Here is a 142,491-nt window from a genome sequence, read left to right as displayed (position 1 = left end):
ATGAAGGTCATGCAGAGACTTGCAAAGTGCTTTGGGCCAGTGGGTGGAAGGATCTAGGTATTACGATTATTAATAAACAGTAGGAAGAGGGGATCTGGGTGCTGGCATGACCTATCCCTTGGGGCACACTGCATACCCGTTCGGCTTTGTGCCCAGCTCCTGGGATCCTTGGCATCCCTCCAACAGAGGTTCACTTGTCAAAGGCATGGTCCTAGGCATGGCACTAACACACCCCGTTGTCCATTTGTCGGGGCACTGCTGCTTGTACAAAATGGGGCCCAGACACAACCAGTCTGGTGCGGTGGCCTCACTTTGCTCCAGGTGACCAGATAGGTGGCCGAGACAGCAAGGGGCCAAGCCCTCGCAGTGCTGGATCCTCCCTGCTCTGTGCCCATCACTGCAATGCTCTTCTAATAAGCAGCAATTTGTCATTCACTCGTGCCTGCCGGTAAAATATCCCCCTTGAAGCAAAGCCCCTTGGAGGACAGGAATGTCGGAGGGTGGCTACGGCGTCTGTCCTTCTGCTGAGGCTCGACCCGGTGCCGGGTTTAATGAGCACGGTAGCCTTGCAGGTTGGCTGCTTTTCCAACTCGCCTGCGTTCTTGAGCATCAGGAGTGGAAATTAGAGAAGAAGAGTGTGACCCTGAACTCACCTGGCCCATTTGAAGTTGCAGGCCATGATTTATAGCCCCTGCGAATTTGGCCTGGAGAGATCCCAGAGCTGCAGCTGGGGTAGTTTGAGACCCAGGCAGGCAAGCTGCACTGTCAGGACACAAGGTGCAGTGGACCCCAACCTCATCCGCAGGGTTGCTAGTTTCTCAAAGCACACATGGAAGCGCGCAAATCACCTGGGAGCAGCAGTGGGCAGCACTTGGCATAAGCCCAGCTCTGGGCCTGAACTCTGGCCTCTTGAGTCCCATCAAAGCACTTACAGCCCTTTGCCACAGCCGCTTCCTCTGTGCCTTGGGCACATCACTTAAATACTGGAAAAATTCAAAGTGCTGAATAGGAGCCAAGCACCCGAATTCATCTTGTGAGGGGTACAAACCAGCTCTGAATTTCGCTGCGGAAGCTCCCATGACTGTCTTGTCCAGAGAGCTGCCTGCAGCAATGCCCATGCCCCCCTCACCCTGTTTAAATCAGGGTCAAACAATCAGATGCCAAAGCTTCATGAAAGGCACCTGGTTATTTCCGGCCCTTCTCTGCTACCTGTGCCCTACCCTCTGTTACTTCCCCTCCAACCCATCTGCTTCATGACAGTGCTCATGTTTGAGTATCTACTGCATGTTAAAATAAAATAAAAAGACGTTTAAGAGAATGGAAAATATTTAGGGGCCAGCTTGCTTTGCTGCTTTTGCACTCTCAAGGTTACCCAGACCTGTGTGCTAGGTTACCCAGACCTGAGTGGGGAGGTGGAACTGAATTGCCATATTGCTTTGATTTTTCCCTATAAATCCTTCCCCTTCGCTGGTCCACCCCCACCCTCCCGGCCCCACTCGGGCTCGGGGTCTGTTGGAAGCGTAATGGAAGAGCGCGAGAGAGCCTCCATCCATCACAGACCTTGAAGAGTTCAGCGAGGCAGAGCAAGCCGAGAGGAGAAACATTCCTGCACGAAGCCTCTCTTGTCTCTCGGGTGGGAAGGGGGAGGTGGAGGAAAAGATAAGACCTCACTAATTTGTCTTTTTTAATTGGCTCAGAATACTTGAACGAAAGCTGGTTTGTTATCCTTGGCTTTGTGCTGGCCCGCGGCCAAGCTCCAGAGCAGCGACGGAGGCTTCTGGAGAGCAAACTCCGCCATGGCCTCTTAAGATTCACGCGGTTTCTTGGAAGGAGGATGGAGGCAGCGCTGGGTCTGCGGGGATTTCTTTTAAAGCCAGGTGGTGGAAAGCAGCTCCCCCAGTGGAGAAGGCACCAGAGCCTGGGCTCTTGCACCCTGGGCTGCCTGAGTGGTTAGATGACTCTGTCTTGCTATTGAAGTGGCCCGGGCCATGGCATTTAACCACTGAGCCTTCCTTTGCCGAGGCCTGGTTCATAGATTCATAGGGCAGCGGGGCTGGAAGGGACCTCCAGAAGTCATCTAGTCCAGTGGTCTCAACCTTTTTTGTGCCAGGACCCATTTGTAAGCATTGAAGGCCAGTCCCAACCTAATGCTCCTCAGTCCCGACCTGCTGCGCTCTGCACCTCTGGCCCCAGCCTACCAGCGGTGGGTATGTGTGATGGGGGGAGCATGGGGGAACTGTGCCAGCCTGCAAGGGAAAAGCCACGGTTTCCTACATTTTTCTCCTTTAGAATATCTTTTTAAAATGCGTCCACCCATTTTTAAAGTCTGCATGCAACCCTTTCCCATATTCTTGCAACCCACTTTTGGGTCACAGCCCACGGGTTGAGAAATGCTGACCTAGTGCAACCCCCTCCCTGAGCTAGGATCATCCCCATCCAAACCATCCTATACAAATCCATAATGTAAATTCAGCCAGCTTGATTCCTGCTCGCTTGGCACGTCTATATATTCATTAACGTGCTGTCATTACTGAGCATTAAGTTTAGTACTTGGATAATCAAGTCCTAACTCAACATGCAGTACTTGCTGCACAGTAGTGCCAGTGCAAGGGTTTTTAGTGACCCTTACTGTGCAGCAACGTATTAGCATGGGTTTTGCCCAACACGCTACTGTGCAGTTTTGTTAGGCTACTGTGCAGTTAGTATCTCATGTAGACATGCCCACTGATACCGTTTTACCAACAGCATGTGTCTGCTCCCCTACACTGATCTAAAAGCTGATTACACTACTGTAAAGGTGATACATGCCCCATTCATTTCTATGGGCCAACACATCTGTGCAACCGCCCAGAGAAGTAAGGGGCAGTGAAGGATCTCCCTCCACCCTCCACACCCCTCCCTTTGCAGCCTTCCAGCATCTCTGCTATGAGGACTTCGAGAGACAGCTGTGGGTTTGTGCTTAGCTCTGCCCATATACATATGGATGGCGCCTTACCTGCAGACTGGAAGTGCCTCAGGGCAGAGACCTTCTCTTCACACTCATCGGAGAAGCAGCAAGCTGGCACTAGCACAGGGACAGAGGAGCTCCCAGAGCTGTTTCCTATCTTCAGGTTATTTGCAAAGAGAGGTTAGGTTAGCGGTAAGGGCATTACTGACTGCCCGAGATCTGGTTCATTTCTGTGCTCTGCTGCAACCCTCTCGGGTGTTTTTGGGCAGCTCACTTACATCCCTATTTTTAAAGGTGTTTAGGAGTGGTTCTGTGCAGTGTTGCAGTGCCTAGCTGCTTTAGGGGCTGAAGGGCCTAGACATATGCCGTGTTTACACTGGTACCATTTATTTTGGTTTTCTGTACCTAGTAAATTGCTTCAAGAGCAGGGCTGAACGGATCAGCTCTTCCATGATAGCTGCTCCCAATAGATGCTAGGGCAGAGTCTTACACTAGGTGGCAGAGGAGTAGGAATTAAGTTACTTTCCATGAGCAAATGATTACTCTGGACTGGACGTGGACACATGACACTTAAACTGGTATACAATTATGCAGGTGCAATTTTACCCCCATTATTCTACACTGGACAGTAAGCTACATGGGTGTAGGGGTTTGCAACATCTGCCTGCTCTTAGTTTACACTGGCATGAAGGTTGACTGAGAGCATATCGATTGAGTGAGTATAAACATGTCATATCTAAGCCCCGTGCTGCATTGCCAAGAGATACTTAAGCATTTAGGTGTTGCTGGAGGCTGGATGAATATTTCAGAGCTATTTCCATGCTCCATTCTGGGATGTGCAGCATTTTTCCAGTCCAAACAGTAAAGAAGCACCCCAATTTCAGGCACTGTAGAAGGTCACAGCTAGGACTATAGATGCTGCCCAAGCAGATCAGACTCCAGTCTGCTTCATCCAGTAACCTATGGCCAGGGTCACATGCTGCAGAGGAAAGTGTAAGGGCCCTGCCATGGTCAGATATGGCCTAACCTTCCCTCTGCATTAGACGTCTAATAGCCAGAGATGGGTTTAAACCCTGGAGCCTGAGGCTTGGTATCCAGAAGGCTTGTATCAGCAATTATGCTAACCCTGGATGTTGTCTGTCCACGGCTGTCCCCTTTGGGGGTCCTGTTTCTCTGTGGGATCTTACGGAGCATGCGATGAAGGGGGGTTTCTCCACTCTGGAGCGTGGCAGCTCTCATACAGCGGGGAGGTCCGGTGCTGGGGAGCATCTGACAGTCTTTTCTGGACCACACATTGGAGGTAGAAGCTACCGAACCAGAAAGCAAACAGGCCCCAGAAAACCCTCAAGAATGCAGGGATGTTATAGCTTAGCTTGTCCGTAATGGGCCCAACCCAAAGCCCACTGAAGCTGATGGACTGGACTTTGGCCTTGGCTCAGGGCGCTTCAGTGCTTGAAACTTTCCTTTTGAATCAGGGGCAACGTTGGGCTATGACTAAGCACCAGCCTAGGAGTCAGGAGACCTGGATTCAATTCCCCCCCTGCGTCACAAACTTCCTGAGAGACCTTGGGCAAGTCACTTAATTTTATTTGGGCCTCCTATTCTCTGCTGTGCAAAGCGGAAATAATGAGCCGTGTCTGCTTCTTGCGGGGGGTGGTTGCAAGACTGCCGAGACTTCTAGGTAGAAGCAAAGTGTTGCCGAATATACACGCAGCCACAATACCACCCTCCAGAGATGGCTTCAAAGAATGCACCCGGACTGAAGCTCTCCAAGATGCCTCAAAGATTTGGATGCCCAGCTGGGAGTCCAAATCCACTCCATAGCTTCCTCATCCCTCTTAAAAGGAGGTTCGATAACTCCCTAACAGGAGTCATATGAGCTTAACTTAGTGGGGGTCATGTGAGCCCAGTATTCATTCCTGCCCAGGGCAGGGGGTCGGACTTGATGATCCGCTCAGGTCCCCTGCAACCCTACATCTATGAATCTATGAATTTCTCTTTTCAAAGCACAAGACCCCTGGTCCCACCTGCTCCAGCTCTTCGATTTCCTCATACCACGAGGTCGCCAGGGCGGCAAGCTAATTTTGCACTTCACAATCAATCTATGCGGGGCACTGCCATGTCTTCCATTACTAGAAAACCTAAGCACCTCATGGTCTCGACCCTAGTCGCCATCCTGACTAGAGCAGGGGGGCTGGTCCAGATAATCTGCAAGGTCCCTTCCAGCCGCTAACATCTATGAAAACCTTCCTAGACTGGCCCGCCACATCCCTCTGCGGTGAGAAAAGACTGGACTCCACCATGGATCAAGGCGAAATGCAGACAAATGACTTGCCTGAGGTTACATAGGAAAGTCTGCGGCAGAGGCAGGAATGGACCCAAGTCTCCCGGCTCCCCAACCTCCCTGCAAAGTCTTCCTTAAGAGCTTGCCTACCTATTCCTGAGCCCTGAGCTAAGCTGCCTTCTTGCTAAAGGGGGTGGGAAGGAGGGTTGAGTGGCTACCTCAGCCTCTAAAAATACCCGTCTGCCCCCGGCCTATCTCCACCCCCGTGCCCCCGCCCCGAGCGCGCCTGACAGTAACCATGCCGCGGCGCGCTGTCAGTCAATGCAAACTTGGCCAATGTCAGCCACAGTTTGCTGTAATCTCCCAGGGGGTAGAGTGGTGCCAGAAGTGACAGCTACCTTTATCCACATCTCTGGGATATAAACAATATCGTGAAATAATGACAGCGGGAGCATTAAAACCCAATATCCTTTAGCCACTTCATCCTGGAGCAAGTTACCACAAAGCCTTGTTTCTTAATACCCGGGGTTTCTGCGCTTATTACCCTTATCTGCTCCAGCAAAGTACCTCGGTGAAAGACATTTTTTGGTGCCGTTTTCCGAATGTTTGTGTAATCCTTGCATTTATAGGCAAAGACAAGGAGATCAAAGCCCCCTGGGGTTTATAAAGCATGTCAGGCTGGACGTTTGACATCAATTAACGTGATATACATGTTGTCCAGATTTATGAGCCAGCACTGATATCTGGCTCCCTGCCCCCCCAAATCAGCGAGGCTCTTTTAAATGAATTGCAGCTCAGGGCACGGCGGAGAGCGGCCGGGGGCTGGGGGCAAATCGGAGGGGACTAGTCATGATGCGGCTCCCAGGACCGGGCTTCGAGTGCGTTGCGTGTCTGGAGTTTGGACGTCTCAGCCAGGACTTTGCTAAAAAGTTGCTCCCCTCACTCCAGGCCTTTAGTGGGGCCGGGACGGTAGAAATCAGAGCAGGTAGAAACAGTTCCATCCAAACTGGTGCAAGGTGAGAAATTTGGGGTTGCAACTAAATTGAATCACACCGCGACTCCTCTAGAAAAAAAAGTAAAAAAGAAAAAGATGCTGTTTGCAGGAAGTATCATTTTTGTCACCCCAACTGAAAAACGAGAACATTTCAGGTTTTGGCTAAAACCTGACAAATTCAGGCTGAAGACTGAAACAGTGCGGTTCTGAACAAGGCCTGGCTTGACAAAGCCTTGGCTGGGAGGATGTAGTTGGGGCTGGTCCTGCTTGGAGCAGGGGGTCGGACTAGATGTGACCTCCTGAGGTCCCTTCAACCCTCGTTTTTGACGATTGCTGCTATGGGGCAGGGAGCTCGTGGGAGCCATAGCTGGAACGCCACCCATGCATGCTGCTGGATTTGCCCAAGCTAGTTAGGAGAAAGAGGACTCAAGCCACAGGTGTGGAAAAAATACTGCCATCGTGGCCAGCAGAAACTATATTGTGAAGATAAAGTAAGCTAGGAAGCAGTTGCCACGATCAGGTTCAGCAACAACATATTCAAGTATTTCACGTGCTCTCCGCTATGGGCTATGCTCCTCGTGCCTCCTGCACCTCCAATTGCACACCATGGCTTGGGATTGCTGTGAAGCATTGCATCCCATCATCAAGAAGAGCAATGGTGGTGCATCATGGGATATGTTGTCTGACCAGTGAGTGGGGACCTGGTGGGAAGGGGAGCTGGACTCAGTGACTCCTGAATTCCTGTCCCATCCCAGGCTCCTTGCTAAGGCACCGCAGCAGCACTTTCTAATGGCATGACTCCTGTTTTCAGCTGAAATCTTTTATTGATTTATTGATTTACTATTTATTTATTGGCCCCAACGTCAACATTTTCCGTAGAAAGTTTTGTTGAAAAAAATCTTTCCCAGGGGAAAAAAAATCCATTATCCTAACGGCTGTCATGGAAACGTTGGGGCTTTTCCTTAGCAGCCAGGGACAACCAGGTTCCCAGAAGTTTTCCTCTAACACCCTGTCACGGCGGTCTTTCAGTGGGAAGTGTGTGTGGAAAAGAAACCAGTTACACTATACAGACACAAGCCAATAGGTTTCTACACAGCTTGAGCTCCAGCTTTTTCTCCGTCGTTTACCATGGGCTAAAACGGTGTATACAAACACTGCAGGACATCTCGTGCCTGGATGATATACTGCAAAGAAAGATACAATGACATTATCAGCATTTACACAGCGGGGTAGGAAAGAGTTTTTGCTTGCAGTGTCAGTGCTTGAAGCTCTGCTCGTAAACGGAGCTGCTTTGATGGGATCCTGGAGCTAGCAGGCACCCACGGGTGAGACCTCCTCATGTGTCTGTGCATGGCAAGTATGCAGGATGGTGGATTGCTACTACTTCCAAGCAGAGAGAAACATCCTTTGCTTTCCTGTTGCTACCTGTGAACTCTCAAAAGGGACTGGGGCTTGCTTTGATGAGGGGCATACAGCCATCAGCTTCATCAGACAACAGTGCCATAGGGACGGCATGGACCGTGACAAGAGGAACAGCACCATAGGGATGGCATGCATTGCGACAAGAGGAATGGGGTTGGTGCAGAAATGAGAAAATTGAGCAAAAAGAAGGGCTTCATTTTTCCTCCAACTGAGCCCCCTCCAGTTGTGATCGTTATTGGTGCGATAGTGAGCGAGCAAATCAGGCCACAGATTGCCTGAAGGTTCGTTTTGGCCCCACATGCTGCAGTCCTGTGTGCAATATAAATGAGCAGGGGTATGACTGGAGAATGAAGGAGCAAGAAAGGCCTAGGCATTGACCCCGTTGAGCCATTTTTCCGGCGGTAAAGGCCAGATCCCTGGCAGCGAAGCGTGTCTCGCAAACGTGTTGATTCCAAGAAAAATCCTCTGTGCAATAAAAATGGAAAGAAGTCGTGATTCCCCTTTGGAAGCAACGTTGTGTCGCAAGTTGTTATGAAGTCAAGTCAGGATGAAACATTATGGTTTTAACTGATCAATCAATGCAATTTTTTTGCTATTCACTTTTATTCCAGGGGAATTTGCTCTGGTTCTGTTTTGGGACAAAGACACTTGGAACATGCGTCTTTCTCCATGCAATGAAAAATCGGGTGTGTGCCTAGATCTAGCAGTTACCCACAGCAAATTCGCAAGGTGCCTGAAAGCACTACCATGCAAATGCATTTCTCTTTAGGCATGCAGGGGTGCTACTGCAGCTTGAGGCACTTAGGAGATTCTAGTTTTCCCTACGGTGAAATAAAAAGCCTGGTCTGTGTAACTGCCAGAAGTAAGGAGGGTGGTGGGGGCAGTCCTCCAACTCTGTAGCCTAAAAACCAATTATTAGGGGACCTGCCAAGGCAGCAGACCTGGGGTCTTTGGCCCCCTCACCCAGAAAAAGGTTTGAGCATACATCTCCTTCTTGGCACATCCTGTAAAGCAACCCTGGGCATGCTACAAAAAGTGGCATATTTCTGTGAGTGGGTGAGGCTTGTTCATCTGTGGTTTGGGGATGCCTATGGAGGAAGTATAGACATAGTGGACTGAGCACCGGACTGGGACCCAGGATCCCAGCGCTGACACCAACGCTTAAGCCTTGAGCAAGACGCTGACTGTTCCTGTTGGCTGTGGCCATGCTCCGCTGTTTCCTGCGGGGTCTGTGGGAGTGATTGATGGGAAGCATATACGCATCAAATGTTGTTATTAAAATGTCATTCCCCTTCAGTTCTTGGCAGGGCTATTTTTTCCCCAGGATCCTTTTCCTTTTGGTGTTTGGACTAAATATAAATCCAAGAGCCTAAAAAAAGCTCCCAGATTTTAAAATGGCCAAAGGTCCATAGGGGACACCCAGATGAGGATAATGTCTCCCCACTTCATAGCTCTCCTTAACTCCAGGCTTGCTTTCATCTTCTTGCTCCTTCTGTGACTAACTCCAAGATCCCCAAACCATTTCTTGGCATCTCGTCTGCATTTTTGACATCATATTTTTGCCCTTTTCCTCCAACGTTCAGTGCTCTTCCTGCATCTTCCCATGACCGACAGTTGATTGCAACATAAATTAGTCTGCAAGAATATAATGGGAAACGAGAGTAGCATTAGCCTTTCTGGAGACTGATTCACCTGAAAGCTGTGCCCGAGAAATGCCTCTACTAAAGGCACTTTAGATTAACAGAGCTGAAGGGTAGCCTCCAACTTCCCTTGATACTGCCTCTATTGAGAAAGCATTGCTAATTAGCAGAGCGTGGTCTGGGCTGTGGTCAGCGGACCAGTGCAAGGTGGATTTGAGCTAACAAACCTTCATGTTGGCTACCAAATACCCAAAGCATGGCAACAGCTTTCGGTTAGCACTGATCTAGGCTTGCTGCTCTCCAACTATCTAATGGTGAACAGCTCGACAGTCCATTCCCAGACTCCTGATGTAGTGGCTCAAGGCATACGGGCTTTCTGGAGAGATGCTCAGTAGTTTCTGGGACTTCTATGGGATAAAGTGTCAGGGGAGCATCCTTTGGTGTCTCAGCTTCCTCTCCTTTCGATCCTGAACTCTGCCCAGCTACTTGCAAAGATGAAAAATAGTTTTGGAGAAACAGCGGTCAGGGCTCTGCTGGTGAACTTCATAAGAGCTTCTGTTCCTTCAGACAGCCTCCACCTGTCCCTATTACTTTCTTTCACCACCTAGAAGCTCCCTGGTAGGTGCTGTACAAGCCTATGGCAAGAAGAACGTGCTGTTGAACTGTAGGCTGAGAGCAAAGACGAGGATGTAATGAAGAGACGAAGAGCAGATGGTAGGATCATAGTCATGGACTCATAAAGAAGTAGGGCTGGAAGGGGGTCAGCTAGTCCAATCCCTATCCAAACAAATCCATAATCTAACTCTTTATAAAACGATTGTTAACTCTGACACAACACAAGACATAGCCACAGGTAAAGCAGGGGGACCACGGCAGCTGATGTCTTGCTTCTATGAAAGGTGGTTAATATATATGCTCAAGAGATGCCAGGGAGAGGGCCACACAGAGGAAAAGCAAAGCCCCCACAGCCCGCACCATACTGACCAGGGGCTAAGAAGGAGCCAGCTGGGATCCAGAAGCAAATCCCAGATGTTGGGTGGGATACGCGGCTGATGTCTTCCGGCCTGTTCTCTAGCTGTGCTTCTCCCACGTGTTTTGTATCAGAGGGACGCCGTCACGGATCCTGCACCCCAGCACGTTGGTGTCAGCGCTCAGGACATTTCACTCTGCTGCTTCCAGACTCCTGCCTGCAGCAGGGAAGTGTAAATGACTTTGCACACGGTGCTTGTGAGGCCTCCTATGGACTCCTGCGTGCCTGCGTCACCCGGGGTCAAAAGAGATTCATCCCAACTGGAACCGATGCAAAGATGGGATGCAAGGATGAGCAGGGAAATGGAGGGTCGTCCTACAAGAGGAGACAAAAAGAGTTTAGGCTGCAAAGAGACTTGACCATTCTCTATGAGGACACCAGTGGCATAACACCGGCATGGGGCAAAGCGGGTTGATCCGTGGGTTTACACTGGCCATGAATGAACTGAGGTTGGGAGTTAGAAGGTGTTTTCTCACCTTCAAAGGTGTAAGACTCTGGAGCAACCTCCCAGGAGGGCAAAATCCCTGGCCTGAAGATGGAATTTGGTAAGTTTATTCTTGGGACCATACAACGGGGCTGCCTGCTGTATCGACCACTTGGAAGGTCCCTCCCAGGCCTCTGTTCCTGTCTGTCGGAGAAGGAGCTTCATGCTAGGACCCCAGGACGCTCTCTTTGACTCTGCCAGAGACGGAAAACCATCTAACAAAGAAGATGCTTTCTGCCTCTGCTTCATAGGTGTGCTGCGGTCTGTCCCTTCCCAGGCCCCAGTGACAGCCCAGCATTGCACAGTCCCATATGGCAGAGCTTGCATCTGGGACTCAGAAGAGTCCTTGGTCTTATTTAGGACCCAGGGACCAAGTATTCTGTGATGTAACCTATACCTCCCACGTGGCACCTCTGTGCCAGCCCTATAAAAACCCATGCTCTTTTTCAGTCTGATGATCATACTGTTATCCAGGCTGTAGCACTATGGCCAGTCTGTTTTCATGCAAGCTCAAGGTGTTGTTCAGGAGGCAACAGGGAATGGCAGTGAGACGAATTAACCTCACAGATGCCTGGCTTTTGAGTAGGGGAAATACCACGTGGTTTTCGGCCCAGGCGGTTTTACCTACGAGGCAGGGCAGATCCCCTTCTCCTTGGCCTTGAATGACCCAGTGCAGTTAGGGTGTGAAGGCCTGTCCCTTGCACTGCGGGCAGGCTGACCCCTGCGAGAGGCTATAATACCTCCAACAGGAGGATCTCAGCTACATAATTTGTGGTGATGGGGGACTGCTCTCGGGCTTTCCCTCTAGTTTGCTTCTTCAGCCTTTTGGCTGAGGCCGAGCGAGTCTAAGGGGCATCCGAATTCGTAGTTTCATAGTTTCTAGGGTCAGAAGGGACCTGAGCAGATCATCGAGTCCGACCCCCTGCCAGGGCAGGAAAGAGTACTGGGGTCAAATTCGAAGTCCTCCAGGTTTGGGGCTTGTATGTGGGATGCCTGCTGTGGGTTTGGGAGTACCTGCAGCTCCAGGCTGAAGAGCCTGGGAGGTAGGATGCTCGCCGGAGGTAGCGCCGCACAGACTTGAATGATTGGAAGCTGCTCCGTCGGTAGACTTCACAACTGATTTGCCTGACCCGAGACACGAAATTTCCCCCCCAAAGAGGTGGCAAGGGGAAACCCTTATGATGTACCTCAGTTAGGAGGATCGGGATGTAGGGGCCGATCTGCTGGCTTGTCTTTTTCCTGTGCAAATTGAGACATGATCTGCTGGGGCGGGGCAGAAAAAGGGACCCAGGGAAGGGCTGGGCAAGAGGGGCTGGATAACTCCGGGACGTGAATTTTTCTCTTTTATTAGAGCTGTTATTCTCCCAGTCATATCTGAAAGCAGGTGCAGTAAAGACACTGGCAGCTCCACATCCTCTTTGCAAGAAATATTGTTCTTTTGGGACCATGATGCCTCCATGTCGAACATGCTATGTTGTTGTTTGGGACAGTTTCCATCTGCCCTTTTTAAACCTGCATTTTTCTCCTCTGCATTGCTCTGCCGTGTCCTGCAGCCCCATTATGCTGACGATAAAAGGCTCTGGGGTAATTCCAGCCAACTGGAGGATGTGCGGCTTGGACAGCGGCAGCAAAAAATAACTCAGTTAAGTCATTCCTTTTAAATAGCCCAGAGGCTTAACACCTAGGGCTAAGTCCCGTTTCACCATTACGTGCCTGAGTGCCACTTGCATAACTCTGTAACTGCAGTTTTGGGCACCGGCATAGGATCGCGCAGCTTGCTGGCAGCTTTTCTGCTCCTTGCATTTAATATTCGTTGGATATACAGCAATAAAAGAGTTTCTGTCTCACTGCGGGGACAACACAGCTGCAACTCAGGGTCCCTCCTATAGAAGGCAATGAGCATTTCCCTAGGCCACCCTTCCTCTAGCTTGCTTGCCTCTTCCTGGCCTCTCATGGCTTTTTTTCTTGGCTGCCTAGTGAACCAGCTTCAAGAGCAGGGCTAGAAAGTGCTCTAGGCAGTACCTGGCCTGAGGTTTAGTGTAATGATTCTCAGCTAGGATGTAGGGGCACCTGGGGGTGCTGTGAGATCTTTTCAAGGGCGCTGTGGGTTGCTGTGCAATGTTAGCATCCTTAGCTGTGCAAGCCCCCACGCACGATTCACAACTTGAACCCCAAGATTTCCAAGAGGAGGCAAAAACATTAGGACCTGTGATCTTTCCAAGTTATTTGCGACGGAAGAATTGCTCCATTATTTTTCCACAGTCAAAAAAACCCAATGAAAGCAAAGAGCTGGTGTGTATTAAGGGAAGACTTGAGTGTAATGAGGGATGCTTTGAGTTTAGCAAAGTTGAGAAACATCGGTGTAGTGGTTACAGCACTTTGCTGGAAAGTGGGAGATTCACACAAACAGGTTCACAGAAGTTTAGGGCTGCATGGGATCTCATGAGATCATCGGGTCCAGCCCCCCTGCTCTGGGCAGGAAAGACTGCCGGGGTCAAATAACCCCTGCAAGGTGTGTGTCAGCTCTCCTTTTGAAGATCTCCAGGGTAGGTTACTGCACCACTTTTCACCCCCACATCCAGCTAATTGATGAAGATGTTGAAAAACACTGGTCCAGATGCAAGTTCAAAGTCTCTCTGGGCATGGGGGCCTGGAACCTGGGTTTCCTTCTTGCTGAGGAGGTGCCATAGCCTGGTATCTGTGGGACTGAAAGGCAGAAAGGCCCTGCTCCTCCTTCATCCGCTAGTGATGCTCTTTCCTTGACTATAATGTCCAGATTTACCTGGCCTTGTGTGCGTGCCTGGGTAGTGCTCTTCTGCCTCTTGGTGACCCATAGGGGGGTATGTGCCCCCCCTGAAAGCACTGGTGCCTGCCCTGAGAGTAAGTGCCATGGCTGGTAGAGGGGCATGGAAAGTGCTTGTGCCCCCCCTGAAATTGGCCCTGCCGGTAGGACAGCAGCTGGCTGCTGAGGTACCCCCCACCGGTTGTGCCATGCTGGTGCCCCCCCACACTCAAGAGGCACCAGTTGCCCATGCTTCTGCCTGTCCCTGATGCGGACAGAGTGCAGCAGCCTTTGGAGGCCAGGCCCCTTGGGCACGTAAAGGTGCAACAGGATGCAGCCCTCACTGTCTGTGCCAGGAAATCTCAGAGCACCTCAGTTGTGCCCAAATCTGGACTGAGCTGGGGGCACCTTTAATATTTTTTTTCTACCTCAGAACTCAAGGTTTGTGTCAGGAGAAACCAGAGACCAACAAAAGGGTCTGAACTGGCCGTGGCTAAATGGAGGCTGGGAACTAGGAGTTTCTAACCCTCAGGGTAGCCACTGAATAGCAGTGGAGGGGGCAAAATTTCCAGCTCACTGAGAACCACAACATGGTGATAGTACTGTATGGCATGGCTGGACTTGACCCCGGAGGTGCCTTTTGGTCCTATGTCCCTAGGGCTGTGTGTCCATGCCCATCTATTCTTGACTTCTCTGCCATGAGTGTCTCCACAGGTACTGTAAGGACAAGGCTGGCTCCCTTGATTTGGGATTCAGTGATGGAGGTTCAGTTCCCACCTTTGTGATTTGGTGCAAATCCCTTCGTGGCTCTGTAGCTCCACTCTCCATCCCTAAAAGTGGGGCCATGCTGCCTTCCCTCCCAGGGTATTGTGATGGTGAAAGAGGATGCCCTGGCACTGACACAGAACATGAACACTACATAGATCACACCCTCTCAACCACAGCAATGCTAGCTTTTCCTCCAAGGCATTCCCCATTGTTGCTAACATAGGCAGCTTGGGCAACAGGAGGGCTGGAAGGTGGGACAGCCAGCGTTGAAGCCACAAAGCTCGGCTCCACCTGAGCTCCTGAGCTGGCAGCTCGAGCAGACTCATTGACCCTCCTTCCTAAACTGCAGAGGGAAAAGGCACGTGATCCACCCAGTTGGAAGGATATTAGACCATCTGCAGTTCTGCTAATGGATGCGTGAGTGTTGGATCGGAGCTGGCTGTGCTTTGCCATAGTCCATTAGGGAAGTTCAGCTGCAGTCAGTGGGGAAGTACAAGTAAATACTTTTTTATGCAATGCATTATTAGCCAGGGCTTCTTGTTTTGGAAAGGCAGAATGAAGAAGAGGGGAAAAAAAGAGTTTTGCTTATATTTCCCAGGGTTCTGTTAACTCTTTTTGCAGTATCACTACACTCTTGACCCATATTCAGCTTGTGGTCCACCATACCCCTTAGGGCCTTTTCTGCAGTACCACAGCCTATCCTCATTTTCTCAAAGTGCATTTCATTGCTCCTTTGTAAGCATAGTTCTTTGCACTTGCCTTTACTGCATTTCACCCTATTTATTTCAGGCCATTTCCTCTATTTCTCAAGATCATTTTGAATCCTAAGCCTGGCATTTAGTGTGTCGGCTGCCCCAACCAGCCTAGTCCCATCCACAGTTTTCCAGAGTTATGACTGCATGGAGCAGGGAGGGAGCCTAATTTTTAAGTCATCTCCACTCCATGTCCAAAGCTATGATTTAAGCCTTTCAATAGATGAACTGGCTGCTTTTGCCTGAGCAGGAAAAGAAGGGTGTGCGAGGTAAAGATTAGCCGCTATCCCTCCATGCAATAACTGCAATAACTGGAGCACTTTTGTTCTACAACTGCGCTATTGTAGGTCAGGCTCATAGGATCGTAGGAAATTGCTCCAATTTTGCAGTGAATGGGTTAAAACAGTCGCTTCTGCTGAAGACTGGACTCCCACCACCTCCCTCTGTGTGACTTGGGGGCAGGGGAGGAGGGAAGAAGCAGCAGCATTTTACAGCATCTCCATGCTTCTATTCCAGGCAATGTATTATCGGAGAATCGTAGAGAAGTGGGGCTGGAAGGGATGTCCAGACGTCATCGAGTCCAAGCCCCTGCTTGAGGCAGGATCATCCCTATCTAAACCTTCCTATACAACCCCCAGTCTCAACTCTACATAAGACTACCATCAACCCTGACACGACACAGACATAACACCCCAACGTGCCACAGGTAAAGCAGGGTAGCCAATGTCCTGCTTCGATGACAGATGGTCAAGATACTATCAAGAGATCACAGGCAGAAGCCATGCCACCCCCCACCCACAGAGGAAGGCAGAAACCTGCACAGTTATTACCAATCTGACCACGGGGTAAAATTCCTTCCTGACCCCAAATGTGGCCATCAGTCTGGGGGCAAGACCCCCTGAAGTCCCAGCAGGAGAACTGGCTCACTCCAGTCAAAATCCCCAGCCTTGGCTGTAGCCAACACCCAATGCCTTTGAGAAAGGCTTAAAAAACCCTTGACACACGTAGCAAAAATGGGGAGGAGGGAGCAACCAGCAAAGCTAATAAGCCTGGGAAATACCCATGGTCGAACATAGGCATAGCTATGCCCAGATCATCCCTGATGAGTGGTTGCCCAATGCCTTCCTGAGACATATCCGGGTTTGTAGGGGTAATTTTGAGGGGGAAAGTGCATGAGGTATGTGAGTAGAGATGGTAATAGAAGAATGAACGTGTATATGCACGACAGGACAATTCAGCATTAAATGTGACAGAGCTTTGGAAAGGTCACCCATCCTTGGGCTCCAGGGCACGAGGCAATGTCTGACTAATGACCGATACTCTTTAATGTCTTCATCAGCGACTTGGATGAGGGAGTGAAATGTACTCTGTCCAAGTTTGCAGATGACACTAAGCTATGGGGCGAAGTGGACACGCCGGAGGGCAGGGAGCAGCTGCAAGCAGACCTGGACAGGTTAGACAAGTGGGCAGAAAACAACAGAATGCAGTTCAACAAGGAGAAATGCAAAGTGCTGCATCTAGGGAGGAAAAATGTCCAGCACACCTACAGCCTAGGAAATGACCTGCTGGGTGGCACGGAAGTGGAAAGGGATCTTGGAGTCCTAGTGGACTCCAAGATGAACATGAGTCGGCAGTGTGACGAAACCATCAGAAAAGCCAATGGCACTTTATCGTGCATCAGCAGATGCATGACAAATAGGTCCAAGGAGGTGATACTTCCCCTCTATCGGGCGCTGGTCAGACCGCAGCTGGAGTATTGCGTGCAATTCTGGGCGCCGCACTTCACGAAGGATGCGGATAATCTGGAGAGGGTCCAGAGAAGGGCCACTCGTATGGTTAAGGGCCTGCAGGCCAAGCCCTACGGGAGAGACTAGAGAAACTGGACCTTTTCAGCCTCCGCAAGAGAAGGTTGAGAGGCGACCTGGTGGCTGCCTATAAGTTCATCAGGGGGGCGCAGAAGGGAATTGGTGAGTATTTATTCACCAAGGCCCCCCCGGGGGTTACAAGAAATAATGGCCACAAGCTAGAAGAGAGCAGATTTAGATTGGATATTAGGAGGAACTTCTTCACAGTTCGAGTGGCCAAGGTCTGGAACGGGCTCCCAAGGGAGGTGGTGCTCTCCCCTACCCTGGGGGTATTCAAGAGAAGGCTAGATGTGTATCTAGCTGGGGTAATGTAGGCCCAGCACTCTTTCCTGCTTATGCAGGGGGTCGGACTCGATGATCTGTTGAGGTCCCTTCCGACCCTAGCATCTATGAATCTATGAATCTATGAATCTATGACTGGTCAGGAAAGGTTGCCCAGAGGCTGTTTATTCTCGAACTGCCCCCGGGGGTACCTGGCACCTGCCTCTGCAGCAGCTGGCACTGTCTTGCTGCAGGCTCGATGCAGGCTGATGGTCAAGGGGGGCATGTGGGAGCCAACGCACGCTGCATCTGAGCATGGCGGCGTGGGACTTGCGTCCGAGCCTGTCCTTCCCACTCCCATCCAGGAGTCAAGGCCCTGCCGTGGGTACCGTATGACGCAGGTCGCAGCCCTTCGGGCCTTCCCCGGGCTGGGTACAGAACATTCTCGCCGCGGGGAGGGGCGGGGAGCCCGGCGCAGCTGCTCTCCGCTGTTACCTTGAGCTCTCGGGAACTTTTGGAAAGTGCTTCGGGATGCGGTCAGCTTGTTTTGTGTTGGAGACTTGCTGGAGGGTGCCAAGAACAGGAGGAGGAGGAGGAGGAAGAGCTGGGGAGAGGGAGGGATCAGATGGGAGATTGCGTTGGTAACACGGTGCGCAGATGGCCGTGTCTCATGGCCTTCACCTTGCAGGTTTGCTGGTTTGGGGGGGGGGAGGAAAGATCCCTCTGATTTCTCCTACACGTAATCGCTGGGCTCTTTCCAGGTGCAAAGCAGGGGAGTTTAATGCCTGCAAGGGGCCTGATTCGGTGCTTACGCAGATGAGAGCAAGGAGTAGGTCCACAGAAGGAAGGAATGGCACCAGCATAGAGGAGGGAAAGGTCACACCACGGGCCTCTGTCCAGGGCTTTCTAGACCACGGGTATTGCAGTAACACTCAAATTCCCCACCTCGAATCAGGGACCGATGGGTTGGCCGTTGCCCGAACCAAGTTGTATAGTGTCGCAGAGACCAGAACATAGATCTCCTAAGCGAGTCAGTGATCGACTAGCCAGATTTCTGCTCTCATTTACCGTCATCAACACCGCGGGCTGGGCAGACGGTCCAGGCCCTTCCTCAGCCTGCTGGGAATCAGGCCCAGAGTTATTGCATGGGACAGAAACGAGGCTGTGGCCAGGGTCAGTGCCTTGCATGTAAAACAGACCTCCTCTGTTGTGTTTTTTATGCCTTTTGGTCATATCCAAGAAGCTGAGATAGGGAAATGGGAGTTTCCTGAACATTAGCCGGATGGATTCTTGTGTTGCTATGTTTTATTGCCCTTCAGATTTGTCTGGGTCTTCAGCATTGAAGACAACGTTGTGGGTTCTGCTATGGGGGCTTAAACCAAGTCAGTGCTGCTCCAAGACCCAGTAGAAAACAGGGAGAGCCTGGGAGGTCAAAGGTGAACCCGTCTTGTTCGGGGACGTGACTCAAGGTTGCTGGAAGCCACGGGAACCTTTCTATTGATTTCACTGGGCCCCGAAGCAGGCTCGGAGGGCCTGCGAATGAAGGAGCACGCCACTTGTTGAACACCCGGGAGGCAAAACAAATACCGAACAGCTGCCTTCTTCACTGAGCATCATCCAAGCAACACGCTGGCTGAGATGGGGTCATGCAAGGGAAAGCTCTAGGTGATCATGCCATGGGCGGCTGGTGTTGGAGCACTTTATTCTGCAACCTCGGTATGGTAGTTCAGGCTTGTAGGATCATAGAAAATTGATCTGGAAGGGCTCTCAAGAGATCATCTGGTCTAGCTCCCTGCTCGAGCTAGGATGATCCTTGATTAAACCATCCGCCAAGTGTCTGCCTAATCTGCTCTTGAAAATGCCTAGGGATGGAGATCCCGCACCCTCGGCCGGCGGTCTGCTCCAATGCTTGACCATAGTCTGTTCTTCCTAATCTTCAACCAAAATGCCCTCTGCTGCTGTTTGAGCCCACGGTGCCTTGTCTTTTCCCTTACAGCCACAGAGAAGAGAGGGTTGTTATTTTTCACCTGTATAGGCGTATGCAAATAGATATATTTACACAGGTATTTACATGTGCTTTACTTCTCGCTATCTCCCAGCATGTAGGCGAACACACACACTCCGCGGATATATTTTCTGCTCGTGTCGATAGACCCGCCTACCCCTTCCGGCCACCTGAGCTAACGCTGCAGGAACAGATAAATGGGGAATCCTGGAAATCTTCTCCGTGTCTCCCCCCTTGCAAGCTCTTCTTAGGAACCTGATGCGCCAGGGCCGTAAATTACTCATGGAAGACGTTATCATGTCAGGCCCAGTGTTTACAGGCCGCTGCCAGGTTATTGAAGATCAGAGAGCCGCTAGCACTAAACACAGCTACCCCTGGAGTGGAGCATGTCTAGGCTGGGTGATACATGTCCAGCCGCTGACCCGGAGCTGACCTTGAAGACCTTGGAGTTATCAGGGGGAAGCCGCCATGCAGTGGGGCCCAGACCACCTAGAGAGCCCCCGACCGGACACGCCGCCGCGGGCAGAGCAGCCACCGAGGTCTCCACTGGGGGAGGGACGCGTCTACTGATGCGCCACTGGTGAACAGCTGCCAAATGCCATGGGCGCCTTGTAGGTGCAGGCGTTACAGCGTGTGGAGCCGCGCTGGTTTGCATCCGCTCAGGCTGCAAACCTCGCGACCAAATTCAGTTCTGCGGTAAGTGAGCCCACGTGCTGTTGGCTTCAGGAAGACTTGTGCCCACGGGGATGAGGACCGAGTTGGTTGCCCATGCCCCGTCACATGGTTGTTTCACCTGTGAGACTCAGTGACGTCCTCAGGGTCCCAGGCCAAGCTGCCCAGGGGTGTTTGCTATAGGTATGAGTCTGACGGCTGGGGAAGGGGCAGAGGAAAACCCGGGGCGCAGGTTGCAAGCCAGAGAGGCGCTGAGTTGGATGCTGGAAGGGAGTGCTGTGCTCATCAGCTATGACCTCTTGAAAGCCAGGGAGCTTTCTTTTCCAGCTGCTGTGTGAATCACTCAGCTGGCAGGCTCACGGGGCAGGCACCCAGCTCTTCTTGGCAGGGTGGAACGGAGGGTGTGTACAGCCACCGCCCCCCTCTCCTCTTAGACACATCCTGTGAACTGCACATATTAAACTGCCCCGAAATAACCTGGGGTTAAGAGAGGCCAAGCTCTATTCCCCACGCTGGGCATCTCAGTGGATGTAAGCGTCTAAGTGCACGTCTATGCTACCGTGCCCACGTGCTGGATGTCCGTGCATGCATAGTTGCATAGCACACTGCCATCTGCCCCTTCGCACTGAGTCACAAGCAAGCGGCAAGGAGGAGGACCCACCCACTCTGGTTTTCAGGGAGCAAGCAGTTAGAAAGAGAATTTGGGTGCCTAAATCCACTTGAATCAGACTTGAATCGGCCCTTGCTACTCTGTGCTTGTGTAATGAAGGAGGGGACACAGGAGGGGTAGTACAGCCCACCCTGTCTGTGCAGGGCAGAGAAGGGCTAGGGGCATTGCTCCAAATGCCTCTGTACCTGCCTCCCAATGCCATCCATGCTGGAGGGAGGCAGTTACTGGGTGCTTACGTGTGGCCCATACATACAGGCCGTTGGGGCTATAGAGAAGAACAAGTTGCTTATTTTTCATCGGGTGGTGAAGAACAGCCGCCGTCGGCTCCATCGCGGCATTAATCTTTGGCTGAGGCACCTGGATAGGTGCTTGCTTGTACGTATTTATTATAAATCAAAATAAATGAGCTCAAGTCTTGGCCAAGTGCCTAAGTGCTTGTCTGCAGTTGGACCTTTCCTCCAATAGCTACTCTGGACCAACGATTCCAGCATAGTCATCTCGGTGGAGCCCCAGGATAAGGCAGTTTAGGATCAGATCAGCGTCCACACCTGTGTAGGCACTGAAGGGGACCTCCTATGCTAGTATTTAACCCTGTATCTGAAGGAGGAAGAGGTTGGACTCTTCCTGCAAAAACTGTCTTGCAAGATGGAAACTTCATCTGTAGATCTCTCTTCTCTGCCTTGCTGCCCTGCAGGAAACAGGGCCAGGGAAGCTTCCACTTTTTGTCACTGTATAGTGTAGGCCTAATCCCAAAGCCTTTACCCATGTGAACATGAACCCACGAAGTTAGCGAAGAGTCAGAACAACTGTGCTGTGAGTGAATGAACATGTGCAGTGAGCCAGGATGAGCATCTGTCGTCCAGGCTGACACATGGTAGCTCTATGGCTCTATCTAGTGGCGGGACTATGTATATGTATGTGTGTGTGCACGCATGTGTGTGTGTGTATGTACACACATACATACAGCCATGTATATAAACAGACACACACATATATACACACAAATATGCATGTGCGTGTGCATATACGTGTGCATATACATCTATCCTCATGTGCACTGAGAAACAATTCAGAAGTCTTGAAAATATTCATAGGTTGAGCAAAAGGCTTTGTGGCCAGCTGTATAGCACATACACACACACACATATATACACACACACACACCTATATGTGTGTGTGTGTGTTCATATACATATACATATATATATTTGTCCCATATATATTGGGACAAATATATATATGTATATGTATGCATGTATGTGGTATACAGCTGGCCACAAAACCTTTTTTTCAACCTATGAATATTTTCAAGACTTCTGAATTGTTTCTCAATGCACATGGGATAAATCTGAGACCTATGACCCAGAAAGGAGCAGCGTGCCCCTCCTTCCATCACAGTCAGTAGCCTGGATTTGCAGCTAGTGTGAAATTCAGCCCCCCTCATCGCCTCCTATTGGAGGTATGGATTCAAGAATTCGAACCTGGCTCTCCCTTACCCCAGGCAGGCCCTCTAGTCTAGGGACAGAAGTTACACGTAAACTGGTTTAAGTGATCAGAAACTGGTTTAAACCTGTAACAGAACAGAAGTTCAGTGCACGTAAACCAGTTTCAAAATGGCTGGAACTGGTTTAAGATAAACCTGATTGAATGTAGCATCAGACTTAACTGATTTGGGTCAAACTGGTTTATACAATGTCTGCCCCAGACCCCTGTGAGAGTGAGGCTCTCTAGGTCACTGGTTTTTGAACAGAATTTCCCTCTTAATCATGAGCAAATTTTTCTCCTGCCAACACTTTGATGAACCCCCATCCTATTCCTGCCAAAAGTTTGGGTTTCCATAAATCAACATTTTTTGGTGAGAAAACATTTGACCAAGAGACCAGGTCTCATATAGTGATGGAGGAGTCTACTATTACTTCTCAGCCTAAAGCTGTGGTAGTTTTGCTCAGTCATCTCACTTTCAGCCCCAAAGGATTTGGGTTCAGGCCTGCTAAGTGAGCTCCTTGGTACCCATTAGAGAAAAGGACGTATTTTTTTTCTTTACACCTGAGTGAAGATCATTTTGGTGAGACATCTTTAGCAGAGAAAATTGTGCCAAAGGGTAAGGGCATGGCAGCGGTGTCCTTGTCAGGGCGAGTGACTGGCCGTCTAGCAGGGAACCCTGCCTTATGTTTGGGGTGGAAACTGGTCCTTCATTGCAAGCAGTGCCTATTCTCCATCAGCCCCCGGGGGGTTGGTACACAACATCTTGCCTCCTGCTGGAGGAGAGGATCACAGAAGCGAGTAATTCAAACCGGTGTATACCCAATTATCTCTCAATCAGTGATTTCATTTCCTTACATCTCTGCCTCATGGCTTCAGTCTCTCCTGAAAAAATACAAGTACCAGACAGAGAGATCAAAGGACACAGAGCTAAACATAGATCAGAAAGGGTGAAAAGACAAGGGCAGCTGTTAATGCGACTGTAGCCAGTAAAAAGAACAGATTGAGATAAAGGTATAGTACTGGGGTTTTCAATCTGCAGGTCTTTCCTTCAGGAACAGTGGTGGGCTGGGGGCGGTGATGGTGGCTGGACTCAGAGGACAGGCTAGTTCCCTTCAGTTGGGTTGCCCAGCTCCCCCAAATGGACTTCTGTTTGAGAAGGTGGATTGCAGGTGAGTCCATCTGCTCCGTGTTTCTCACCTTTGGGTCATGACCCAAAAGTGGGTTGCAAGAATATATGAACTAACTTTAAAAATGGATCAGCACACTTTAAAAATGGATTCTCCTTTAAAGGAGAAAAATGTGGGAAATGGTGGCCTTTCTTCTGCAGGCTGGCAGAGGTCCAGTTTGTAAGGGGCTGCTTGGGGCCCCCTTGTCTCACACACTGGAGGGCTGGGGGTGGGGACAGCCAGTCATGAGTGAGGGGCAGTAGGTCAGGACTGGCCATTGATGTTTACACATGGGTCCTGGTACAAAAAAGGTTGAGAACCAGTGCACCTGCTTGTGCACACGTTTCGAAAGGCAGAAGGTAGACACAAACACATGCACAAGTACACACACACATACAGTGTCAGAGGAAGGAATTCATTCCCCTGAGATTCACCACAAGGACCCCCCCATTTCTTCTTCCAGCCCCACTATACAGAAGGGACTATGTAAGGCCAAGGCCACAAAGAAATATAGGAAATTGAGAGACATAAGTAGCTTTATTAGCCAAACAGGGCTCATGTACACACCACAATTTTTGGCCTTTCATTCACTGCAGCTGCATGTCTGTTTCCATGAGTGGGATTTCCTGATGCTATAAAAGTCTTTCTTTTGCATTAAAGTGCAGAAGACACCTTAACTGTGGGAAATTGGCCAGCCACAGTTCGTACTAGCCAGAAGTAAGCTGCTTATTTCAGTTGGGACTAGACTGGACAGGGAGGGGGCACAGAAGGTAAAGGGGTGACTGAGTGACACTGTCCATAGCTATGGTGACTTTAGGAAGAAGCTTCCCTTTGAAGAAAGAGAAAGGTTGGCCATACTGATGTCATGGACCCACACTGCACTGAAGCTTGTGAATCAGGCCCAGGACACTCAGGTGAGGCTTGGGCCATCTCCATGGTGCCTTGAACCTCTTGTGAGGAGACTCTCCTGCCCTTCCATTATCTGCAGGGTTGGAGTCACATTGCTGATGCCAGTCCACTTGGCGCAGCATCTCACCAGGCTTTGGTTTCATATTGGCTGCTTGCTGTGATGTCCCTCTCATCACGATGCCTCCCTGCAGTGTTTGCTATGCTCCCCTACTGGTTCCTTGACATTGCATCTCAGGGTGCCAGGATGTAGCAGTGATTTGCTGTCCTGGGCAGGGCCTGAACTCACTGTTATAGCTCATTAGCCCAGAGGCAAAGGTCCTGAACAGCCTTACAAGCCAGTGGGACATCCTTCCACCCTATCCCTGCTGGAGCAATAGGTAGAAACAAGTGTCCTTGGTGTGCTGCCCTGGGGCAAGCTGAATGAGTGATGGCAGGGCTAGGGACCACTATGGCTTTCTATGGAGATACTGCCAGGTCAGGGGAGAGGCACTGCAGGTAGAGGCCTGGGGTGGACAAGAGTGAGGTCTCAGTCTGGAAAGAGGCTGGTGCCTCCAGGTTATGCCTGTAGAAATCAGGTGCAGAGCGCTGATGCAGAAAGAGGGACCTGGGTTTGATCTGGTCAGCCAGGGGTGCTCCTAATTCCCTGCCCTTTTCTTTGTACTTCGGAGGTGGTGGAAGAATCCAAGCTCAGAGGAGTGCAGCTGCCTGCACTTCAGTGAAGCAAACCTGACGTGCCGCTGGCCCAGCACCTGCCTCGTGAGCTGTGACCGCGTGGCAAACGCTGGGTGCAGGGCTGACCAGAGCAGGGCCTGATTCGGCTCCCTTGAGGGGAGAGGCCGTGAGCTCCTGGTGCAATGGAGAGGGTGTGCAGAGGAAAGCCTCATTCTGTCATGCTACCCATTAGGCCAGCTTGCCAGCAGACCAGAGCCTTGGGTGGGATTTGTCCCTTCTTACTGAGCCCCAGAGACATGAGCTGGCTGGCTCAGAGCCTGCAGCAAGTCATTACCAGGTCCGTTCACTGTTCTTTGCCTCAGTTTTCCACTCTGTAAAATGGGGCAAATGCTACCTCCTTCCTCCCAGAGCCCTGGGGGTGTAGGTGCTATTGTTATATCCAAAAGGGGCAGTCCTTGGAGACACTTGGCTTGGGGCTTCATTGCTACCTCTATTGCCCCCCACCACTTCCCTCTCACCGCCCTTCCTGTTGTGCACTGAGACAAAGGTGCCATCATCTCTTTTTCTCTATAATGCTGCCCCATCTATAACTCACCTGCCTCCATATCCCCTGCGCCCTCCCCTCCCCTCCCGTGTGTCTCTCTCCTCTTCCCTGTCTTCTCATCTCCTCTTGGTTGCTCTCTTTTCAACACAGCTCGTTTTAGCACCTGCTCCTTTTTCCACGACTAACACGTCCCATGTTCTCTTTCTAGTTTTTTGGCCTTTTTTCTTCCTGTTTTGCAGCCATTTCCCGGCAAGTGGCCGCCACAGGGAGAAGGTATTTTTTTCTTCATAGGGATCCATTCAGGGGGACCTCTGAGCAACACTGTGGAGTTCCCCATCTGAGGACCTTCCCACATTGGCTGGCAATGAGTTAATTCAGCTGCACACAGCCCCTGAGCAGGGCGAAGCCATGGTACACCCCCTTTTTCAGGTGAGGCATGGGGGAGGTGAAGGGGCAGAATCAAGGTTACCTGGCCAGACAGTGGCAGAGCTGTGAATGTAACCTCACTTTTTGTCCTGTGGACACAGAGAAGTGGACTCCAGAGTCTGAGCAACCCCTCCCAGTCCTGTATGCTGCTCTGACTTGCCTGGTCTATAGCAGAGCCTGCCAGGCAGTGTGCACCAGGGCAGTCCCAGATTTCACATTGTCCCAGATGGTCACCCTAGCCATAGCCCTGCCGTGGGTCTGGGAATCAGAAGACAGGAGCTCTAGCTCCAGCGTTTCCTCGTGCTATGAACTCATACAAGCTGCATGCATCAGTTTCCTGGGTTGTCTGCCAATTCCTGGGGGCAGAGGCCAGCTCTACTCTGCAGAGTCTTGCTGACATAAAGGTCCCGCTCCCTAGGCACTGTAGCTACTTTGACAAAACCTAATAGACGGCTTCTGTCAGCCAACTTCTATCTTCAGGAAAAACCCTTGTGTCTTCACTCTGCAAAACTAGAAGAGGAGCAGCCCTGCAGATAACTAAAGCCCAGACTTGCTTCACTGAAGCCAATGGAGGTTTTGCCAGCTGCTAATTTGAGCCCCACAGGATGGAAACGTGTGCAATTGTGTGGTCAGATGAGTGCTTGTGACACCTTCATTTGTCACAAGTGCTGCAGAGACCAAGACTAACTTAGCTGGCACACCTGTGCAGGAGGAATAACACGGCTGCTATTGCCAGAAGAAGGAACTTGTGGTTTATCACCTGGAGGATATTCACAACTCCCTCTACTTCACCACACGCTAGGGCAAACTCCCTGATGTGAAGGCCATCAAAGCCCCATGTCCGTGGGCTGGACCAAATGGGTTCAGGACCTGTTCAAGGCAATGTATCATTCCTGGTATACAAGGAAGACAGAGCTGGAACTCAAGGGGCGAGGAAGAGCCTCTGTATTTTTACAACGTAGCCATTTTATTTAATAACGCTCCCTGATAATCAAAAAAGGATGAGCCCCGGTGTCTGCTGTCATCCGAATGGTCTCGTAACCACAGAACTTCTCAAGTGCGACCTCATCTGCTTGCATCATTGTGATCATCATGATCACCAGCATCAGCATCTTCATCCCTGCAGCAGCACCTAAGAGCCTCAGTCCTGGACCTGGAAGCTGCAGTGCAAGGCACGGTACCAACATGGCACAAAAAAGGGGCCTTTGCCCCATGCAGCTCCCAGACGATGTCAGCAGATCTCCCAGTCTAGGGGGCTTTTAGGTGTGTTTCCTCTCCGGGTTCAGGGCCCGGGAGAAGGAGGTGCAGGATGAGTGCCCAAAGCAAGTGAAAGCACAGGTAGGGGCAATGCTAAATCCTGCTCTCCATGCCCAGAAAACATCCCTGAGGAGGAGGAGGCACCAGCCGTGCAGTGTAAGGGGAAGTCTTCCTGTCTCCGGCTGGGCCAGAACCTCCCCATTGCAAGGAAGAGGTGAGGAGCAAGGCCGCTCCAGCCTGTTTATGCAGGAGGTCACTTGCTGCCCGGCGTCATCCTGGCTGGCCTTAAAACCTCTGGACACAGTCCCTGGCCAAAGACAATGCAGCATAAGCCAGGCAAAGGCTGTGGAAGTGGGCAAGACGCTTGGATCCAGATCCTCCTCTGGTGTAAAGCAGCAAAGCTCCACTGACTTCAAAGGGCATTTAATCTGTGTACTTCCCAAGGGGACATTTGTATAGTGCCTTACACAGTGGATTCCTGGTCCAGGCCTGGGGCTCTTAGGTGCTGCTGCAGTGATGATGATGATGATGATGATGATGGAGTGACATGCCCACACCTGAAATGCAGTGCTCAGGATCCTCCTGGCTCCCAGCCACATACACCCTGTGTCCACGGGTTCCCCTAGCAGGGGCTGGGTTGCTGTTCAGAGCACGGCTTTCCTCTGTATCCCAGTCCCAGCCACGGGTGGTACGGGCAAAAATGCGAAGCCTGCAGAGCTGCAGGAGACAAATGATCCCCATCCCCAACTCTTCCAGCTCGTACTGCACCGAGACGCACCGGGGAAGGTAGCAGCACTTGCAGCCGGGGAATTGCCAGGGGTGTCTGTGAAGGAAACAGGGTTGGGAAGGCATCCAAAAGCAGCCAACAGTTCGTGAACTTTGCTAGAGCATCTTTGTCTTTTGTGGCCCAACTGGATTTGCCCCGGGGGTAGAGAGAGCAGGTATGCCTTGTGCATGTGCATTTAACCCCCTGGATTTGTGAGGACCGAGTGACCTCTGGTGGGATCACGGAGTTACAGCATCTTTTGGCCCGGCCAGGCTCAGAAGTAGTTAGCCAGATTCGTTTGAAGTCAGGTGGAAGGCGGGATAGCTTCCTATGGACCAGCCAAATCAGAGATGTGTAGCTTCAGCTTTTGGACACAACAGCCGATTTCATCAGGTGCTGCAACGGGACTGCAGAAAGCATGGCTGCTAAGTAGGTGCAGTGATTACCATAAAAAGAGTGGGGAAGGGGAAGAAAAATGATGGGCGGAGGGAGTTAAGAGGTGCTGAAAGCTAAGCCCGTGTGCACGTTTGCCTGGGGAGGGGGATGCTGCCATGGAGCAAGGGCTAGAAGGAATTCATAGATTGCAATGTGGAGTGCGTTGAAGAAGGCAAACTGCAATGACCCCAGAGGGATTGGACCTGGGCCGTGTGGACCAAGAGCCTTATTGTGGGGAAAATGATGAAAAGGACTTTAGTTAACATGAAGGCTTCAGCTGTGGGTTGAACAATTTATCAGCTTACCCCGTGATGCCGGGAGTCTGGAGGACCTGGGACGGGCTGGTTCACCGCTCCGGAGCCAGCTTGCCACGAGCGGTCAGGGCGGGGGAAATGTCAGGCTCTTTGGGGACCACCCTGCTCTCCGAGCCAGCTGGTCTGGGAGCGCCGGGACGCTGTGCCCTTGCCTGCATAGCAAGCCTGTCCTGAGGCCTGCAGACCTTGGGAGCTGCTGCCCGACACCTGCTCCGAGTGCTAATTTCACTCGACGCCTGCTAGAATCCTGGGACCCGGTTTGGCTTTGGGAGCAGCACACGTGGCTGCTTTTTCCCATACAATCACAGCGAAGTAGGGCCAGGAGGTAGTGATTATGTAGTGCAACCTATGCCTGCAGCAGGATCAGCCCTATCCAAACCATCCCATACAAATCCACAAATCCCTCCAAGCCCCATGCAGCACCCAGCAAAGCCCAGAAATCCCCGTGGCAGAGCACAGGCATCACTATACCTAGAGCATCCCCGACCCATGCCTGTCCAGCCTCTTCTTGAACACCTGCAATGTCCCTGTTCCCCTGCCTCCCTGTTCTAACCGCGAAGAAGTTTTCCCTGGTATCCCGTCAAATTTTGGAATTTCCACTTGCTGGCAAATGCCTAAATATCAGTATTTTCTGTGGAATACAAGTTTCACCCAGGCCTGGCCCTCCAGCATGCCAAGGAAAAGGGTAAGCGTAAGGGAAATGGCTGCACAGGCAGTCAGTGTCAGGCACAACTCCTGCTCCCTGATCTTCCTTATGGGCCAAGCCCGTGGCAGCTGAGGAGGTCCGATGGGGGCCAGGACGCCAGCCAGGTGTGCTCTCCTGTGCGTTGCCACCACTACCTCAAAGACCCCCCTCCCCGCTGGCTGCTGCTTCAAGCCCTGGCTGGCAGCGGAGGGGCTGGGGGCTTCCCCTGATGCACAGCTTGGCTGCGGGTTGCCCTCAGAGACTGGAGGACCCTCCCTTCTGGCCTGGGCTGGGCAGCAGCAGGGGACGCGGAGCAGTCAGAGCAGAGCTGGGGGCTGAGCAGTGCAATGGCTGCGGAGACCAAAGAGATTTAATTACAAGAGAGGGTCTGTCTATTGGGGCTCTTTATTGGTGATGGCAGGCCCCGCCAAGATGGGCAGCCCTGGAAACCGAAGTGCTCAGCTGACCTAGAGGAGACTGCAGCACTGGCAGGGGCAGGGCAAGGGACCACCCTGCTAGGCATGGACCAGGGCGGAGGGATGCAGTCCCTATGGCTTGCCATCTACCCTGCCAGGGGCTCCATGCACCCCAGCTGCAGCAATGCTGGCTGCTCTGAGCATCAGGCGCTGGGCTGGGACCTCCGTGCCAGGGGCTGAGGATTGCACTTCTCGTGGTCTCTGTGTCCTGAGTGTCCTGCCCACTCCTCTCAGACCCCCTCCCCAAAGGCACAGAAGCAAAGGGGGGGAAGCAGGTCCAGCTGAGAGGTCCATGGGGCACCGTATCAGAACAGCCTGACAGTCCCCTCCAGCCAGCATCGCGGGGACGGCCCCTCTCCTCCCGCACGCCGCCTCATGCAGGCACAGTGGCCTGGTGCTACTGCCCTGGCTCTGGCTCGTATTGCTTCTCCGTGGCCGTGTAGAAGTCCTCGAGCACGGACTGCAGGTACTCAAAGGTGGGCCGCTCCTCGGGCCTGGTCCGCCAGCACTTCAGGATGATGCTGTAGAACTCGCCGGGGCAGCAATCTGGGCAGGGCATCCGGTAGCCCCGTTCCACGTTGCGGATCACCTCCGGGTTGGTCATGCCTAGGGTGGTATTGAAGAGGGAACAGATCACTCTAGAGATACCTGGTTCAATGCATCTGCCCCTGCCACTGCTGGGGGCGGGGGTCAGGCTGCCGAGCTAGACAGACCAATATGGCACTGCTTATGTTCTCATGCTCTTGAAGTGCATCCCCCCCAGCAAGGCAAGTTCAGGAAAGGACAGGACAACTCTGCCATCCCCTCTGCCATCAGGGGCAGGGCCCCTGATGCACATTGGGCACCCACCGGCCTCACCTGAGAGCAGGACTGTCCTGAATCAAGCATGAGCCTCTATGAGAGGACCTGCCCGACACAACCGATGCAAAAATCAAGTACCTGGCCTGAGGTCATCCAACGCAGCTGGGAATCGTCCCCTGCTCCCTGCTTAGCCCTGGGCTGGATGTCATGGGAGACCCTTGCCTTGCCCATACCAGTGCCATAGTGCCCTTTGGGTCAGCTGAGGACTTCAGTTTCACTCTCCCGCTGCCCAGGATATTGGCTGATCTCCTAGGCTTTTTTAAAAGCTCCAGGAGCCCAGACCCCTGCCATGTGCACAACAGAAGAATGCCCCCCCTCAGCCATGGGCTGTATAGGGCCCATGACCCATAGCCAAGCTGCTTGGATGTTCCCCCCTGGATTTCTCTCTGGAGGATATGCCCCAGCCAGGCCCTGCAAGGCAGCCGTGTTGTCAGGGGGAAGGCTGTAATGTGGGTATTGCTCATAGCAGCAGTTCTGTCAACTCAGGAAAACCAGGAGCAGGATCATGTGCTTCCTATGAGCCAAGCTCTGCAAAGCTGATAAAGGCACTGACGGCGCAGCTGCAGCCTATTCGGCATTTATTGCCGCCCATGGGCCAGGCCTGGCTGCACCTATCGTTGAAGCTGCCGCTAGATCCAGCAGCCAGGGAGACCGTCTCTTGAATGACAGCATTGGGCAGAGTCAGAGTTGTGTACAAGCTTCACGCTCCTACTGCTGGGCCTGCAGGGCTGAGGCAGGGCTTGTGCAGCAGACTCCTGCAATCTGGCCCTGGTAAGTGGGTCATGGCAGGACAGCTGCCAAGCTGCAAGTGGAGGAGCTGTGTAGTTCACACGCGCGCGCGTGCACTCGTGCAGTCACGTAGGCACATGCATACACCAACACGCTTCTATGTGGAGCACTTGGGATGCTGATGTGTCTATTGCCGCACAGCAGGACTCGGTCCAGCCGGTACCTTTTCAACTAGCAGCAAGCCAAGGAGCTCCCTGATGTGCTTCACTGGCCCGGGGGGTCCCGAGAGCTATTCTAGCAGCGGAGCCAAGCATGGGAAGAGCCTGGCATGCTGTAGCAGAGAGACCCACTGCTCCCTCAGGTTGCTCCTGTGAGCAGAGTATGCTTCTTGCAGTCCCAGCAATGGCCCCCACCCATGGTCGGGAACAGGGCCTGGTCTTTTTGGCAGTGGGCACTGCTGGAGGAGGCTTCACCAAGCTATGGGAGGTTTCCTCTGCAGGCAAGGAAGGGGTCACAGTGCCCAGACACTGGCCATCGGGGAGCCAAGCCAGGAATGGACATGCAAAGTCACAGCGAGGGAAGGTGGAGGAGACAACCCTGGATATTGCCAACTGCTGGGCGGGGGGTTGGTCAGGAAATAGGAGATTTGCCAGCGGCAGGAATGAGCAGGGGATGTGGAGAAAGACCACATTGACCCCCAGACCCTTCCTATAGGGCTGATGCCAGTTCATTTAGCCCCTTTGCCAGGGCAGAGTCAAGGCTCCATATCCCACAGCTCATCCCATGCCCAAAGGGGGCCCCTAGTTTGTGGTCAGTGGTTTCTCTGGGAAGCACTTGGAAGCAAAGCAGGAGGGACGCCGTGCCCCCATACCTGGGTACGGGATCCTGCCATAGGTGATAATCTCTGTGAGGAGAACTCCGAAAGACCAGACGTCGGATTTGATGGTGAAAACCCCATAGTTAATTGCTTCCGGCGCTGTCCATTTGATAGGGAATTTGGCACCTGTTGGGAAGGAAAACATTAAAGGACGGCGTTGGTGGGAGACTGCTCCCTGGGCCCGGATCTTGCAGGGGGCCCTTCTGCTTGCTGCTGGGAGGGAATATTTCAGTGTATTTACCCCCCAAAAGTCTTTGCATTTAAATTCCTCCCCACCTTACTTTCGTTTCTACCCAGGAGAACTTTTGCAAACGTTTCCCCGATGCCCGATGAAGGGTGCTTGTGCCCAGAAGCTTGCAATTAAAGATTTGTTTTTTTGCAAAACTCCAGTAGGTCTGATAAAAAAAAATATCACCTCTGCCACAAGTCCTGATTGCTTTTTCCCCACCTTACAGAAACTCAACCCTGGAGGGCTTCGTACAGCCTAACTGCTTTTGTTCCTGCCCTTAATGCGTTTGAGAAGTAGAGACGGAGGAGCTGAGATGCATTAAGTGCAGACAGAGGAACGTGCATTACTTAACACTACAACCGAGTGAAGAGACTTTAATGCAAGCCGTTTGCAGGGAAAAACACAACCGCTGAACAGAGGGCGCTGATTTTTCTGGGATGAGCCCCCACTTCACTAGCTTGGATGTGTGTCCCTTGACAGCCATCTCAGGAAGGTGCCTCTTTTTAAAATTTTTTTATATGTAAATGGCTTTTCATTGGAACTTTTCTATTATGCTCAATGATACAATAGCACCTTTCTTGAGAAAGTAATGGTGAAATGAGGTGCTTGGGGGTTTTCTCCATTTTGTTTTTTGTTTTGTGGATTCAAACGGGTTCTCCCCCTCCCCAGAATTGGAAGTGCTCAGATTGCTTTGCGACTCCAAGCACTGCCGAAGTGCCAGATCTCAAAGCCTCTCACCAAATAGCTCTGCAGTCGTACCGAAGAACTGCTGTTTTGTTTCTCTGACTTCACCACCTCTACAATCTGAGTGAATCTACTGCACAACCGGCATCCTGGCAGATGACAAATATCTTATCGGCAGCAATTTGCTATGTCTGTCCTTCCAGTTGCAGAAATGAACCAACCTACCGGTATCCATGTGCCCTCTCGTGGCCACTTCTTGCTTGTGTTTGCCCTACCCACTGCTGTCACAGAGACTCGAGCTGGCAGCTCTGTGTACAGCAAGGGACCCCTTCCACAACTCATAAAGCTGCGCTATATTAACTGAACCAGCAGTCAGAGACGCTGCAGAACTACGGATCCAGAAATGCCTACAAATCAGTCAAGGAGAGGGCGATAAATCCAACCTCCGCTGCAAAATTCATACATTGCTCCTCTTTTTACAGCTGACCCAGCTAAAGCGCTAGGACCAATTGAATGGGTGACTGAAATCTGGATCCAGATCCAAATGCTGGTTTTCAAGGCCATTTTTATCGCCTTATTGCATTTCCACTAAGTGCAGACATGGGTAGGACATTTTTTCGGTAGAGACAATTTGTCCGACAGCAGAGCCAGAGATCATAGCACGATCATCCCCTATCAACGCTGTATTTGGGTGGGAGCTCTGGGTGGGAGCAGGATTGCACCAGGGGAGAAGGCCAGTCAGAAATAGACCCCTTTGGTTTGGTGCCGCCATAAAGCACCAGGCGTGGGACCTACCTTCCTGTGCCAGGTATTCGTTTTCTATTATCCTGGCCAAGCCAAAATCAGCAACTTTGCAGCAGAGCATCTCTGAGACGAGGATATTCGCTGCTCTCAGGTCGCGGTGGATGGAGTTCATTCTCTCGATGTATGCCATGCCTTCGGCCACCTAGGAGGGCAAGAGGGGCCACAGGGGTTGGCACAGGGATATTCATCTCACCCTCCCATTGCCTGGACATTAAAGATGCCAGCAATCACCTTGTCCCTCCCCTCCCTAGCTGTACACCTTGCTGGGGTCGTTTGACCCCAGTACTCTTTCCTGCCATGGCAGGGGGTCGGACTCAATGATCTGCTCAGGTCCCTTCTGACTCTAGAAACTATGAAACTCCCCAGTAGGAGATTGCATGAGTATTCCTCAGCTGAGATCAGGGCTGCACTGTGCTAGGTGCTATAGGAGACGAACCCTTGGCTCCTACAAAGCTCTTGGACAGGACAGATGATGTGTAGCAGCAAGAGGGGACCCTCCAACGTGGGGACAATCAGTTATTGAATTCAGATCACTTGATTCCCAGCCACAGGAGCGGCCCCCCCTGCCCCTTGGATTGGAGTTGAAAGAAGATAACAGCATTTGGGGCCTGGTTAGCATAGTTCAGCTGTGGAGTAATTCAGTAGTAGTCCTGCCCACCTGGAAATGGGCATGAATATCCTCCCAGTTCTTCCTTTCTATAAAGCACAGGCTTGCATGGCATTTGCTTGTGCCTTTGCACAGCACAGAAACCAGGAGACCCTGTATGCCGTGCATGGACTCAGCTGCCTTGCATGCCACGTTTTTTTGGGTTGTTGTTGCTCTCGTCCCCCGTGGCTTTACTGGCATGTCCTTAACTGTGGTGCTCCTCAGGGCAGTATTGGCGAGCATTACTGGGAGCAGTTTTTACTGGCCCCAAACTGCTCTAAGCTGGGAGGCAAGACTACGGCTGAATTACTCCACACCTGAGCTATTTTAACCAGGTCCCAAATTGAAGCAAGTCCGTGCTGCAGGGAGGAGTCCGGGGAAATGGGGTGCTTTGAAGAGGAGGCTGATGGGATGAAAGTAGGGCTCTGCAAGAACGATCAGTGTTTTCACATGCCCAGCGGCCAGGGCACCAGGATTTTCCATGCCATGCAGTTTCTCATCAACCCCTAGCTTGCATGTGGTTTTAAACAGGATACTCACACATACTTTCCAAAAATGTATTTCACCCTCTATCAACACCCTTTCAGCGTGAGTGCAGCTCGTCTGAGTGGAAAATGGAAGAACTGATGTCACTTCCTGTCCTGATGTTAATGAGATAGCTCTAGACCCATGGTTTCCTTTCAGCCTGCGTGTGCAGCGGGGACTGACCACAGGATGAATGCAATCGATGTAGCCCTTGCTAATTTTAACTCTGGGTGACGCTCTTGGATGCGAAGCACGCCCAGTATGTGTGCTATTACCCTGGGATGTGATGTAATCAAAACGCCGTTGGTAAACATACTGCAAAACAGCTATGCCTTTGCTCCACCCAAGGGGTGATTAGAAACCCCCTATGTTACAGCAACTCTACATTGAAGAGAGGTCTGTAGTGACAGATAGGTGCCTGGGTCATGGTCTGGAGTGAAAGGCTTCCACGTGGCCTAGGGACGTCACCCTGGAAAGGGTCTTCAGGTCCGTCCCTCTGCATCGAGCATGACCATGCTCAGCGGGGGCAGATGACAGAACAAGGAGCAATGGGCTCAAGTTGCAGCACGGGACGTTTAGGATGGATGCTAGGACAACTTTCACTAGGAGGGTGGTGAAGCACCGGAGCAGGTTACCCAGACAGGTGTTGGCATCTCCATCCTTGGGGGTTTTGAAGACCCGGCTGGACAAAGCCTTGGCTGGGATGATGTAGTTGGAGCTGGTTCTGCTTGGAGCAGGGGTTGGACAGGATGCGATCACCTGAGGTCCCTTCCAACCTTCATTTTCTATGATTTGCAGGCAACCATTTGTTCATAAAGGGCCCAAACAACTTTTACTCCCCCCATAAGACACCATATAAACTCCCTTACAACCCGTCACAGGTAAAGAGCATGTAAACAGCAGCAGAGACAAGGGCACCCCCAATGCCCTGCCACTGCAGCGGCACGGGAATCGTGGGCTAATATGCATGTGGGCGATCCTGAGAAGGGGCCCACACCCTGCCCTGCCAATAAGGCACTGCAGAGGAGAGGGGCTGCCATACTCAGCTGCCCCAGTACCACAGGCAACTGGTGCCTCCTGAGTCTGGGGGAGCACCGGATCACTGATGGGGGGTCCCCCAATGGATGATTGACAACTGGGGGGGCGGGTTCCCCAGTGGCCAATTGCCGAGCCAGCAGTGAAACTGGAAGTGCATGTCCACCAGCACTTCCAGCTTCGCGGCTGGTGCTTCCGGGGGGGTCATGGCTGATCTAGGGGGTGCACGTGCACCTGCTACGCATCGCCAATGCCCACCACCCAATATGCTCTTTATCCTGGATGCATCCAAGTATTTATATAGCCCGGGGAGCATCTGGAGGCTCAAAGGTGACTCCAAACAAGACTGCAGCCACATGTACTGCCCTGGGTGGAAGGTGAAAGTCGGCTGCAGGCTCTGCAGGTCCTCGCCACTGGGTTTTTGTGGGCATCTAGACCCCAGCCTGGGCACTCACTGTCAAGCTGCAGTTAATTGTGGGTGCAAAAGATCACCCAGGCAGGCTGCTTTTTTTGGAGTGCAGCCCATGAGAGGGGCCTCATTGAACATGGTGTCAGCCCACCACAAAAGGAGCGCTCTGCCTCTCCATTCACCACGTGCAAGATGCCTATTCATGTAAAACTGTCCCTGCCTTTTAGGCCAAAGCACCTCACTTAAACAGGGAGCTCCTGGTCTTCTGTGGAGCACCCCCCCGAAGGCATACGGCAGCCCCATCCCTCCATCACACCAGACCAATCGCCAGCAAATCTGTTGCTTCGTACTGAGTTCCCCCCTCCTCCCCCTACTCAGAGACCACCCCCTTGCTTGCATGTGCTTTTAAACAAGATACTCCCTTTTCTCAGTGGAAACTTCTTTCCAGTTAGCCCCACACATCTTTCTCAAGGATGTGGAGTCCAACCGACCTGGCACTTGTCCCACCTGCTCTGAAGTAACCCACACCTGTTTTCTCCTGTGAGGCAGGAGTTTGGTGCATAGTTTGGAAAGCATGAGGGACACTCCTTGAAGGAAAAACCCTTCTTAGGAGTAGAAGCCTCATCTTCCAGACAAGTCCCTTGCACCCTGGTGGAGGCCTGGCTTCAGCGGAGTTTGCTAGGGTGAACGCGGTCCCACATCTTTATCCTCAGGACTGTGAATCTAACCACAGGTGATTTCTTTTGCGTTACAGAAAAGAAATAGCTGGTAGCCGGTGAAGCTGCAGCTGCTGCCTGTAATCTATCAGAGATATCAAAGGTAGAGCTGCAGACTGGGTGTTATCAGTAGTAAAGAGGAAATGACCCGAGAAGCCCCCCTGGCAGAGGATAAAAATAGCTATCGGGGCTGTTGCATAGAGGTATCTCAATCATTTTGCTTCAGGGCAAGCTACGAAGCAAATGGTTCTGCTGGGTCAGCTTGGGCTGGCTCAGGAAGAGCGGCTCCCAGATCCGTTCATTATTTAAAACCGGAGCCGAATGGTAGCTGCGTTCTCTAGAGGAGGGTTGTGTTAGACACGATATAATTGCATGCAATTAAGCACTGCTTCCCCAGACTCTTTTCCAGCCAGGGAGTGAGACGAGTTCACTTCCGTGCTGATTGCATACTCTGTGTGAGACTTGCTAAAGTGATTCACATCTGCCTCACTCTGTTCCTAGCGAAATACAGCTCTTATTGACCCTGGCAGCCCTCATAGCCGCAGGGCTTTGGCCACCATTGCTTTACCCGTGGCAGTTTTGGGTGTGATGTGTGGTGTTGTGTCAGGGTTGAGCATAGTTTTACTATAAGGTTAGACATTGGATTTGTCTGGGGTGGTTTAGATAGGGACGATCCTGCTTCGGATGAGGGGGTTGGACTAAATGACCTCTGGAGGTCCCTTCCAGCCTGACTTACCAATGGGCATTTATACACATGCTCTGGAAGTGGAGGGGGGACATGACCGCTTTAATTAGAGCGGCTCTAGAGCGGCTGAATGCACCTGCATAGGCTGCTTCCCTTTCCGCTGCCAAAAGTCAGGCACCCCCCCTGCACTTGCATCTTGGATAGCACTGCCCCATCTTCTCGACCCCACATCACTGTGCCCATTCATCACTGACCTGGGCCGACATGTCAATGAGTTTCGCGAGAGACAACTGGCTTCCTTCGTCGGTCTTCAGATAATCCAGCAAGCATCCTAGGAGCAAAGAATAAGAACCCCAGTGTCCTCTTGAGTCATGGGATCTGCTTGAAAGCCACCCAGTTTTTCCTTGCCCATTTTCTGTTGTTTCCCTATCAAAAATATGTAGACCCGCCTTACTTCCCAGTAGATCTGAGTAACTTCAGGAGTCCTGTTTTGTGGAGCTGCGGGGCAGAAACAACCCCCAGAAAAGTCTCCTATTCCCCTTCATATTTTGTATAGGTCTGTTTGCAAAGGTCATGGCTTTCTTATCTCAGAGGGTCATAGCCATTAGGGGTCACAGTCACAACTGTGTTTGAGTAGGAGCTGAATTATGGTATGAAAGGGATTGCACAGCACAGAAATGCAGAGCGGCAAAGGTCATCAGGTCTAGTCCCCTGTGGTCACAGAGGAAGGAGGGTGAACAAAGAAAGGAAACTGAGACTAGAAAGAGCCACCTCTTCTCCCCAGCTCAGCCTTATTTTCACACACACAGACGGTGGTGATGTCGCCTGTCATCAAACCTGTCCCCAAAACACCCACTGGCTTCACAAAACCCCACGATATTGCCATCTCCCCCCTCCCACACACATGCATGAGACTGTCCCAGTGATGCTTGACCTCTCTCCAGTGGCAGGAAGCCCAGGAGAGCAGAGTTTGGGAAGACTTATCTTCTTGAGAAAAGACCTTGTGGGTTTTTTCATCCGCCTCCCAGCTGAGGCATGATTGCCCTTTACATTACCTGCTCTCAACCTGGGATCGTCAAGAGGCCCAAGCACCGGCCTCCCTTTTACAGACCTGAACCTGATCCAAAATGTCTACAAGGAATAAGGCTGGGTGAGGCTATTTACCATTGGCCATGAACTCTGTCACGATGTAGACCGGCTGCTTGGTGACCACAGCATACAACCGGACCAGCTTGTCATGTTGGAGCCTCTTCATGAGGTTTGCCTCAGCCAGGAAGGCATCCGGGGACATGCTGCCTTCCTTCAGGGTCTTCACAGCCACCTTTACGTTGCTCTTGTAATAGCCTGCCGAAAGAGAAGAAGGAGGGCCCTGTGATTAGAGTACTTCCCCACATCGATGGAAACCGAAATTCAATCCCTTCCTGTGAGCCTGGGAAACCATTTCATCCTTCTCTGCCTCATTTCCCCTGCCGACTTGTCATGGGGGGTGGTCTGGGGAGAAGCCCAGCAGTGACGATGAGGCGGTCAGAGGCTGCGAGGAAGAGTTGAAGGGCCACAGGCAATGACATAATCCCAGTGAGGGACAAGCCGAATAGACAAACCTATCAATCAATGGGTCAAGAGTCAAGAGCAATCCTGCCTCGGGGTGGATGGGGATTAGCAATGAAGTCCAGCTAGCAGGTGGGCAATCCCCGTTCCACCCAAGATGGTGCCCACCTTGGGAGGACGTGGAGAAAGGCCATCTTCTTCGATGGGGCCTCTCTGAAGGCAGAGTAGAGGTGGGAGGCTATTTAGGCATGAACTTTCTGGAGGGGCAGTGGTGGAGGAAGGCAGTGGTAAGGTATTGCTTCTTTCTAGTTTGCCAGAGAGCACTGGGGGGAAGCTAGCCCTAGGAGGTGGTTTGGGGGCCAATCCAGAAGACGGAGACAGGGCTGGAGTTGAGGAAATGTTTCTTTGCCAAGGACCTGGCGTGGATCTTGTGTGTCCTGCTGAAGAATACGGCAGTGAGCGGCATGAAGATACCAAACTCCAAGGGAGAGGAAAAGCGGGTGGTAAATCTACAGGCCAGGGCGGGATGAGCCTCTCGGCAGCATGCAGGCCCCGGATTGTGTGTTCATCACCGTGGCATCAGCATCCCTCATTGAAAGGAGCTGGACATTTGCAATCAAGGGGGAGGGTGAACCTGTTGCACAGTCCTGGCCATCACTTCAGTCCCTGCATCTCGTAGTAGCAAGCAAACATGAAGGAGTGGAAGAGGAGGTGGAGATAAGGAGTTATGGGGATGCGTGCCCCCGGCCTCCCTCAGTGGAGGTGCATACAGTATTCCTTAAGCCACAGGGTTGCCTGGGCCCAAACTCCGGTCCCCGTTGGAAAGTGTGCATGGGGAGGTAGGTGCCGGCATGCCTGTGTGGGTCTCCACCAAAAGCCAGGCTGTGCTACAAAGCCACAGTAAAGACCTCATTCACACACCCTGCCACGGGCAATGGCTGGAAGTCGTGATGCTCCTGGGGAAATAAGGTGTCTGCTTCTCCTGGACCATGTGCTGCTCTCCCAGACTTACCCCACTGGGAGCAGAGATCACTGCACTTACCCATCCACACTTCCCCAAACTGCCCGGCACCAAGTTTCTTCACGAGTTTCAAGGACTCCCGTGGGATCTCCCATTCATCCTGTGCCCAGGGTCTCTGGGGAATCAGTGATGTGCATGGGACCGTCAACTTCTGGCAAAGACCATCTCCCTTGTCTGCAGGTGGAGAAAACACCTTTCAGGTCACTGGGAAGAGCCGAAACCTCAGCCCCTCACCTAGGCCAAGCCACGGTGCTGGACACGCGTGCAAAGGGTAAGTCATCTTTTTTCTTGGAACAAGTCCATCACCATCCCAGCCAGATGACCTCAACCTCATGGCTCTGAGCATTGTGGTCTGCATTCACCACCAAGGAACAGCCCAGGGGATCCATGCATTAGCCCGTCCTCACCCACATCCCTGCTACAGTCTGCTCATGCCCCCCACTCCTGCAGAAATAATTTCTGTGCAGGATGGAGGTCACACCTGCCAACATCCCTCTCTCCAGCAGCCAGCCCCTTCCAGCTCTCCTACCTGGATGGTGGTCACAGAGGTGGTGGCTGGCTTTGCCCCTCCTGTACTTGGGGGTGGAGATGTGCCTGAAGGACACAGGACTGAAAAGGCAGGTTCACCCTGCTTATGGCTTTGGGCGGGGGGGGGGGGGGCGTCGAAGAGAAGGGCATGCGCACCATGGACTGCTGGCTGACTCAAGCCTCTATGGCCTTCCTTGTACATCGCTTCTTGCTTTTATTGCCCCCTCTATCAGGCATGGCCACCCTGGCCATTTCTGCCCCGAGGAATGTCCTGCAGCCTCCCCCTGCCAGCCAGTGAGTCTACGCTCATCGTCAGGGAAGGCGGGAGACTTACTGCAGTAATAATGGATGAGCTGAGGCAGCGAGGAGAAGGTGGTCCTTGGGGAGATGTAGTACCCCCCACCGTCCAGGGTGCGGATCCTGTAGTGTTTGATGATATCACCGCTGGTAGCATCATTGTCTCTCACAGAAAGGGAATAGGCACCTGGAGGATAAAGAAGAGGAAAACCCCGATTACTGGTGTGTCGGGGGCACTACTAGACGATGAGATGCTATGCTTCGTCTATACCTCAGTCTGCTGTGTAGACTGTGTGGGGCAATGTGAAATCTGGGACACTGCCCACCCCTCCCTGCTGCTGCAGGCAAAGGTGGAGGCAGGGTGGCATGCTATTACTATTCAGGCAGGTAAGGGAGTCAATGGCCTGTTAATGCCCCATTATTCTTTACTTCACAGGTGTTAATAATCCCCATTTTAACCATCCTTCCACTAATCAAGTGAACCACAATTTTGCTACCTGCTAGGACTTCCTATTTCACGGCTCCTGCAGCTCTGCCTACCTCCCCCGGACACTTGTTTTAGTTTTCACTGGCCAGCCGGGACCGGCCTCTGAAATCTGGAGCTGTCCTGGCCAAACTGGGATGCGTGGTCACGCTAGCTATGAGAAGTGCAGCCTGTGAACATTTGGGTGCAGGTCACAGTGAAGGACTGTGTCCCAGGTCGCTGGGCTACTTCAGCCCACCTGCAGAGACGCTTAGCCTTTGCCAAACTGGCTCCTGCTACTGGGACACCAGCAATCCTGTGACCAGCACCAGGCACTTCAGAGTAAGCGGGGACGGCTGCTGTCATCGGAAGCTGTTGTGTGTCTTATAAATCATCAGCATACTCCAGGGAGCAAAAGATTTCCTTGCCTCTTAGACACAGGGCTGAGGTTCTGGACAACGGGGCTCTGTTACACGGTCCCAGTGGGATGGATGCTATCTTGGGGGGCAGCAGAGCCTGGTTTCTGGCCCTGTTCCCTGTAGCTTTGCCGCACCATACATTTAATAATGATTGCATTAAAGAGATGCACAGCTTTGGGAACCCTACCTTCCACGATAGCATCCATTTCACTGAACCACGCTCCTCAAGGCTCACTCCCATATATCTTTCCTTCGTAGGTTCTCAGTGGGCCAGCACCATGAGGTGGATGCTTTGGACCATGCCAGGCCCATGGCTTAGAGATTAAAGCATGCTGAGAGCAGGTTCAGGTCCCATCAGGTTTGGTGAAGCCTCAAAGTGGCTATTGGGCTAAGTCTCCCACTCCCAGCAACCTACTGGGCTAGAAGTTGGGAGAGTCCTCCATTTTTCCTGGGCAATTATGTATGTATCCTGGCAATCCTTCCAGCCCCTAATATCTATGAATCTATGAATCCTATTCCACCGGAGTCTAAAACCCTGGGTAAGTGGCAAAACATGTGCTTACGCAGCTGAGAGCTCCTTCAGCACATAAAGGTGCAATACGATTCGGCTCTTAATCTCTACCTGTGCCTCGGGTCCAATTTGTTCCTTTCTTTGTTTCCTCTATTTCAGCTGCAGGTTTTTGGGGCCAGGACCTTGCTAATGGCTAATGGCATAACAAAGATGCAGCATGACCTTTGCAGCAATGACATCTGAGCAGACACTGCCAAGGCAACGTGCCAGGATATGTTTCATAGTTTCACAGTTTCATAGTTTCTAGGGTCAGAAGGGACCTGAGCAGATCGTCTGAGTCCGACCCCCTGCCATGGCAGGAAAGAGTACTGGAGTCAAACGGCCCCAGCTAGATGTTCATCTAACCTCCTCTTAAAGCCCCCCAGGGTAGGGGCCAGCACCACTTCTCTTGGAAGTTGGTCCCAGACCCTAGCCGCCCTGACCGTGAAGTCGCGCCTCCTGATATCTAACCTAAACCTCCTCTGCCAGCTTGTGACCGTTATCCCTGGTCACTCCTGGCGGTGCTCGGGGGAACAGGGACTCCCCCAATACCTGCTGATCCCCCCTGACTAGTTTGTAACAGGCCACTAGATCCCCCCTCAGCCTTCTCTTGTGGAGGCTGAACAGGTTCAGGTCCCGTCGCCTCTCCTGCTGCCCCTGATCACGCGAGTGGCCTCCTCTGGACCCTCTCCATGCTGTCCACATCCCTCCTGATGTGCGGCGCCCAGAACTGGACACTACTCCAGCTGCGGCCCGACCAGTGCCGCATAGACAGGGAGGATCACCTCTTTGGACCTGCTCGAGATGCATGTGTGGATGCAGGACAAGGTGCGGTTGCCCTTCCTGACCGCGCCCCCACACTGCCGGCCCATGTTCATCTTGGCATCAGTGACGACTCCAAGATCCTTTTCTGGCTCTGCCCTGCCGAGAAGGGAGTTCCCCAGCCTGTGGGTATGGTGCTGGTTCTTCCTCCCCCGGTGCAGCACCTTGCACTTGTCAGTGTTGAATCCCATCCTGTTCTCATCTGCCCACCCCTGTAACCTGTCTAGGTCCAATTGCAGCCTATTCCTCCCTTCTAGCATGCCCACGTCCCCCCACATCTTAGTGTCATCAGCAGATTTGAACAGGGTGCTTGTTACCCCCTCGTCCAAGTCACCGATGAAGATGTTGAACAGCGCGGGCCCGAGGACCGAGCCTTGGGGGACCCCACTGCCCACGTCCCTCCAGGTCGAACATGATCTGTCCACCACCGCTCTCTGGGTGCGGCCCTCGGCCAGTCGGCGACACATCTGACTGTGTGGGGGCGACACCACAGCCCCCAGTTTCTTAGTGAGAACGGGGCGAGAGACAGGGTCGAAGGCCTCCGAAAGTCCGGGAAGACGATGTCCACTGCTACCCCTGCGTCTAATGGTCTGGTGATCTGATCGTAAAAGGCCACCAGGTTGGTCTGACAGGACCTGCCGCTAATGAACCTGTGTTGGTTGCCCCTAACCATAATCTCCCCCCCGCCCCTCATGGACATGGGCCAGGATAACTCTTTTGAACAGCTTGCCCAGGACCGAGGTAAGACTAACTGGCCTATAATTTCCCAGGTCCTCCTTCCTCCCCTTTTTGAAGATGGGGACCACGCTGGCCCTCTTCCAGTCCTCCGGCCCCACACCAGAGCCCCACGAGCGCTCGTACAGCCGTGCCAGGGGTCCCGCAATGACCTCAGCCAGTTCCCTCAGCGCTCGGGGGTGGAGATCATCCGGACCCGCTGATTTAAATACGTCCAGTCCCTCCAGATGCTCCCTGACTAGGTCCTCCCTGGCCCTTGGCCTGGGTGCGCCTCCCCTGGGGCCTGAGGGGGACCTGGTGGGGGGCTGATCCCATCCCTGCTCAGGAAAATGGAGGCAAAGGAATCGTTAAATATGTTTAACAATTATGGGGATCTAGTGGCCTGTTACAAACTAGTCAGGGGGGATCAGCAGGCATTGGGGGAGTCCCTGTTCCCCTGAGCACAACCAGGAGTGACCAGGAATTGCAGTCACAAGCTGGCAGAGGGGAGGTTTAGGTTAGACATCAGGAGGCGCGACTTCTCTGTCAGGGCAGCTAGGATCTGGAACCAACTTCCAAGCAAAGTGGTGCTGGCTCCTACCCTTGGGGGCTTTAAGAGGAGGCTGGATGAACACCTCGCTGGGGTTGTCTGCCCCCAGTACTCTTTCCTGCCATGGCAGGGGGTCGGACTCAACGATCTGCTCAGGTCCCTTCCGACCCTAGAAACTATGAAACTATGAAACTATGTTAGTTTTGTCATCTGGTGTGACGACCAAATTTCCTAGAGTGTCCTCCAGGGGCCCCACATTACCCAGTAACTTCTTTTTGCGCCCTATGGATTTAAAAAAGGACTTCTTGTTGTCCTTGATCCAGGTCGCTAGTCCCAGTCCCATCTCCGCCTTGGCCTCCCTGACCCCCCCTGCATCCCTGAGCAACCGCAGTATAGTCCTCCCTGGGGATGGCCCCTCCCCGCCATTGGGCGTGCGCCTCCCTTTTAGCTAGGAGACGTTCCCGGATGCTTTTGGTGAGCCGTGGGGGCTTTTGTGCCCTCCTGCTCCCTTTCATCCTCGTTGGGATTACCTCCCTTTGGGCTTGGAGGATCGTCTCCTTAAGAAGTGACCACACTTCTTGGACACCCGGCTCCCCCCATATCTGGGACCTCAGTGCATCCCCCACTATTCTTCTTAGCTCATTGAAGTCTGCCCTCCTGACATCTAGGGCTGCTGCCTTGCTGCAGGCCTTTGCCACCTTGGGCTGGATGGTGAATCCCAGCAGGCGATGATCACTGTCGCCCAGGTGGTCGAGCCCCCGCACCAGATCGTCGCCCGTGGCCAGCACTAGGTCCAACAAAGCATCTCCCCGGTGGGGCTGTGCACCCCCTGGGTTCAATGGAGGTCCTGCATTTGGGCTGGGGCCCTACGTGAGCGATCAGACCTGGCTGACTGCTCTTCCAGCAGATGTCCGGGAAGTTCAGGTCCCCCATGATGACCACATCCTTAGACTCCGCTACCTCCGTCAGCTGACCCAAGAATTCCTGGTCGAGCCCTTCCCCTGGGTTGGGAGGTCTGTAGTCGACCCCCAATGTTAAGTCTCTTTCCCCACGACTGCCTTGTAACCTAACCCAAAGCACCTCAGAGTGCCCTTCCTCTGATTCTTTATTAATTGATGCGGATGGGTATTCCTCCTTAATGTAGAGTGCCACGCCCCCACCTTTCCTCCCTGTCCTGTCCCTCCTGTACAGCCTATAGCCTATGTGTTATGGCCATTCTAGTATCTGGCAAAAGTGCATCAGTCAGTCTGCAGTATCCCTCATTGCTCAAATCCTGGACTTTTGCACTGCTTGGAAAACACACTCTCTTCCTCATGGGCACAGCTCCTTGCCAGTCTAGCACAACAGTGGTTTGCTGAGTGCCAGGACATTTCTGAAGTGACAGTTTCAAGTGCACACCATGAAAAACCTGCGACGCAGTGCAGAAAGGTGATTTCTTTGCTTGGAGCCTATTTCCAGTCTAGCAGCCTTCTTGTGTGTAATTTGGATTTATGGAGTCCAGCAGGAAAAATGATGCAGCGGGGCAACCAGCATAGATTTGTAGCAGGTAAATCATGCCTGACCAATTTGGTTTCAGTTTATGATGGGGTCACAAAACGCGCAGATGCAGTAGAGGTGGATGTCATTTTCTTGGACTTTAACAAGGCCTTCGATACAGCATCTCATCCCATTCTCATAAATAAATTAAGAGGCCGTGACATAGATGCTTACATGATCTGGTGGGTGGCAAACTGGCTTGGGGGTCACACCCAGCAAGTGGTAGTAGACAGGTCGGTGTTGACCTGGAAGGATGTCGGCAGCGGGGTCCCACAGTTCGGTCCTTGGACCTGTGCTCTTCAATGTCTTCATCAGTGACTTGGATGTGCGTGTGAAGTGTCCAAGTTTGCAGATAATACTAAATTGTGGGGTGAAGTGCACACCCCAGAGGGTAGGGAATGATTGCAGGCAGACCTGGGCAGGTTGGAAAAGTGGGCAGTACACAGTAGGATGCAGTACAACAAGGACAAGTGCAAGGTGCTGCACGTAAGGTGCAAAAATATCCAGCACATTTATTGGCTGGGAAGTAACCCTCTCAGCGGCACAGACACACAAAAGGGATCTCAGAGTCATAGTGGACACAGCACATAGCAGATGCATGATGAATAGATCCAAGGAGGTGAGCTTTCCCTTCTGTGCAGCATTGGTCAGACCGCAGCAGGAGCACTGCATCCAGGTTTGGGTGCTGCACTTCAAGAAGGATGTTGATAGACTCGAGATGGTCCAGAGAAAGCCACTCATATGGTCAGGGGCTTACAGGACAAGCCCGAGGAGGAGAGACCGGGACCTCTTCAGCCTCCACAAGAGAAGGCTGAGAGGTGACCTTGTGGCCACCTACAAATTCATTAGGGGGTCGCAGCAAGGGATTGGAGATGCGCTGTTCACCAGCATCTCTTTGGGTCACCAGGGCGGCTCTTTGGGTCACAAGGAACAGTGGTCACAAACTGACAGAGAGCAGATTTAGGCTAGAGATCAGGAAAAACTTCTTCACCGTGAGGGTGGCCAAAATTTGGAACTGACTCCCAAGGGAGATGGTGCTCTCCCCTGCCCCGGGGGTCTTCAAGAGAAGGCTGGATGGGCATCTGGCTGGGGTCATGTGACCCCAGCACTCTTTCCTGCCATGGCAGGGGGTCGGACTTGATGATCTGTTGAGGCCCCTTCTGACCCTAACATCTATGAATCTATGAATATTTTTTTTAATGTTTCAAAAAGTGGATTCATTAAAAAAAAGAGCCCTGTCCTGCTGAACCATAAACAGAAATTGTGTGAAGCCCAAATTGCTTTGAAATCCAACTATTCCAGACAGACAGGGAGGTTTAAATGTACGTAATGTTGCCTTAATGGCTTGTCTCTTATTTAATATGGGGCACATCAACACATGCGCATTTACTGCACAGTAGCCAAAGCGACTGTGTGGTACGGGCACCCGTCTACACACGCATGCCTGTACTGCACAGTAAATATGACAACTTATGCCGTCTTAAGTGTAAATTTGATACGTGCATCATGCAGGTATGAAATTTACACCCGATCAGTTACTGCGCAGTAACACACGTGTAGACACCTTATTGTGCAGTAACACTGTGTGTGTGGACTGGCTTGGGGCTAGCTTTAGTCCCAAGCCAGTCCACACACAGCGTTAATGCGCTTTAATGCTTACATGTGTAGACGCCAGCCGATTTCTGCTTACGGTGCATTCATTTACTGCTAAGTAAATTTAAGCCGGTGTAAATGCACATGTAGACAGGCCCATTGTGTCAGTAAAAACCATAGCAGGAAATCCTGGTCCAGTTCCTTCCCACCATGCTGTAGTATTCCTTGCTGTAGCAGTTCAGAGCCCTGGCATCTGCAATGTCCTTTCAGCAAGGTCTGCAATAGCTTCAGCCTGTCACCGTTTGTTTCTAGGTCAAAGCTCAGAGCCGTGTCAGAGAAGAACATGAACTCAAATGTCTAGAGGTCTGGCCCGAACAACGCTTTGCTTCCTGTTAGCTCTAAAAATGGGTATACCTTAACCATAGTACCCCACAGAGGTATTTGGCTGGATTGGATGTGACTTTCAGTCTTGCTTTGATTTGACTATATTTGGTCAGTCTGCAAGGGTTAGGAGGATTGTTGTGACTTTGGAGACCTCTGCCCCCATGGTTTTCAAAGTTGCCAAGAATTTTAGGATGCCCTTTTCTTTTTGGAGCCTAACTTGAGACAAATTGGATGTGACCCGAGTGGGCATTGATCTCAGTGAAAAGCCCTGGAGCCATGGACCATAACAACAGGGACAAACCACCAAAGGAAGTCATGGGTGTCCTTTAGACGCCTCTCTGGCAGTGGACGTCTTGCTAGAAGATATGGGCTAGCCAAGATGAAATCCTACGGCCTGTGTCATGCAGGAGGTCTCATCAGCCCAAAAGATTCAGTGCAGTGAATGGGCAAGTGGGTCCTCAGCACCTCTGAAAGTCCCTAAGTGCCTCACATTGGGCAAACAAAAACCTGTTATGTGCTGAAGTGGACTTTTAAAAAAAAAATAAAATATATTTCTATATATATGGAGAGAGTTATATATATAAAACCTCTATCATAAGCTTTCCATCACACATCCTAAACCCGCATTAAGAAACCCATGCTTCCCGTTACCTAAGTGCCACCCTCTTCCACCCCACTTAAGTCTCTGATGAGCGCTTAATACAAGCGGTGGCGGGTCCTACTCCAGCTCACTGCATTTGGTGACTTAGTCTTAAGGCTAAGTTGTTACAAGCATGTGTGTGTTAACGATATGTCAGGGATCCAGGTGGAATAAGATCACAAGTAAGTACCTAATAGTTGGAATAGGATCAAGCCTGACGTGCAAAACTTGCAGGCACTTCTTGAAAATCCAGGTTCGGATTAGCAAAGCATCTCTTCTCTGTCACACAGACTTGCTTCTGCTGGCTTCGCATTGCTTAAACCAGTGACTCACATTAATAAGTGGTGACTCAAACTCAGTGGTCCTACAGGCAAATCAATCAGCTGTCTCATACTAGCCTTAATATTTATGCTGCCATTCGTGCTAATGAATGGCGAGTTCATTCGGCGCTATGCAGACTGCATTTCAGCTAGCGTTGGAGTTTAGTCTGTTTGCTGCAGTTAATGTCATGTCACACTTTTCCCCCTTCCAGCCCGGCTACAGTTTATTCAGGGGAGTGGAAGAAAAAAGTTTTTTGCCGATGGTTTCCAGAGCTGTCCATCTGAAAAAGCCAGAGTCTGCTTGATTTCAAAGTCATTCAGCCCTGGCTGATTACAGAACAGATGCTTACAGCTGAGGCTATAGAGAGGGAAGGCGTCAAGGCTGACAAGCGTCGATTCTCTCTTCTCTTAACAATAACTAAGAGCAACCAGGATTGATGCTGGGAGCCTCAGTTCCTCGCAATAATAAAGTATGATGTGCATGCAGCCGGTGATAAGAAGCCACTGAATGCAATCTGACCTACACGAACAGCTCATTGCCCAGCCCACAGAGGAAGCCCTGAAGTCATAATCTGGCTTGCTCCTATCAAACCAGCAATCACCCTATGTCTGAGAACTGCAGCCAGAAAGAAAGAGTGAATTTTACTCTTCCCAATAAGGCTGGCTTCTTCCATTGAATACTATCCCCTCCCTGCTATTTTGCCCTCCCTTTGCTCCCATTGCGTTTGGTGCATCCACTTGCTGCCTCTCATTCTATGGTAAGATCACAAACTCTCTGGTGCAAGGACCTTTCTTTTGGTTATATATTTGTACAGTGCCTAGCATGGCAAAATTTGACTGCTGTCCCATGTATATAATTATAAAGAAATAAGCAACACCAGCAGTCTTTCCTGCCCAAGTGCGGGGGGCTGGACCTGATGATCTGTAAGGTCCCTTCCAGCCCCTACTGTGAAACACCAAGTTAAGAAATTAAGGCAGGTACCTTGACCTCCAGGACCTGTTTGACAGGGCTAGCAATTCTGTTAGGATATGCAGATGCCTTCAGAGCTATTCTAGTGTGCCCAATTCGGACCTCGCTCACCTGGGCACAAATCCAGCACAAGTCTATGGGAGTCAGTGCATTACCAACCTCTCCTGGTACTTGCTTAGTCTGTTGAGAGCTAGTAAAGCTCCAGTACTGTAACATCTGAGCACCAAGTGGACTCACAGGGAAGCTAAGTCATTTGCACAACATCACATAAGTGGGGTTGAGGGACTGATCCTGTGGCCCACTGGGGCTTATTGACACCATCTCTGTGTTGAGCACGGGAGCAAGGCTGAGAATCAGTCCCTGCCCGCTTGGTCCCATGTTGTGTGCCCCGAGACATGAGGTGCAGCAGCCAAGTTGGCAAAATCAGCCTGAAAATTTTGGATTTTACTTCCTCAGTCTTGGCAGGTTGAGGCAATGGCCTTTTGTTGCAGTGTCTGGGCACCGAGTCGCTCAACTTTAGGGAAAGATCAGTGCCTTAAGGACATGTGGTTCAGGGTGAGGGCAGAAGACAGGAGTCGGGAGAGTGGCCCTCTGCCTCCAACTCACTGGATGGCCTTGATAAGTCATTACACCTCAATTTCCATACCCGTACCATGGATAAACTAATCCTTACCCACCTACTGGGGTCTTAATACCTTTGTGTCTGTAAAGTGCTTTGGGGCCCTTGGACGGAGGCAAGAAGTACTGTTATTTTGCTACAAGCTGGTCTGCGAGACTTCGCCTAGCCTCTATCTTCTTTAACGTGTCTCCCATGCAGAGAACGATCCCATATTCATTCCAGACCTAATTCAAAACCCCAAGTAACCCCATGGGCTTCAAGGGGCTTTGAATCTGTAACTACAAGGGTAATGCTTTCTTAGGCCTTCCAGCCTTCATCACCTTGATGACTCAAAGAAAAAAAAAAGCTGGGTAAAATCTGAGCGTAAATCCTCCCATTACCGTTTTTTTTTGAGCTGTTGTGTAGTTACATTTTCTGCTCGCCTGAGGTTAATGGCAGTGCACGGCTGCAGAGCAGAGTTGCCCCAACTTTCAGAACAATTATTATTGTTTGTTAGATTTGCATATCTTATTTGCCTTAAGCTAGACTGATTCTCTACTGATGATTTCCTTACGGACCTGCTTCCCAGTTCCTCTTTGAAATGCCCCGTTTTACCGGGCTGTGGAAAGAGCCCCTGCTACCCTCTGTAAAAGGCCAATTTAAAGGAAACTGCCAGGCTTATGGTAGCACAGAAGATTAATCACAGACAAAATAAAGCTACAGGAAATGTAAAGACCTGCGTTTTTGCACGGGTAAGGATGGGTTTTGATCAGATAGTATGCTGGCAAAATGCACCGAGTCCCCTTTACTGGCAAACCCTATAGCAGATAACAACTAACTATTGCTAGCCAACAACCAGCTATTGCTGATGGAGTCACTCCTTTAGCTCAAAAGGTGAAGCTCTGTGATGAAGGTCCAATGGTCTAATATTGTTGATAACTCACATGGTGTGAGGGGGGGGAAACCCCCCCAGATATGACACAAGGACCCCAAAAAAGACTCTGGTTCATGAATACAACTACGCTGCCTTGTGAATGTACAGCTTTAATGACAATACCTTGCACTTTTGCCTGCGGATCCCCTGCCCTTCACATGAGTGTGTTTAGCCTCACAATGCCCTTTGAGGCTCAGACTTCTTTTCATTTTACAGAGGAAGACATTGAGATTAAGAGAGATTAGGTGGTTTTGACCAAGGTCAAAGCAGTGAGGAGGAAGAAGACCCACCCATCTCTTGCATAAAAGGCTTATCAGTGTAAAATAGAAACCCAATTTTGCAGCGTCAGGCTTCAAGGCATCAGCTAACCTCTGCCCACTAGGAGTGAACAGGCAGCTTTCACTGGGGGACATTATCTTGTCTCTGCCTGGTGCAGGGTGTCATATGCTTTCCCCTGAAACACCTGGTCAAAGACAGGACCCTGGCCTGACTCAGGCTATGTCTATATGTTGAATTTACTCCAGGTCCACTTGGCTGCTCCAAGTGGGATGCCACCTAAACTGGCAGTAGTGCAGGCATAGCTGCGTGGGTGGGTTCACCTGCACGGGTCAGGCTAATTGGCACACCGTACTAATTAGCTTGCCTCAAGCATCCCACAGACATGATGATACTGTTTCCAGTTTAGGAGGCAGAGCAGAGCACCTGAGGGTGCCTCGGCTGGGGATGGCAAGTTTATCACATGGACCTGACCTCGGTCCAGGCATACGGGTGTTTGAAATCTCCTGAGTCCTTGCCATATGCGTGGATCACGAGGTCCTCCTTTCGTTTATTCTAAGCACTTAAGCCATGATAGAAGAAAGATGACCTGGCTTGTGTTCAGCCATGCTTCGCTGCATTGAAACGCTCCAGGAGCTGTTGCTATTACTACTATGTATTTTCCACAAAGTGCCAATCAAGAAGAGGGTCCCATTGCACCAAGGTATGGGAAGAGCCACAAAGACTGAATTATCTGGGCCCGAACTGGCCCACGGTGCCATTTCATCTGGCCTGTTGGGGTACTGGTGGGCTACTGGGAGCTGGGGGCATGGGTAGGTGGCATGGTGACGGGTTAGGGACAGACATTACACACACGCCGGTTTAAGTCATCAGACGCTGATTGAAACATGTAACAGAACAGATGTTCAGTGAACATAAACCAGTTTGAAAATGGCCCAAACTGGTTTGAGATAAACCTGGTTAACTGACTTCAGTCAAACCGGTGTATGCAATGTGTGTCCTGGACCATGGTAAAGAGGTTTTTTTGTTTTGTTTTGGTTTTGGTTTTGTTTTGTTTTTTTTGGAGGGGCGCATTTACACCTGCTTAAATTTACTTCACAGTAAATTAATGCACCATAAGCAGAAATTGGCTGGCGTCTACACATGGAAGCATGAAAGCGCATGTGTGGTTTCCAGGTTTTCCTCTCCTAGATCCTGTTCCAGATCAGCCCAAAGGTCTGGCTCCCACAAGTCTGCATAAAAACAAACCTCCCAACTAGAGGGAACTCAGGAAGTCTGTGAGGGGCGAGGCTGGGAAAAGGGTAATGTTTAGATAAATGTGTCCACCCCGGTTCAGACATCCACGCTCTGGCCTATTTGCTCGAATCAGCAAGAGGTACCTTGCTTTCCCTGCTTAGCAAGATAAGATCATCTTTGCTTGAGAACTGCGCAGCCCTTTAGCCACATTTGTGTGATGAGATGATGAGATCCTGCCACCGGAGGTAGTACTGCCTGCTGGCTAGGCCTATGGTATGATGAGGTGGCGCAGGCTGCAGAGAGGAGGGGGCAATCCCTATTTCAAACAGCTTTCAAACAGAGGTGGTGAGGGGGGAAACTGCTGACAGCTGGCTTCTGTGACAGAAGAGGATATTCAGAAATGATTTCAGTGAAGGCAGCCTTGTCTACCACTTTTCAGGTACTTATGTAGCCCCTTTATCACAGTGTCTGAACACCTCAAGGGGTGTTGGTTGTAGCTGTGCTGGTCTATGGAGATAGGCCAACAAGGTTTTTTGGGGTAAATCTGTTATCTTTCATTAGGCCAACTCAAACAGCTGGGAAAATCCTTCTTTGCAAGCTTTTGGGCAAAGAAGAATTGTTCCAACTATTTTGGTTGGTCTAAAATGGAGCTGAGTTTGCCATCTATTAAAATAGAGGAGTAAAATAGAGGAGTTTCCCATCTATTGACTCCTCTGTGAAATCCTCTGAAACATGAACTCTCATTTCTACCCAGGAGGACTTTTACCATCTTTTCTCTGATGCCCGATGAAGGGTGTTTGTGCCCCAAATCTTGCCATTAAAGACCTTTTTTGCAAAAAATCTTGTTGGTCTAATACAAGAGATCACCTCGACTACGAGTCCTGATGGTCATGATCTTAAGGCGTTTATTCTCACATCACACCAGCACGGTAGGGAAGGGCGGCTCTGCTCGTTTTACAGAGTGAGACCGGAGGCAGAGAGCAGCTAAGAGACTTACTTGAGGTCTCAGACCAAGACTTGAGGTCTCCTCAAGTCCTAGACTAGCGCGCCAACCGCTGGGCCATCCTTCCTCTCTGAACATGCCTAGTCTCACACATGCTATAAAAAGCTACCACGCTGAAGGAGGCCAGGGTAACAAAACAGGAAGGAACAAAAGTCAGTGGTGTGTGGGATCTTGGTAACACCTACACAACAGCGACTACAAAATGCCCACCAGACTCTGTGGACAGCCCACTTCTTGAAAAGGTGAAGGCTCAGTCTCCCCAAGAAGTCAAAGACGTGGTCCAAGGAAACAGAAACCTACCCGAGATGGGCACTGGGCCTTAGCTTCATACATTTGCTGTCAGAAAAACACACCAAACCAAATGCACTGTTTTGGGGGAAAAGATTTGACCTCCCACTTCCGCACACCACCCACCATGCACCCCCACCACCTTGGCTCTAACATATGGGAAGGCAGCCTAATTGTAGGCAGCCTCCCTGCAGTACAGCTCAAATACCGGGATTAGAAATGCAGGCTCTGTAACGAGAAAAATCTCTTTTCATGTAAATCCCCTGCCCAGTGTTGCAAACGTGCCTAATCCCACTGCATCTGTCTAGGTCTGTTCAGTTCTGGTAAGTTCAAAAGGTTGTAGAGCCAGAGGAGAAACAGCTGGAATTTGCACGGGGAGCTGGTTTTCCACCTGAAGCCATTGGAGGGTCATCTATCAGCAGTGACAATATAACCAGGGGTGACCCCCTTTCTTTTTGGATCTTACCTTTGCACGTTTCACTCTCTCGTACAAGGAAAGCGCCGGCTTTGTTAACAGGAGCTAAAAGCAGTCGTTCGGCTTCCTTTCGGCTAATAGTTTTAAAAAACCACCTGGAGAATAAAAGATGCAAAATAATTATAGAAACGCCAGTCCTTTCCAGGCTCTACCCTTTATACCATTAACATGCTGAATGTTGTATTTAAGAGGAAATAGTTTTATCCTTTGTAAAAGCCCCTTACCAAAGTATTTGGAATAGATTAGAGTCAGAGCCCTACTCACTTTGAGTTTAAATATCACCTTATATATATATGGCCACTGCAGTTTTAATTAGAGGCTTCTGGTTTACTAGGTTATGCAGCTGTAGGTTGTTCGAGAGCTGCCATTGTATGTCTCAGAAATGGTGGCTTTCCATGGTGACATAAGTAATTTTTGTAAAGATAAATGCTTCATCTGACAACTTAAAGTTCATTTTCACTCCAGACATAGTCATCTTGGAGCAGTATTCCCTATTTCATATGCATAAGGCATGTCCCTGGAATTAGGAATACCCCTGTAATGGGAATGAATTTGTTGAAGTGCTTCTTGTACACGTGCCTTTGCAATTCTTGGAGGCTAGAGCTGCTCTAGTATTATACAGCATCATATTATAACGTGCATGTTTTTTAAACCATTACTGGTTGCAGAGATGTTCAGGGACCGAAGCCCTCCCAGACTGAAGTGAGGAAAAACACTGAAAGTTGCCCCTTTATACCACACAAGAAGCACATTAGCCCCCTGCACTAACTCATGAATACGCAAAGTTTATAGAAATCCAAGGATGTAACCCTCTCATTAGAAGGTGCAGCAACACCAGTAGCATTGGGCTTTTAGCCAAATTCTTATTAGCAATTTCATTGTGTCTGCCTCAAACCTACTCTGCCTGCTGAGCTTCACTTCCTGTCCTAAACTGGTGTGCAGAGTTGGCATAGGCTGCAAAACTTGTCGCTTTTTACTCCAGAGGTACAGTTTGCTACAGACTGAAGAAGATCCTACTGGTGGTCAGGCCTTCAGGCTCCTTCTGGAAGGAAGGGGCTACGTTAAGCAGATACACTCCTATTAGCGAGAACAGGTTATAAGCATTATGCACTTACTTTTCCACTTCCAAGGTATCCACCTGGGCAACAAAGTTACTGGGGACATAACCTTTCCTCCCCGTGGTGAGAGATTTTGCCAGCCACCAGTCACCGTCGCTGTGAACCAAAGAGGAAGTACAGTCAACAGAAGATTTAATGAGAATCCTGCCTACAGTTGAGGGAACCTCAATGAGGTTGAGGTTGCATCCGCCTTGCAAATTAGGGGCTTGTAACTGCATTTCTCTTGGTAGGCATGAGCTTTTCCTCTGAAGACATGAGACCAAGCACCAGACTTAAGGCCAGAAAGTCTGGTCTTTGGCCGCTCAGAGCCACGGTTGACCACACCACTGCCAGAGCAGAGGCTGAAAGCTATTCCTGTCCAGTAGATGCCTACATGTCATGACTTGAATGGTCTCAGACCCTGAGACAGGACTTTGTATGAGTCCTATCCCCAGGCATAGCTGATCTCTTTGGTAGCCATCTCATAGAGAGAGGTCAAGGACTGAACATTATCTATGAACAGCCCCCCCCCCCCCGCACAGCTAGGGGTAACCCTAAAGACTTAATGATAAACACAACTTGAAGGCCAGCCTGCATTTGAATTAGCCATTGGCTTCTGTTTCAGGGCTGCTCAAAAAGCTTTTAAAAGAAAATACTATATTTTCTTGCATATAACCTCCACCTTTCCCCCAAAAAACCAACTGGTGGAAACTGAAGCGCACATTACATGCAAGAAATATGGATCCCGCATGGGTCTGGAAATTTGGCAGCAGGGGTATGGTGGCATCTTGGAGCCACAACAACTACCACTTCCGCTGCTCCCTGCCTACAAAGTTTTGCATTCATGGGGACAGGGTGACATGGCTCCACGTGCTGGATCAGGCCAGTGCACAGGGTCAGTCTGGAGCTGGATCTGCCACATGAGATTGAAACCAGTGCATATGCAGTGCATCAGTTCAGTCTGGCGAGGCCATCCAGTGTGCAGAGCTGGCAGCAGGCTGGGGCAGGCTCAGCCCCTGCCTGCTGCTACTCAGTTACTACACACTGCCATGCAAAAACACAGTGTGCGTTATACACAAGGGCGTGCTATATATGAGAAAATATGTTAAATGCAACCAATCCTGAAACTTGCTAGATTCTGTGCTGTCCTCAAGCATAAGAAAACCCACATCCTTTTCAGGTTAAGATCAGCGTGCACAGTCGCACACTACCATTTGTTTACACTTCAGCGACACCCAGCAGCATCCAGATTGGTGTGACATTTGCGCTAGGTGTTGCACATAATAAAAGACAGCCCTTCATCCAAAGCAGCAAAGAAATGTTATCCCCAACCTGGTTTTAGAAAGAAAACCAAGGGGCTTTGTGACTTGGCCATGTTCGTGCAGGTTTCTGGCAATGCTCGGTAATGGACTTGTTATCTCAAGAGTCTCAGGCTAATGTCTCCACCCGTTCTTTTGATGACCCCAGTTTTTATAACAATCCCTGTAGCAGGGGGATGAGGGGGTGCTGCTGACAGCAATGACTCACCATGAAAGGACCTGAAGTTTCTCTCCCTTGACCATCTCCAAGTCTCGGTCGCTCGTGGAGGTGAAGTCATACAGGGCAATCACAATGTGGTCCTCTGCAGAGACAGAAGGTGACACAGGGGGTCCCAGACTGTCCTCCTTGGAGGCAAGGACTGAAGCTTGAGGTGTGTGAAAATCAGTGCTCCCCACACTCTCTACCCCTTTTCCACAGCCACTGTGAACAACCCCTCTGTCCTCTCAATGATTTCAGACCATCAAGTAAATCTTCCCTTGGCTCTTGAGACTACATAGATGTTTTGCTGACACTTTCTACAAAGCACTTGAGGGGCCCAGCCTTTCTCTTCAGTTCCCTCAACTCAGATGCTCCTCCAGGCTTTCATTGCCTCATGCCTGGACTTTGACAGGTTCCCCCTTTCTAAGCTGAATAAATACCATCTTTCCCCACTCAAGAGGCTCAACCCCCTGGCCCTGGGGCTGTAATCCCCTCCTGACTGCCCCTGATTTCTGTGGGCTTTAGAGGAAGCCCTTGGACCCATTAAAAGCCAGAGTTGGTAAGTGGGCCTGATTTTCCACCAATCTGTGATGCAGTCTCATATGTATTCAGGAGCTGGATAGACAGGAAAAGCCTAGTGCACTATTTGGTTCCTAGCAGAGGAGACTTGACCAGGGACAGATCAAGGATTTGGCAAAGGTGGATGCAGGAGCAATCTGCCAGTGAGGGCAAACTGCGTTGCGGGAGCCTCTGAGGACTTTTTTTAAAGTCCCCAAGGCAGATAAGAAACCTCCCCTTCCCCTTCATGCTCAGAGGCATTCGCCATCCCCTCGCCTTCTCCCCATCCCTTCTTCCCACTCTCCACCTGCCACTGCTGCTTTCCGCCCAGTCCCACGGGTGGAGGAAGCTTCAAGGCTGCCCCAATCCACTTCAGCCGGGCTATATGGGAGCTGGCTTAGTGACAGCATCCCATTCCCCACCTCTGCAACAATAGGCAGAGGTGGGGAATGGGATCCCCCAACCTGCCCAGTCCACTGGAAGAAGATGTGAAGAGGGGAGTCCCCTCTGCCCATATCTGCTGCCGCTGTTGCTGTCCCCAGCTGAGCCCAGCCGTAGCAGCTTTGAAGATTGTCTGCCTCTGGGACAATGGGGAAAGCAGCAGTGGGGGGAGTGGGAGGGAAGGGGAGAGAAGAGGACATGTCTTTGGGCATGGAGGGGAAGAAGGGGGATTCTTACCTGTTTTGGGGACTTAAAAAAGTCCTGTAGGCTCCCCAGATGCGGCACAGTCCAATCTGAAAGAAAGGTGCCGCCGCACCATTGCACCCCCTCTGGGCCTGCCCCCAGACTTGATATAGTAATAATGCCCTGCAGGGTGGATCCTTTATCAATAAAACACATGGGGCTGCTTAATTGCTTTGTTTCCATGCGCTGTGCCAACTATACCACTGCTTCCTTATCATGAGTGTGTAACCAGTCATGCGTGCACTGGGTGGTTGCAGCTATTGAAGCAGAAAGGATCACTGCTGTCATGATATCTTGGGCAAATCAAGCCTTACAAGGAGCATCAGTCAAAGTTTTTAGCCTGTGTGTGGCCTAATGAAAGCAGCACAAGTGATAGGCGGGCTATATTTAGGAGGCTCTCAAGGCACATCGTCAGGCCCCATGCTCTTTCCTTTGACCTTTTCAAATAAAGCCACCAGGCTCACCCGTTTCACTGCAAGATAATACCTCTCTGGAACAATGCACGTTTTGTGTGTGCAAGGCCTGGCTGCTTTCTATTTGAGACTGATTGGAGATGTCGTGCGTGCAGAGGAGAGGGGGGAAAAAGCAAGTCTTTGTAAACCAAAGGCCAAAGCAGCTTCCTCCAGCTTGTCTGCTGGGGAGTGGGACTTGGAGGTAGATAGGTAGACCCAAATGACTCTCAGCTTCATTCATGCCTGAGTGGGCTAGAGAGAGCTTGGAAACTTAATCATGCATGGCTGCGGACCTCAAAAACACTCTCTGTGGGTGGATACTGTGCCTCCTAATGCCTTTGAGATAACATTATTACATATTCTCCCTGCTTTATGCATAATCAGGGTTGTGTGCAATCAGGTTCACCTGCTCCACAATTTGCAGGAGAAGGCACTGCCTGTGGTTCTTAATGCCAAGTGCCAGGAGGCCATTAAATAACCTCGCAACTTCTAGGGTGTAAATAGCTTCGGGCAGAGAAGGTATTAGCTTTACCCCTGCTGCAAGAAATGCCACCAAAAAGGTTGTGGGACTGAAGTGCGCTCCACGACAGGGTGGACTGGGCTCTGTAAATCTGGTCAGCGGCCAGCTTAGGAGTGGAGCCCCAATAGAGAAATGCAGGATCTTCTTTACTTCGGCAGCTCCTGCAGCCAAGCAGGATCTGGAACCAGCTTCCAAGGGAAGCGGTGCTGGCTCCGACCTTAGGGGTCTTTAAAAGGAGGCTTGGTTACTACTTAGCTGGGGTCATATGAGCTTAACTTAGCTGGGATCATTTGAGCCCAGTATTCATCCCTGCCCATGGCAGGGGGTTGGACTTGATGATCTGCTCAGGTCCCCTCTGACCCTACATCTATGAACCTATGAATCCATGAATCATACATACGAGTCCCTGCCATTCCTTCGGATTAAACCAGCAAGGCCCAAAGGGGAGCACTGGTGTGCAGGCATCTAATGTCTCCCACTACCCGGGCCTCTGCATCCTGGAGAGGTCACTCCAGCTTCACTTTATCTTTCAAATGAGGATTCAACACAGGAGGTAACAGGAGCAAATTATAAGTCCCATTTGTTTGGTGAAGAGAGGAAGGCTACGGGTTGCCTTTCCCAGTAGAAGAGATTATTTTATCTCATTGATCAGTTCGCTATTACTTGTATGAACGCTGGGCAGCCCTGAGCCAGTACCTCACCCCACATTCAGGACTGCTGGATATTAATTTCCCATGTGATAAGTGAGGAAGTGACTGTCATGCAAGAATTTGGCTCTATCACAGATGTTTAACGAGCTGATGCAGCACTCAGCACAAATCTCCTGCCTTGCGAGACAGACAGATGCCTGTGTCAGTCTACGCATAATAAGTAGCACCGGTGCAAAGGTCTGCTTGTCAAAATAGATGGACTTATCCTTTTACTCCTGCTCCAGTGGGCACTGGAAGACTTTGCAAATCTCCCAGAATCCACAGCTTCAGAGAACTGTGCAGCACCCTGGGAGATAATGATGGGGTCCTGTGTAGACCAGGAGTGGCCACCCTCTGGCACGAATGCCTCGTGGCCCAGGCAACCTGTGTGTGGCATGTGGGAGATAACGGAGGAAGCAGAGCACACAGCCATCGATAGGGCAGGAAGCAGAAATCAGAACAGCAGATGCGGCAGCGATCACAGGACAGGAAGCAGAAAGCAGAGCAGTAGACTGGGCAGAAAAAGGAGATGGGAGTGGCACTCAGGAAGGGTGTAGGGCTAATCTGTGGCATGCCTGCCAAAAAGGCTCCCCCCGCATTGGTTTAGACAGTGGTAACATGGATGTGGCAAGGGTGGGTGGCTGGGTGAGGCTTGTTTCTAATCACTAATGGTTGCTTATCACTAATCACTGTTGCAAATCACTAATATCTTCATCAGTGATTTGGATGATGGGATGGAGTGCATGGTAAGTAAATTTGCAGCTGACATCAAGTTGGTGGGTTTGCAGACACCCCAGAGGGTAGGGCTAGGATCCAGAATGACCTGGACAGACTGGACACATCATCCAGAATCAGTCAAATATGATTTAAGAAGGACAAATGCAGAGTCCTGCACTTGGGACAGAATCATTGCATACACAGATGCAGACAGGGAATGACTGGCTAGGCTACAGCATTGCAGAGCAAGACTTGGGGTAATGGTAGACCAGCGGTTCCCAAACTCTGACAAATCGGACACCACCAATTTAAAATGATACGACCTTAAGTACCACCAGCAATTTTTTTCAGTTCACTCTTAAGTACCACCAGCAAATTTTTGTCATAGAAAGTGATTATAATAAATTTGTTACTGCGTACCACTGACAGGTTGTCTGTGTACCACTGGTGGTACCCGAACCACAAAATGGGAACCGCTGCGGTGGACCCTATGTGGAATATGAGCCAACAGGGTGCTCTTGTTGCAATACAAGTGAGCAGCATCCTGGGCTGTATTAATTTGATTGTCACTTGTAAACCACGGGAAGTAACTCTTCCACTGTATTTGGCACTGGTGAGTTTTAGGTCCCCCACATTTCAAGAAGGACGTGAACAGTTTGGAAGGAGTCCGGTGCAGAGCAAGAAAAATGATTAGGGGTCTGGGAGGCAAGACTTAGGAGGAAAGGCTGAAAGAATGAGGGTTATTTAGTCTGGAGAAGAGAAAACTGAGGGGGGATTTGACAACAGTCCTCAAATCCCTGGAGGATGATCACGGAGAGGATGGAGATGGGCTTTTCTTTGTGACCACAGAAGACAGGATAGGAGTAAAAGCCTCAAGCTTCAGCAGAGGAAAAGGGGGTCAGAGATTAGGAGGAACTTTCTGACCACGAGAGTGGTCAAGCACTGGAGCAAGCTGTCTGGAGAAGTGGGATATCCGTCCTTAGAAGCTGTCAAGAGCAGGTTGGACAGACACTTGGCTGGGATGGGTTGGTCAGGGATGGCCCAGCCTTGAGGAGAAGGGCTGAACTAGATGGTTTTGTGTGGTCCTTTCTAGCTCTACTTTCCTATGATTTCTATGATTTTACAAGGGTTAAATAACACTGTCCTTTATCATCCCAGCCCTTTTTACATAGGGGATTCTTTTGATTTATTTAATTAGTTTCTTGCAGTATAAACTACCTGATGTGCCTTAGTACTGCCTTCCATCCTCCCAGAGCAGGGGTGGGCAAAATGCGGCCCGGGGGCCAGATGCGGCCCACCAGGCCATTCCATCCGGCCCGTGGGGCCCTAAAAAATTTAGAAAATTAATATACATCTGCCCCTGGCTGCCTGTCATGTGGCCCTCGATGGCTTGCTGAAACTCAGTCAGCGGCCCTCTGCCCCAAATAATTGCTCGCCCCTGCTCCAGAGGGTGGAAGACAATGTGGCAGTCTAATGCAATGCTAGATGTCACTTGGAAGATGCAGAACCAGGCTGATCACAAATGTTGTGCCAAACCTGTTCTTCTCCTCTTTCTGCTCCTACTAGTACTCCTCCTCCTCCTCCTCCTCCTCCTCCTCCTACTACTACTACTGTTACTACCACTACTACTACTAATGTTGTCAACCAAATAAGCATCATTTGCAGGAATTGCTGGCTTTCCTTCATAAGTTTTGATTCTTTTTGTTCATCAAAAAATGAAAAGTTGGTATCCAGTTTGGTTTTTTGGTTACTTTTGGGTTACAATTTTGTCAGTTTGGCCAAAAAAAAAATGTTTTCTTTCAATGGCAGAATCACAGATGTTGGGCTGGAAGGGACAGGTCATCAAGTTCAACCCCATGCTCAAGGCAGGATCTTCCCTATCTAAATCATCCTGTACAAATCCTTGCCTAACTAATTCCTAACATTAGGTTCAATCAACCCTGTGGCATAACTACAAGAAAAATGGCTCCAAAGCACCTGGGTTTGCCACAGGAAAAGCAGGGCTGCCAGCGTCCCATTGCTGCAGGGGGGTTAACATGCCCCTGAGAGATCCAAGGAAGTCACGTCCATGCCGCAGAAGAAGGAAGAAACCCCAAATGTTACCCCATAGTCCACATCAACCTGACCATGGGGTAACATTTCTTCAAATATGGCAATAGGTCTGACCCTAAATGAAGGTGCCACACCCTCTAGCCAGGAACCTGAAAGTTTTAGCAGAGAAAAATTTGTAAATGTGAAGAATGGTCACCCTTAAGGGTAAAAATAGAAGGCAGAGAACAAGAAACCAAATTTATTCTTGTTTGTTTTTTGTTTTTTTAAATAATGTGATTTTATAGCAAATATCAAGATTTTTTTTTTTTTGGCCCAAGTCATATTTATGAATTGGGACTGGCAACACTGGGACAAGCGGGACTGGCAGCACTGCCACTAAATATCACTTAGGTCTTGTTTCAAAGGTTCAATCATTTGCATTTTGTGCCTCCTGGCTATAAGTCACATCCATCCTCTTGTTTGACTAGAGTAAAGCAGCTGACATTATTCCCAAATGAGCTGTCAACAAACATGGTAGCAAAATGGGAGGGAGCCAAAGTCACTTTGGCTGGAAACCCTAAACCTAGTCTGTTGGCTGGGGAAGGGGAATCTTGCCTTAAATCTCCCGTCAAAACTAGAAGTGACACACAACTGCTCCCAGTCTTTTTTCTGAGCACGGGAATGGTTCCTCAATCTCTATTCGAAAGATTTTTTTCATTTTCACTGAGGAGCTTTGAACTTCTGCCTTCTGGTCCAAAGCCAAAGTAAAAAGGCCAGTTCTGAGGAAAGCTGCTTTCACTGGGTTTCAGGCCAGGCTGGAAACAGGAGCTGACACAAATTCCCGTGGGGCCCAAGCTTTTCAGCCCCCATTTCCCCCAGAACTGAGCATAGAGCAGGCTGGGGATAGTCCATTATTATTTCTCTTACACAGAAAGTGCGCTTTCTACAAAATTTAAATTCGACACGCAAACGCGCTGTCTCCCGCGGCACTTGAATGACCATCCTATGACGACCCCGGAGCGATGCAGGGAGGCAGGACACACGTTCCTGTCAAATCAACTTGAAACAGAACGATTCGCTGTTTCCAAACTGAGACGTGCAGCAACATTTGGTGGTATGGTTAGGGTTTGCCATTCCTCATTCTGATTCAGCACAAAAGCACGGGCAAATTGAAATCAATCCAAGGGTGTCCCTTGACAATATTAACCCTGCTAAATCAATGGTGCGGGCTTACAATCACACCTTCATTTAACTTGCTACCGCTTTGCCTAGTTGTGCCCGTCCCAATAGGCACTGGGGTGATGGGATGAAGCCCCTTGGTTCCCAAAGACATTGCCATGAGAGTAATTTTATGCACATCCATTCCCATGCACAAATTATTCTCAAAGGTCAAGGTCTGAAGAGTCTGGGCCTGCCAGAGATAGCAGCACTATTTGATATTCCCTCTCTACCATGAACCTTTCCCTCCCTATACCAGCACCCCCATTCTCCTCCCCTACCTCTAGGGAAGAGGCTTCACATATGCCCTTGTCCCCCTTTCCCATGTTCCCCCTTCCCCACTCTTCTTTTCCACTCTGGGAAGGACCTTTTTTGTGGTGTCAACACAGCAAACTCTGCTGGGATGATGGGTCAAGGTAAATGACAAAGTATTGTTATACCTAATTGGCTATAGGATGCTATTCACCATTCTTTGATCCTCCAACCATTACACAAATGGCCAAAGTAGCTAAAGCCTCCATTTGTGTCCTTTTATTTTTTATAAAATTCACTGCAACCCACATGGTTCTGCCTCCTGCTAGTGCTTAGGGATGTTTCTCCTGGACTGCTGGGAGGCTGTAGGATGAGGCATTCAAAAGTTCAAGCAGACCCATGAGGGAGAGTGTACATGTGCATTAATGTGCATTAGTTAATGCACATTAAATCTAGTAGCTCCGGGCATTTATACACATACATTTGTCTGCTCCAACCTGCCTGAAATCCAGTGCGCTGGAGCAGACTCGAATAACTGAGCCCATGGAGCATGCAAACTGATGCTCCTGGCGCTGTATCACGTGGTGACATGCGCGTCAGCGCTAAGAAAATGGCAGTGGCGTGCTTTGAAACTAAATCCCGTTTGATATGTTTTAGTTCAAAAGTGCACTGCTGCCATTTTCTCAGCACTGACGTGCATGTGACCATTTATACAAATGCATATGATGCAGCACGGGGTGCCTTTAAAAGCTCCTGGCACTGTGTCGCATGCATGTGTGCATACACCCGCTATTATAAAGTATTAGGAAAATGTGCACTAGGCTGTCTTAATGCCCGTTAACTAAAGAGCACAGTTTTTTAGTGATGCTTAGTGTGTATTAGCCTATTTTAATATCTATTAACTAAATAGCACTTTTTTTAGTGATGCTTTAATACACATTAAAATAAGCTAATGCACATTAAAGCGCGCGTGTAGATGTGCCCTGAATGTGTATCAGGGTTGAATGTCAGGCCACCTTGCTTCACTCAGCCAGTTCACCAAGGATGTTTTTTCCCGGATTATTTTGGACTGTATTTTTGGGTGAATTTATAATTGGCCATGACCAATATTTACTGATGTGAAAAAGACTCCAAGTGTAACTGGACAGGAGCTTCTGCATGAAAAGCATTAAAAATAAATAAGCCCCAAGCTCCTTCTTTGAGAGACTGCTCTTGGCTCTCCGGGGACAGCACTTGGTGCTGCAAGAACACAGGGGAGGGAAAAGGAAAGAGAGAAACAAATCTGAGTGTCTTACCTTGGGCTGATGACTGGCTGAAATGTGAGGCACAATTCCTGGGTTTGACCTTTGGCAGGAACATAAAAATAAAGCCCACGTGTTAATTGGTGTGCTAGGCAAACAATCTGCTTTCTGCGCTGATTCTAAACCATTGCAATCTTTCCATCAGCTTTAGTGGTCTTTATCCTTGCCTGTCTTTTTCTGTTTCCAGCATATGATCTGCCTTTAGCTTGCTCATCTGCATATGCAAAAAGCTACTATTTCCCTCTCCACCAGTGCACGGGTTTATTTGCTGAGGCTGGAGTTACCAGCTCAACGGGATCCCAAAACGCTGCCGAGCGATATAATCCAGTTCATTGCTGCTTGATCCCTGTTAAGCGATGCATGATACAGCGGACAAGCCGCCTGAGAAATTGCAACGGCAATATTACTCCTGGGAGAAAGAGCAGGATGCTCTTTGCCATAAATGCTCTTCACCCATGAATGCCAGGATGCCGAGTAGAAATGTGCTGTGATAAACTCTTGGGGTTAAGAACATGCCGTGGGGATCATGCTTCCTGGCTTTGCGTTTGGAAAGGGCCTGAGGCAGGGCTGGATCCAGGGGCAGGGCAGTGATGCTGTCGAACACCACCCCGCCCAGCTTCTGTTCCTGGTCCACCCAAAGTTTAAAACCGACTGCCCAGAAGTGGAAGCAGCAGTGAAGGAGTCAGCTGACTTGTGCCTGTTATAACCTACCAGATTCCTTCTAAACTCTTCATTCCACAGGTGTTACCAACCCTCTCTCCTTCTTCATAGTCTTGAAGCTTTCCTAATCAAGCTTGCCTTTCTTCTGGCATCCTGCTGCTGTCTGGTCATGTCACTCTTATTTCATAGCCTGGCAAACTTTTATCTCCAACTAGAAACGTTCATGCTGGGCTGGAAATGTTAACTCCGGTGACTATTGACTTGAGTGTGGAAATAACTTTCAGTGGGGACAATGAATGCATCGTTAAGATGCTCAGAAAGGCTAATTGTTGTTCTATGAATCCAAAAAGGAGCCACATGTTTACTTCTGATGACCACAGGACTAATGAAATGTCATCTTTTATTTTTTTGCCTGATTTGTTGTGTTTTTATATATAATATATAACCCAGCAAATTGATGCACTTTCCAATAAAGTTCTGTTTGCCTTGGCTTGGATCTTAAAGGGATGACTATATCCCAGGCCTCTAGCACATTAGTAAAGCTCCTAGTTTCTTTTGAACTAGAGAAAAATGGGTTGTGTTACATGTGAGGACGCACCACACCAGCTGCATCTCCCTTTTCAAAATCCCAGATCTGCCCGTGGCCCCAGAGCTGGGAAGAAGTTGACTTCCATGAAACATCTCCTACAGACAGAGTGACTCGTAGGTTGTAGCGTTTACAGGCTCAAGGGTTGGAGTCATTTACACCCATGCAATGAAGGTGGGTGTACAAATCAAATTAGGATTTGCCACCCCCCTGTACATTCTGTGCACAGGCATTCACGGTAATAGTACCCATGGTAATAAAGAACCAAGCCCATCTATGCCCCCTCGATACAATGCAGAATAGCAACAAGGGACCCCCAAGCACATTATCCATGCATGATAGGAGCATCCCTGGGCTCTTTATTGTGCTGGATATCAAACACATTTCAAGGCCTGCTGAGAAGCAGAGCATCTAACTGGAGCAGAGCAGAGACATTTTACGGATGAGGAACTGAGTCAGAGATAGAGTGCATGATATACCCAGGATTGCATAACCCAGATCTCTTGAGTCTTAACCCAGAGCCTTAGCTCAAGATCAGTCTTCCTGAAAGACTGGAGATGCTTTCTCAGGGCTCACTCAGGGCTTTTTAGCTTGTTAGTTTTGCAAAAGTGGACTGCTGGTAGCTACTGGTGTGCAGTCGTTCTGGGAACAGGGCCACTTTGCGTCTCGCTGCTGATTTTGATGCCTAGCTTTGTGCCCCTGCGTTTGAGCATTTTGTCCTTGTTCTCTCTGCATCTTGGTTTTGCTTTCAGCAAAGTTTCCACTGTGGTTTCTGAGTTGACACTGCTTCTGTGCCATTCTGCTAGCTGGGCTGGGGCGGGCTGCTGACAATGGCCAGAAGTGGTCTGGACGTGGCCACTCCGCAGGAAAAACTCTGTCTTAATGTCACACAACAGAAACCACCGCAGGCCTGAGGCGTTCTTCACTCGGGCCCTCTATTCGATTTACAGATCCAGACCTCATTGTCTGCTGAGTCTGGCCCAAACAAATGATTGGGCCAGACTCAGCAGACCTTCCTTTGGCCACTGCAAGGGCTCACCACCGTGATGCCATTTTAGCCTCACAGCATCTCTTGCAGGTAGGAGAACATTGCACCCATTTTACAGACAGAGGTGAGAGGCAGGTAACTGATTGCAACTCAGTGCCTGAGTCAGAAGGAGGGTGCAGGCCCCCTGCATGGCAGGGCATTTGCTCACCCACTAGATCATCCTTCCCACCCTTTACCTGTTAGGCAATAAAAGGTAAGGAAATAAAAGGGCTCGAGGTATCATGGGCACATGCAAGCACTCCCTCATTTCACACCCAACTGTGTTGGTAGGGCTACTCAAACCGTGGACACAGAGCTGCTCACTTACCGGGGGTGGTGGAGGCCTCTTCTTAGAAAACGCATGATGCTTTTGCTTATTCACGCCATCGCAATGCTCCCTGGGCATATGCTGGTTTTTGCTCCCAAGTAAACCCATCCTGCGAGGGAAAAGGCAGAAGATCATGGCATGACACCACTCCTAGAAGAAAGGGGTGAACGAGCAGATGGGAAGAAATGAGAGCATAGGGAGTGGCAGGGAAAGCAGACCTCAGTGGGTGCAATGGAGTTTGGGCCAAAGGGTTTCAGGGCATTTCTGTGCGGTTGCACCTCCGTGCCTCGCTCAGATGCAACTCAGGAGAGCTGCATCTGAGCGCAGCAGTTCACACGAGTACCACGACCTGCTTCGCCACGGCAGCGCGGGCCCGCCTGAGACTCTGGGAGAGCTCGCATTAGCAGAAGCCCCTGCCACCGCAACTCTCCCGGTACCCAGACAAGTGCCTTCACAGCTACCTTGCATAAATCTGCACAGGCTGCAATCGCACCCGGGGGCTGCAGCATACATCAGCTCACAGGGACTCAAGCAAGGTTGCGCAAGGGGAACTGAGGCAGAGCAAGGACCTGGAGATGAACCCCCCAGGGGGCTGGTAGTAATGCCCTGAACACTGGACCACCCTTCCTTGAATCCTCCTCCTCTTCAAAGGCAACAGAGGGACTTGGGTGGACACAGAAAAGATTTCACCCAGAGCTAGCTGTGCCGAAAGAGTTTAGTGCTTAGGCTGAACATTTTCACAGGACAAGTGTGAACTGGTTAAAATTGTCTGTATTGTCCAGTTCTGCTTTAGACCCCCCCACCCAAGCATTTCTTACTGGGAGCTAAAGGGTGACACCCCGAGTCATGCGATGAAGGCAGTTCCCAGGCTGTAAGATCCACCTCTTGATTTTTGAGCTGCATTTGCAACTGGTGATCATTACAGTGCTGCAGCTCTTCCCAATTCAAAGCCCTGCAGATGCCTTTGCTGGCAGACTCCAGGGAGATCGTGGATTCAATGTGAAATGCTGCTTCATGGCTCTGAGCTTCCAGCATCACCCCATGCTTCAAGTTCAATCTAATTTTGCTTCTCTACAGCCCCACATCTTTCTGTTCCCCATCCGTACAAGACCTAGGTACCCGCAGACCCACGTTGGGGAGGATTGAGGTGTAGCTATGCTTGTGTTCTGCCATGGGTATTTCCCATGCTTCTGGGCTTTTCTGGTCACACCTCCCCACCCTTTTTGGCATGGGCAACTGGTGCCTCCCGAGTCTGGGGGGGCACCAGATCGCTGATGTGGGGGTAGGGGGGATCCAGTTTCACGGGTGGCACTTCCAGGGGGTGCACGGCTGATCTCAGGGGGTGCACATGCACCCCCGTGCACCCCCTACACATCACCACTGCTTTTCTGCTACATGTTAAGCCTTGCTAGAGACATTGGATGTTGGTTACAGCCAAGGCTGCAGACTTTGACTGGGTTGTGCCAATGCTTCTGCTGGGATCTTGGCTAGAGAGTCTTGCCCCTCCACTCAGAGCCAGACTGATGCTGTATTTAGGGTCAGGAAGGGATTTTACCCCATGGTATGGACTGTGAGGGGTTTTGCCTTTCTCTGTAGCGGGGGGCACGGAAACTCTTGAGCATATATTGGTGATGTTTCATAGAAGCAGGAGGTTGACCACCACGGTCCCGCTGCTTTAGCTGTGGCAGGTCAGGGTGTTAGGTCTGTGTTGTGTTAGGGTTGATGCTCATCTTATGTAGAGTTTAGACTATGGTTTGGATGGGATGGTTTGGATAGGGCTGATCCTGCCTCAAGCAGGGCCTGGGACTAGATGTGACCGCTTCCAGCCTGACTCCTCTGTGATTCCCTGACTCTAGGACAGCGGTTCCCAAACTCGGACAGATTGCACGCCACCCGTTTAAAATGATGCGGCCTTAAGTTTATGAGGCAGGGGCGTGCTCTGCCCATCTCATGCACCTGTCCCAACTGGATGCTCTTGCTCAGGCAGTGGGAAAAGGCAAAGCTGCCAATCAAAGGGCAGGTGTCTGGAGGCTTTCCTATCACTTCCAGCCCATGCTGCTGCTCACAGCGTGATCAATCCATGGACAGCGGTGGGGCTAATGCAAATACGGCGTCCCCCGCTGGAGCAAGAATCACACAGCCTAGTCTTCTACATAAAGACATCGCTTGTCACGCGGCAGTCTCCTCTGGGATAATGCTCAGCTGCAGTCGTATAACTAGGGCAGGGCGAGTGGGGTATTAACCCCAGATGCTGACTTAGAGGTGTTCCCCACCCCTGTTCTCCGGCATGTGTCATCTGCTTGCTCTGCTTTCCAGCACTTGACGGCATCTCTGCGTAGGGCAATTATTCTCAACCAGGTGCTGCAGCACCCTCGGGTGTTGCGAGATCATTTCAAGGATGCTACGGAGCGCTGGCACTATGAGTGTGCACGCATGATTTGCACACCGAGATCCAGTGATTTCAAATAGAAATAGTATAGTGGTAAACTATTCCGACCTGTCAGGCTTTCTGAGTTCTTTGCAAGGAAAAATTGCTCTAGTTATTATGTGTGGTCACAAAACAAGTGAAAAGTAAGAGCTGGCCTTTTCTGAGGGTGGCCTTGGGTCTAACGAGGGGGCCTTAAAGTCTACAAAGGTTGAGAACCACTGGCCTAAGGTACCAAAATTGCAAGTTAGGCCTCTGCCTGGCTGTAGTTTAACAGTGCAGCGCAGCATCCTGCTGCTGCCGAGACCCAAAGGTAAAGGATTTCCAGTGAAACGGGGAGTTTCTGGTTAGCCAAGAGTAAAGAGCAGAATGGATGAGGCCAGCTGCTCCACCCTTGTCAATAAAGCTGTGCAGGATCTGACCTGTGCATAAGTACTCAGGAGGAGACTTCTGCAGACTCTCCCGAATTTAGACGGCCAGGGGGCCCCCAACACGTGCGTTTTTTAAAAAAGTTTATTCGGGAAGAGTCACCTTCAGATGGAAGTGCTGCAACCCAAAATGTTGGGGGCAAAAACCGAAACCTCCAGAACCGTTTCTCACAGAATTAAATATGCTGTTTGCATTTTGCACACTTTTTTACAATACAAATCACAGCCAATTTCAAAGAGAAAAATTACTTTGAATAGAAAGCTCATGTTCCAACTAGATCAGAATCCCGCCCCCCCCCCCAAGCCCCAAATATTTGGTGGAGTTGAAAAGAATTTACGATGTTCTGGTTCTCCTAAACCTGCATTGATTCACTGATAAAAGTGTCACCCTCCAAAACTGGCTGAGCTCCAGCAGGGACTTGACTTTCCAGATGATCTGCTTAACAGTACCAAGCCACCTCACACTGCCGTAACTTCTGATTTGGTTGGGAAAACTAAATCAGCCGCTTGCTGCAGCCCCTTGTTTTGAATTGGGCACCCGGTCTCCCATCTAGGCACTGATCAGATCCATCCCTGCTGAGCAGAGCTAGTTGATAATTAGCAACAAACCACTGATTTACTGAATTTGTCAATTCTTTCCATCCATCTGCATATTTGTCCATGAACAGATAGGGATTTCCCTGCATTTGCCTACTATATGAGTATGGCAATATGTTTTAGCCACTGTTTGCTGCTTATACCTAAGTGGGCATGTGGCATTCAGGATTTACTGTTCCAGGTGTATGGAAGCTGCAGCTCATTGCTCCTGATCCTTAGATAGATGGTGGTAAAACCATTTATTTTTTCTCCATTCTCCACTGCCAGTCTCTAAAAGACATAACCCAGTGAAGGTTCGTATATGGTCCCTATTACTGTGGCATCTAAGGACCTCACCGTCTTCAAGAACACTCATTTTCGCTGCACTCCTGGGAGGAAAGGAAAAACTATTAGCTGCATTGGACAAAGGGGAAACTGAGGTACAGAGTTTCAGTGACTCATCTCTAGCACAGCAAAGCAAGAACTTGAACCCACAGAGGACGCAGCCTGGGCATCTGGCCTACATACCACCTTACCCTTCCTGCCCACATGTAAATGCACCAGTCAAGGGTTGGCAGTATTGTAAGCAAGCAAGTGCATTTGCACAACTACTAGTTCCCGCTCAAGTGCTGGTGCCAACAGAAGTGGTCTCATGAAACTACGCAGAGGAGCAAAGCAGCCAAAATGGGAAATGGAATTTATGAAATATCTGCAAATAAATCCCGCCCCCCCCCCGCCCCCGGCTCTCTGCCCACCTCTCCTGCTTCGTTTGTGAGATGTAAAGGAGGTCACACATCAGCGTGGGGCTGCTGCAGGTCTACATTAGATCTGCTCCTATACAGCTCGCACGTGCTGGATGCACGCTGTGGCCTGGACAAGCAGCAAGGTTGGTCCTGTGCATAGATGAGTATTGCCCACACTCCTAAGACAGCAAGGTGGGTACAACAGATCCTATCACGTGCTGGGAAGTCACCCACCTCAGCTTCAGAGCTGGTCAGGATTTTTTCTACCAAAGTTTATTTTGTCCAAAAATGTAGGGCAGTGGGAAATAGCTTTTGTTTGAAAGTGAAATGGTTGTTGCATTTTCTTTTTAAAATATCAGAAATCAGCACATCTTTTTTTTTTCAATTTACCCCCTTTTCTGATTACATACTCCCCCCCTTCTTCCCCTGGGAAAGGGAGAGGGGAATAAGTAGAAAAGAGAAAGAGAACAGCGGAAAGCATGTGTTGAAAGTGTGTATAAAAAGAAAAATTATAAACCCAAAATATTGTTTATAATTGGATGGTTCTTGTTTAGAAAGACTGAAACAAAAGTTTGAAAAAGAGTGATAAAAGTTTGGTTATGCTTTTCAGCTCGTTTATTATAAAACAGTTTGAACATCTCTACCCCAGTTTGTTTTCTTAATTTCCCTTCTTGTTTTTTCTAATGAAAAAAATAGGGAGAAATAGCAAAAACTTAAAGTGAGGAAAAATCCTTTCTCTCACTTTTAGCTTCTTTCATTTCTTGGAGATCTCAGAATAGCAGAGACGCCCCTATGCCTGAAGAAGGGTGCTTGTGCCCAAAAGTTTGGAAATAACTTTTTTGCAATTACTCATTTGGTCTAATAAAAGATATCACATCTACCCAAAGAAGTGTGCCTGCCTATTGCTGTCATTTATTTATTTCTCCTACTTGAAAAAAATTCAAAAAAGATACAAAGAAAAGTAAGAAAAAATGGGGGGAACCTGTCTACATGTGTTTTTTTCTACTGAAAAGGTATGAGGGGGGGAAGCTGCAGAAAACATTACATATTTTTCTTTTTATACACTCATTCAACACATGCTTTTCCCCATTCTTTTTCTTTTCTGCTTATTCCCCCCTTCCTCCCCTTTTCCAGGGGAAGAAGGTGGGGAGGGGGAGTATGTAATCACAAAAGGGAGAAAATTGAAAAAATATATATGCTTCTTTTGGATATTTTAAAAAGAAAATGCAACAACCATTTCACTTTGAAACAAAATGAGACTCTCCATTTTCTTGGAAAGCTTTTGTAAAAAATAATTGACATTTGTTGCCCCAAAGTTGGGGGAAAAATGTTTCATCTGACTTTTTTTTTTACAGGTCTGCCCAGGGAGGGCAATACGGGTTGAAGGCCCTTGGCCTTAGAGAGGGCAGCCCACTCAAATTGTATGGTAGGAGAACATGGGAGAGAGACACTGACATTAGTGATACAAAGCCTCCAAAATGCGGCAGGAGCTTTCCAGCTTCATAAAAAGACGTGGCACCAACACGACGCTGCCTTAAAGAGCTTTCAAAGGGCAGGGCACTAGATGCTCGGGATTTTAGCCCTTCCATTTCAGCGCCTTCGATGCTCCCAAAGAAGCAAAAAATGTCTGAGCGATTGCTGCAGAAAGTGTTGTTCATCGTGCAGCCTCAGGGCCATTTTACAGTGCACCTGACCCAGGCAGGCTGCAGCCAGAAATGGAGGCAGTGCAATGTCATTGTTCACAGCACAAGAGGCTACATTCGGTTTTAGAGGTGCAAAAGGCTATTTAAAAGCTAGCCTTAAATAGCCATTCAAGGCCACAGTGCACCGAGGCCTGCCTCATCCGCAATGGGCTTTCAGGCCGGGGGGGGTGTGCTCTGCAGCTCTCTCTGTAGGTGCAAACCTGTGGCCGCTTCCAGGAGTGATCCACTCCATCCCCACCCGTGCCGCCCCGAGATAAACGGTGTCTTGCTTTGGAGGCGACGTCTGCAAGGCTGACCGATATGGACTGAAAAGTGCGGGTACCGTGATGACGGCAGTGGATTCCCACCCATTGAGTATCTGCCCCTCGCTGCCAGGTGTGAGCTACCAAGCTCAGTGAGGGCAAGAAGGGAAACAGAGAAGATTTATACCAACTTATGGCTTTCAAACCTTGGGGTGGCAAGCTGGTCAATCGATTCTCTATTTTTTGACTGGTCAAAGATTATAGCCATTTTACCAAAAAAAAAACCCTGCATTTTTTGTAGTTTTCTCAACAGATTTATGATTTTGTATTGTTTTTTGACAGATTTAATAAAAAATTTGTATTTTTTCTGTGTATTATGTGGACCCATTGGCAATGTTTTGTGCAATTTTTGACTAGTATTTGGCCAGCTGATTGACTAAACTTTAGTTAACCGGTCAAATACCCAACCCTATGCAAACCACCCAAGCCCCAGATCTACAAGGGTGGGATCTTGCAAAGCACCAGAGCCTCGGGCACTCAATGTCCATTGAAAACCAATGGGAACTGGGGACCCTTGTCCACGTAACGCTTTAGCTAGATACAGCTCATGAAAAGGCGGCAAAAATTGCCATTTCGCTGTAGCTTAATTGCTCCTGAAGATACCCGCTGACCTGGTTTTATCGTAGTAGATTTCCAATTATCGTAGTAAATTAAACCATTTCCCACATGTTATATTTTTAGTGTGGGAAATTGTGCCAACAGGATTATTTTTTAAATGATAGTTTTTAAACATGTACCCCAAGACTGAGAGCCAAACTCTGCCACAGCCTGCCAGCGGAGGTGGTTCAAGCACCTACATTGAACACCTTCAAGAGTAAATTGGATGCTTATCTTGCTGGGATCCTATGACCCCAGCTGACTTCCTGCCCTTTGGGCGGGGGGCTGGACTCGATGATCTCCCGAGGTCCCTTCCAGCCCTGATGTCTATGAAATCTATGAAATCTATGAAAATCCCTCCCTTGGTCCTTGCTCACTTTTTATACAGGCAAAGATCCTATGGGTTCAGTAGGCTCCCTCTCGTTGCATCCTCAAGATGCCCACCATGGTCACCTGAAGACTGCATGCTTTTGAAGCCCATCACTATTTAGGTACGGAAAAACCTACTCACCTCTCTCACCTCAAAGCCTACTTCCGAGGAATGGATTCAGCTCTGCTTTAGAAGCACAGGAAAGTACCCTCCACCCTCCGTCGGTCCCTACCACATGCAGTTCACACTGGGTTGCTCCTTCAAATAAGGTCAGCGGGTCAAGTCCCATCCTCCAGGTTTGGCCTATTGAGGTCCCTTCCAACCCTAACACCTATAAATCTATATTGTGGCTAGACTGCAAATTTTTCATCATCCTCAACGGTCCCATGCTTATCAGTGTGGGCTGTCTCTTCAAACGGAAGAGGGGTAGCCACCTCCTCACATCACATGGAAGGTTCATTATTAGGGATTAACGTGACAGACTGACCGCGCAGCTCCCAAGCTGATTAGCCTACCCGCAGCACAGGGAGAAGAGACACTTTCCAGTAGGAGGCAGCCCCTAGGCAGTAGCATGTAGGTGCTGCTGTTGAGCGCCACAAATTTGCCGTGTAGAGTTGGCTTTCGTTTCCTGGACTTAAGAGTCTCGTCACCGCGTGACTCAATGGGGCTGGTGTTTTGGCAAGAAACTTCAGGTGGGAAGTGGAAAGGAATCGGCTGATGCTTCTTCATCTCACGCCTTTGAAATGGGTGGGAGAGCGCGCTGGGGAAAAACGAGCCCTCTGACGGACAGAATAGCCCTCATTGCTATTGAGAGCATATGTGAGCAAGGCTGGGTTGTAGCAGAGGGAGCTAATGGGTTTTCTCCATCTCTGATTCCTTTGGACCCAATTCACTAGTGCACACTGGCTACCTGAGACCTTTACCGCGGAGCTGCCTAATTAGCTCTGCAGTAACGTCTCAGCGTCTAAACATGCAGCCCTATTAGGCATCAGTAAACTAATCAACTCCACCGTAGGTTAGTACTTGCAAATGCAAGTGCTATCCTGTGGCAGTAATATTTAGTGCACAGTAATGCACATGTAGACGTTGATGGGGCTGCCTGGGGCATGAGGGTGCTATAAAGTAGGGGCTGCCTGCCGGCTAGCCCTGCACTGGAGCACACTTGTGCCCCAGCCAGGGCCTCAGCAGCTCCAAGCAGCCCTGGACTGGCAGACTGACCCCCCCCAACTCTCTGCCAGCTGGGGTTGCTCCATTTTGGTTCATCATGCTGCAATCCTGGGTGCACATGAAGACACGATGCCCAGAAGTAATAAACCCTGGCATGCTACGCACTGGAGTTTATTGCGTCACATTAATTTCACATGCAGATGCACCCCCTGGCTGCTTTGAGTCTCCAGAGCAGCATAAAACAACCAGAACAAAATCAGAGCCTATGATTCACTTATTACTTATTATTTCTCTTGCAGTGCAGCACAAGAACTCAGTCAAGAATTGGGCCGCTGCAGCACTGTACAGACCAATTGAATTGTACTAGAAAGTCCCAAGCTAGCTTTTAAGTGATCAGCTCAGGTGCTGGAAGGGGTCTAGCCATGAAGCTCAACACAGGCTAAATTACCCTATTTCTAGGCATTGATTTACTATCAGTGTAGCCACCCCCCAAGCCTCAGACAGGACGAAACACGTGGATGGAGCAGACATGCATGGTTGAGGGTGCATGGGCGGAGGGAGGAAAAAAGTGAAACAAAATGGAGCAAAAAAGCAGAAGTCTCAGTCTACAATTTCCCTCCCACCCTTGTTGTTTGACCATGGAAAATCAGACTGAGACCAATGCGAATCACTGATTTTTCCAGCAGCTTTTGGAAAATCAAAAAGAAAATGTTGGTGAAAGGAAAAGTCAAAAAAGCTTGCATTCCTGAGTGTGCCAGTTTCCTTTGCAAAGTTTTATATTTGAAAAAATGATATTAAAGAAAACGTCATTGCAAATTTTTAAAAAGACATCCAATTCCCCAGTACATTTTTTTTTTTGTTGGTTTAATGTTAAAACCATGAAAAAAAAGTCTTCTTGTTTCTTTTCCCACGTAATGCAATGGGCTGAAATAGGCAAGAATGTAATGCCTACACAGCCTACCCTCGCCCCGTTGTAAGTACTGTATTCTGATCAAATGCTTGTAAAATGCCTGCATGGGCATGGCCATTAGTAAGTGGGGTAACACTGCTATCTAACACAGAGCTGGTATTTTTACAGCATTTGAAAATGTTCATTTAAAGTAACTATAATGACTGCCGGGCCTCTGGCTTTCCTAATGGAACAGTAGCTGATTTTCTGGCCTGGTCAATTGAACTCCAGCATGCCTCAATCCCCACTTTTTGGCCAACATTGGCATATTTTGCCTGGAAAACCTTACCCAGTTTCAACCAGCACCCACCAGAATGAAATGCTCCAGCATCTTTTTTTTATATGTATGTGAACATTTACCACCTCCCCCCGCCCCCGGCCAACTACCTTCAAATAAGCTGCCCCCGTAAAAGTTTATGGCCCTAATGCCCCAGTAAACCCGGATTGTTTGAGTAACACAAACTCCTTAGTTATACAGAGGACAACCTGGATCCCTAGAGCAATGCAAAGTACTTGCCAAAGCCTGGGGAATTGGGGCCCCACATTTTTATCTTCTGCTTTAAAAAACCCCAGCCAAACCCATAAATATGCCTATGCTCACAACTGCACCAATGTACATTTCTTTGCTGATTTTTCTGGAGCCTCTCAAAGACTAAACCCAGCTGCTAGGGAGGAGGCTAGAGCAAGAGAGCGATGGGAGATAACAAAACCATCCTGCACTATAAACAGCCTCGATCAGATAGACGGCCTGTCTCAGATAAACGTGCCGTGTATGACCCCCTTCCTGTAGCAGGATGCAGTGGCTGAGGGTCTGGTGGAAGCATCCCCAGCTCACATACCCTGGCACAGGCTTTGCTTTCATCATGCCCTGACCTCGATGACTAAGAGGAGCAGGCTGGGGTATCTTTCCAGACAGCCCTTGAATAATGCATCCCAGGTATCACTGGAGATCTTGGGAGCAGAGAGCTGGTTCTCCCGAACCTCGAATCCCATTGATATGGCAGCCCCTTCCTATTGTGGCCACGTTATGGGGCCTAACATGAATGGATACAGCCCCTGAGACCCTCCACTCAGCAAAGCAGAGCCCAGGTGATGCTCCCAGATCCCAGCACAGGGGTGGCTGGTGGCTGCTCTCCGCTTCGCAGGGGCCATAAGAAACCTCAGTCAGAGCAACGCTCGGCACGTCTCATTTATGCCTGGAGCTGGGCCTCCAGCCACCAAGGACCTCGAAGCTCCTTTAAGTCTCTTTCTCCCCAGCGGATAAAAAGAGCCCGTATAAAGTTACAAGAAGTTTCTTCTTTTTCTCTCCAAGCTACCCCTTATGAGCCTGTCCCGAGCTTCCTGTCTTAGGCAGATCCCTGCTGTCCCATCGTAGCTAAGGGGGAAATGAAATCCCCAAAGCGAGTGGAAACCCTGCTTCCGCTAAGGGAACGGGGAGCGAGACGTCCCAGGGCTGCGTGCACTTGAGTTTGAGCAGACGCCGAAGGATTATCGGAGAAAAAATGTCTTTCTCTCTCCCCCGCAGCCCTCCAGAAGTAGTAAACCTCCATTTGCTGAAGACGCGGCGGGTTGCTAATCAAAACAACTGTCTGCAGGAAAAATGGCTGATTACACTGAGAGCAACGCCGACCTACTCGGTCTTGCCAGCTGCTTTGCTGAGCCCCGGAAACGAGCACGTTCAGCCCAGATATGGAGCTTCTGGGACCCGAGCGCAGGTTTTGCGGGGGGGTGGGGATTGTATCACCGATTTTATTACTAAGAATCACCCCTGAAGTATTTCATGCTAGGAATTTGCTCCAGCTTTTCTGACAAAGGGGAAAAAAGAGCATCTGCTCTGCTCTAGGTGGCTGGGGGGTCATGGGGGAGCAGGGGGAGGCAGGGCTGCATGAATGCATAGGCAAACTAGGCACCTGCCTAAGTGAGGAGGGGGCCTGGTTGTGCTTATTTTACATGTTATAATTATTGACTGAAACAAAAGTAATATAAAAGGGCAGTGTTAAGTAGGGGCCCACAACTTTGGCTGCCTAGGGCCCACTAACGGGTTCATCTGAACCTGGGTGGAGGTAGTTGTGATGTCCAGGCCTGTGGGCATCACCAGGCAGTAGTATTGGCCTGTCCTGATGGAAAGGGCAGGGTGGCACTTCAACCCCAGGCCTGGGCAGGGGGGTGTAGTGCTCCAAGCACCCCCAAACTCTCATGGGGTACTGGCTGGCGTCTCAGCTGGCTCGCAGGAGCTAGGAGTCTGAACTGCAGCTGCTTTGTTCATGGGACATTAGGATGGGGAAGCTCTTCCACCCTCGCCCCTCTCTTCGGGGGCAGCCACAGCTCATCCCACTGGGGCAGACACTTCCTAGAGGGCTTACAGACCAGACAGAGAAAGGCAGGGGCAATTCTGCAGTCCCAGGGAGCTCTGTTGGGGGGCTGGAAGTGATTCAGGGTGTCACAGGAATTTGCAGGTGCAATTCATTTGGTATAAAGCTCTTGGCTTTGCAAGGGCTCCATGGGTCCACACTCACAAAGCGTCATGTCTTGCTTGGGTCCAGATCCTCAGCTGACAGTAATCCCCTTCACAGGAGCGACACCACTTTGTGCCAGGGAAAGGTTTGGCCCATTTGTGCTATGAGATAAGACTGAGGGAGGATTAGTGGGGTGAGATGCAATTCTGTCTCTGAGCAGTTGTTGGTTTTGGTCTCTCTAGGTAGATCCTCCATCCCATGCCGTAGGCCCCTATGAAATGCTCTGAGCAATGCAGCCTGCACCTTACCCTGCTGTGCTCAGGCACCCATCCATCTGCTGGATGCTGTCCCCAGACCCTCCAGACACTACACCTGTGCCCCTGTGCCATGAGAGCATAGCCAGAAAGCATCCAAACACTGTACCTCATCTCTGGGGTGTACCCTATATCCAGGCTTGGGGCTGGAGATGCACTGCTCTTTCCACCAGGACAGGCCAATACTGTTGCCTGGCAAAGCCATCTACTGTCCATAGGCCTGGGCATCACAGCGGCCTCCATCTGCCCTGGCACCTGTCATTTTAGTGACCTAGAATGGAGCCAGCTCTGTGCCCATTGCCCACAGACCTTAAGGAAAGAGATGGAGTTAGGTCAGATCTGGGGAGGACATGCATTTCAAGGGAAATGACCTAGCTGCAGAACCCTGTCTTCTAGACACATAGAGTAGTGTGAGTGTGCATGCATGCATGCACGCGTGAGCATGTTTGTGTCATCTGATTTAAGCAGCAGCTGTGTACAACTTTATCCCCCATGCCAGGTTTTGCTGGACTACTTAAGATTAGGAAGAACTTGCTGACTCAGAGGGTGCTCAAGCATTGGAAGTGGCTGCCAAAGAGGCTGGGAAGTCTCCACCCTGGAGAGTTTTCAAGAGCAGGTTGGACTGACACTTGGCTAGGATGATTTAGTCAGGGGTGATCCTGGTTTGAGCAAGGGGATGGACTAGATGACTGTGTGAGGTCCCTTCTAGCCCTACTTATCTATCATTTTAGGATCCGACAAGCACCCAATTAGCTAAGCACCAGAGATCTTGGCTATATCCTGCCCCGCCCCCCATGCAGCAGGTTGTTTTTCTGGCTGGGGGAGAGCACAGGCGTAGGTCCTCCATATGCCCCCCTCTACCTCATCCCCACCCCAAAAGGGTGAGCAGCTATAGCAGGTACACTGGCAAAACAATGCTCCTTCTGCAGCCTTTCCTGCCCTGAGACACACTCTGCTGTCTCAGCTCTCTGATGTTGAGACCCCAGATTTGACACTGCACATTTTTTGCACTTTGACTCTATTGCATCTATTTTAATCTTCCTCCTTGTTGCGGGGAAGCTAATATCTGAGTTTCCTTTGCTGTCATTTGCTCAACCACACAGCTTGCTGTTGGCTACTTCTAATGACTAATTATAGTGTGTTTGCTCTGTATATAAGGTTTGTTCTACCGGACAGAGGTGTCCTGTTTCCAACAGCAGCCCATACCTGACGCTTTCAAGGGAAGTGCAAGAATACATCTAGCCAAACTGCAATATTGGGGATGAAATGCCTGAAGTGGACTTCGGGAGATGATCATGTTCCCAGCTGGATATCTAAAGATGCTGATAAAGGGTCATGCACACTTATCTCCTCCTAACCCAGGTGGGAACCAAGTGGGCTGGGGGCTGGACTGTGAGATCAAGGCCCAAATGCTCAAGCACGTGCCTGGCTGATGATGAATTTACATGGCCACATGCACCACTGGCTGAGAAATGAAAATTCACCTGAATTTGGATGCTGGTTTTGTTCATTAGACTGTGGAAGCGGAAGGGGCTTTTCCAAACAACTGTCAAACATTTAATTGGAGTTGCTCTCAAAACATGGTTGCAGAACTCTCCTGATTTTTTTCCTCCAAAGGAAGTGTTTCTAGGTTTCTTAGTTGAAAATGTTCAATTTGGGATTTTTTTTTTTTAAAAAACAACAACGTTGTCACGTGACCAGCCTGTCCAATCAAAATCAGCTGTGCAAAACCCCAGAGAAAGCCCACAGCTTGCCACAGACAAACAAGCCACATTTTCCATCGGAAGTTTCCACTGCAAATATATTGAAAAATAAATCAAACGTCAAAAAAACAACCAAACAGCAACAAACAGACTAATTTGGTTTCACAATAAATTGGCACTTTCAGATAAGAAAGGCCTTTTTTGATAACCTTTCTTGCCTTCTCAAACTGCCAGCTGGGTCTAAGTGGCTATTCACTAGCTCCATCATGCAGGCTGGAGGAGCGCTGAGGCCGAGGTGGACACGGCCCCGAGCGGGGACTCAGGAGATGTGCCCTGTTGGCTGATCAGACAAGTTACTTCCCCTTCCAGATCCCTTCATTTCCAACAACCTGCAAAGTGGGGATAATGACGCTTACCTGCTTGAGATCTGCTAATGAAAAGCACTACTTTAATTTGTATTCTTTCATTCAATAACTCACTGCATTGTTCCTTTGGCTTTTTTATCCCCCAGTGTATTTGCTACTCGCTCATTTGAATGACTTCAGTGGTTGCATGATGGGACGCCGTGAAAGGCGGAAGCCTCTGTTCATTAGCCATGCCCTGGCAATGCAACGTCCCTGGGACTGTCGGGGCACCGAGTCTGAGGTGGGCTCTGAGCTGGTGCATGCTTTCCACCAGCTCCTGTGGGACTTGCAAGGGTGCAAGTGTTTGAATGCAGCCTCAACCTGGGACCTAACGAGCCTGATTTCCTCTGCCTGGGTGCCACTCCTGCTAACACTGATGGAAGCTGCGGTTCCCTTTCAACAACTGACCTCTTGTGAGGCCTGCCTGGGGTTGCATGGTCTTATGGCCAATTGCTGAAGAGGGGTTCACTTGTGCAGGGCAGCTTGAAGGATCGGGCCCCACGGTTGCATGTCAAGGAGATAACGAAACAAGGAAGTCTCAAGGATTACGAGCTCCCTTCACTTCTCCCTTGTCAGCTTTCATTTAACTGCATGAGCTGGCCAGGGGGAGCGGGGCAGTTCCAGGAGGAACCTGGCCTGGAGACTTCAGTGGAAGACAAATGATCCTGTGCAAGGGACTTTCTCCTGCACCGCTGGAAAAAGCATGTGAGCCATCCTCCAGCCCTGTGCTCGGCCCACCCCCGCTCACCCTCACTTCCTATTCCTTCAAAAAGGGAAGTTGCTTATTCAGAAGGCTGCCAGCTCTGCCGCGGAGGTAGGAAGGAAGGCGTTATTACTAGGTACTGCTAGATGTTACAAATAGCCCGGTGGCGGCCAAGTCATCTCGGTAGGTTCGGTGATGTACAGTGGCTCGTGTCTTCTGTTTTGAGACATGCTCCCTATACTTACAACGGGGAAACCCAGCCAACTCAGGGCCAGCACGGAGGGGTTCAGGGCTCCCGGTGTTAGGAGAAAGCTGTCTGGACAGGGGCACGTAATGTGTACAGGTGCCCAGAGAGCTTAAAGACCAGAGATGCAGGATGGCCTGGAGAAGAGGACCTTTGCTTTGCTACTGGGTTGTTGTGTGGCCTGGGGGCAGTCACTTCATTTCTAGGCTCCTACTTTCTGCCTTGTCTCGTTTCTCCTACTTACAGGTCTCTTGTTAGGAGCGCATGTTCGTGGGGCCAGAAGGGCCTCCCAGGTCACCGAGTCCAAACCCCTGACTCCATGGGCGACAGTTTATCCAAGGATTTCTAAAAATTATCCACTCCAAGCCCCCCCATACCTCGGCAAGACCCCAGAAACACCAGGGATGCCTATACCACCCACCAGAGAGCAAATTGGGGAGATGAGGGTACTACCATGGCCACGACAAAGGAGGAATGGTTACCACATACTCAATGCAGGGTCTTAATGATGGCCTATGGGTGCTGCTACCAGATAAAACAATCATTAACAATAAATCCCATCCCTCAGGGACCATCTTCCCTGCTCTCCGCCCCCCAAAAAGGCAAGTTTTACAATAGACGGTCAGTGGCTGCTTGGGGCTGGAAAGGAGGAGCCCTCACAGATAATGCCCTTCTCCGCTCTCCGCATCTCCCTCTCTCTCTGTCTCAGCTATGGGGAACTCTCACAAAGAGAGAGAGGGGTCTTCTGCATGCAGGTCCTAAGTCATCGGCACTTCAAGGGTCAAGATCAATGCCACACACTTCGACCAAAGGCCCTCACTGGTGCAAAGCACCAGTGAGATGTGGGCTGGGTGAACCACCTGGGCCAGGGAGCAGGCCATCTCTGGCCACCTCTGGTACAGGTCACCTATAAGATACATCTCAAGTCTCGGGGGTGCCACCCCAAGCAGGTATGACCCTCAGGAGCCAGGCCTGCTTCAGAAGGGGATGAATGCAACCTCGTGGCTCACCATGAGGGACAGGCAGTATGATCTTCATGCAGCAAGGACAGAGGCAGTGCAATGTAGACAAGTCATTCATACCATGTAAGGCCAGAGGGGCCGCTGACGCATCTGCCATGACCACAGGCCCTTTAAACTCCACCCATGTCCTCCTAAATTGAGCCCAACAGCACATACTTAGCAGACGCATATTTTTTAGAAAGGCACCCAGCCCCGAGTCGAAACGGTGGGGAGCCTGTTGTCTCTCTCGGGAACGTGCCCACCCCCACCCCCGCATTGTCCAAACTGTGCACACTGCCTGAGCTCTAAACTAATGTAGTGTCAACTTCCACCCATTGGTCCTTGCTAGTCCTTTCCCTGCTAGATCAGAGAGGCCTTTAATGCTGGGGGCCTTTTCTCCAAGGCATGTCCCAGGCTTCTTATGGAAGTTCCCTGCGGGGTGAGATTTGTAAGGCCCTTGCTGGGAAGGGGGCTCTTCAACCCTCTTCTCTACACTCCTTCCAAGTTTTCTTTCTACAGAGTGAGTGCCATAGCTATAAAATGTATTAGAGGACTAGCCTCACTGCTGTCCTATATGCACTGTCTTTCTCTAACTCCCCTCTTCATACAACTTTAAACTGCACAAACTCTTTTTACTTCATTTTCCACCTGGGGGCTCATGTTTCTTGTCTTTCCAGGATACAGCTAACCACCTGGAGGGATGACCTGCATTCCTAGCTAGGTGACTTTGCCTTTGGCTAAGTTAAGGTACATCAGGCTCGAGTGCAGCCAACTCAACAAAGAGTCCATCATTCAGCATCTTCCATAATTCACCCTTTGTGTCACCTGCCAGGCTGAAGCAAGGTAGTCACACAGCTGATCTGTTTGAGTGACTGCTCAATTATCACAGCAAAAAATGAGAGGAGAGGTAAAAACAGCCCCCCTTTTCTGAGATATCATAAGGAAATGCTCCTGGATCTCCAGACAGTTTAAAGCAGCATAATCATAGTGTTGGAAGGGGCCTTTGGATCATTGTCCCAACCCCCAATCCATCCACGGAGCCATTCTGGTTTACACCCTCTCCTGATCTGGACATTGACACTGGAGGAGGACCTGGCCCAGGGCTTTTCTTTCACTGGTGATGGCCGTCGTGGAGATCTTTTTCTCGTGTAGCTTTGGTGGGGGTTATGCAATTTTATCTGTCAGGCCAACAAAGATGACTGCCTCTAGAGATGAGTGTTACTTTCAAGTGCTCAAATGAGAATCCGAACTTCCCCAAATATTTGTGGTTGGGGGGTTGGGGTCAGGTTCACTTCTCGTTCCCATAAACTGAAGATGAGTTTAAATGTGAAGAAGGACTAGATACTCGGTTGGTGTGAGCCAGCACAGGGCCACTCCAGATAACAGGGCTCTACCAGCTTGCCCCAAGGGAGGCCCTGGCTCTTGGCAGTGCAAAGGTGCTGACATTGCAGCAGTCAGAAGAAGCTGACTGAGAAGAAGCTGTTTCTCCTCCCTATGATCAGTGAAGTAGAAGGACCTGAGTGAGGGGATTTCTAAAGGGCTATGAATGCATCTCTCTCTCTGTTTCATTGACTGACTACCTCTTTCCAGCTCTCACCTGGCTATATTTCCTCCCTTGCTCCGAGCTGTTTAAGTCTCTTCTCGTCTGCCAATCGTCCTTATCTAACTGCAATGTCTCGTTCAGTCATGTTGGAATAATGCAAGCCCCCGGGACCAAAACAGGATCCACAAACAGCACTCGTCTAAAATCAGTGTGGCCTGTGGAAAGGCAAGGGAGGCAAGACTGGAGACAGACTTTAGGGAGCGATCCTGCATCCAAATGTGCTTGCTGACAGTGCGGTAATGCAAAGAGAGCCCGATTCATGCCTGTGGTACTAATGCCTCATGCCAGCGTCATCACACACAGGACAGATCCTATTTTCTGTGGGATCATCACTTAGGAAATGATCCTGTTCCTTTTGAGTCCAAGAGCAAGTTTCCTATTCACTTCCACAAGGCAGGAGCAATGGCAGACGGGGCCCAAATGGACCATGTGGCTCATCGTTTCCAGTCCCCTGCAACTGCATGTGGCCTTGCAAGAAATACCGAGCCTAGCAAGCCATCCGCTGGCTGCCTCCCACACCACAAGCCACAAGCACCGCCAACATCTTACCACGAACTTGGGAACTTTCACCCAAAAGATCCCAAGCTTTCCAAAAACTCTTGTGACCCAGGAAGAGAGCAGGCGAGACCAAGGATGTTGCCAATCCCATGGGAGGGCCAAGGGGATTTATGAAGCGAAACATGCCCTGGGGACCCTGGGAAGTGGACTGCCCTCTGCTCTGCAGAGAAAGGGGAGAAGGAAGCAATGGTCCTTGCTAAGTTGGCCCCAGATCTTGCAATTTATTTAATCCTGAGCATATGAGCAAACTACCTTTGGACCGAGTTGCCCAAGGAAGTGGTGGAAACTCCATTATTGGCCGTTCTCCAGAAGGGCCTGGACAGGCATTTCCCTGGGATGCTTTAGAAATAATGACACTTTCATTTGTGCAGGGAACTGAACTAGAGAGCCTTGGAGGTCATGTTCAACCCTCTGATGCTATGCTGCAGCACCTGGGAATTTCTCTAAATGCACAAGCATGCCCCAGACATGTCACGTCCTCAGTAGGGCCAAAAGCTCTGATGCCATAGTGAAGCCAAAAGCCAGAAAGAGATGCTAAATTATGCAACAAGGCAGAAAAAAAAATCATTATTTCCTGGATTTACACTCAAATGATATAGACCCAGAGTTTCCTGGCTCTGTCCACCTTGCTTAAGACTGTCCTGCAAATGCAGGGCAACCCAACCATCCTGATCTTGCAGTCATCATTCTTTCGAGCCACTTTAAACTTCCCTTGGAAATATTTTTGGATGAAATTGAAAAGTTTATGGCCACGTCTATCTCTGAGGCATCTTTTTGCAGCTTTTCATTGAAAAGCAAGTATTTTCAGCTTTTGTTCAGTGACAAACAAAAATGTTCAGGTTTGTGTTTTTTTCCCCCTCCATGGAAAACTCAAAAAAGGAAAATCTCCCTGAGCATAAAAATGCTTTTTATCGACAATACCATATTCATCCATTTTTTTCCCCCCTAGAAACAAAAATAACTTCCTGATCAGTTTTGTTATTATTAATTTATGACAATGGAAGTTCTCCCCAGTATTTTCCTTCCAGTGCTTCTCAGTCACTGGAAGTGGAAAGCATGATATGCAAAACAGAAGAGATGAGATGGAAACCAAGATGCACTCTTCTTCTTATGCTTCTCTGCACGGTCAGCACACCTACAGTACATTCTCCTTCCGGCACGTGTATAGTACTTTCTCCACGCACTGGCCATAGATCTTCCTCTTTTCCATGCAACTCCCTCAGCTTTTTGCACTGTTCAAAGCTGATTTCTCAAGCATTTGGAAGGCCACCACACGTCTTGGCCCCAAAGTTACGTCCATTCCATTCACATCAGGTCTTCACTTACTCTGACAGTTGCATATTATTTGCATCGGACGTGCCAACTCATTGCACTGAGGCTGGAGAAAGTGGTTTGCAGTGACAGAAGGATTCTCACTGCATTGTGAATTCCCTGCACAAATGGTATATGGGGATCCGTGAATTTTGCCCTTTAGCCTGACTAAACACCCCTGATGGCTCTTTCTGTATTGAGAGGCGTTGTCACAAAACGTGCTGGGTTGTCTCCTGGGAGCTAAGTGGGCTCCGACTATGTGCACAAGCGTTGGTGCTTCTGGCACACGGTAAGGGGCATTCCCACGGGTTTGTAACTAAAGCGGCGCAACTGGGTGAAGGCTCTGAGCAGGTGGTTTATGCATCTTCCCAATCAGTTAACAAAAATATATTATTTACAGATAAAGCGTGGTATTCTTCACCTAGCTAGCTAGATGGCCCAGGCATAACTTACAGCTATATAGGACCCACAGCTTGTTCTTTCCTGTTATACTTGGGTAAACAATTCATTTCCAAATACTTTCTTTTTGTTCATTGATCAGTGATCCCATGTCTCTAACACTACCGAAGGGATTCTGATTTGCTCACGATGACATTTATTTGACGAACAATACATTCACCCAAAAAATAGCATTTTGGATTAAATTTGGTGAAGTGAACAAAAGTGCATGCTATACCTCTCTGGTTATAAGGTGCATATCCACTCTACCTGCATTTTGGACTGAAACCACTACAATTAGATTGAAATTTGTGAATAGTTTTGGCTGGAAAGAAAACAAGGAGAACATCTTTAAAATGTTAACATCAAATAGTTTCATAGTTTCTAGGGTTGGAAGGGACCTGAGCAGATCATCTAGTCCGACCCCACGCCATGGCAGGAAAGAGTACTGGGTTCAAACGGCCCCAGCAAGGTGTTCACCCAGCCTCCTCTTAAAGCCCCCCAGGGTAGGAGCCAGCACCACTTCTCTTGGAAGCTGGTTCCAGATCCTAGCCACCCCGACCGTGAAGTCGCGCCTCCTGATATCTAGCTTAATATGTCTGATATAGCCTGATACCTAGCCTAGTGCTTGGCCCTTTGTGAAACAAAATGCTTTGATTTGGAAATGGCAAAACACTTTAGTTGGGAGCAAAAATTTCAGATTTTTATTTATTTATTTATTTATTTATTTTTGGCATTTCAAAGCAGCAGTGAAACAGATCTAAATTTAGAACGAGAAAACCTGGTTATAATAACCCCAAATCAACAGAAACAAATTGGTTGCAGGTGGAGTGAAACATTGTGTTTTTATCCTAAATGATTTTCTTTTGGTTGATTTTTTTTCCTTTTTCTCAAAAGAAATATTACAATTCCATTTCACTTAGACCAAAAACATTTTTCCCCGCCCATTTCAGTTACTGAACCAGAAAAAGGCCACCCTTTGCTCTGCTCTAGCTCTAAAGCAGCACGCCAAGTAGGATGCTGAGGGCTAGCTGGGCACCTCTGCGTAGTACAAAACATACAGAATTCGGTGTATGTTCCTGTTTTTGTGGCTGTTCCTGTTGGTTTAAGGCCTAATTGTTGTCTGGCCACATAATAATATCCCGTGTCGAGTCACTGAGGCTTATGTGCTGATTTGAGGCTCAGGTTGCCTGCTCAGGAGTGGTAGCCAAGCCATGTCCTCCAAACTTCATAGAGGGAATCAGATGCAGGTTGTGGCCATATTGGTCTAGAGGCAAAAGGAATCAGGACTTGTGAGAGAGGTGATATCTTTTATTAGACCAACCTGATTTTTGCAACAACAACAAAAAATTCTTTAAAGAATGAAAACTAAGTTTTTAATTAAAAATTAAAGAATTTTTGTTGCAAAAATCTAGTGGCTCTAATAAGAGATACCACCTTTACCGTGAGTTCTCGTTCTTAAGTGAGGACTGTGATGCTTAATGGCTCGGTTAAAAGGAAAAATCTTTTGCTCTTCATTCTGTCTTGTCCAAATCAGATGCATGGCTTATTTGGGGGACTTACAATTTGTGAATAAATCCATTCGTTCCAAGACTCCCATCTTTTAAATTCAGACCTGTGTGTAAACCCTAGTGTCTGCCTGGAGCTACGTCCACTTCACCCTTGTGCATGCACTTACCATGATCCTCAAGCTATCCTCTGAGTCTCATGGGATGTAAAATTGGAAAAAAAGGAAAATGGGCCGTTGTTTCACTGAGAATGAAAGAAAGACTGAAGAAAGGAGTTTTGTGGGACCAAATAGTGGCACAGCACTATTGTGGACACGCATTTCTGCCCTGTGCATCACTTAAGTGTGGGGGCTGCTGGTTGCTGCATGCTGATTTTACATAGCAGGTCCACCGCTTTCTGAAGCTGCTCCCCATTGCGGGGCAGATTCCCCTTCGTTAAATGATCCTACTCTGTACATACCTTGGGACTGTGTGGCCTTTCTGGTGAGGGTGTTTTCAAGGGTGCTGCTGGGGAATTGAAAGTGGGTAGATAAATGAAGAAGAGCACTTCAGCTAGATAAAAATGGGGGGCCAGATCCTTATCTGCAGTGAACATTTTCAGTCAGATGCAGTAGATATGACCCGCCTCGGTTTTCGGTTGCTCTCTCCAAGACACTCCGGAGACTGACTTTCAGAGACGCTGAGAAACCCACAACTCCAGCTAAAGTCACTAGGACCCACAGTTTGAGGGTAACCAAAAAACAAAAGGTACTCAAAGCCAACGGCCCCTTTTGAGAAGTTTGGCTCAAATAGCTGCAAAGTCTTTTCTATTTTTTTTTTCTTTAGTGCTTCTAGGCCATTCAGCCACCAGGTCTTGAACTTCCAAACTCGATGCCCAGAAATAGCCTTGTTTTTGCAGAATAAAACTAGAACAGATCCAGTTCAAAAGCAAGCATGGAAATTATTATGTTGTTACCACAAGACTGTCGCAGTCAAGCTCCTAGTTAGGATACTGCAAACGCTACAATGCCTGGCCTTCAGACTGCAGATCACTGCAAAATCTGCTGCTGAGGGCTAGCCTCTGACACGGTGATGCCAATGGGTATTGGCATCTGTGAACCCGGTATTAATCCAGCTGCCTTTACTTCTGTGTGGCTGTCCATTTGTCTTGCTAATTGATTTCAGGACACCCCTTCCCGAGTTATAAAGCAGCTGCTAAGGGTTTGCTGCACAGAAGTAAGCGCTGGGCATTCAACAGGCTGCTGATCACGATAAGCTGTGCTTTTAATTCATTAAGCCACCAGTAACCCCACAAGGCAGGCATTAATATCCCCATTTCCCAGACGGGCAAGCTGTGAGCCACAGTGACATTAGTCAACTTGACTGAGGTTTCCCAGTGGCAGAGAAGGGCTTTAAGAAAGCCAGGAGGGAAAACTGGATAGGAAATATGGCCCTTAGTTTCTTGGTACAAAGACACAAAACACATGGCATAAATGGCTGGTGTGCAGCTGCAAGGTTGAGTCCCGCCAATGCTTTATGCCTTGATCTCCTGCCAAAATCGAACAGGTGTGTGAGGGAAAGGTGCGGGACATTTCAGCTAATTTTTAGTGACAGAGAAATCTGGGTTGGCGGTGGATCGTGGAGGGTTAGGCAGAGATTCCCAGAGTCCAGGTTCCCTGAAAAGGGAAGTGATTTCGACCCTGCATTTCCTACCACCCTGTCCAAAGTCACCAGCATGCCAAAGGCTCTGTTAACCCCAACCAGACTAAATATAAGAGACTAAGAATGAGGAAGACGAGCCGTAGTGCAAAAGGTTCTCAAATAAAAGAAGTGTCCCTAAATCATGTAAACCTCTGGGGCGGTGACAACAAAAATGGCATCTCAGGAGCATCCTCTCCTCCTTTGCCCATCCCAGCGCACTGGAGAACGGACATAACAACACAGGAGTTGCCATTTCCTGGGTCAGATCATATGTCCATCTTGCCCAGTCTCCTGCTGCGCAGGGGCAGAGAGTGGGTGCTGCAAGGGAAGGTGAAGTGGGTATGAACAGGGCATTTTCCACATTTCCTCTCTCACTTGCAGCCTCTTGCATTTAGGATCAATGAAAGACTTGGTCTCACTTTCCCTGCACCATGCACAGCCCTTCCCTGCAGCAGTCACTGCTTAGGTACAAGGAATTCAAGCCTTCCCCTCCCTTTAGCTTCCCACAGGTGGGAGGGGAGGCAGTGCATTGCCCTGCTCTTTCCAAGGGACTGTCCGTCTTTTAAGGAAGAGATCTAAGTGCAAGAAAGAAGCTGCCAAACCATTTTGACTTGAGTGGCAATCGCACCATCCTACACCCCTCCAGTGGCCAGCAGCCAGCTGGCAAATTTCCCAAACCCGCCTTAATTAACCAGCCACCCCTCTAGAAATCTCTGATAGTGTGACCTGGGTGCTCAACTCACGTAGGCATTTGCAAAATCCCACTAGATGCACCTAAATACCTTTGGCCACCAATGTTAAGAGACCATCTCTGCGAGAGGTTCGGCATAGTCCTCTTGCAGTCAACAGAGTTAGGCTAATCGACCAGCAGACGAGCTTGCCCTCATCGTTTTGTTCATGACATGGGTCCTAGAGCTACTTTTCAGTTAGGTACAACCTGAGCCTAAGGAGGAGCAGCAATATTTAAAGATGGACCCATGGAGGCACTTACCTCGGTCCGTTCCTTGGCCGGGTTACAGCATAGCCCTTTAACTTCTAGCAGTCATCCAGAGTTGAAAAATCCTTTGCCGGGTGTGTACTTAAGGACATAAGCTCTTCTGGATACGTTTTAATCCTTAAAGCACAGAGAGAGAGTGAAGAAACCCAAATTCTTGGCTGTGTCAGTTGACTGCTGTTAGTGGTTTCCTGTCGACAACAGCTGAATGACAAATCGGACGGGGTTGTTACACTTATAGCAATTAGGGGCTGGTAGAAGAGCCACACCGCTCGGTTAGAGCTAATGTTAGATCAGCAGCCACCTCAGCAGAGCTGTTACCCGCACGGGCTCCAGAGGCTAAAAGAAGAAAGTGCCCACGTGTAGACAGTGCCCCGCTGCCCTCTGCCTAGCGCTGGCAGGAGATGAAAGGCGCTCTGTTGTGAAACGAGAATGCAAATGAAAATCAGGTCTGGGGTTTTTGTTCTTTCCAACCCGGCCCCATTTGCGACTCTACCCCCGATCCCGCAAGTACATGCTCCCTGGCCAGCAGGAGGGACCAAGGTATTTATAGTGGAAATTTAGCATTTGAGGTGGTTTCTCTCTGGCCAGTGTAAAAAACAACTAGACATCCTGCTTAACTCAATACCTCCCCCACCTCCCTCCCTATTCAGCTAGATTATGCTGAATTTCTTTCTCAGTTTCCATCTGAGGCTGTGGTACAGTTTGACGGATGCACAGTTTGAAATAGCTTTCCTGTTCCTCCCCAGAACAGGCTGCATTTCAGCAGTGAGTCAAAAGCGAGGATGAAAGTGGGGCAGCTGGGGAGACGGGGAAGAAGGGAGCAAGTGAGAGTAATGTGCCTGTGCCAAACCTCTGAGAAAGATAAAAACAACCTTTTTCTGGGCTTTTTTTTTTTAAAGCTCAGACTCCCCAAAACCAGGATTTCCAAATGCAAACCTGGTGTGCTTGCTTTCCCTCATAAGACAAGTTGATTTTTAAAGCACTCCCTTTTATGTTTAGCTGAAGCCGGTTTCTAGAGTCACTGCGACGCCTTTCAGCTGATTCAAAATAGCATTTGGGGGGTGGGGGCGGGAATTTCTAAATGTTTTCTCCCATCCCAAGTCAGGAGGGCTGAGAAAAGGAGGCGGGCCTGAGACGGACATCAAGACATCCAAGGCAGTCGGGGTAACTGTCCTTTGGGTCCCACAACATCCTTCCTGCGCTCTCCTTTGTCTTCTGGTGGTAGACCATCGCAATGTGCTATTTCGAGGCTCCCAAGGCAATGCAGGCTACGACAGCCCGTCCGCTTTCACGTGATAGCCCTACTGAGCCTGTTGTGCTTGCATTCACCAGGCTTTTCTGTCCTTTTGCAGCAGCACAAACTATAAGAGACCTATACAGGCACTTGTCCACGTGACACCTCTCCTGGTTCCACTTCTCCTGGGCCCACATGGCAAAAATTGCCATTAAGCTAGCTAAACGGGTCCACGTTGTCAGCTGACGTTACTGTTTTCGATTCATTTTTTATCGCGGTAATTTAAAACGCCTCCAGCATGTTTTCTTATTACCTCCTGAATTTCTTCCACGAAGGCTTTGAATTTGTAACGTGGATCTGCCTTATGCCCGAAAACGTGATTTTCCCCTGCTTTGCAGCTATTGCACCACCCGGCGCTGCTTGGGTTCGCTTGGAAATCCACAGAAATCCAGGGAAGTTCAGCTAATTTCTCCTGCACTGATTTTTCCGGGTGCCAGGTGCTAATCTTGCAAATTTTTACAGATTGTTTTATTGCTTAAATTAGATTAATGAAAAATGAGATTTCCAAAAATACATGTTCTGCCTTTTTGTACGCACCGAGCTTCTGGCTGTCCTTATCAGCTTCAGCCTCTTGCCATTGAGGCAACATGAGCATGAAGAAGAGGTCCTGGTTTTTTTGTACCCTACCTCGAAGCATATGGAGGTCTTTCTGCTCTTTGGAGTTGGATATATAGGGCCTGGTTAGCGTTGGGCACTTAGCTCCCTGGTTTTCTTGGCAAGTTAAAGTTGGCTGGCGAGGCTGATATTTAAAGAGCAAGCCCTTCTATTCAGAAAGAAAGGGAGCTAGTTAAGGGACTGCCTGGGCAAGTGGCCAGGAAAGGAGCAGTGCAAATAAGGAAATTATTTGTTTCCTTGCAAGTTCTGAGAAAAAAAATCCAAAAACCATTGTTTTGGGAAGCTAACAACTATGAAACTATGAAGCAAAGATGGAAATGTTTCGTTTTTTCCCATCAAATCCAAAAGGCGGGGAAACAATGAAATGGTGAACATTTGATTGTCTCTCTTTAAAAAATAAATACATAAATTTGAAGAAGTTTCCCCAATCAAAAAATCCCTTCCAATGGGAAAATTTAAATGGTCGGCTTGAATTGTTTTTAATTTATTGTATTCTTCCCATTTTTTTTGGAATGAACGGCTTGGCAAAATGCAAAAAAATAATAATCCTTGTTTCCAAATGTACGTTCTTCATGGAAAAGGTTTCAGTTGAAAAATGGTGCCTAGCTCCCATTATGGCTTTGAGCTCCATTCCCCTTCTAGCCCTGGGCTAGGGCTATATGAACAGGAGGGAGCCACTTCGGGTGATATTGGTACAGCTCCTGAGACACCGCATCCTGGGATGGAGATTGAAAAAACGGTGCCTTCCTAGAGCCTGTCTGAATAAGGGCAGTGGTTGTGATGGCAGGGATGGGATTGAAGGCGAGGGGAAGGGGAGAGGCAGGGAAGGAAGGTTTGGGTCCCGCTGTGGGTCACCGTGCACTTTTCAGTGTCACATGATTTGAACAAGGAGAGAAAATACCCTGCAACGACTAGCAGAGAAAGGCAAAGCAAAAGCCAATGGCTGGATGCTGAAGCCAGACAAATTCCAGCTAGGAATACAGGGGTGTAGGTTGCTTTAAAAAAAAAAATACAATTTTCCAATTATTTAAGTTGGTCTAATAAAAGATGTCAGATTCACCCAAGGCACCTTGTCTAACTAGGGCTATCGCATGAATGTGAACAGCTTGGCGGATGGACAAATCACAAGGGGAAGTGATAGGCTCTGAACCACATCATGACTATCTTTGAGATTCACTTTGGCCAGACTCCAGCTGTTGGACTTGCTGAGGGAAGACGGGACATCTTCTAGTGAACACGTCTGACCAGATGATTGCCTGGCCTTGAATCAGTTGAACGGGATTCCCACATACTGGGATGCTGGTTGGTGTGGAGCAGCCCAGGACGTAGGCATGCTCCACACCGTGCTCATTGGTATGGAGAATCATAGACTCATAGAAAAGTAGGGTTGGAAGGGGCCTCGGGAGGTCACCCAGTCCAGTGTTTCTCAACTCAGGGATCACGACCCAAAAGTGGGTCACCAGAATACAGGAAAGCATGGCAAACAAACTTTCAAAAAGGGTGGACCAACTTTAAAAATGGCTTCTTTAAAGGAGACAACCACGGGGAACTGTGGCTTTTCCCTTGCAGGCTGGTAGAGCTCCTGGGCCTTCCCTGCCCCACACTCCCTACCCCCATCCTACACACCCTCCCCCTGCCCCACACACTGGGGACTGGGGTGGGGGCAGCAGGTCGGGAATGAGGGGCACTGGCCATTGATGTTTGCAAATGGCCGGTACCAAAAATGTTGATCTAGTCCAACCCCCTGCCTGAGGCATCCTCTACAAATTCTTGTCTAACCTATTCCTGAAGGTCAACCCTGCTGCACAGCTGGAAGGCATATTGCCCAAAGACACCGAAAGCACCCTAATCTGCCATAGGTAAAGCAGGGACATGAGGACTGGCAGCAATCTGCCATTGCAAGGGTTGTTAAAATGCACTTGGGGGATGCAAGAAGGAGGGAGGGCTAGCTCCCCCACACCTCCCCCCACAACCACTGCTGCCTTGTAGCAGGTAAGAGACCATCAGCAGGGCATGTAGGCCCTGGGGAAGTTATGGCCTCTCTCCAGAGCTGCAAAGGAAAGGAGGATCCTCTTCCCTGAGCACCCTCCCTTACACTGGCCTTTATCACTGTGCCATTTGACGGCATTATCATCTCAGTAGAAGCTGCTACTGGGGGGGGGCAGGCCTCTTAGATGGTCATCTGAGATGGCTAGATACTTGCCTGGTTAGATGCCTCTGTGGTGCAATGGACCGGTGGTTAGCCTTCTCTAGTAAGATGTTAGTCAGAGGTTGTGGGTTCAAGTCCTGCCAGAGTTAAAGTGTTTTTCCTGGAAGACTGTTTCAGGCTCAGCGTTAGGAAAAATGACTTTGCAGTTAGGGTGTTCAGACTGTGGAATAAGCTCCCCCCCACCCCGAGGTGGTGCACTTGCCTACCCTGGAAATCTTCAAGAGGAGACTGGTCGGATCACCTGAGCCCGGTTGTCTTTCCTGCCTGGTGCAGGGGCCTGGACCTGAAGATCTCCTGAGGTCCCTTACAGTCTATGGATCTCGTCCCTATTGCTTTACCCCTGTACATCGTCATGGAGGACCTGAGGCATACTAACATCACTGTGAACTGTCTTAGATGGGACACCCCAAGCATACTGCACCCACTCCCTCCTGCTAACAGGCTCCACACCCAGAAATGCACCAGTAAGCCCAATACAGGGCGTCTCTTTGGCTTTCTTGAGACCTCGTGCTTGAGAAAGGCTGCTGGGCATGGTCCAGAAGAGGCCTCATGGACCCACTTCTAGCCCTGGAGGGTGCAAGCATGGGGTTGGGGTATGCTCAGGAGCATCCCAGCCTGGAAACACTCTGCCACTGTAGTATAGACATGCTGCAGGGGCCAGATTTTACCTCTGTTCCACCCTGTTCAAGTCCCTGGAAGTCCATGAATGCATTTCCCTTTGTAATATGCTGTCATCTGACTCTTAAACCGAGTCACAGAAAAGCAGCAAGGAGAAGGAGGACCTGCCTGGCTTTAGCATTAGCAGCTCTTCAGGGGCTTGAGTAAGATGAAACAGAATTGCATGTGGGCACCTAAGTCCACTTCCACACCTAATAGGATTGTTGATGAGAAGGTATCTGCAGACTCACTGGAGTCTGACAGGGCCATGGCCTGAATGCTTCTGGTATGGCCATTACAGCAGTTGGAAATGAGACCCAGTCCTAAAGAACAGCTGTCGCAAAATAACGGGATGTCTAAAGCCAACGCCAAAGGATAGGCTGTACTTGCTGCATGGCATTGCACCACCCGATATGGTAGCGAGCCAAAAAGAAAGACCACAGCAAATGATAAGACCCCAGACTCCACTGTATGCTCACACAGAAGTAGCTAAATGGCTTAAACCAGCATTGCACCATTGGACATGACATGGCTGAGGTTATGGAAAAAAAGATTATATGCAAGTAAGTGCTCTGAAATGAACCCCAGACCTTGGGAAGGCCTTCCCATGGGGCTGGTGTAGACTGGCCAACATGGTGATGCCTGAATCACTTGTGCATGCAAAGTGGAAGATCAAAAATAAACATGCACAGACATGGGATGCATGGGAGCACGGTAAAGTGCAGACTATGGAGCGCCCACTCGTCTGCCGACCCCTTGTTGAGACCTGCACAACAGAGGAGCTCGCTGCAGTGGTGGAAAGATTGTGCATGAATCTGAAAAAACATTTAGTTTAGGACAAGGACTCGAGACGAAGACAACGAGGTCTAATAGGAGGAATAGTGCCATGTCCAAGTCCATGCTGACAGGCAATGGCCAGCATGGGACACACAGCACCTCCCCTCCTGTTCTCCCATCTAACCTCGAGAAAACTCTCCCTCCATCATGACTTTTGCTGCTGTATCAGGGCTGAGATCAGCCCTTCCTTTTTCTTAGTTTGCTGAATTTAATTTCCAATCAATGCGCCAGCACTAGGTCTTTTCCCACTCTTCCTTTCCCGCTATCCTATAACCAAGTAGGACTGAGAGTATTTCTCCATATCACATTTTTTTCATATGCATGAAAGAGGTGAGGGGAATCCTAGTGCTTGAATAATGTGCTGAAAACCAGATGAACCATTAGCTATTATCCTGTCAGGAACAATCCCACGTTGGCCCTGGGGGCTTGGGCTGTGCATACCCTGACAAGCCCTTTTCATCTCTAATTGTTTGGATCCCCTTGTTTTCTGAAAGCCTTCTGCCAGCTGCAGATGGATGCCCAGACCTTTCAGAGACCAAGCCGTTATCCAGCCTGCCGGGTATCGATGTCAGTACAGTGTGCTCGGTTTTCCTGCTTGCTGCTGCTGCCATCAAGATGTGCTGGCTCCCAGGAAACAAATGCACTGCTCCTGAGCCTCACACGTTGGCTTCCAGTTTGCAGCTCCTTGCCCTTCTTGCCGCCATTCATAGCCCTGTAGGAAGGGTGTGAAATCCCACCTATAAAGAAGGGAAGTTCCCCTTGCAGTCACTTTACCCGTCTGTAAGTGATGTCACAGGCTCACTGGAAGGGGAGAATGAGGTTTAGTCTGTCTCTTCTAGGCATGCCAGACCCAGCTCCATTGCCCGAGCTTCCCAAACGGTCTGCTGTGCACCCACACCTGGGGATACCAGATGGAGCGGGCAGGCGGGGTCCCCAGGCCTCGGCTCTATGCTGTCACCACCCAGAAAGCTGACCCCAGCCCAGTCCTTCATCCCCTCCACCCAGCCAAGCCACTTAGGAAATTGTGGTGAGATGCTGCGGTTTGGGGAAGCAGCCCCGGGGGGGGGGGGGGGGTGCTGACCCAGCCCATGACAACCCTAATGGGTTCTTAGATGGGCATCAGAAGGACACCAGCCCTCCAACTGTCGATGCTGACTTGTTGCAGAGTCGCTTGGATGGACTGGTTGTGTTCAAGTCGGCAGGCCCGGGTGAGCTTCGTCTGAGAGTACTGAAGGAATTGGCTGGTGTCGTAGCAGAACCGCCGGCACGGCTGTCTGAGCGCTCGTGGCCCTCGGGTCAGGTCCCGAAGGACTGCAAAAGGGCCAGCGTAGTCCCTATTTTTAAGATGGGGAGAAAGGAGGATCCAAGTGATTATAGGCCAGTCAGTCTCACCTCCGTCCTTGGAAAGGTCTTTGACAAGATTATGAAAGATCGTATTTGTGGGAGTCCAGTGGGAAAACTAATGCAGCGGGGCAACCAGAATGGATTTGTAGCAGGTAGATCATGCCTGCCCGATCTGGTTTCGGTTTACGACAGGGTCACAAAACATGCAGACGCAGGAGTAGAGGGGGGTGTCATTTTCTTGGACTTTAGAAAGGCCTTCGATATGGCATCTCATCCCATTCTCATAAATAAATTAAGAGGCCGTGACATAGATGCTTACATGATCTGGTGGGTGGCAAACTGGCTTGGGGGTCACACCCAGCAAGTGGTAGTAGACGGGTCGGTGTTGACCTGGAAGGATGTGGGCAGCGGGGTCCCACAGTTCGGTCCTTGGACCTGCGCTCTTCAATGTCTTCATCAGTGACTTGGATGTGGATGTGAAGTGTCCAAGTTTGCAGACGATACTAAATTGTGGGGTGAAGTGCCCACTCCGGAGGGTAGGGAACGATTGCAGGCAGACCTGGGCAGGTTGGAAAAGTGGGCAGTACACAGTAGGATGCAGTACAACAAGGACAAGTGCAAGGTGCTGCACATAAGGTGCAAAAATATCCAGCACGTCGACTGGCTGGGAAGTGACCCTCTCAGCACAGATGCAGAAAGGGATCTCGGAGGCACAGCGGACTCCAAGATGAACACGAGTCGTCAGCGTGACGAAATCATCAGGAAAGCTAACCGCACTTTATCATGCACCAGCAGATGCACGACAAATAGATCCAAGGAGGAGATACTTCCCCTCTACACGGCGTTGGTCAGACCACAGTTGGAGTCCTGCATCCAGGTTTGGGTGCCGCACTTCAAGAAGGAAGTTGATAGACTCGAGAGGTCCAGAAGAGACCACTTGTATGGTCAGGGGCTTGCAGGACAAGCCCTAAGAGAAGAGACCGAGTGACCAGGACCTCTTCAGCCTCCGCAAGAGAAAGCTGAGAGGTGACCTTGTGGCCGCCTACAAATTCATTAGGGGGACGCAGCAAGGGATTGGAGATGCGCTGTTCACCAGGGCGGCTCTTGGGGTCACAAGGAGCAATGGTCACAAACTGACAGAGAGCAGATTTAGGCTAGAGATCAGGAAAAACTTCTTCACAGTGAGGGGGGCCAAAATTTGGACTGGGCTCCCAAGGGAGGTGGTGCTCTCCCCTGCCCCAGGGGGGTCTCTAAGAGAAGGCTGGATGGGCATCTGGCCAGGGTCATCTGATCCCAGCACTTTCCTGCCCAGGCAGCGGGTCGGACTTGATGATCTGTTGAGGTCCCTTCTGACGCGAGCATCTATGAATCTAGGAATCTGTGAACTCACCAAAACTTTCAAAGTGGCCCTCCAGCCCAAATAATTGCCCACCCCTCTGCTAGATACACCCCCAGCTGGTCTGAAAACCCTCATCTTTGCAGGGTGGTGAAAACCTGCAACCTGTGCTGAGTCCAGGCTCTGATATCTGTGTGTGGAAGGGCTCTGCCCCACTCATAACAGCTAAAGTCCTCCCCACCAATGTCCTTCACAGCAGGCTCAGGCTTAGAGCCTGGAAATGAATACATTTGCATGTCTGACTAATGCATTTTGCCCCTGGAGACTTGTAATTAGAGTGAATCTTGTTGCTTCTGGCGGGCTCCTGCTGGATGTACCCTCCACCCACCTCCGTGTGTGGCCGAGCCCTCAGCACATCACTCAGTAACCTGGTTCATGCCAGGAGCGCCGGCGGCGCTGCGGGTCCTGACAGGCATCCAGATTGCCGCACCGGTGACAAGCTGCAGCCTGCTCTAGCTAGAGGTTTGCTTCCCTCTACTGGAGGCTCTGCCATATTTTCTGGTTCAAAGCAATGGCATCTAGCAGGGACACGCTATTCCCTAAGCCAGTCTTGGACCCTGTAGGTCTGTGCTGGGGGTGCCACGCCATGCTGTCCCGGACGTGACACCCGGGCGACCCTCCTTGCTCAAGCTCAGAGAGTTGCTGGGCACATCCCGCTCTCAGCTTCGTTAGGGAAACGGGGTTTGGGCTGCAGCTCCTTCCTGTCTACGTGCTATGGGGCCGGATCAATGGCCATGGCATGCGCACCCGAGACCCTGCTGGATCTCACAGAAGCATCAAGGGGCCCTCGGGGAAGAGGGTGCAGGCCAAGTCACTGTCTCCCCCAGAGGTATGAGGTTCAGCTAAAATTGGACCATATTTCAGCTGGAACGTCTTGTTTTTAGGGATTTCCCCCCTCCACACACAGAGAAACCACTCAGAAGTGGACTGGTTTTGCCCCCCCTTTTTACAGCAATTGATCTTGGGTCTGGAAGAGAGCATGGAAAGGTTCATGCCCCAAGAGGAGTGTTTGGAGATATTACGGATAAGTGGAAAGGCAGAGATACATGGGGAAATCCAGACTCGTAGCATGCTTCAGGGCCCTGTGTTATGAGCCGCACGCTTTTTCAGTCGCTGCCAGACAGAGATGATCCTTCCCGCTGTGTCTACTATTCATCCTTGTAACAACCCTGCATGGCAGAGCAGCGCTGTCGTCCCTGCGTTACAAAAAGGAAACTGAGGCACGCTGTCATCAAAAACCAGACACGCAGGGTCTTAGACAAAGCTGCCAATTTAGGAGCCCAATGCCAACACTCAGCTCCTGGTCTCAGAGGATGCCTCAGCCTGGAGAGGGCTCCAGAGAAGGCGCAGCCCTGGGTGGGGGGTCATGAACACCTTTCATCCACTAACTCAGTGGTTTGAATGCTCCCCTGGAAGGTGAAAGACCTGCATTCAACTTCTTTTGCCTGCCAAGAGTGTCAGGAGACCAAAGGGCCATATACTTTCTGAGCCAGGACATATTTAACTGTTTCATGCAAACCAAAATAGCATCAGCTGGAGGGAATAAGAGCAGCCTTTAGCGTTGAACACAAGTTCAAAGCCCCATAGGGAGGGGTGAGAGTTGGACTCCTCACTTCTATAGATGCCCTAACCCTAAGGACCTACATAAAAGGAGGAGGCTTCTCCAGGATGCCACCACTGGCTTCCTTTTGCAAAAAAAAAAAAAGAGCTAAGGTCTCCTTTGCCCTTGAAATAAAGAGTTTAGTTCCTCCCTTTAGGATACGCCTCTGGGCAGCAAATCGTCCCTCAGCCCGGAGAGTGCCAGTATGCAAGACAAAGCCCCAGCCCTTAGGCCGCTGTCTGCTTAATGCTCTAGCAGCCATCAAAAAGGCAAACAAAATGTTAGGGATTATTAAGAAGGGAATAGTGAACAAAACAGAAAGTATCATCGTGTCCCTTGATAAATCCGTGCTGCATCCACATCTTGAATACTATGCCCAATTCTGGTCTCCACATCTCCAGAAGGATCACAAGAGACAGTCCAGAGAAGGGCAACAAGGATGATTTGTGGTATGGAGGGGCTTTCACATGAGGAGAGACTAAAGAGGCCAGGCCTATTCATTTTAGAAAGGAGATGCTGGAGGGGGGACATGATACATGATACTAAACGGTGAAGATAAAGTCCACAGAGATGCGTTATTTCGGGTCTCTCGCAATGCAAGAACTAGGGGGTGACAAAAAGAAACTGGTAGGTTGGAAGTTTAAAACTAACAAAAGGAAGTTCTTGTTCGCGTGGCGTGTAATTAAAGGGTGGATCCCATTGCCACCAGATGTTGTGGAAGCTGGCAGTTTAACCAGATTCAAAAAGGGAGCGGATGCATTCTTGGAGGAAAGGAGCACCAGTAGCTATTAAGCCTGGGAGCTAGGGACACAGCCTCGACATCAGAACTGCCTAGGCCTTAAATGCTGGAGGCTGCAAGTGGGAGAGAAACAGTGAAAAAAACCTTGGCTCATACCTTGCTCGCTCTCCCTTGCACCATCCACTCTCTGCTGCTGTGTGACACAGGAGACTGGGCGAGACGGACCCACGGTCTGACCCCGTGCATGGCAGTTCTTAGGTTTGTATGGGGTCTGTGCACCCCAGTTTCCAGTGCCTGAGTCTCCCTAGGCTTGCTATAGTTGGCGGTGGGGCTGATCCTGCTTTGAGCCAAGGTTGGTCTAGATGTGGCCTCCTGAGGTCCCTTCCAAGCCTCATTTTCTATGATCCTATGATTATATTAGAGTGCCTAGAAGCCTAACCTGGATGCTAGGTTAGCTAGATGCCCAGAAATTAAATATGGGGACAAATAACACCACCTTGGGGATCTAATATATGATGAGGCAAGAGTTGGGATTTTTGAAGCAGACAGATGACTTCCAGTAGGAGTTGGTGGTTTAACTCCTGCCAGTCCCAGCAAGTAATACTGTGCTAAGGTGTCCCCATCCAGCTGCTGATTATAATGCTCCCTGGCGTCCTTCAGCTGGAGACTGCCCTGAATGCTGCACAAGAGTATTTTAAAATGTGCATGAATGCTCTTGGGCATTTCCAGATATGATCAGATAAGGAGGTCATCACATGGGCTAGTGAAACAGGAGGCTGCTATGGAGAATCAGTGTGGTCTGGAATAGCAACTAGCTGACAGATGCCACTAGCAGAGAGAGGCTTAATCCTGCCAAGATGCTGATCAAAGTTTGCAGTACCCCTAGCTCCTACCAATCCAAGGGGGCATTGGAGGTCCCTAGCAGGTAATGCATTTGCGAGGGGCTTGCCTGTACCCCCATGTATTTAGGGCAATTTCAGATCCTCCTATATGGCAACTGGGCCAGAAAATAACCCGGCACGTTGCGACACAGCAGGACATCTCTCAGGTGTGTTGAGCAAGTACCTTCTGCTGAAAACCACTGGTAGATGCAGTCATACCATGGGTAATCCTAGTTTGGCTTTATATGGTGCTTTGGTTTCTAAAGTTTCCCAATGCTGCGTCAGTAAATTATCCCAATTTGACAGATAAGCAGAGAGCGGTTCCATATTCATCCCAGCTCACACATCCAGTCAAGAAAAGGGCAGTTTACGGACGAAGCAAGCCTGAGCTTTGGATGGTCCTGCTATTATCCTACCCCAGGACATAGCGCAGAAGACCTTGTACCTGGAGATTGCAGGGCACTTCACAAAAAAACTAGCAAGGAGCTCACTAGCTTCCCGTGCAAGATCAGTCTTGCAGGTGGGAAACTGAGGCAGTGAAGGCAGATGCAGGGGATGCCCACACTGCGTCTGCAGCATTTCCAGGGAAGGACATTCCCCAACACCCCCCACCCAATCCCATGTGCCCTATGTGGACATGTGGTGGTGAAGTGACTCTTCGGGACCTCAGTCTCCAAGCTAACTGTCCAGCCTAAATTCTCTTCCCCATTTCACTCCTCTATGCTTTGGTGTCCCTGTAGCAATCCTTAATGCAGCCCAGGATGCTGTTAGTCTTCTTGGCAACAAGGGCACGCTGCTGGCTCATGTTCAGCTCATTGTCCACTGTCACCCCCAGGTCCTTTGCTGCAGAGCTGCTGCCCGGCTAGTCACCCCCAGCCTGTCCTGGTGCATGGGGTTGTTCCCTCTTAAATGCAGGACTTCGCACTTGTCCTTGTTGAACCTCATGAGATTTCTTTTTGCCCAATCCTCCAATGTGTCTAGGTCACTCTGAATCCTAGCCCTTCCCCGCAGTGCATCTACGACTCCCCCCAGCTTGGTGCAGGCTTGCTGAGGCTGCACTCTGTGCCATCTTCCAGGTCAGCGTTGAAGATATTAAACAAAGCCGGAGGCAAGCCTGCATTTTAAACATGTGCCACTGCAACACAGTTGTCATCTCCGTTGTTATTTGCTGAGCAAAGAGGCCTCGCGATTCAAGGTAAACACTGACTGATGCTCATTAGCACGGTGCTGCTGCTAAAACGACAGGATTGGGCTCCTAACCCATCTTGCTTCTTGCCCTCATATGTGAAGGGTCTGCCTGGGGATATCTCTCTGTCCTGCACATATCTATATGCTAGAAGGGGAATGTCTGTAGGTTGTATTTTCCCACTTCCTCATGAGATCTCCCCAATACCGGGCATAATTTGGCTCATAGCACTCAACTCTTCAGCCTCATTTGGTAGGGCAAGTGCTACATAAAGCCAATGACTTATTAACAAATAAGTATCAAGATGGCATCATCATCGATCCCTTTTTTGTAATAAAGCAATTTAGATATCAATTTAGGGCTTGGTCTGAAGCCCCTTGAAATCACCAGGGAGTGTGTGTTTTGGCAGCTGTGAACACATTAAATTGAAATCCATTGTGCAAATAAATGAAAGATGATGATTAACAGAATATGAACAGAAGGGCAGGGCAGGACCCACGATTACGGTAGTACAAGTTCTCCAGCCTCTTGTGAGTGCCTGCGTGTGTTTGCACGTGCGCATATTGATTTACTATGTAAGTCAATTTTCAACTACCTCTTGCTAGAATCTCTCACTCATGTTTCAAACCAGATGGAGGGTCATTTAAATAGGTAGAGGTCTGCGTGCTTTGCTTATATGCCATTAGGGCCCTCCTCCGTGGCCACCTGTGTAGATCTTATTGCAAGTCCAAATCCTAAACGCATTAGGTAGGACAACAGTCCCACGGGATAGGGGCAACGGCTGAACTTTGCAGCTGCTCAGAGGGCTTGGGCCCATGCTTATATGCATAACCCACATTCGTGTTAGTGAGCACAAGGAGCGGACGAGCCCTGCAGCAGTGGGACCTACTTGAATGTGGTATAGAGCTACCCTTGGGGAAAAAGTGGGTAAAATGACACAGATGAGAGTTACACCAGTGTAAGTGGTGTGTGACTTGAGCTACTCTGGGATAGTCATAGAGGCAACCCTGCTCCCTGACCCCCTAAGGGTAAGGCTCTGGGATAGCACTGATGCTGAGAAGCCGTCTTGGAGGAACCGGACGCCTATCCATCCCGGAGCAATGGTATCAATGACAACACGGTACAGCACAGATGGAAATGGCAGCGACGTGCAAATGCCCTGGTCCATAGGAGCTTAGAGCCCCTTCCAGGCATCGCTGACCTTATCTTCACAGCACCCCAGAGGGGCTCTGTCAAACAGCCTTGCTTTACCCAAGGGGAAACTGAGGGATGCAGCAGTTATTCCCTGTTTTACCTATGTGAGCCTGTAATTCATAAGCAGCTTTAATTTCACCACCTGCACCAAAACCTTTCTGCCTATGCCACTCCACCAAATCTGAGCACTAGGAGGAAGAGGCGCCCTGGCCCATTGCTTCCCGGCCCACTCCTACCTCAGGATTTGTCTACATGGGAAAAAAAATTAATCTGAATGAATTGGAAGTGGATTAGATCCCAGGCAGATGAAGCGCAGAATACCGGTTCGCCCAGGAGATAATCGAAAGACAGCTTGCAACCAATTTGGGTGATAATAATCACCTATTACGCATAACAACGCATCGCATCATGTTTATGATCGTGCATGATAATTTGGCTTGGTGGTGACCTCCTAAAAGCTGCACCAAGTCTTAACATGACCTGGAGCCTTTCCTTGCAGATGATCTCTGTCTCAAGGGAACGGATCATTTAGAAAACCCACACTGCTATCCTCTGAGCTCCTCGACAGGGGAAGATGGCTTATAGACAGCTTATAAAATGGCTTATTCACATTTTGCCCTTTCTTTGCAACTGATCCACAAAAAGACTTGGATTTTCCCACACCTCTTTGGAAGAAGGACTGCGTTAGGTGAAAGCACGGCAGTTCGTGGGTGGCTTCAGACCTGTTTGCTGCATCGGTGTCTGGGAGACCTCTGGTGTATGCTTAGTCCCACATGTGACAATGGGATTAGCATGAGTATTTGAATTGCGAATGCCAAGAACAGGCCAGGCTACCATTGTGCTGGGTGCTGTACAAACGCCGAACAAAAAGGCGGTCTCCCCTCCGCATGAATGAATGCATGAAATGAGCAGGGAAATCAGAGGACATCATCATTGTGCACCCATATGCTGATGGCACACTTGCATGGATATTTGCAAGATTTCCTGAGAATAATAAATTAAAAAAACAAAAAAAAATCTATGATCTCCTTTCCACCCCAGACAGATTTGCCATATTTGGAGGTCAGGAAGGAATTTTCCCCCCGTGGTCAGACTGGTTCAGGCTGCGAAGGGTTTTGCCTTCCTCTGTGTCAGTGGGACTTGGCCCTCTGATTGGGATCTCTTGAGCATATTATAACAACCTTTTACAGAAGCAGGAAATTGTCCCCCTGCCATTGCCCCCCTGCTTTACCTGTGACAGGTTCAGGTGTGATGTCTTGTGTCATGTCAGGGTTGACAGCAGTTTCCCGAAGATTAGATTATAGATCTGTAGAGGATGGTTTGGACAGGGCTGATCCTGCCGCAGGCAGGGGGTTGGGCTAGATGAGTACAGAGGTCCCTTTCAGCCCGACTTCTCTAGGATGGCTAATTAGGCTGGTTCAGGGTTTGTATCTGAATGCTTGATTGAGATTTCCATTAAAAAATATAATGCCCGCTTTAAAAAAAATAAATAAAAATTAGCATTTGGCTGAGGGATGCAGTTGTGAACCAGAACTGAAACGATCGTTGCAAGGATGGTTTTGCCGCCTGAACGCGCTGGGCCGGATCTTCAAACCTTCCAAATCTCCAAAGGATCTGAGAGCACGAGCCCTGTCTGCTCGCAGTTGGGCTGTGTCATTGCGGTTATTTCGTGTTTGCATTATCATATGAGCCCCAGCCAGGAACCGGGGCCTCACTGTGCTCGGTGCTGTACGATACAGGACAAAAAGCCTGGGAAGGAACTCACCCTCCAGCTCAGACTGGCAAGGACCATGGCCTTTTGCCTTCATCTGTGGCATGAGGCATGGTCCTCTTCCTTGGATCATCAGAGCTAACACGCTCCCTGCCATTGCGGGGCTAAGGCAGTGGTTCTCAATTTCTTTAGACTCCAGCACCCCTCATCAGACTCAAGGCCCCCCTTGGGAAGTGCCAGCTCTTGGCTTTCACATATTTTTTGGCTGGAAAAATGCTAAGGCAATTCTTCTGGTGCAAATAACTCAGCCCACAGCAGGTCACAATAATCTGGCCCCTCTGGATTCCTGTTCGAAACAGAGCCCGTTTCGTGGCTGCAGACCACAAGGGAATAGGAGTGGATGCTGATGGACAAGTGGATGCTTGTGAACCCAGGGGACCTCTTTTAGACCCCCTCTGATAGTCCCTTAATCACTTGTGATGCTTGTGGAAATCACCCCTGCGGCTACAGTTTTCTAACAAGCCCCCTGTTTGTCCCGTCCCCCTGCCCCCCACCACAACACACACACTTTCCTGGGGATACCCACCCGTGTGACATGTATTGCAAAGCTCTGGCCGCTGCCGGGATGAAGATGGGCCACTGTGTTCCCATGAATGGCATCACCGTGGCTCATCCACGTGTCAGAGGCCATGTACCGCTCAGGGAGATCCTTCTCCTGTACTGGCAACAGGATCCCACTTTATGGGATCAGGGGCACCCTGACAACCTCGCTTGAGGTGCTGTGATGTGAGGCTGCAAGGAGAAACAGGGATGTTTTTCTCTGCCATGTGCAAAGGCACCCTGGGAGGAGACCATGTGTTGCTCCCCACTCCCAAGCTCTAAAGCAGCTTGGCAGCATGAAGGGAATGAAGTTCAGACACGCAGCGTTTCCCCCTTCGCCGCACTGGCATCTGCCAGGCTGCAGGCCCAACCAGGGACTGAGATCCTGCAAAGGCCACAGCCCTTGGACAGCAAGGCAGGAAGGGGAGGATAGCTAGACAGGTTCCCAAGTGTTAACACACGGATGAAATTCAAGGTGGCACCCGGCGTCTGCTGCGCCAGACTCAAAAATGCCCTTCCACGTGCACTGATGCCATGCGGCTTTGTGGGCTCAGGGCGGAGGTGGCTGCCAGCCCTTCTGGGTGCTTCTCTGTCTCTGAGGCCGCATGAAATGATGACACTGCTGCAGCTGACATGGGATTTGCACTGTCCGCAAACCAATTGCACTGGCGTTGGAAGGGAGCCCTTAATAAGGATAGCTGCATGCAGCGGGCAGCTATTGCAAGGCTGGGCACTAGATGGCAGGACAGCAGGTGGTACCTGTTTGCCTGGTGTCACTATCCCGGGATGGATGCAGACAGATAACCCCTGGAGCAGTGAAATCATTTTACCCCTGGAGTGATCCCCTATGAGACTGGGCAGAATTACCCTAGAGATCCCTGTCTGCAATCTGCTTTACTGGTGCAAAGCCTTATTACACTGCTATAATTAGGGGGGCTGGACCCGATGATCTGTAAGGTGCCTTCCAACCCCCGAAACTATGAAACAAGTGTCATGTCTCCAGGCCTGGAGATGGGAAGCCTCGTTAGCACCTTCCCAATCAAAACACAGCGACAGACTGGGAGTCTGGGAAGGTTTTTTTGCTAGTAGAGCCCATAACACTGTTCCACTAACTAGTGCAGACACGGGCCTGGGCTAGAAGCAAGTTTTCACTCAGGACAGTTTGACGGGCCTTTGTGCAACCAATATGCAGGGATGAAAGCAATCCCCAAAAGCTGTGCAAAATGTCAGAGGTCCCAGGGCTTCCAAAGCATCACATCTAGTATGGAAGAGGGACAGCATGGGCGAGGGACCAAAGAACTAGCATGGAAGAGGGACTGCCTGGGCTGGCACCAGAGTTTTCAATAGGTTTCCAAGGGTGAAAAAGCCTTGAGGCAAGCTTCCTTGTCTATGGGGAAGCATGCTGTAGCACGCAGGTGAGGGGCAAGTAGCGCTGCTGTAGCATGCAGGTGAGGGGCAAGCAGCGCTGCTGTAGCATGCAGGTGAGGGGCAAGTAGCTTTGCTGTAGCATGCAGGTGAGGGGCAAGCAGCGCTGCTGTAGCACGCAGGTGAGGGGCAAGCAGCGCTGCTGTAGCACGCAGGTGAGGGGCAAGCAGCGCTGCTGTAGCATGCAGGTGAGGGGCAAGCAGCGCTGCTGTAGCACGCAGGTGAGGGGCAAGCAGCGCTGCTGTAGCACGCAGGTGAGGGGCAAGCAGCGCTGCTGTAGCATGCAGGTGAGGGGCAAGTAGCTTTGCTGTAGCACGCAGGTGAGGGGCAAGCAGCGCTGCTGTAGCACGCAGGTGAGGGGCAAGTAGCGCTGCTGTAGCACGCAGGTGAGGGGCAAGCAGCGCTGCTGTAGCACGCAGGTGAGGGGCAAGCAGCGCTGCTGTAGCACGCAGGTGAGGGGCAAGTAGCGCTGCTGTAGCACGCAGGTGAGGGGCAAGCAGCGCTGCTGTAGCACGCAGGTGAGGGGCAAGCAGCGCTGCTGTAGCACGCAGGTGAGGGGCAAGCAGCGCTGCTGTAGCATGCAGGTGAGGGGCAAGCAGCGCTGCTGTAGCATGCAGGTGAGGGGCAAGTAGCGCTGTGAACAGGAGTCCTGTGGCGGCTGGTCCCCCACAGAGGGGTATGTCCTGTGTCTCGGGGTAGGTTATGCCCTGCAGGATGGCTACACTTTGCAGGTCACCCTGAGGAAAGGGTAATGCCCTGCGGGTCATTTGCGGGTGCCCAAGCAAATGAGAGTCTCTCCTACTGACCCCTGTCTCTTAGTCTCCAGGGGCTTAATGCCTAGGGGGCAATTTGCACACAAGTGCTCCTGGCTCATGCTGAAACGCAACCAGCCCCATCCCAGCCCGCCACCCTCTTTGGCATCCCCCCAGCACCCTACCCCTGCCTGCCTTTCCCGTGCCCTCAGCTGAATCTGGCAGTGTTTAGGACCCAGGCCTGGCGGCTGCTCCCGTCCGGGTCTCCTCTGGGTTATTTCTTGGTGGGAGGTAGGTTCCAGAGCCCGGTGGTATGAATGAAAGAGCGACAGGAAATCTGGACTGAAACGCTCCAACTGGAATAGCTCGGCTGTATCCAGGCAACCGGCCTGACGCAACCACCAAAAAAAAAGGGCCTTAAAAGAAAAAACCACACAGATTTCCAAGGCGAGACAGAGACGAGAGCGAGACGGTAACCTGAAGGCATCGCTGGCAAGCGCTGCGCAAGCAGCACGTTGGGGAGCAGAGGCAGGGGAGCTGGGCGCCCGCATCTGCAGAAGATTCATTGCCCCTGGTAAGTTGGAGGCTTCCCTTTGCTTCTCAGGCACGGGTGGCACTGAGATGTAGTTTTGTGTCGATGCTCAAAAGGGGCCACGAGAGACACTGGCCCTCAGAGATGACCTGGCATGGGTGGAGGGCATCAGCGGGGTGCCCTGGCAGGCCATCCCTCTTCTCGCTCTGTCTCAGGTGAGGTGGTGGGTGTCCGAGGCTGCGAGCAGGGTGAGGAGTGGGGATCAGTAGGAGCTCGGTCGCACGCCCTAGCATCTCTGCTGTGCCGCTGGGGCGCGAGGTCTGGCATCTCCCCTCCACAGACACTTTGCATCCACTGGTGACCTAGGGAATGGGATCGGGGGTAAGGGCGAAATCGTCTGAACTGGCTGCTCTCACCCCAAAAGAGCAGGGGAATGTGGAATGAGATGCTCAGTGAAGCCTGCAAGGGGGACAGATGGCATTTGCAGGCATGGGGACATGGTTGGGGAGGGGGGTCCACTCTGGCAAGGCCACCAGCTATCCACTGAGAGCAGGATCAGCCCCGGTGTAAGGAGGATCATCTGTTGCTGCATCTCCTCCCTGCTGCTGTCGGGCACTGGCAGCTCCTGGGGTGAAATGGGGGATGGTGGTTTGAGGATTGGCAGATGCAGACCCCGCACAGGGGAGGGAGTCGAGCCAGATCCCTTGACTTCTCCAGGACTCTCCACCTGGGGACCAGGCCCCGAGAGACGATTTTAATGCCGGGTGGGGAAAAAAGCAACCGTTGAGAACTTCTGCAAAGCCTTTTATTTCATGGCTTTGGGCTTCCCTAATCATAGCATGATACAACGCTGCTGGTCCACACCCTGTGCAAGCCGCCCAGACGCTCGTGCACGCACGCTCGGAGGGGGACCGCTCTCTGCTGCTCTCTCAACATCTCCGAGCCCTGAAGCCATCACAGGATGGTGCCTCACGTCTGGGCTGGACCCCTGTGACGTACCAGCACCCCTCCAAACCAGCTAACCCCAGGGCATCGGGGGCCACCTGTCCCTCTGCTTTGTTTGCTTTGTTCACCCCGTTCGGTGGTGCAGCCAGGGGTAATCGGGGCCACCCAGCTGCCTGGAGATCCTGGGGATCTGGGTGCTTTCACGGCTAGCGCTTCAAGCATCTGGGGCCGGGGCAGCGCGGAGAAGTGTTTACATGTCTCACCCCCTGCAGTAGCAAGGCTGTGTGCTTCAATGGCAGCTCCGTAGGAAAAAACACGGGATTCCTCGCGCATTGATTTCGGCCCAGGCTCCCAGCTCCTCAGACGCTGGTGGCTCTCAGGGATGCTCAAAGCGGAGCCAGGGAAAGGGGTCCAGTAAGAGCACCCCCACCCCTTTGGGTCTCTTCTGGGGGCTGTCAGCTGTCAGCTTCTCCTCCAAGCAGCGCAGCCCGCATGACAATGCCAGGGACTGCCTGGTAAAGGGATGAATGGGCCACGACGCTTGTAGGATTAGCGCTGGGATCGGCCACAGAGGCACGTAATTGGGCGGGACAGGGGGCACGCCAGGGTAGTTGCGGGAGTCTGTGGGGGCTGAGCCCTGCCCTTGGTTAGGTTTACAAAGGATGCAAAGCCCAGTGCAGCGAGCGGCAGGGAGCCTCTGGCAGGCTGAGGAGCTGTCTTCTCTCCTGCCGACTTCAGCAGGGCTGGTGGGTGCTCAGAGCCGGGCAGGAGGGAGCCCCCAAGGCCAGCCAAGTGCCTCTTCCAAAATAAAAGCCCGGGCCTGTTGCACTTTTGCTGGCATTGAAAAGGAAAAGAACAGCTAATGGGCTGCTCCCATACTCCCTCGCCGCTCCCCCGGGAGAGGAGCCTGCTTCATTCGTGTCCAGCCACTTCCAAAGGGAGTGCAGGGCTTCTTACACTGACCCAGGCAGCTTTCAGTCACACGCCGCATGCACTGTATGTGTGAGGCCAGGAAAATGCAGCTACTTCTGGGGTGGAGAGCATCAGCCGAACAGAGAGCACAATCTGACCCACGTGCTGCTGGGCATCGGTTTTTCCCTCCACGTGATGCCCTTTGGTAAAGTTCAGGCACAACTGGCCGTAGTGGACTGGGACGCCTTCCTCCTGGCACCGTCCACCCTGATGTGGGTGGGGAGGAGCAACGGAGAGAGACCCACAGCCCTCTGCACTGGGGAACTCCCGGGTGGCTTCAGGGCCCTGCCACATATTCATATTCAAGATGGGTGGAAACCAGCTCTAAAGTTTTCACACATTTTCAAGCACTAACATCAGACCCGACTGGCTCTTTTTATAGCTGGATGGACATTTTTATGGCATGATAGTTGCTTTGCACATGTAACCCGTCTGCATTCATTGCACAATTGCCCAGGTATTGTGTAATATATGTCATGTGTGGCAGGGGCCTCGGAGACTCAGTCCTTCGCCCTGTGAGGCACAGACCATTGAATCCCTGCCGTGACTCCACGCGAGGCCCAGACCGTGGACCTGAACTGCAACACAGTCCTTAGAGAGACATCCGGCCCTGAGCTAAAGACCTCAAGCAATCCCCTTGCAGCTTCAGGCCTCTATTTCCCTTGCCCACAGGTCTGCGGGTCAGAGCCTGCTCCTGGCCCGGTGGGTTTTGTACAACACAGGGAGGTGAGGGCTGCCTGCAGGGGCTGGATGGAAGCAGCTGGGGGCTGGAGAGACTGGCCTAGGAGTAAGAGGGAAACGACCTGGGTGAAATGCCAGCCTCTTTGAAACCAGTGGCAAAACTCCCGTTCTTTGGCTGCAGGCTGGGATGTGTGTGCGCACGGCACTGTGGAAGAGGGAGAGGGGGCACTGGAAGATGCACAGAGGTCTTCGTGCAAGCGCTTTGCACAATGACTGCTGAGAGCTGAAGCCAGCACAGAGACATAGTCTAGCATGCAGGGTCTTGCCCTCAGCCGGGTCCAAAGCTGCACGGGTTCAGGATCAGACCAATGCTGGATCTGTGACAGCCCGGGGTCTGCTGCCTGCTCAGACCCTCCTGGGTGACGAAATAAAGCGCTGAGGCCTTCGCTGTCAGCGTCTGTCCAGACTGGCGGTCTCCCCTCCCCGAGCTCCCATAGAGAGGAGCAGACGCACAAAGCCGTGCCAGATCAGTCACACGCAGCTCCCTGGCAGCGCTGGGCTTGCTCTGTCCGTGTTGACTCTGGGCCGCTGGGATAAGGCCGTTCCCCACACTTTTCCCAGCCACCCTTTTCCTTACCGTGTGGCTCCATTTTTGACATCTGTTTTCATTTCCCCTGCCAACCAGAGAGCAACAGAGCAGTGCATGTCCTGCTAGCCCTGCATTGTCCTTCTTTGGACCCTCCTGGTTATTACTGAAGGGAAGCAATAAATGACGGGGCCAAAAGGCAGTGATCAAATACTGTAGAAAGCCCACTTCTTCCCAGTTGCTGGGGAAGCCCATATGGGGCCTGATCCCAGACGTGTAGGAAGCAGGGGATTGCACGTGGCTGTTCAGTGGCATGCAAAGGGCAGTGTTGCTTCAGAGGGGAGCGGGCGTCTTTCAGATGCCAGAGTTATGGGGAGGGAAACAAGCTCTGGGAGCAATAAGTTTATGGGAAGCCGAGTTGGATTCAACCCATAAATAGCACCAGGGCATGGGTTGGCACTTCCTAGGCTTTATTGGAGTTGAGACCAAAGACTGGTGGGAACCAGATGGTGATTGAAATGTCATCGTTATGTGTCATTGTTAACTCTTTCATCATTAGTTTTTATTGCTGCTTGCTTTAGCCTTCCCATCCAGCGAATGTGTTGGGGGATTTTTTTAATAGGAGTAATGGACCTGCAGTAGCATCGAGGGAGGCTAAGCTGAAAGGAAGGACCCGGTTGCACCAGGTGCTGTACAAACCAGACGTAAAAGACAGTCCTGCAAAGAAGAGCCGACGTTCAAATCAGACAGAAAAATTTAGCAGCCTGCTTTTACAGGTTTCTGGTGAAAGGGCAGGACTTACTCTTTGAGGAAAGCCATTTCAGGTCACTTTTACAGTTCCTTCTTGGCTCTGCATGGCAGGTTTCCTCGGACAGATCTTTCCCTGGCTCCATATAGGGTTGTGCCAGCTGACAGTCTGCCTGCGGGAGCGAATTCATTGCAGGGGGAAGGCAAAACCCTGTCCCAATAAAGTGGCCCGTCCCCCCAGCATTCCTAAAGCACTTGCTTCTTAAACATCTTGGCTGTCTAACGATGTAGGTTCACGTGTGTGTGTGCGTGTGCATGTGTAATATCCATGCCGATGAGGAGCGATGGGCCTGTAGAGAGAGGTTGGATCAGCGCTGACCTGCATTAGGCACGCATGAGTTTGCTGCCCCTGAATGGTGCCGCTGTAGGAAGCTTGCTCCTCACGGCCTTTTTCCTGCACCATCCTGTTTTCTCTGTGATCGTGGCCCAATCCAGCCTGCCCTGAGTGGAAAAGATCCCGAAGACGATCATGCACTTTGGAGCTGGCTCTGAGAAGGACTAGCCCTGAGGGCGGGTCCCGCGGGTCCCCCCTGCCTTCAGGCAGAAGGTTGTTCCAGCATGAACAGAAGGGCACGAGGCAAAGGGATAGTGTGTGTGTGTGCCAGGGACATAAAAATAAATCAGCCAGGCCAGTGCTGTGGTATGAGGCAGGGGGAGCAGTTCTCCACGGGGCCTTGAAATGCAGACAGGAGCCCAAACCAGTCTTTTCTCCCTCTGACCTCCCTTGAATAAGACCATCGCTCCCTCTCTGCCTCACCAGTGCTGCGAGTGCTTTGGTGCACAGATGATCTGACAGTGATGTGGTGCCGCTACCCATCCGGTCCCCTGTGATTGCACCAAGGGCACCCAGCTCTGACACCCCTTGCTCAAGCGGCGTAAACTCCTACCCCAGTTCATGGCCATGGGGAGAGGAAGGGGCTATTCAGCACCGAGGCATCAGGATCCTGGCCTGGGAACCACAGGCCCAGTACTCCTGGGATAATTCGCTGTCCCCCATCGCTCCATCTGACCACTATCTCTGCCCCAATAGTTTGGCCACCGTAGTCTGAGACCTGCCTTACACCTCTGCTGTAAGGTCACTGAGTGTAGCTGTGTTGGTCTAAGGACATCGGCAGACAAGGCTCTTTGGGTAAATCCGATATCTTTTATTAGACCGACTCGAATAGTTGGAAAAATTCAGCAGGATTTTTCCAACTATTTGAGTCGGTCTAATAAAAGGCATCAGATTTACCCAAAGAGCCTTGTCTGTAAGGCAGACACTCTCCCCGCGGGGTGTTTGGGCAGTGCCCCGGTCCACGATAACACACAATATTTGCCGCTGTAAGAGCCTTCCACACCGAGCCAGGATGGCCGTATCCAAACGGGGGGTCAGGTGCTGCCATACAGCTCTCCGGCTCCTGGCTGTGGCTGGGGATCCATAGTTTGGAGGTGAGCGCTTGCACCCTTCTCCACAGAGCCGTGGCCCCTAGCCCGTGAGGCTCCCCAGGCATCTGGAGGTTTGGTGGTGGAGGGGTGGTGGCAAGAGTCATCGTCTTGGCTCCCAGAGTGATGGGAATTAATGCAGCCACCACTCCCTTGCTGCCAAATTTCTGGCCTCGTGGGGATCCCCATGGGACAGATGCTGTGGCCGCAGCACACCACTGCATGAGGTCCCTCTGTAGCCAGATCCAGGGCTTGGGACTACACCGGCATATTGTGTCGCACCCATAGATGCATCCCCGTGGCTGGGAGCCAGCCTGCAGATAAAATCATGGAGTCATAGAGATGCAGGACTAGAAGGGACCTCCAGAGGTCCCGTCTAGTCCAAACCCTGCCTGGGGTAAGAGGGGCAAGACTCGCTAGCTTTGGTCCCAGAAGGAGCATTGGCACAGCCCAGCAAAATCCCCAGCCTTGGCTGCAGCCAACCCCAGTGCCTCTGGGGAAGGCTTAAAAACAACCTGACACATAGCAAAAAAGGGGGTTGAAGGCAACCAGCAAAGCCCAGAAGCATGGGAAATACCCGTGGTAGGACATAGGCATCGCTACACCTAGAGCATCCCAAACCAGTGGCTGTCCAACCTCTTCTTGAACACCCCCAGGGGGTGGAGGGTCCACAGCTTTCCTGGGCTACCTCCATGTTGTAAGAGTGAAGAAGTTTTCTCTGGATATCCAGTCTAGACCCAGCACTACTTATCTGACACACAGAGCAGATAGACTGAGCACCACTGGGTTAAGGGATGGGGAAGCTGGTGGAAAGGTAAGTCCTCCTAGCAGCAGCCTCTCTGTTACACGGGGATGCCTTGCCTCTAGCCGTGAGAGCAGATAAGGTGCAACGCCCAGATCCCATTGCCTGCACTGAGCAGCAGAGACCTTCAAATGAGAGTTATTGCCCGTGTTTCATGTTCCCGTCTGGGAAGCTCAGTTGTCCTAATTCATTGCACCCCTCGCGGCATTACTGGGGGTCCATTATATGGAGGCCCTTATAGGAGCATCCACCCAGTGGAGGGTTTTACTGAGTGGGCACTTGCTTGTCTTAAACATTTGGACTCATGCCTGTGGAGGCTGCATTGATTGCACATGCCCACTGCTATTAGATGCCTCTGTCCTGAAGTTTATATGCGTGGTGCTTTCTTGGACGAAACATATGCTCTCCCACGAGCCCAGAGGTCTGGCTGGATTGTGTCCAGATGTTAACTTTTCTAGTCCCAGGAGAGGAAGTTTCTGGGTAAACACGAAGAGCTGTTTGGTAAGCAGTCACTACCTCCCAGCTCTGTGACCTCTCTGGTTAAATTGTGAGTCCATCCAAAACAAAAAGAAACCTATAGGATCCAGCCTCTGACCAAGGCCTGGCCACCCTGCGATTTGAGGTCTAGTGGGTAGAGGGGTGGGTGGAGAGGCAGGACTGTCTTCTTCACTCCGACTGGTAGCATGAGCATGAGCAAGTCGACAAACCTGACAGCACCTTGATGACCCATCTGTCCCGAAATCCTGGTGCCACGTCCATGGCAAGAGCACCACAGATCGAAGTGGGTGCCCAACAATGAGTGCCGTGGAAATGCTGATAGACTCACCACTGTCAACTCTGCACTGCAGGAAGGGAAATAGCAGCAAAGCAGGCTCCATGCCCCAGCACGCACCATGGGTTCCCACTGAGTGGGCGCTGGGGTAGGACGGGGAGTGGATCTTTTTTTGCTATAGCAGGTGCTTGTCAAGCTGGGATATGAATACCCCTGTGAGCATTCAGTGAACTGCTAGAGGGCTCATTGGAGGAAGGACTGGAAAAGGAAAGGGGAAACATAAGGGAAGAAAAAGGGAAAAGAATTAAAAATCGAAGGGCTACTCCACAATCTCTAGGTCAGTGGAGAGCTTGCAATATGACTGTCATAACACCCAGCGTTGCTGTTTTATTATCCATAGCACAGAAACAGTGGGGTACACAGCAGTGTAGTAAGCTTAACAAGGGGTGCGTGACCCCACCAAGAAAAGAGAGCCACTGCACCACGTGGATCCAGAGGGCCGAAGCCTGTGCGGGAGCGTGGGAGCCTGAGCCGTTCTGCCGCTCGTCCTGGTGACTGTGCTTCCAGGAAACCATTTCAGGTGGGCTGAGATTTCCACCCTCAGTGTTTTCCCCTGGTAGGGTCCCTTAGAGTTGTAGGGCCTTTGAGATAGGTGCCATCTCTGTCCTATGCTGGCGCATAAGTATCACAAGGTGGTCCTATCCCCGCCTGGGGTCCTTATGTCTCATCACTATACACATATATACAGAATAACAATGCAGGTGATGATAAATGAAGAGCCTTTCTCTTGTCTCCCTGGGTTTGATTCAGAAGCAAGATCGACACATATGTTTGTAGTGATTCAGCTAATTTGTTTTCTTAAAAACCTGTTGAGCAACATTGGCACACGCCTGTGTGTGTGCATGGATAGTTTGCATACAGAAGTGTATGTGCATGTATTTTACTCCAGAAGCTGAAATGGGGGTGGCTAGTTTCAGATACTGCTGGTAGCTGCCGAGGCTCCAGCTCCTTTTGTTCTGAAATAAGAGTGGCCCCACAGTGTCTTGCACCAAATAGCTTGGTTTTAATTGGCATCTTGTGTTTTGGCGTACAGGCTCTACTGCATTTGCACTTCCCAACCACAGCTCCCAAAATACTTTATAAAGCAACTCAGGACCATTACCCTTTTTACAGATGGGGACACTGAGTCACTGAGAGATTCAAGGTGACCCAGCAGTCCAAGCCAGAGCTGTCACCCCACTCTCCATCCAGCATGCCGGCTACTTCCCTCTGAGATCCCTTAAGGAAAGATCCTGCAAAGATGCTGTCCCGAAACAAAGGAGGCCTAAGGACTTGCTGCTAACTGACTCCTTTCTCAGTGAAAACATAGGTAGATAGGACATTGCAATCTAACTCCTCCAAATGTTGTTATAGCGATCTGCCCATCAGGAATACTGGAAGCGATGGACTGATTTGCTCATTTTTGGCTTTAGAGCCAATGTTAATTTTGCCACTTGCTCCAAATCTCATTTTACATGGTTCCCACCCCCCAACATTTTTGCCTCCTGATTTCTTGCCCCCACCCCGTATCCATGCAAAAAAAGACAACCTGCTGGTACTGTGCCCTTGACCTTGCAAGGTGCTGAATGCCCTTCGCTCTAATAGAAATTCGTGGGAGCTGAGGGTGATCCCTCCCTTGCACCTTACTACAGACAAGGCCTGTGCTGTGACAGGGCTGCCGTCTATGCAAGACAAGGTAGAGATGATAAATGGGGGGGCGGTATGTTAAAGTGTCTCACTTGATTAAGCAGAAGAGTAAAAAAGTCATGAATCTCACCATTCAAAATGAAATCCTTCCTAGCACTATCTCCACCTCCTTTTCTTTTGTGAGCAGTCAGCCTATAATTCACTCACACTGGTGATGTTTTTGGTGATGATTGAAGCAAGTGAAGGGGGCTCCAAATATCTCTCCTCTTTCTGTGCCCTGGGACATCGTATGATCTTGCTGGGATCCTTTGATTATCTTGCTTGACCCCAGCTGGCTTCTTGCCCCTGCAGCGGGGGGCTGGACCCGATGATCTCCCGAGGTCCCTTCCAGCCCTAACGTCTATGAAATCTATGAAAGATAATGGCAAAAGAGTTAAACATCTCTTAGCCTCCCCTGAGCCCCAAGGGAGAAGTTGCCTAGTGCCTTGGGCTCGAGCAGCATCCTGTTCATCCCAGTAACGCTCGCAGCAGAGAGTTAGAGTCAGGCTTGCTCACCGCTTGTTACGTACCCCCAGACACGCACACATTTTTGCAGGCTAATGGCTTTCCAAACCATTTCCGCAAGGGACCGCTGACGTGGGGAGGAGCTATTTTGGGGAAGCCAAAGTCCCTTTTGTGGTTTGGAAGGAGCTGAGGGGATGCACGTTGCCATAAAAGCCAATCAATTCACGCTGTCTCAGGCAGGCTAACGAGGAGTAGTGTTTCAGTGGAAACGGCCTCTTGTCCCTCGGGGCAAGGGTGCTACTGGACCGACCCCGTTCATTTTGCAGCACGTATCTCCGGCAGAAAGAGCGAGACGGCAGCAAAGAGAGACAGTCCTCACAGCAGGACCCGAGCAAAGGGAAAGTTGCTTGTCTTGCGATCTTGTGGTGGTGGTTTCGGGGCTCTCCCTCTCCGCCGCGCGCAGGCAGTAGGAGACAGGCTGTGTCGCCACTGCGATGCTCCTGGTGTACAGCCATGCGCCGACAAAATAATCCCTTCCCTCTGTCTCCTGCCTCGCTGCCAGGGCCGATGGGCATGGAGCAGAAACAGATAAGTGGGATACCCGCCGCCATGCGAGGGAGGCCTATATCTGTTTGGAGGAACAAGTAGCATGTAAACCCACGCGGCAGACTGAGGAGTGGGTACAGGTCCCAGCACAGTGAAAGAGCAACTATGCCATGAATAGGTCTTCTGGGCACTGCTGCTGCCCAGTAAAGATTATGGTCCTCATACCATGCACAGGGGCCTTCAGGTGATGCTAAGGGGGTTTAGACACCTGCAGACCTCGGAGGGTCTGGGGGACAGAGAGCAGGGGTGGCGAGTCTCCGGGGGGATGGGGCTGAGGTTGAGCCAGTCCTGCTGTCTTGAGCCCGCTGCTGGACCCCGGAGCCCACCCTCCTCCGGCAGGATTGCGCCGGCCGTGTCCCCAGCGCTTGCTCTCAGGCTTGCTGGAGATGGAGATCTCAGGGGCAGGTGCTGGGGAAGAGCCTGGACCGAGCTTCTGGCTCGGAAATGCATCAGCGGGTGAGACAGGTGGGCAGGGGGTGCGCAGACGCGTCACCGCCACGGTACGGAGAAGCCCCAGAGGGGATGAGCCCAGCCCTCTGCTGCAACCGATGCAAAATTTCTGCTGTTTCCGCAGGTCTCCCTGCACAACGAGGCTGTCCTCTGTTCCCAAGAAAACTCCCATGGCTCCAAATGGGAGCAGGAGCAAGCCTGTAACTGGAACAATTCCCCACCCTCAGTATGTATAGCATCGGCTTCCCATTCGGTTCACATGCCCGGCTATGATGGTGGGGCAGACCTTGCTCTCTGTTGGTGTGTTTATTCTAAATTGAATCTTCTCCGAAAAGACTTGAGAGGCGTAATTATGGTCTTGGTTTCAGACTTACATGAGTCTTCGTGGGCGTAAGTAGCAGGCAGAGGAACTGCTGAATAACTCAGATTACAACAGTTTAATGTGCTCGGCTCGACGGTTGGATCCATCCTGGCAGTCCTTTCCGGGCATGCTACCAAGCAGGCAATAAGTATTTTTGTTTCGCGTTATCCGCGTAGACAAGAGCCTTGGATCTATTCCTAGCTCCGCCACAGACCTAACGCGTGACCTTGAGAAAGTCACATATTTGTGCCTGGCATCAGCCAGCAGTGAAGCCGGGGTCGTGGCTATGCTTAACACTTACCTAGGCTGCTTATTCCCAGATCTCCCAGGGCTTTCCAGTGTATTTGACGGATGGGGCCACTGAGGCATGGAGAAAGAAAGCAGAGTTCACCGGGGCACTAGGAGCAGGAGCTGTGCTTCGTGAATTCGTCTCTGCTGAGCTTCGTCCGAGCCGGGAGGTCTCTGCAAAGTACTCTGCTATCTTCACGGGAAAGGAGAGCAGTGCAAGGTGAGTACCAGCCAGGCACCATGCAAGTCAGGCAGAAGTATATGTGCAGTATACTAGTGCAGTATGTATAGTATATGTATAGTATAATAGTGCAGGTTTGATCTCGGTGTAGCACAACCAACCCCCCAAAGCTTTCAGCCCGAACCCCCATCCTGTATCACGAGCTGGCCAGTCTCCAACCCCAAGCACATCAGGGGGTTGCACCTCTGAATGCGGTGGTTTGGGAGCACCAGTCTGGGTGCCTGAGCAAATCTAATTGCATGTAACTGGACCTCTTAGCTCTGAAAAGCTAAGCTGGAAAAAAAAGAGGTAGCCAAACTCCACCGGCTTCAATTCTGAGAATACATTTGCATTGGCTCTTCTTTCATCTGTTTTCCCATCCCTACCTGGAAGGGTGTAGGGATTGTCTGGCGGGGAATAAACCAACGGGCCATCTAGATCAGCAGCTTCCCTGCAGCACCTGATTGGCACCAGAAGGCACCTGGTTATGCCCTGGCCCTTGGGAACCCCCTCGACCTACTCTGATGTTGCTTGTGGCCACAATTAAAGCAGAGGTTGATAGGGAGAGCAAAGCAGGATGCTCAGTTTTGGTGCGTGCTGTGGCCCAGGGGACCGAGCAGCCAGTCATGGGAGAGCAAGGCCCCGTTAGCAGCCTTCATCCAGTCTGAAGCCTAAGGATTGCAAGATCTTCATGAAAGAGGCTGCTGTGAAAGTCAGAGCTTGTCTGTTCCTGCCCAGGAACACCCCCTGGAAGCTGAAGGAGTAACATAACCCCGGGAACGGCTCGGCACGGTGGTTTCCAACAAGCCTGGCACGCACTGTGCTCCACCAGCTTGGAGGAAGAGCTGTCGCTCAGCTTTTGCTCCTGGCAGCTGAAACAAATCCTTTTTCTTTTGTAGATGTTCCCCCCAGGCCAAGCGACGCCTGAACGGGGAAGATGCCGACGTGATTGATCCTCTCTGGCGAGCTGGCCCCGATGCATCGAGCCCACGGATGGAAGCTGTCCCTACCATAAGGATTCCCCGGCCTTGGCTGTCGTCCTGAACTTTGCCCTTGCCCCCCTGGGACTTTTTGCTGCAAAAGAGGATGTCTTTGCCACAAATCCAAATAGAGGAGGTGGGAGACGGCGCCAATGCCGTGTCCTTGAGCGCTGCCCCGGCTGACGACCACCTGAGAAGTCTGAAGGCTCTGACGGAGAAACTGAGGCTGGAGACCCGGCGCCCTTCCTACCTGGAGTGGAAAGCAAAGCTTGAAGAGCAAGCCTGGAAGAGCCCCAAGCCCTCTGCGGAGGAAGCCGTGCGAGAGCCCAAAAAACCCTCGGAGGAAGCCGCCCCTGTAAGGAAGGTCCAGGTGCATCTCAACGGGAGTGCTTCCCGGGAGAAAGTGACTGTCCCTTCCGGGAGGCTCAGCGGCTTTGGGAGCATTGATGAAGCTTTGAACTGGCTCAGGAAGGAACTGGTAAGTTGTCTCCTCTCGAGTTAAATCATGCCCTTTTCTGAAAAAGGAAGGGAAAAAAAAAAAGAAAATAAGTAACCACGCAGTGCATGCAGCCTGCAGTGCTAGCGCGGCGCAGCCCTGAACAAGCCTTTCTTTTGATTTCTCCGGCAGGAGCTGGGGGCAGCGCAGGGCCAGGGAAGGGTGGACGCTGGACTTTAATGAAAGGAGTCGACTCAATCCTCAGTGTCTGTGCTGGGCTCAGAGGTGGTGGGAGAATCGCGCCCCCCAGCTTCTCTGCTGGATTTTAGCTTCATTTCCCTGTTGTCTTGAGAGATTTAAACAAGTTGCAGTCCTTCATTTCTAATACTTGGATGGGGGGGAATAGACCCTTCAGCTGGTGAGGAAAATTCACAGATTATTCGATAGACCGTAAGGGGCTGGAAGGGACCTCGCAGATCGTCGGGTCCGGCCCCCCCGATGTCGCCCGCCGGAGCTTGTAAGTGTTTCTGTGTCTCTCCTGGTTGCCATCCCAGGACGCCGCACCGCAGTGGGGTAGGGAAGTATGATGGGAAACCAAAGAGCAATGGAAATGCCCTGGTTTGGTGTTACAGTATGTGCCCTGCCTCTGTGCTGTGCCCAGGAGCACCGCAGAGAGGCGTGCCCGACCCGCTGGCTCCGACTCGACCCAAATTGACCCCTGAGCGGAGCTGAGCGCGCTCCCAGCGCTGCTCTTAGACGCCCCGTCCACTTGCACTCCTCGTCTCCAGGCTGTGGCACGTGAGGAGGGGGGCGGCAGGCGTCACACCTGCGTTCCTGGCACTACCGGAGCACGGGCCGTGCCGGCGGTTCACCGACACTGGGCAGCCTCGCATGTCGGATGCCAGGAAAGGCATTGAATAGGGGACAGGTAGCTCTAGAGATACCTGGTTCAATGCTCTCCCTCTGTAGCCTCCACCTCTGCCACCGTTGGATTCAGACCTATTTGCCGCACCTTTGGGAGCATGGGCTTACGCCGGCAAGAAAACACTCGGATCACAGAATCAGAGAAAACAAGGCTTGGAGGGGACCTCAGGAGGTCACATCTAGTCCAACCCCCTGCTCAAAGCAGGGCCAGCCCCAACTAGACCATCCCAGCCAAGGCTTTGTCTAGCCGGGTTTTGAAAACCCCCAAGAACAAAGCATCCACCTCTTCTCTGGGTGACCTGTTGCAGTGCTATAAGCCCCCCTTAATCGGGAAGGCTAACCACATACTCCTTTTTAAGAGGGTGGGCCTCAGCTGTTTCCCTTTAAGGCACCTTGGGTTGGTCCCCCCAAACTCACTCATTGGGGTGCACCAGTCGGGAGGCAGGGGGTAGCCTGGACACAGAGCATCCAGGGCTTGGCAGGGAATAACCAGCGCTCTTCCCATCATCCAGACGTGACCTGTCAGACAGCAGAGATACAATTTGCCTTTGCTAGGCTTCCTTGTCTGAGCAAAGTGCAAGGTGAGTCCCAAGGGAGGCCTCTTGTAAAGGTCCAGAAATGGGAGTCGGAGCTTGGTGCTGGGTTCATGCCAAAGGAATATCCCAGCTCTGCTCCTTCGGAGCTGGGAAGTCGAAGGTGGCCGGATGACATACAGGCCACATTGCTCCCTTGTGTGCTGTGGAGGCTGGTGTGCCCTATCCACCGGGGCTGGATCAGCCACCCAGCTTCCTATGGGCCTTCTGGCCTGGTTTTGGCGTCTGCTCTGCATGAGGAAACTTGAGACGTCTGCATTCAACCGAGGGGTATTTGCCCTGGAAATGGTATCAGAGTATGGAGGATGCCTCTAACCTTTGAGAGTTAAATACTAGACAGCAATAGCTGAATCCTGTTACATCAGTCAGAGCTGAGAGGATAATGTAGGTCTGTGCTGGGGACAGATGCTGGACCTCCCACCCTCAGTATCCAAGGGGGAATCGGTGTTCACAGCAACAGGACACGAAGAAAAGACCATAATGTCACTGTGTTATTTCCTATAGACCTGTAGCCTTTACTCCTAGTGACTTAATTAGCAAGTTTGATGGAGTTTGGGTCCATAATGCTTCCCCTGATTTCAATAGACTGAGCTTGCCAGAACTGTTAAAAAATCAGCATCAAAAAAAAAATATCCAAGGTGTGACAACATTTCCAGAACTGAAGCAGGCGACGAGTGTTAGACATGAAAGGCGCTTCACGCCCCAAGCAGCCTGCCCCATGCCGAGCTGTGCAATCTGTGGGTGCGCCTGCACGGCGCGTCTTGGTGTGAAAACAAGAGTGGTGCTCATCGTGGGAATTTCCAGCAACAGGAAGACAAATAACGAGGCATTGGCCCAAGAAGGATATTAATTCACTGTCAGTCACCAGCACCCGGCCCAAAGTCATTCGAAGAGTGTCAGCCTCGCTGCTCAGCCCGGCTGGAGAAAATACTGTCTCTTCAGAGACTCTGGAGTCTGGGACTTTTGTCCTGGAGGCAAATTAAAAAAAAAATGCTATGCTCGGTCAGCTAGTCAAGGAAACAATTATCTGCATATATACAGGATCTGAATGCCTGTACTTATAAGGGCTTGATCTGAGTCCTGGTGAAGTTAATGAGACTTCAGTGAAAACTGGATCAGCTCCTAGTAGAGCAGCCAATGAGGGCACATACACCTTAGTGATTCTGCCTATCTCCGCTCCACATCACTTTATCCTCCACATCAAGGGCTGCATTACTCTCAACAAGTTTACAGAGGGCCTATTATTATCCCAGCCGCTAGTGCTGAAATTAGCTGAAAAGAGCACTTACCTGAATGGAAAAGAACAAAATTGACATGTATCTCATCCTGTATCACTCCAGGATGGCTGGGGAGGAAGACCAAAGAGCCCTTTATTTCCCGGAGTGAATGCAGTGATAGAGATGCGAGCGGCAGACCCGGGGTCTATTGCAGCGCTGGGCCAATGCGGAGAGCAGCAATGCAGACTCCTCTGCCCTGCCCAGCCGGCGTGTCGAGCCGATAGCCCTGAACCAAATGGCCGTAAGCACCATGCTGCCTGCCACTTGTTTCTTAGCTTCCACTCATCTCTTGACTAAAAAGAAAATAAAACAGCGATCCTTATGTTGTGAAGAACTCAGAAATCCCACAGCAGCGCACGACGCTCGTGACCCTCTGGCTTCCCATCTGAAATCTCTGGGTTTGCCTTGCGAACCACGTGTAGGTAGGGGTTTGCACATCTAGCAGTGCTACTATTATACTGCACTTTTAAAAGGGTCACATGCTGGTTGCAATCACCTGCACCGGCTTTAAATGACCAACTAAGCATGGCAGACGTGGGGGAATTTACCATGCACCTAGGATCTCCTTGCTGCTACATCGACACTTCTTTTGCTACCCAGATCGGCTTTTTTAGAGCTCAGTATGGGTGCTGCCACCCACAATGCTAACAGACACTTAGAGATTTGACTGCACTGTGTGGAGGCGGCACATGGCATCACAGCCTGAAGCTGCTCTGCCCCGTCAAAATTAAGGCTTTCCTGTGCATGCCAAGAAGCAGGTAGACTCCTGTGCAACCTTAATACCAGACACTGAGGCACCCAGGGATGGCCAGAGGCAGCTGAGAGAGGGTTGGACTGGCGTGTCCAAATCCATCTCACTTTAGGCCCTTTGACGGAGCTAGTCTTTAGACTCCCCCTGTGTAACGGTGGTAGAGGTTCACATGTCGCACAGCTCAGCAGGTGCAATTCGGCTGGGCCACATAGGCTGTGTTGCGTTGTCCCCTCCAGAAGTGGCATCACTGCTGTTTCCGCTGACATTTTGATAATGGTCCTTTCATCTCCTCCCGGGAAGTTTGGTAAAACTCTGCCTGTCTAACGGGGTTCTTTCCTAAAGGAGCTCATCGATAATTTGAAGCACTCAGCTGGCCTTGTGCCTATTGGGAACGATGTGTTTCTAAGGGTGCGGACATACTAACAAACTATTGGGGGGTAGAAGGAGGTGGGGGCTTGACTGGGCATCAGTGCTCCATGGTGAGTGTCTGCGGGGGCATCTACATGTGCACTTCGCAGCAGTTGCCTAATTAGCTCTGCAGCAAAGCATGACACGTGTAGTGTAATTGGGCTGGAGTAAACTAATTAACTCCACTGTAGACTAGTACGGGCCAACACAAGTACTATCTTATAGCGGAGTTATCTACTCCTCCGCAACGCATGTGTAGACGGTGACCAGGGCTGGCCGGGGCACAAGGGTGCTACAATGCCGGGGGCTGCCCGCCGGCTAACCCTGCACCGGCTAACCCTGCACCGGTGCCCCAACCAGCCCTGGGCTGTCAGGCTGACCCCCCAGTGCCCTGCCAGCTGGGGCATCACCACCCTGGCTCAATATACTGCAGTCCCAGGTGCATGTGCAAGCACTGGGCCCAGGAGCAATAAATTCCAGCCCAAACTACACCGGAGTTTACTCGGGCACATTAAGTGCTCATGTAGGTGCACGCAGTGTATATGTGCTTACCCTGAGTGGGGGTTAACTAAATCTCACTCACTCAGGACCAGTGGGTTTTGGTGCCATTTCATTGTGCTTGGGTCTCGGGAAAAGCACCAACATCCCTACCTTGATACCACACCATCCTCGTAGCCTTGAGACTGGGCCACAAATATGCACTGTGGAGGAGCAGGAGGACCCACGCGCACATTGTGTGAGCTCTTTTTTAGGGACTCAAATAGGATTTCACATATGCAGGTACCTCGACTTAGATGCTTAAGAAATGGGGAAGGATCTGGGTGAAGTCCTGAGTGAACGAGGGGGAAGCTCCCACAGGTGCTCTTGCATTTACGCTGGGGTAGGAGTATGCACGTGAGCGGTTACTATGTGTGAAATCCCCTTCCCTTTTTACACCACGGTAAATTGATCCTATGCCCATGCACGAACCGTGTTAATCTACGGCAGATTTTGGATCCCTGGATTCTCCACCAGTTTTCCAGGTGGACTCAGGCAAAATCTTTCAACCTTCTTCTGAAGTGTCGTGTCCTGGCTGCTGGCCGTGACAAGTGACCAGTGCCATTCGGCATTGCTGTGCCACAGCTGGCATGCCTCATAACATGCTTAGTCTCTACAAGGAGCTCCCAAAGCTCCCAAGTCATGGAGAAGGGACTGTAACGTCAGTGTCTGTCTCCCCATTGTGTGCATAATCCTTTTGTCAGCCGTCACAAAGCCGTCTTCCTTTCTCTGAAGAAGAATGGCAGCTCTGCTTAAAAGAGATCAGCTGAAAGAGAAGCGCCTCCCCTCCGGTCCATTCAGCTCACCCCACCAGAAGCAAACAAAGCTGGAGGAGAACTTTATCTCCCTGGGAAATGTTGGCCTGCCTGAGTCACTGCCTGTCCGGCTTGTGATGTGTCTTCTCTCTTGTTCTGGCTGAGCCTTGGCACGCTCAAAGCAGTTTTCATCCATGATCAGCACAGAAAGGAAGGACTCTTGTGTTCAGTTTTGGGCACTGCACTGCACGAGGGTTGTAGACCGACCAGTGAACGTCCAGAGGAGAGCAACAGAAGGGGTCAGTAACGTATGAGGAAAGATGGGAAGAATGGGTTGGGTTTTTTTAATGCTAGAGAAGGGAAAATTGAGGACAGCTGTTTTAAGAGGTGGCAAGGACGGCGGAGAGTATCCACAGGGAGGGTGGGGAGGTCCGGGCTCCGGTGGATAAGTCCTTTCCAGGTGCCTGGAATACAATCTACGGTTCTCACGGCCTTCTCAGGACCTGCAGGCAGGGCTGGGCAGGCTCCTTTACTTCATCTGTCACCACTCACACGAATGCAAAAGGTCTCCACCCCGATTAGCACTAACGGTGCTGACGTCAGTCCTTGGCCCCCGAGCCTGACGCTTTGCAATGCCCCAGGGAACCTGGCAAGTGAGAGAAGAGAGGCACAGAGGAGTTCAGGGGGGTGTCCCAGGTCACACGGGATGGCTGGAAGACAACCGGGCCGCCATTCCTAGACGTTTGCCCCACTTCGGCCCCCTCGCAGGCTTGCACAGAGACCAACCCTGTGCAAAATGCAAGGTCTTTCCCCTGCAGCTTTAGGTGGTGCAGAGACAGAGAGGAAGCAGCTTGCACTTCTTCTCAGGACCTAGTTTGCGTCCTCGTTCAGGTGCAGTTTTCAGGGAACAAAATCCAGAACAGAATCCTTAGTCCTCTGCAAAAAAGGTCTGAAGGACCTGGGGGTGACAGTGGACAAGAAGCTGAATATGAGCCACCAGTGCGCCCTTGTTGCCTAGAAGGCTAATGGCATCCTGGGCTGCATTGGTAGGAGTGCCGCCGGCAGATCAAAAGAAGTGATTATCCCCCTCTATTCAGCACTGGGGAGGCCACATCTGGAGTCCTGTGTCTAGTTTTGGGCCCCCCACTACAGAAAGGATGTGGACACATTGGAGAGAGTCTAATGGAGGGCAATGAAAATGGTTCGGGGCTGGGAAAGACTGAGGAAACTGGGCTGATTTAGTCTGAATAAATGAAGATGATGGGGGGATTTGTTAGCAGCCTTCAACTCCCTGCGGCGGGGCCGCAAAGAGGATGGAGCTGGGCTGTTCTCAGTGGGGGCAGATGACAGAGCAAGGAGCAATGGGCTCAAGCTGCAGCAAGGGATGTTTAGGTTGGATATTAGCAAAACTTTCTCACTAGGAGGGTAGTAAAGCACTGGAACGGGTTACCCAGAGGGGTGATGGAGCCTCCCTCTTTGGAGGTTTCTAAGGCCCAGGTTGACCAAGCCTTGGCTGGGAGGATGTAGTTGGGGACGGTCCTGCTTGGAGCAGGGGTTAGACTAGATGTGACCTCCTGAGGTCTCTTCCCACCCACATTGTCTGTGATTCTAATGCTTTATAGACCTTTAAAAGCAAAGGAGGTTATACCCCTTCCAGACCTCATTCATGTCTGGTGTCCTGGTGCCGCACAGCAGCCTGACTAACTCCTGCTGCTGGGAGAATTAATTAGCGCAGGTGCAGGGCTGTATTAGCACAGCTATACTGCTTCCCATTGCAAGAATAACCCAGCCGGGGTCAGAAGGTACGAGGCAGCTTTCTCAGGAGATGCAGCAGGATGCTACCTGGAGCTCTGACAAACTTGTGGCAGTAAAAGTGGGCTAATCCAAGATAAATTACTTCAAATTCAGGATCCAAGTCCTGTTTCAGGAGCTCTCTGGGGATGCAGCCCCAAAGCTCAGGACGGTCCTGGAAAATCAGAGTAGCCGGTCATTTTGGGTTATGGCTGCTCTAATTTGCGCTCTTGGTTCAGCAAGCCCCTTTGAGACGCATCCGGAGTAGAGATCTCTTGTGGGCTAGGACTGCACAAGGGAGAGGATGTGGGTGTCATATATCTAGACTTCAAGAAGTACGTGGTTGGATGTGCTGTGCCCGTTCTGGGCCTCTCGGTAACCGATGCAGGGTCAGGCAGGAGGGGGCCGAGGAAAGCATCACAACCCATGCAGTTTGGGGAGCTGTCTTATACAAAAAGAGATTCATAGACATTAGGGCTGGAAGGGACCTCGGAAGATCATCGAGTCCAGCCCCCTGCCCCAAAGTCCAGCCCCCTGCCCCAGTAAAAACCAGTTTGGCATTAGCATGTGCCTGAATGCCCGATCACAAGGCCAGTGGCCTGCTCCAATGCTCATGCAAGCCAACCTGTGATTTCTCAGAGCACATTTATCAGAGGCAGAGGTAGAAAATGGAAATCACTTGGTCAGGAGGAGAAGTAAGAGAAACCATAACCCAAGAGGACAAAAATGGCCAGATAGCCTCAGGTCTTGGGTCTGTCTAGCCCAGTGTCCTGTCTCTGATAATGGCCAGCACCAGAAGGGGGGCAGAAGAGGAGGGCAGAAGGGGGCAGAAGATGCCTCATCATAGGCATCTTCTGCCCCCTTCTGCCCTCCTCTTCTGCCTATACATATATATATATATCTATATATCTATATATATCTATAACCTTCTATATGAGGTTTCAGCCTGGCCTGTAAGCCTTGCAGAATGGCCTCGGCCCCTTGTAGAAGGAAATTGTAGGTTGGCGTTTGCAGTCCCTGGACTGACTCCTTTTTGAAAATGTTTGCCCATTTCCCCTGATGCCCTGCGGCAAGGGGTTCACCGCTTAATGATATGCAGAGGCCAAAATCACCTCCTTCTCATTTTTTTCTGAATCAGGATCAGGCATCGGGGGGGCGAAAAAAACTACGGCCCAGGGAGCCGTGCTGGAAAGTCTTTCCCGTGGGAATCTGTGTCAGCTCCATCACTGAAGCCACTTCAAACCGGGCGGGACAAGTCACTGGAGAAAGTGGCGGGCCAAATCGAAGCTGGTGCAAACTGATGTCACTTCTGGGAGCAACGCTGATTGAGAGCAGTGGGGGAGCTGACCCCTGCCGTCGGGAAAAATTCCTTCGGGATCTCTTAGAGGATCTTTTCTGCCTCTGATTGCTGCCTTTTGTAATTGCTGCTCGCTTAAAAATGAATTAAACTGGGCCCCGTGAAACCACAGCTGGAAGCTGTGGGAATTTAAGGAGCAATCCCAGCGTGCCTTTAAGCCTGCGCAAACGCGGAGCAGACCCTAGGCTGGGGGTAGTCACGCCACTATGGAGTAAAGGTGCCCCCGAGAAAGTCAGGAGTAGCTATTCACCAGTGTAAGTGAATCCAGTTGACAGCCCATGTACCCGTAGCTATAATTACCAGCTTTTCTCACCTACAACCTGCCCCTGAATAAAAGGCACACCTTGTTTTTCCAAAGGCTGAATGAAGAAAAAAAGATTTTCCCCTGTAGTAAGCATCGAAGTAGCAGCAGCCTGCGCAGTATTTTGCTCCTCCTGAGTCCCCATCACTTTCACCCAGTAGCTGGCTGAAACAGCTCTTACCATATTTCTTGCAGATAATGCATGCGACAGCTGGTTTTTGGGAAAAGTGTGTGTTCTAGGTGAGAAAATATGATAAAGTCATCCCAGAGATACCAACTGACCCGAGACTGTTTCTGGCTCTTTTTTACCTAGCTGCAAGGCACTGTAACAGTACCTACGGCAGGCAGCTGCCCCAGAAGACTGGGGCATCCTGGGCTGTGTTAGTAGGAGCTTTGCCAGCAGATCAAGGGCAGTGATTCTCCCCCTCGATTAGGCACCGGGGAGGCCACATCTGGAGTCCTGTGTCCAGTTTGGGACCCTCTGCCACAGAAGGGATGTTGGAGAGACTCCAGTGGAGGGCAATAAAAATGGTGAGGGTGCTGAAGCACGTGACTTCTGAGGAGAGGTGGAGGGAAGTGGGCTTATTAATGTGGAGAAGACTGAGAGGGGATTTAATGGCAGCCTTCAGCTCCCTGAAGGGAGGATCCACAGAGGAGGGAGCTGGACTGCTCTCTGTGGGGGCAGATGACAGAACAAGGAGCAATGGGCTCAAGCTGCAGAAAGAGAAGTTGAGGTTAGATATTAGAGGGCTTTCTACTAGGAGGGCAGTAAAGCGCTGCAACAGGTGACCCAGAGAGGTGGTGCAGTCTCCGTCCTTGGAGGTTTTGAAGACCCACGTAGACAAAGCCTTGGCTGGGATGATGGAGTTGGGGCTGGTCCTGCTTGGAGCAGGGGGGTGGACGAGACGTGAGCTCCCGAGATCCCATCCAAACCTTAATTTTCTTTGCTTCTGTGATAAGACCTGGCCGCGCGTCTTCGCCAGGCACCGGCGGTGGCTGATGTCGGTGGAAGTGTGTTGTGTGCGTGCACGCGCTGATCCCCCCCCCCCACCACCTCTGTGTTTCAGACAGAAATGCGTCTCCAGGACCAGCAGCTGGCGAGGCAGCTCATGCGCCTGCGGAGCGACATCAACAAGCTGAAGATCGAGCAGACCTGCCACCTGCACCAGCGCATGCTCAACGATGCCACCTACGAGCTGGAGGAGAGGGACGAGCTCTCCGACCTCTTCTGCGACTTCCCGCTCGTCTCCTCCTTCAGCCTCTCCACGCCCCTGAAGCTCATCGGGGTCACCAAGATGAACATCAATTCCCGCAGGTTCTCGCTGTGTTAGGGTCGGGGGCAGGAGCACCGGCCGGAGGGACGGGGGACAGGAGTCTCTCCACCCGTCGGCCAGGTGCAAAGCATCAAGAGGGAGCAGTGGGGAGGGAAAAAAATGGAGGGGAACCCCCCCATCTGCTCTTGGGGCAAAGCGATGCAACTAAGCCCCAGCCTTGAGAGGGCACGGAGAAGCTGGGGAATTAGAGACGCTGGAACCGGGAAGGGCATCTGAGTCAAGCACATGCAGTAAGCATGCCCTGTAGGAAGCAAAATCCCACGAGGCCTCGGTGCCATGTGAGCATCCCCAGAGTGGTCTGCAGGGCACCATGAGATGGCTCAGCATCTCAGCTACTCATCAGTCACAGCGGAGGTGAGGAGTGCAGCCAGGCCAGAGCCCAAATGCCTTTTCTGATCCTTTTTGTCCGCCCAGCTCGACCTTTAAAAAATAAATGCAGCTGCTCTGTCAAGGGGCTGGTATTGCTCTCCTACTTAGGAAGCTGATTTCCAGTGGGAGAGGGCTCCCAATGGCCTGAGGAATAATGGATTTCTGTCATGTGTGACCCCCCCAGATGAAAGCCAGAGAGGCCGGGCCTGCTTAGACTATGTGCATACGTGGCTCCATGCGCTGCAGCAAAGCCCAGTCCATCTTCCCTTCTCGTATGGCATGCTCCAGGCTGACACAGCCATTTGGAGTGGGCAGCAATGGCCTGTGCACTACGATCAGGGCAGTAAGATGTTCCTGATGTGCAGTTGTAAGAGGCAATTATCCCTAGACCCCCATATTTCACTCCTGCGATGGTCCGAATATCCAACCCGGTGCAATTCTGCTGGATGGGGGAAGAGCTCCACAGCCTCAGCTACTGTCAGCAGAAGACAGTGGAGCATCAGTGTGGGATTAAGATTAATCAGTGTGATTTTAAGAGTAAATGGGATGCTTATCTTGCTGGGATCCTATGACCCCAGCTGACTTCCTGCCCTTTGGGCAGGGGGCTGGACTCCATGATCTCCCGAGGTCCCTTCCAGCCCTAATGTCTATGAAATCTATGAAATCTATGAAAAAAATTATCCCGAGAAGGAGCCAAGGATGAGGCAGGGATTACCAGAGTGATTAGAGTAACTAGGAAAGACTGGGAAAGCAAAGTGAGATGCGCGGCTATGGAGAGCCAGCGCAAAGCTGTTTCTGATGTGTCGTGAACGGGTGCTCACAGGGGGAGACCGCTTACTGCCATGCAGTGCCTGTTGTGTGTGTCAAGATGGTTGGCTAGCCCCATCTCTGTCCCATCTTAGTCCTCATCGAATATGGCCCTGTGCGTCAGCACCCTGCCTCTCCCTAGACAGAAAGGTACCACCCATCGGTCCCTAAGCATTACACCAAACCAGCATTGTCCTCAGCTGCTTACCAGATGGGCTTCTCCTGTCAATCTGTTGCACGTCAGCTAGGAGAGAGGTCTTCTGGTAGGTAGCAGAGGGCAGAGGCACCAGCACATCCATGCCTTTGATTGCAAATTCTGTATTGTACATAAGACAATCAGAGTCCACCAGGACTGAGAAAAGCAAAGACAAGGTCGTGGCTGGGCTGGATGATTAGGGCTTTAATAGCGCCGAGGTGTTACTAGCATGTAACAGGAAACAGTGGCAATGGGAAGAAATGGTGCAAGAAGGAACGATAGATCCGCAGGCGTGATGCTACGGTGGCCTGCGGCGATGACGCGGTGCTGTTGGATACTGGGCCGTTAGCATGTACAGGAACAGGAGAGCAGAGCATACAGGACTGCAAGGGAGCTCCTAGGATAGTGATTCTCAGCCAGGATGCCGGGGCACCCTAGGGTGCTGCCAGATCCTTTGGAGGGTGCTGCAGGGTGTGAGATGATAAGCAGATAATCTAAGCGAATAAGCCCGACTCAGGCTTGTCCCTGCCTGGACAATCCCTGACCCCTACTGCCCAGCCCCTGTGGAAGGAGGTCAGCCCTGTAACATGTACATTTGGTTTTGAAATTGGGTGCCACTCGATTCCCAGCATTAGGGAGGGGTGCCACCGGTGCAGGGAGGGGTGCCTCGAGTCCAAAAAGGTTGCGAACCACTGGCCTAGGACATCAAGTCCAAACCCCAGCCGTTGTCGGCGATGGTGCTGCGTCCGCTCCATGGCTCGAGGTTTTGGTTGCACGGCCCCCTGACCTCCTTCCTCTGGTGCTTAGAAACCCTTTGTGTAATGGTCAGCCTAAATTCACTGATGGCCAGCTCGTACCCATGTTCACTTGTGCCAATGCTGTCCTTGAGCTTAGAGATCTTCCCCCTTGGTGTTTATCCCCTCCTATATTCGAGGGGATAATAATGTCCTCTTGGCCTTCGTTTTGCTAGGCTGAAAGAAGCCAAGCTGCTTTGACCTCCTCTCATAAGACAGGCTCCCGGGCCGGCAGCCCCTCCAGTAGCCTCGTCCAATGTGACTTCAGACTTGGAGCAGATCATATAACCCTCGCACTTAGCCATGCAAGTGGTCCCATGGACGTCGGTGGGACGAAAAGCTGAGTCCGAATCCTATAGTCAAAAACGAATGTTTGTTTTCCAGGAGTCAAAAATACCAAATACTTTTTTGTTCCCGGATTTTTTTTAAAAGTTCTTTTAAAAAGAAAAAAAAAATCCCCTAAACTATTTTTAGTTAGGATTTTTTTTTTTTTTTTTTTGGTGAAAAAACCCAGTCTGCCTCCAATTCTTGGGTTTTAGAGAGATTTTTCAGGGCAGGGAGCAAAACAGGTTTTTTTTTTTACTGAAAACCAAGAGTTTTAGCAAACACCAGAAGATGCCAATGAGAAAGAATTTTTTCATTTGATTTAAATGCCTTCTTTTCATTAAGTAATATCATTTCAATGCCTTTTTTTCATTGGAAAAAAAAATAAACAGCTTCCAGGAAGACAAGTGGGCTAATTTGCAGCCATCCCATAGTGAATGGCTAAGTGAGTACAGACCGAGTTTATCCCAAAGAACTGCATTTTTAAGATGAGAGTAAGCTGAGTCTTGCTTCTGTACTGTTAATGACCCTCTCGGTCGCTGTAAAAAGTTAAAGTCAGCACAATAAGGGTGAAGTCATCATAGCTGTGGTTCACGATTTCAATTGCCGGAGGTTGAGAAAGATATTGCTGTGTTTATTTGCTAGGCGACGGGTTTGGGATTTCTAGCAGTTAGGCAAAAGGCACTGCTTTTTCCATTAGGGAAGGGTGGCGGTGCTGACGACTGCACCTGGCCTCCCATTACATGACATACACGGCGCGAGCCTCAAAAGCTGCTCCTTCCCCGGGAGAGACAGCGATGGACTCTGAGGGGCTTCCCAGCCAATTCCTATCGGACAAACAAGCAAAACCCCTCACTGCAAAGATAACGGCCTCCCAGCACTTCAGCAGCAAGGACCGCACTTGCTTTCACACCAAAGCATCGAACTCCAGGACTTGAGCAAGAGACACCTCTCCGTTAGCGGGCAGCGGCAGTGGGGTGCTAGACGTCGTGTGGGCCACCCCTCGCTACTTCGGAGATGCACAAGGGTGATCCACGCAGTTTCTAGTCTAATCTGTCTAGGGTTTTGGGGGGGGGGGGTGTTGTGACCGTGCTCACTGCCATGACAGCCAAAAGGCCTCACCAGCAGCCTCTCCACCGGATGGCCTTGAGGACAGGGGACAAAACAGGGTCCAACTTTGGGTTGAAATATTGTCTTGTGCAGGTTGGGTGAAGACGTGGAGAAAATGACCCCAAAAGTGCATCGCTGTTGTTCTTATCTGTTTGTTTCTGTTACTCACCAGCAGAATCAAAAGTGGGGTCAGACACTTTAAGAAAAAAAAATTAAAGTTGGGGGGGTGGATTTAGCTGACAAAAAGTCAGATCCTCAACCGGGGGCGGGGGCGGGAAACGACGGAGAGTTTGGAGAGCTAAGATGGGCCTAGAGGAAACGGGGGGTCAGTTCCTATCCTCGCCGCGGGGCCTTAGGCTGGGCCTTGGTAGCATCTTTGCCTCAGCTCCAACATCTGTGTGATAAAGATGATTGCACTTCCCTACCTCGCAGAAGGGACCACAGGTTGCGAGATGCTCGGCATCGCTGTGCCGGGGCCCATAGAAGCACTGGAGATAACGAGACGGTGCTATGCCAGCTTACCCCAGCTTGGAGCTGGCGCAAAGGAAATATCTCCAGTCTCAACTGGTGCCTTTAAAAGAAGGAGGGGTCCAAGGTAGTAGACAGGGAGAGAGAGTCACGCTGCAAGGCCGAGTGCTGCCAAGTGTTTGCGGCATGGAGCGCCGGGGCACGGTTGCACCATCGCCTGTCAAGCAGCATTTGGTTCGATTCCCGGAAAACTCATCTAGCTCCCTCAACTGCAGGTCCTGTCCCACAGACAAAATACAGGGTACGTTCTAGACCAGCTTTCAAATTAAACTCGTGATCCTTCATCTTGGTGACAGCCTGGATAAGATCCTAATAATTACGAATCAGGTTGCGTTCCAAACAAATCAAACAATAAAAAAACTTTTACAATTTTTTTTTTTTTTAGCCAAACTATAAAAACCCTCAATACTATTTATTTGGGGGGGTCAAAAATGTGACTTGACCTAAAAGGAAACGTATTTGGTGGGGGTTCTTTGATAGCACTTTTATATTTTCCAAATACATTTTGCCAACTTTGGGCCTCAGCCGTGTTCTGCTGAGGAATAAGTCAGGATGCTTTCATCTTCTGGTAGATTTTCATGCCCTTTCTTCTGAGCAAAGCCAGCGGGTGAATTTTCTACTCAAGTTCCTAGAGCAATCGGGCCTTCGGGTGCCTTCTGGTTCAACCCCCAGCACCAACGCAAGACTCCTGACCCTGAAATGTATAGTTCTAGTCAAACCAAAACCACATTTTTCAGCCAAAATGAGCCTGAACACTTCCCCCTGACTCTATCCGTGGCTTTGCTGAGCCAGGCAGTGTCTGGTTTCACATAGCCTCTCCTAGCGCCAAAGCCAGGAAAAAATGCTGAGTTTAGATTTGAGGGTTCTCAAACCTGCAGCAAACCTACAGGAAGCAAAACCACACGCATTAAGGTCATTGCACACTTGCATGCAAGTCCCCAGGGACAGAAGCAGTTTAACCGGCACCGACAGAAGGGCCCCCTTGGTGCTGAGCCCACAATGAAGACAAAAGTAAGCCTGCTGTAGAAGCAGGTTGGGTCTCTGGAATGAGTCTCTAGGAACATAAAGTGGAAGATTGTATTAGGGATAAGGGTCCTGGTCCTCTGTGCACCCTAGAGAGGACCAGAAGGCATTACTCAAGGGAGCTGGACTACAGCTCTTGGCACGGTTGCATGTCTCACTCTCTCCGTCGCACTACAGAGACCTCCTGGGTTAGCCAGTCCCCGTCGTTGTGACCTGCAGACCCAGTCCAGCCTCTGCAAAGGGTTTGATTGTCCCCAGAAGGAAGTGTCTCGTGCCCTACCATTTTGGCAATACCAAGTGCTATTACATGACCAATGAGTGATTTGTATTTTTGTGGTTTCACTTCTTGTTTCTATCTTACCACTGAACCAAGTGAGAGTCAATAAAGATGTCATTACAAAAATTACAGTCTCGTGTGACCAGAAAAGGCTGAACAATGGAGATGGCAAGTTGCCACTCCCTCACTCAGTCGACAATTAGCCTCCTACAAAGGTGTGCCGCGCGTCATGCTGAGGAACAACAGGCTCTTCGTGTGAGCCTCCCCGTTGCTCTTGTGTTTGCAGCTCACAGAGAGGGGCCATACACTAAGTAGATGTCATATGAGATAAGGGGGACACACAGAGAAAGAACTAGAGTAAAATCTCCTGGGGAGAGCACAGTTTGCATCTCTCCTCTCTGTAACATGCTACTTTGCAGCTGGGTGCAAAATGGCAGCTGCCTAATGCAGGCCGTAAAGGTGCAGCATGCAGAAAAGAGGGCCCTGCAATATTATCAGAGCTGTATTGCTGCCACTCCATTTCTAGGAGAGCTGATTGCGATTTGGAGCCGAACCCAAAGCGCAGATACGCTCTGCCTGCCTGCCCAAATCCTGTGCAAAGGCCCAGATAGCGGCTTGAAGGTCTAGACCACTGATTCTCAACAGGATGTTGCAGCACCCGGGGTGAGATCCTTTTAAGGGTGCTGAAGGGTGGTGGGTACGCAGTATTAGTATTAGTGTGCAAACAGCTTGCACCCAATTCACAAAATAAACCCAGAGATTTCAAACAGGGATCTTCAATGTGCAAAACCGGCTCACCTGCTGTGAGCTTGCTGAGGTCTTTGCAATGAAAGAAGTGCTCTATTATTTGTCGGTAGCCGAGAAATGGCTGACAGCTAAGAGCTGGGCTTTTCCAAGGAGTCTAACAAGGGAGCGCCTTTTGTCTAAGAAGGTGGAGCACGTCTCATCTAGGCTGAAAATCAGTCACCGCCCTTTCATTCCAGTGGGGTTTTGTGCTAGATGGAAATCTGGGGCCCCAAATCCTGGGACCACCCATCGTTTGGAAACTGAGACCAGGGATTCCTGCGTTCTGAGTCTGCCAAGGCTGACAGTGCAGCATAAGCCCTTGCAAAACGTGACCACTGAGCTCTTGTGAGCTGTCATGGCTGTACTGAAAGCTGCAAGAACAAGCTCCGGGCTGCAAAACTGGGATGTGGGTTCAGCTTCTCAAACTGCAGGCCACTTTAGGTCCGGGGTGAAGTCCTGATCTGATGCCAAGGGGAGCATTTCCAAGGACTTTGCTAGAGCCATGCTACCCCATTGGGTCTTTTTCTTCAGCCTATTCTTGCGGGGAAAGGAGGCCTGTATTGCAAACCTCATGGCTCCTGAGATGTGGGGTTGTCATCCATGCCCTCCTCCATCAGTAACTCAGACCCTTCCCTGAACCATGAGCCCTTGTCTGCCAAGTGACTGAGACTCCTGTCTGAGCCTCTGACCTGGAAAACACTGCAGAGAAGTGCTCCAGGAGAAAGGCTGCTAAATACCCACAAGTATCTGCTATTAATGACACTTAGCAGAGATTTACAACCAGCAGTGAACTGCTTGCCATAATCCCCTTGCAAGGCAGTTCAGTGGCTCTGCGGTGGCATGGGCAGACGAAGAACTCATGCATCTCCGGCCTCTCTCTCCAGATGACAGGGCTGTCACAGTTTTGTGGCACTAAGTTGTGTTGACATCCCTGTCATAGCATTTTCAGGGCTACTTCCATCTGCTTTTTAAGGTAAGGCCGTTGTGGAGAGCGCAACCAAGGGACCTGAACTCCCCACTCCTGAGCTGAGGCTATCAGCCAAGATTTTCCAAAGGAGACATAGTTTGGAGACTCCAGTTTGAGACACCGTAAAGGGTCAGGAGGTGCTGAGCACCGAGTCTCTGCCTCTCAGGCCTCTTTTAGCTGCAAGTTGGGCATCACACAACCAAAGCACAGGACATTACCGGTCACTACGCCCATAGCTCCTGTCTGGGTATCTAACACTCATAGAGATCAATGGGAAATAGGCCCCTAAATATCTCGGAGGTTTTTGTAGTAAGATGCTTCCTTCTCGATACCTTCTTGCTACCTGACACATGGAAGATATCCAATTTTAGCCATTTTTTTTTAATGAAAATTTGTCATTTTACAAGAAGGAAGTGGTTTACCACCAGAAATGCAGATTTTTACAAGGAGGAAGCATTTTTACCACCTGATATGCTAACACCAGGATCTTGCCATTGTTGGAGCAAATTCGCATCTCATAGGGCACAGACACCTCACTGCAAAAGAAATGCCTGCCCAAAAGAGATTTCCATCTTTCCCCCCTTCTCTGAAATACGAAACATCCTAAGTGGAAGGGAATATACTTCTATATCCAGCTTGCCAGACACCTTTGAAAGACTTTTTCAACCTTTCTCTGTGCCTAACCTGGACAAAATGAACTATTCCAAACAGGAGGCTTTACCACCCCTTAAGCTTCCCTGTGAAACATGAATTTTCATTTCTACCTGGGAGAACTTTTACAGTTCCTGCTCTCTCCTACGCCTGATGAAGGGCGAGTGTGCCTGAAAGCTTGCAAGTAAAATGAAGAGCTGATGAAGTGCTTTTGTGTCCTCCTAGCAAAAACCTGAAGCTTCAGGCC

The 142,491-nt window shown here is 50.6% G+C and overlaps 2 protein-coding genes across 2 annotated transcripts; one reads left to right on the top strand and one right to left on the bottom strand.

The window, feature by feature from the left end:
* Nucleotides 1-29,627: 29,627 nt before the first annotated feature.
* Nucleotides 29,628-93,158, bottom strand: BLK (BLK proto-oncogene, Src family tyrosine kinase). Its single transcript, XM_090031339.1, has 13 exons — nt 92,889-93,158; nt 68,715-68,823; nt 66,108-66,156; nt 57,701-57,794; nt 56,192-56,290; nt 55,068-55,171; nt 41,343-41,492; nt 40,502-40,654; nt 39,076-39,255; nt 38,166-38,242; nt 33,887-34,037; nt 32,173-32,304; nt 29,628-30,317 (listed from the first exon to the last, which is right to left on the bottom strand). The coding sequence occupies exons 2-13, from the start codon at nt 68,820-68,822 to the stop codon at nt 30,109-30,111; spliced, it is 1,506 nt and encodes a 501-aa protein (XP_089887465.1). The 5' UTR covers nt 68,823; nt 92,889-93,158; the 3' UTR covers nt 29,628-30,108.
* Nucleotides 93,159-111,763: 18,605 nt separating this feature from the next.
* On the top strand, nt 111,764-139,958 carry FAM167A (family with sequence similarity 167 member A). The gene is made up of 4 exons (XM_090028428.1): nt 111,764-111,908; nt 122,781-122,968; nt 123,868-124,426; nt 134,146-139,958. Exons 3-4 carry the CDS (start codon nt 124,055-124,057, stop codon nt 134,407-134,409), a joined length of 636 nt encoding a protein of 211 aa, XP_089884554.1. The 5' UTR covers nt 111,764-111,908; nt 122,781-122,968; nt 123,868-124,054; the 3' UTR covers nt 134,410-139,958.
* Nucleotides 139,959-142,491: the final 2,533 nt, after the last annotated feature.

The sequence above is a fragment of the Crocodylus siamensis genome, chromosome 1 (genome assembly GCF_052110815.1).
Source record: "Crocodylus siamensis isolate JL-2025a chromosome 1, ASM5211081v1, whole genome shotgun sequence".
NCBI lineage: Eukaryota > Metazoa > Chordata > Crocodylia > Crocodylidae > Crocodylus > Crocodylus siamensis.
Note: the sequence above shows the minus strand (reverse complement) of the source record. Positions and strands in the feature narration are given on the sequence as shown.

What these genes read in the sequence shown, in the direction of transcription:
- BLK (XM_090031339.1), bottom strand. Translation starts at nt 68,822, where the DNA reads ATGGGTTTACTTGGGAGCAAAAACCAGCATATGCCCAGGGAGCATTGC. An exon ending in GATACCTTGGAAGTGGAAAA is followed by an intron (nt 55,172 to 56,191) that starts GTAAGTGCATAA and finishes TTTATTCTCCAG; the next exon opens with GTGGTTTTTTAAAACTATTA. An exon ending in GCTCATCCATTATTACTGCA is followed by an intron (nt 40,655 to 41,342) that starts GTAAGTCTCCCG and finishes CTCCACCTGCAG; the next exon opens with ACAAGGGAGATGGTCTTTGC.
- FAM167A (XM_090028428.1), top strand. Translation starts at nt 124,055, where the DNA reads ATGTCTTTGCCACAAATCCAAATAGAGGAGGTGGGAGACGGCGCCAAT. An exon ending in ACTGGCTCAGGAAGGAACTG is followed by an intron (nt 124,427 to 134,145) that starts GTAAGTTGTCTC and finishes TCTGTGTTTCAG; the next exon opens with ACAGAAATGCGTCTCCAGGA.